This window comes from Pituophis catenifer, unplaced genomic scaffold, assembly GCF_029215685.1.
Source record: "Pituophis catenifer annectens isolate HBS135680 unplaced genomic scaffold, rPitCat1.0.hap2 SCAF_2, whole genome shotgun sequence".
Lineage (NCBI taxonomy): Eukaryota > Metazoa > Chordata > Lepidosauria > Squamata > Colubridae > Pituophis > Pituophis catenifer.
The window spans coordinates 149,217,767-149,349,694 of NW_027256882.1; the positions used below are offsets into that span (position 1 = coordinate 149,217,767).

At 39.9% G+C, this 131,928-nt stretch overlaps 2 protein-coding genes and 1 long non-coding RNA gene across 4 annotated transcripts; all 3 read left to right on the top strand.

The window, feature by feature from the left end:
- Positions 1-20,726: 20,726 nt before the first annotated feature.
- On the top strand, positions 20,727-24,773 carry LOC139310599 (uncharacterized). Of its 2 annotated transcripts, none has more exons than XR_011599895.1 (3): positions 20,727-21,016; positions 21,700-21,812; positions 24,690-24,773. It is a non-coding gene; the product is annotated as an uncharacterized lncRNA (long non-coding RNA). The 2 variants fall into 2 exon arrangements; XR_011599894.1 differs by having other exon boundaries at positions 20,727-20,825.
- Positions 24,774-52,031: 27,258 nt separating this feature from the next.
- Positions 52,032-55,618, top strand: DNAJC22 (DnaJ heat shock protein family (Hsp40) member C22). Its single transcript, XM_070934783.1, has 2 exons — positions 52,032-52,853; positions 54,981-55,618. The coding sequence occupies exons 1-2, from the start codon at positions 52,032-52,034 to the stop codon at positions 55,158-55,160; spliced, it is 1,002 nt and encodes a 333-aa protein (XP_070790884.1). The 3' UTR covers positions 55,161-55,618.
- Positions 55,619-58,172: 2,554 nt separating this feature from the next.
- Positions 58,173-117,733, top strand: SPATS2 (spermatogenesis associated serine rich 2). Its single transcript, XM_070937762.1, has 13 exons — positions 58,173-58,198; positions 67,771-68,060; positions 95,519-95,598; positions 96,434-96,542; positions 98,367-98,416; positions 100,114-100,375; positions 101,281-101,493; positions 103,346-103,481; positions 110,274-110,332; positions 112,147-112,256; positions 113,515-113,617; positions 114,437-114,639; positions 115,112-117,733. The coding sequence occupies exons 2-13, from the start codon at positions 68,036-68,038 to the stop codon at positions 115,427-115,429; spliced, it is 1,668 nt and encodes a 555-aa protein (XP_070793863.1). The 5' UTR covers positions 58,173-58,198; positions 67,771-68,035; the 3' UTR covers positions 115,430-117,733.
- The last annotated feature ends 14,195 nt before the right edge of the window (positions 117,734-131,928 follow it).

Here is a 131,928-nt window from a genome sequence, read left to right on the forward strand (position 1 = left end):
GCCGCTGGCGGGCCACAACACACCTTTTCTGTTGATGGGGTAATTTTTTGTCTTTCACCATTATTAAACAAATAAATGGTAAATGCTTTTAAAATTCAAAGGGTCCTATTTTCTCTGTGAAAATGCCCTCCCAATCCTGCTTATGCCCTAGCTGGGGTTTCTGGAACTCCGTAGGGTGGTATATATGGCACTGCAGGCAGTCTGTCACAAGTCCTTTCCCTGGGCGGTCATGCCTGCTGCCCTTGATGGGCTGATGAAGATATAAACCTGGACACTTGCCTGGTTTTTAAACACAAACAAGGAGGGTGGGCTCTCTCCCTAATGGAAGGCACCTTTTGACCATGATTGATGGACTATTGAAGCAAGTTGCTGGTGACAAACAGCCACCTGGCCCAGGCTGTGCCGGAGCATGGATGTTGGATGGGGTCAATAGATGGTTGCACTCAAGTCAGATGGTCCTGAGAGAAGTGATGCAAAATCCCATTGCCCAATCTGCATGTGGAGAGTTGAATGGCAGAAGATCCCTGAGGACTAGAATCTTTGCAGGGAGAATGCATCCTGCACAGCCATGATTCAAAGGTGGACTGCTCCTTACATCTCCTTCCTTTACACTACTTCCAGGGTGAGGAGGAGCTTGTTGATATATTGTGGCACTGAGCAAAGAGATTGGGAGGGAAAGGTGAAAAGCAGATGGGCTGCAAGGCAGAAGGGAACCTGTGGTCCTATGTTCAGCTTTAAATAACAAGTGGTGTGTGCGCTGGTGGGTTAGGGTTAGGGTTACCCGTTAACCCGCAGTCGCCACTACCAGTTCGCCTGAACTGGTCCGAATCAGCTGAATACCATCTCCGGGTGTGTGTTAGTAAGACTCCCAGAAACAAATCTGGGAAATTATATCTAGCATGGATAGTAGCCTTGTTGCTACTGGCTGTTAATGTCTAGATTAAAGAAGAGGCAAAATTCTTCCTTTTAATTCTTTATTGCCACTTATTGCAATCTCTATTGCATGTTTACTAATGTCTATTATGTTTAATGGGGCTTATTTCTAGAAATTGGGAATGATTTCTTGCAGCCTTGTTGTTATAATACAAATAAACATCTAGTTGTGGTTTGTGTTTTGGGATTTTTTGGGGGGGAGGTGTAGTACGTTGATACCATTGGCTCAGTGGTGAAATGTAAAATTTGTTACTACCTGTTCTGTGGGCGTGGCTTGGTGGTGGTGGTGGTGTAATGTGACTGGGTGGGCGTGGCCATTTTTTTTCTTTTAAAAGCATTTTTTTCTAAAACCTCTTCGGCTGAAGAGGTTGTAAAAAAAATGCTTTTAAAAGCCTCTGATGATCCCAACTGAGCCGCGCGATCATCAGAGGCTTTTTTTTTTTTACTTTTAAAAGCATTTTTTCGGCTGAAGAGGTTGTAGAAAAAATGCTTTGAATTTTTTTTAAAAAAAGCCTCTGATGATTGCACGGCTCAGCTTGGCATGGAGGGGGGCAGGGATTTTTGCTACTGGTTCTCCGAACCACCCGCCGCCCTCGCTACCAGATCGGGCGATCTGGTCTGAACCGGGAGCATTTCACCCCTGCAATAGACCCTTAGTGCTACAGATGCCCATTTTGAATCAAAGAATTATCAGTCTAGGATTAGAAAGGAACAAAGGATTTCCTACCCAAAATACAGGTAGCCCTTGACTTATAACCACATCTGAGACCAGAATTTCCCTGCTAAGCAAGGCAGTTGTTAAATACGTTGTGCCTAATTTTGCAATCTTTTTTGCCACAGTTGTTAAGCAAATCACTGCAGTTGTTAAATGAATCATGAGGTTGTTAAGCGAATCTAGCTTTCCCCATTGATTTTGTTTGTCGAAGCCATCTGGGAAAGTTGCAAATGGCAATCACCTGATTCTGGGATGCTGCAAACCATCATATATAAATACATGCTGGTTGCCAAATGCCCAGATCTGATTGTGTCGCTGTGTGGATGCTATGAAGATTGGTCATAAATAACTTTTTTCAGTGCCATTGTTATGTTCAGTGGTCACTAAACGAATGATTATAAGTTGTAGACTACCTGTGCACTTCTTATCTCGTCCTCCAAGCTTTATTTACATCCATAGAAGGATGACAAATGAAACTGCAGTCCTTCTTGGGAATAAAGATATATAGAAATGTCATTATGTAAGTAATTATTTGCTGCCCTTTTATAGCAAAAAAATAAGCTCCCGGGGCCAGCCATTCTGCCATTGTCCTGCAAAGAATGCCTGCCATGTTAAACCCTTGATTTGCAAGAAATCCAGGTTGAGCCAGCAGCTTGGAATCTAATTGATATTGATTAGCAATTAAAAAGCAAGCATTAATTATTCCAAAAGCAGCAATAATACTCCATTTTCCGAGAGATGTTCTCATTGTCATTCAGCCTAAGACTGGATAATTAAACCAGTATAACTTTTTATAAATGACTTTAGCACTGTCCAAAAATTGATTTTCAAGTAAAATAGGAAAAGCTAGGCGTTTCACAAGCCATTACAATTTTGGAAAGAGGAACCCAAGGAGCCTTTAAAAATAGGCATTCCTCAGATTTACTGTAATAAGGCATACCCAGATTTTAGCTTCTGTAATATTCCTCTTTCCACAATCTGTACTCTTTAGCTTCTGGTCAGCAAGGACTTTTATTGGAGAGCCATTTTTGATAAGAGTCAAGGAGTCAAGGGCAATAAAGGCTTTAGGCAAAACTTAATTATTCTACCTTCCCCGCCTTCCACCCCCAGGCATCTCGCTGCCTGCTGGACAGTATAACATTAGCATCTCAAGCGCAGGAAAGGGCAATCCGAATCGTCAAAAGGCAAGAACGCTTATGAGAAAATTGGAAGCTTTTCCTTGGTAATAAAGGCATCTAAAGGGGGACATGATAAAGGGGTTGATAACCCAATGTACAGGGTGGGTAAAGCAAACAGCACTTCCCTCTTTATTTCATCACTGGGATAACCGGTGAAATTGATTGGCATGATATTCAGAACTGAGAGACCCAAATGTTTCTTTTCGTAATGCATCATTGGCTTGAGCATTTTGCTCCAGGCTAGGTTGCAATAACTATTGGTTTGAAGATGAGTAGGATTTGTTAATGGGGGAAGGGGGTGTACCGGGGTGAAATGCTCCCGGTTCGGACCGGATCGCCCGATCCAGTAGCGAGGGCGGCAGGTGGTTCGGAGAACCAGTAGCAAAAATCCCTGTCCCCCTCCATGCCAAGCTGAGCCGTGCAATCATCAGAGGCTTTTTAAAAAAAAATTTAAAAGCATTTTTTCTACAATCTCTTCAGCCGAAAAAATGCTTTTAAAAGAAAAAAAAAAGCCTCTGATGATTGCGTGGCTCAGCTTGGATCGTCAGAGGCTTTTAAAAGCATTTTTTTCTGCAACCCCTTCGACAGAAGAGGTTGTAGGAAAAAAAATGCCTTTAAAAGCCTCTGGCGATTCCAGCTGACTTGCCTGATTGTCAAAAGTGTCTGAAAGCATTTTTTTACTGCAACCTCTTCAGCCGAAGAGGTTGTAGGAAAAAAAATGCCTTTAAAAGCCTCTGGCAATCCCAGCTGACTTGCCTGATCATCAGAAGCTTTTGAAAGCATTTTTTACTGCAACCTCTTAAGGTTGTAGAAAAAATGCTTTTAAAAGTAAAAAAAAAAAAAGAAATTGGCCACGCCCACCCAGTCACATTACGCCCCCCCCAAGCCACGCCCACAGAACCAATAGTAACAAATTTTAGATTTCACCCCTGGGGTGTACCCAACTTCCTGGGGGATAGATCTCTCAGGAAGCATTGGCTGTAATGGAGCTAAATGAAACCTGCAGGTTCAGAGGCTGCATGGTCCTGAACACCAGTAGAGGAAACAATGAAGTGTAAAGCAGAATAACAGAATAATAAGAGTTGGAAGGTCTTCCAGTCCAACCTCCTGCTCAAGGAACCATGGTGCTTATCTCAAACTTGGCTGGCCTCTATGGAAAACAGTATTCTTGTCAAGCGGTTCAGTCCTGCGGAGTGTTTAATCTTCCCATGTTTTAAAGTCTGTTTATGGTACGTGTTTTATATTTATTTGAAGTGTCAATAATTACTAACTGCAGGTAGTCCTTGACTTATGATTGGTCACTTAGCAACCGTTCAAAGTTGTGATGGACCCTGAAAAAAAGGACTTTTACAACCCAGATTCAAAGTTCCAACATTCCCCTTGCCCCCCCCCTTCCCCCCCATCCCCTCCACCCCGGTCCTGTCACTGCATTTTGGGCGCTCGGCAACCTGGCTATCTTTACAGCCATCAGCCACATTCCACGGTCATGATTTATGACATTTTTCTGGAAATGGGCACTTACATCTGGTTTCTAGCAAAAAACGCCACATGGTGAACAGTGGCTTCCTTAATTTGGTGCCTGCTTAACGAGTCCCACAAAAAATGATTATAAAATCATGTGTGGTCCTGTGATGGCCTGCTTTACAACTATCATGACTTATGACCAAAATTACAGCTAAATAGAATAGAATAGAATAGAATAGAATAGAATAGAATAGAATAGAATAGAATAGAATAGAATAGAATAGAATAGAGAATAGAATAGGAATTAGAATAGAATAGAATAGAATAGAATAGAATAGAATAGAATAGAATAGAATAGAATAGAATAGAGAATAGAATAGGAATTAGAATAGAATAGAATAGAGAATAGAATAGGAATTAGAATAGAATAGAATAGAATAGAATAGAGAATAGAATAGGAATTAGAATAGAATAGAATAGAATAGAGAATAGAATAGGAATTAGAATAGAATAGAATAGAGAATAGAATAGGAATTAGAATAGAATAGAATAGAATAGAATAGAATAGAATAGAATAGAATAGAATAGAATAGAATAGAATTTTTATTGGCCAAGTGTGATTGGACACACAAGGAATTTGTCTTGGTGCATACACTCTCAGTGTACATAAAATAAAATAAATGATGTTTTAAATCGAGGATTACCTGTATGGTCTCCCAGATGTTGTTGAAGAAAATTCCCAGCCAGCACTGTTGGGATTAAGAATGATATCAGTGGTAGTTTAGTGCTGGCTGGGGAATTCTGGGAGTTGGAAGTCCACACATCTGCAAGTTGCTGTAAGGTTCAGAAACACTGAGCTAGACTATGGGGCACAGCCATAGCAAAGCAACTCCTAACATGTATCTATAGAATTTTAAATCTACCTTGTTTTGATTTTTTGAATACAGGGGCATTTATAATGCACACACACACAGAGAGAAATTCTTTGGAGGAAAAGTGCCACCAACCCCCACAGGTGATTCACTTGTCTTGTTTCCTATGTCCCTGAACATCTTGCCTGCTTTATCTAAACACCATGTACTATTTTTTTCCCTGTCAAAAGCTGGAAAAGAGGAAAGGTGAAAAGGTATGTGCTGGTATCTGGGATGCTTGTTCTGTGATTAGTATTTTGTGGATTACTGTCGTATTTCCCTTGGGTTTGGGGGTGGGATGTCTATGTGTGAGAAGCATTACCTAACATTTGTAGTGCTTCTACTCTGCTGTTTTTCTACTATACTTACTTTTATATATGGTCTGCTATTACAACAGATTCCAGAGTGGTGTAGAAAAGTGTTTAATAAAGTGGAAATTGAAGATAAAAACAAGGAATAGTAAAGAAATATTTCTTCCTGTCTGGACCTATGCTAACTCTTGGGGAGGCCTCAGTGTGTATTCTAGGTATCTTCTCAGGAATGGTGGCTTGTTAAATGATTCTCTACTTGTCCCCAGCTCTGGAATAGATGTTTTAGTAAACAGAAACAGAATAACAGTGTTGGAAGGGACCATGGAAGTCCTTCACTCCAACTCCCTGCTCAAACAGGAGACACCATTTCAGACAAGTGGTTGTCCAATCTCTTCTTAAAAACCTCCAATGATGGAGCACCCTCAACTTCTGGAGGCAAGCTGTTCCACTAATTAATTGTTCTAACTGTCAGGAAATTTCTTCTTAATTCTAGGTTGGTTTTCTCCTTGATTAGTTTCCATCCATTGCTTCTTGTTTTACCCTCAGGTGCTTTTGAGAATAGGTTGACTCCCTCTTCTTTGTGGCAGCCCCTGAGATATTGGAAGACTTCCTTAGATACACAGATCCAAGCAAATACAAATCTATTTGCCTGGCACTGAAAAATAGCCATCTTTCCAGTTACCAGATAAAGGCGTTTTTATTCTCCCAGGACTTTTCATATTTGAATATGTTAATATTCCAATACTTTAACGTCTCTGCTATGATGGAACCTTCTGATCCATTTTCTTTCTGCTGTTGTGCTGCATATAAATTATGCACTTTAGCAGCTAGTTTTAGTTTAATTTTCAGTTTAAATATTAGACCTGGATGATGGACTTTGCCTCCAAGGCTGACATTTCCAGTGTTAGATTTGGACCAAGAGAGGCCTGGGTTCAAGGCCCCACTCAGTCATGGAGCTCCTTGGGTGATATGGGGCCAGTTTCTCCCACATCTGTCCACCCTATAGAATAGGTCTCTGTGGGAACAGAATGAGGGTTTGGCCTTTTGAGCTCTCAGAGAAAACGTGGGGTGTAAATCAGTGATGAAATCCAATTTTTTTTTTACTACCGGTTCTGTGGGCATGGCTTGGTGGGCGTGGGCATGGCAGAGGAAGGATACTGCAAAATCTCCATTCCCACCTCACTCCAGGGGAAGGATACTGCAAAATCCCCATTCCCTCCCCACTTGGGACTATCCAGAGGTGGTATTTGCCTGTTCTCCAAACTTAAAATTTCTGCTACCGGTTCTCCAGAACCTATCAGAACCTGCTGGATTTCACCCCTGGTGTAAATAAATATTGTATGTAACCTTTTGAATTTTGGTTCTTATTTTCATAAGGTTTTCTCTTTAGAAAGAAGCTGGAGGAGGGTTTGGGCTTTTTGTAGTATTTGATTTATTTCCATCTTATAGGAATTGTGGTCCAGGCCATTTGAATGGGACCAAATCTGAGAAGGCCAAAGGACCCCTAAGGACAGGCAGATTAGAAAATCAGAAATCCACACCCAGGCGCACTTGTTTTTCTATATATCTTCTTTGAAACCTGGCTGCTCCTCTTCCAGAGGTGGGGGAACACTGATGCTTATTGTTGGGGAGGAGGGAGAGTAGAGCCTGTGAAAAAGGCCGTTTTTCTCTCCTCTCCCTGCCCAATTCAGCTGGGATTTACTGTCCGAAGAGATGCACTGCGCTCCAGACCATATAAAATTAGTCATTTCCTAAATCCACCAGCTCCGTGCTAATAAATGGCAACCAGGCAGTATATCACCTGCATGCCAGTAGACGCCAAGATTGATATCTGCAGGGCGGCCTGAATTAATTCCTCGGACAATCTGCGTTTATTAAGCATTCTAGGGATGTCAGATGAAGAAATCCATCCTGCCCTCTTTTGGCAATTAGTTGGGCAGGGAAAGATTGGGTGGTTTGCAGCAGCTCCCAGTGGGGTTCAAATCCCAGAGCAGAGCCTGCGCTGGCTGCAAGGACTCTAGGCATGCAGGGTCCTTCACCGACCCCCATCCTTGGGCTGCACCGAACCTGCGTAAATGCAGCATTATTAGAGAGGGGGAGGGGCGCAGCAGGAGGCAGAATTCCCAAATCCAGATTGGATTTCAGTGCCAGTTTCAAAGGCAGGGCCCCAACAGATCATCTCTCCAATGGGAATAAAGAAAGATTCACATGCGTTGTATACTTTGCCATCATTGTGGAGTGCTCAAAGTTGGCAGGAAGGGCACACAAGCAGAGCTGTGGAGTCGGGAGATAAATGTTCCGACTCCGACTCCGACTCCGACTCCTCAGTTTTTTGTACTTCCGACTCCGACTCCGACTCCGACTCCCCGACTCCGACTCCTCTGTATTAATATGCGAATGTATTTTATACATTCCTTGAAGGAAAGAAAGGCAACATACATGTCATTACCACAGGACTACTGGCTGGGAAGCCAACAGTCTACTGTATTGAACAGTTTAAGCAAAAGACAAACACAATGAAAACAACAAAGTTTTATTAATTTTTTTTTATTAATTTAATTAATCAAGTTGCTGGATAGTAGCAGCAGGCATAAACATCAGGAACAGGAACTTTACCAGTTCAAAAATACAAACCACATTATTTGGTTGTTTTAGAACAAAAACAAAGCTTATCTATATGAACCAAAAACAAAATCTGTAAAACCTAGAAATGGTTTATATTAATCTTGAAATGTAGTTATAGGCTTAGCAAATGCAAATCAATTCAATGTAGAGTTCTAAGGAAGAGAATTGCCTCTGCCAGATCCTCTTTCATAGAGGCTCTTAAATCAGACTTTATTATTTTTAGGGCTGAAAATAATCTTTCGACACTGACTTGGGTGGGTGGCATTGCAGTAACTATTCTGGCCACATCACTAACGATCTCTGGATAAACAAGGATGGCTTCTTCAACAGTAAGTTTTGATGAGCGATCATACTTTTCAACTTCTTTTAGTGCTTTATAAAACTCCTGTTGGAATTTTTTTATTTGGACATTTACTGGTTCTGTAACGCTTATGCGACGTCGCTTTCCTTTAGCAACTTCCATTTTGTCTAAGAAGGAATCAAAGTCTAATTCTTCGTTTGAAGAAGATGATTCTGAGTTACCACTATTGCTTAAAAGAACTCCATCCTCCTGTGGAGGTATTTCAGGTCGTAATCCCTTCATGCGAACTGCTACATCATAGAGGGCCTTTTTCCCAGTAGCAATCTGTTTACTGTTCAATAAAAGTCGGCTCATTGGGTCGACATAAATAGCCGCTAACAAGATTTCATTTTCCAGCAAAAGACTCTCTCTTTTCATCATTGAAGATGCAATGCCCTCAGCTATTAACCCTCCATTTTTGTTCAGGCGATATAACAGGCTCTTCCATTCCAAGAGGAATTTACCCGGGGTTAGATCATCACATTGCAACCTCTTGGTGACAGTGAAGGGGTGAGAAAGAAGGTTCTCCAGCTCTTTTGTTTGTGTCCACTGGCTTGCAGTTAATGCAAGATTTTCATTGTCCATTTCTTCTATGAAGTCTTTAAGTTCAAGCAAACGCTTCACCATTAAATAAGTGCTTCCCCAGCGAGTTGTTTGATCCAAAATGGCTCCTTTTCCTGCACGTCTTTTCAAAATTGCATCTGTTTTTGGGGCCCTGGCTGCAACAGTTACTTGCCGTAATTTGCCAATTAATGTAGCTGCATGGCGATCTTTTAATCCATCTCTTATGGCAAGTTGCAGTGTATGAACAGCACATCGCATATGATGAATAGTAGCAAGCTTCAATGCTTCTTCAACAAAGTTGTCTAAAAAAATGTCAGCATTCTCTTCAGTTTCTAAACTTTCTCTAATACTTGCAGAGCTGTCTTCCTCTAAGTCTAATATCTGTTTGATACCTTCTTCATCTGCCTTCATCTTCTCAATTGTGCTCAACATGTTAGAAGCGTTATCTGTCACAACACATAAAATCTGTTCCTTTTTAATTTCAAAATCTTCTAGAACACCCTCCACTAACTTCTGAAGGTAATCACTGGTGTGATGTGCCTGAGTGTCCTTTACTCCGAGGGTCCGTGTTATTGTTTTGTTATTTTCATCCACAAATCTAACATTAATAGCGAAATAATTGACTCTGTGACGTGTGCATGCATCCATTTTAAGGAAGACAAAACGTCCTTTCATAACTTTCTGTAGTTCTTCCTTTTTACATTTGGCCTCCTCAATTATAAGTTTCCTTATACTTTCTCTTTCCAGAGAAACACCAAGTTTTTTTGCCATTTCTCCATTTAGGCCTAAAAAGGCTGTCTGTGAAAAGAAGGATAGTGGTACACTATTCTTTACTACCATTTCAATAATGTGGTGTTTGAATTTTTCTGGTGTCATCCTTATGGTAACTTTGTCAGATATAAAGAATTTTCTTATTTGTGATTGTTCTCCAGTAGATTTCTGAACGTTTTTTGTCACAGAAGTAGATGCAATGTTTTCATTGCTATCTTTCTCATTCACGGCTTCTAACACTTTGGGATGAAAACGCTGTAAGTGTCTTTTCAAATTTGATGCTCTTGTAGGTGCATTTTTATCAGGCCCACTGAAACTGCTAATTTTTGCATCACATTGTTTTTCACCATCATCATCTTTTCTAATACATTGGCACACGTAATGTTTTCCATCACTTGATAATGCAAAGTGCTCATAAACAGTAGACTTTGTTGTGTTTGTTGTTAGCAGTCTTTTTGCCATTGTTTAGGATGCCTCTTTCCCTAAAATATAAAATATGTTATACTAACTGGCATATAATTAGATTTTTAATATCAACATACACAGTCTTGTAAGTTGTACGTACATGGCTTTATACAAACAAATAAGCTATATATCCCAGCACTAAACCTAGACATGATTTGTCCTATACAATATAAACACTTACAGTTGAATCCAAGAAGCTGTTCCACCAAGTTCTTCTAAGCCAGTGGTTCTCAACCTTCCTAATGCCGCGACTCTTTAATACAGTTCCTCATGTTGTGGTGACCCCCAACCAGGGGTGGGTTCTAAATTTTTTTACTACCGGTTCTGTGGGCGTGGCTTATTTTGTGGGCATGGCTTGGAGGTTATGTGACTGGGTGGGTGTGGCTAGTTGGTCATGTGACCGGGTGGCCATGGCTATGTGTATAGAGGGCTGAAAAAAGTCATTTCTGACAGGTCCTCGCACTTTTGACTGGTCCTCACACTTATGACCATCCTCACATTTATGCCCGTGCAGCATTTTTAACAACCATGTCACTCATTTCACAACTGCTTCTCTTCACCATGGTGACAAGATAGGGCAAAAACGTAAAATGTGAGGACAGTCGTAAGTTCGAGGACTGGTCAAAAGGGAGAGGACCAGTCAGAAATAACTTTTTCAGCCCTCTGAGTAGTCCATATACATAAAAGGATACAGCAATAGAGAGGGATGAAGGAAGGGAAGGGAAATTAGAGTAGGAGTGAGGGTAAGAGAGGGAGGAAGAGAGGAGGAGAAGGAGAAAGGAAGAGGAAGTAGGGAGGAGAAGAAGAGGGTGAGGAAGAGAAAGTAAGAAGGAAAGAAAAGAGAGAGGTGGTAGGTTTGAGGAGAAAGATTGCTGTACAATAAAAAAGATGAAAGGGAAGAAAGCCAACCCCAAACAAATATAAAGATATTAAGATAAAGAATGAATTGTTAAACTTTAAAGAATAAAAGAGAACAAATATGAATAAATAACAATAATTAGAAACACACATACAAACATACAATGTATTTTCTTTGAACAGAGTATTTGGCCGGTTCATAAATTTAAACAGTGTTTAGTCATTTCAATTAAATTTACAATTTCTATATTTCCTTTTTGCCATATTTATTCCTCATCTATTTTTGTAAAAAACCAATATTACCCTTCATCCTCATCTCTAATCTTAATCAAATTCAATTTTTCCCTTCTATTCTATATTATACCCCTTCCCATTGTCATCTATTTTTATATCCATCCTCACATTGGTTAATTATGTAATATTACAGTTGTTTAATATGAATTCAACATTTTAATATAAATCAATTAGTTATATAACTACCTTTTTTGTATATTAATCAATATGAACATGAATATTCCAATTATTTCCATGCAATCCAATTTCTTACAAATCAATTAATTATATTTACCAATAATAATAAACCAAATAATTTCCCCCATATATTCCTCCAAACCACAACTTAACCATTTCTGCTTTCAACACAATATACAATTAATAGTATCTCAATTATTACAATTCCCTAGTTAAATAGAGCTTTTTTTCTTTTGTGTTTTAAAATCTCCTTTTTTCCCTAAATTTCCCGTTGTTTGCACCTACCTTTTTTGGTGAGGAAAAAGAAAAGAAATCTGCCTGCCTAATTTTCTAACATGCAAAACCAACAGCCTGCTTTACTTTCTCTTTCGTTTTTCAGTATAGCTAGGGGGGGAAAAATCTGCAGTCTTTCCAAGCAAGCAAGAGAGCACTGAGCAAAACAGGTAGTTGGGCAGAAGCTGCTGCCTTCTCCTTTTTGTGTGCTGATCTGCTGCTGAAGATAGGGCAGTGGGAGGATCCAGGAAGGGGCATTTATTATAAAACATGATTTCCCTAGTAGAATCCCATAGTCATGTTTAAAGTTTAAGCTAACAATCAGAGTTTACAAGTTTTTATAGCCTTAGCTGAATGACAGCAGTTTTTCCAATGGTTTACAGCTTCAGTCTTGAACTATTGACCCTCCATTCCCTTCACTTATGCAAGTGTCTCTAGTCCTGCAAAAAACATATTTACTTAATCCCTTATCAGTGAGAGGCTAGGTTACCCATGGGCGCTGCGTTCCCTGTAACAGCAGAACACAACACTATGGAAAGTATAAGTATTGCCACTCCTAATTGTGCGTTGCGTGCCTTATAGTGAAGCACATGAAAAGCATGCTTCTTCACGGTCACTTAACGTGTTCATTTTGTGGTTACGTGAGGCACTGCATGCATTGGTCTTTATTCTTACAGTAGAGAAGTCATTAATTATAACTTTTTGTGAATTGGGACATTTAAACTTGCTTTTTTTAAAATTCCAATCTAAATTTAGTAGGAGTCGGAGTCGGAGTCGGTGCATTGTTTGCCGACTCCGACTCCGACTCCAGGTACCCAAAATTTCCTCCGACTCCGACTCCTCGACTCCGACTCCGACTCCGACTCCACAGCACTGCACACAAGCCCAGGAATAGGATTCTGAGTGAAATGGTTGGTATCCATAACTTAATTTACAATGTGGATCTTGCACAAGCATGCTTTCCGTATGTACCCACAGCGAGTTTTAAATGTAAAAATGCCAAAACAAAGTTTTGTTTGCACGTTTGATATGTCTGTCACACCAGCGAGAAAGGACAAGTTGCCCCACAAGAGATACTGTTGCCAGGTTCCTGTTATGTTCTCAGGCTAACATTTTCAGCATGAAAAGATAAAGGAAATGTTCTTTCAAAGCTCCATTGTTAACCTTTTTCACTTGGTGGTGGTGGCTTTGATATTTCCTTCTTGTAAATAATAGTCATCCTATAACCAGGCATAAGAGAAAGATGACTACAGGACATAAATCGTGTAAATAAAATAACTTCCTGCACCTTCAAATTTCTCTGCTGATACCCACATATATGGAGGTCATTAACAGAGTGCTCTGATGGTATAGGAAGTGTCCATAAGTTCATTTAAATATATACAATCTTGTACTCAGTAGTGGTTTTCACTCACCTTCACTACCGGTTTGAAACTGTGAGCGAGTGCACAGCGCTTCTGCACATGCGCAGAACCTTCTGCGCATCCTCAGAGCGTCCGTGATGATGTCCGGGTGGGTGGGCGGAGCCTCCTGCCGTCACTGCTACTGGTTCTCCTGAACCGGGGCGAACTGGTAGAAACCCACCACTGCTATTTTTTTAATGAAAGGGCCAGGCGTTCGCCATCTTTATCCCCCATAGCACTTCTCAACTTTACACAGAACCAAAGGCATTTCTAGAAGTTTAGGGGCAATTAAAAGGCCCAACAGATTAGAGGGAGAGAAAGCAAGGGAGAATTCCCTTTTTTTTCTTCTCTGAACAGTTGGATGGTGATTCTGAATAAGAAGGAGAATTATAGAATTTAAAGTGCTGTAAAGCTTCCTTTGGAGAGCCAGTGTGGGGTAGTGATTAAGACAATGAGCTAGAAACTGGGAAACTGCAAGTTCTAAGTCTGCCTTAGGCTCAAAGCCAGCTAGGTGATCTTGGGCCAGTCACCCTCTCTCAGCCCTAGGAAACAGGTAGGGGCTTCTAAAAAACTTTGCCAACAAAACTGTAGGGACTACTCCATGCATTCGCCAGGAGTCAGTGTTGACTCACGTACATACACACAAAGTTGCCTTTGAAGCAGCAGAAAGTATAACAGCATAAAATCTCTCTGCTATAGCATCTTTGCTCCAGTATCCCAGTAAACAATCCTGAAATTTTGAGAGAGCACCATGAGCTCTGTACTAAAATTGCTGCCATTGGAAAGGGAATAGGATGTCTGTTAATAAAACTGCCACCATGATTGGTATGGCTCATCATAAAACACCCATTTCACAGAAAGGAAAATGGAGCAAGAAATCAACAGTACATAAAATGTTTCCTCAGCCTTTCCCATTTACCTGAGATTGCCTTAAATTGTCCTTTACTATTCCATTGTTGAAGCAGTATTTTTCCTCTCACACCACCACAGGTTTTGTTGTGCACAACATCTGAGGGGCTTCACTGATCAATCAGTAGGATAGTGATGTATCCTGCCAACTGGATAGAATAGATAGACAGATAGACAGACAGACACCCACAGTGGATCCTAGCCACTTGTTTTCTGACCCTCTGATCTAAATCAGAATAGCCAAGTTTATATAATCAACCCAGCCAACCCATACGTGCGTGTCTCCATAAACCTGGCCCTTGGATATGTCTTAAATCACAGATAACATGGAAATAACAATGCCAAAATTAATGTGAAATTAAAAACATTCCCTTCTCAAAATTAATATTTAAATTAAAAATTCCCTTCTCAAAATTGCGCCTTCGTAAAGCATTTCACTGTAGGGGAGGGGAGGCCGAATGGTTTTTAAGTGGCTCAAGGATGGCTGGCTGGCACTTTAATTCAACCCTAAGAAGGACCCCATGGATCCCATGTTGGCAAGTAGTGTTGACCTTGTGGTGTATAATATTGGGCATGTTAAGAACAAGGATTGGTTGATATCTCCAGCTTTGTTTCTCTGATAATATCAGGCATTACAATCCAGCAGGAATGTTTATGACATCACTCTCTTGCCTTAAAATCCTCTAGCGAGGAGGAGTTTTGACAGATGCCTAAACAGTTGATTTTAGCCACTTATTAAATTCACGCCAATTTTTTGCCAGAGTGTTTTGCCAGAGTGCCTTCATTGGGAGCCTGGCCATAAGCTGATGACAGCTTGGACATGGGTTTAAGAACTGTTTGAAAAGGGCATCAAATCTGCATTTAGAAACAGCTGAGCATGGTGCATGGCTACACCTATGTTCAAAGCAAGCCAAACAACTGTTTTCCTCAATTCTGAAAGATTGCTCAGCCTGTCTTTAGAAGAAATCTGAAAAGCAGCTGACAAGCTGAGGGAAGATTTGAAAATGAAGCAGCAGAACAAGAAGTGATTCTGTTGTTCCTGTTTCTTTTTCCCAAGACTACCATGAACGGCTACAGGAAGATAGTCCAGTTTGAAAGGAACAACTTTCCTGCTCTTGAGAGCAGAATAGTACAAGCAACCCCCAATTTATAATCATTTGTTTAGTGACTGCTCAAAATTACAACAGCACTGAAAAAAGTGACTTATGACTGTTTTTCACGCTCATGACTGTTGCAGCCTTCCCATGGTCACATGATAAAAATTCAAATGCTCGGCATCTGGTTTCTATTTCTGACAGTTGGAGTGTCTCAGGGTCATGTGATCACCTTTTGCGACCTTCTGAACAGCAAAGTCAATGGGGAAGCCAGATTCACTTTACAACTGTGTTGCTAACTTAAATAATTGCAGTGATTCACTTAACCACAGCGGTAAGAAAGTTTGTCAAATGGGACAAAATTCACTTAACTGTGTCACATAGAAATTTTGGGCTTAATTGTGATTGTAAGTCAAGGACTACTTGTATTGGAGTGGTGGGATTCTACCAATTCTACCCGGTTCAGGTGACCGGTAGCGGCGGCAGTGGGAGGCTCCGCCCGAACGTCATCATGAATGCTCTGTACGTGCACAGAGGTAGCACGTGCAAGTGAAGCGAGCGCACGCACGCTCACATTTCCGAACCAGTAGCGAAAGTAAGTGAATACCACTACTGAGGACAACATCCAGAGACAAAAGAGGAGGGAGCATTGTGCACTAGCCTTAAGCAGGGGGTGCCCACTCCCGAGCCATAGACTGGCATCAGTCCCCGGTGCACCAAAAACCGGGCTGCACAAACAAGCGAACCCCATCCGTGCATGTGCAGGATATAGGCAGTACATGAAACCACGCCCGATCCGGTCTACAGAAAAAATGGAATTGGTCCCTGGCTCCCAAAGGTTTGGGGGCTGCTGGCCTTAAGTCATCAACAGGTACCAGGTTGAGAGAATGGGGAATCATTTATATCCATCTGTTGAGTCCTTTTAACCCTAATCCTGTACAGGTAAATCCTTGACTTCCAGCCATTCATTTAGTGATTCTTCAAAGTTACAACGGCATTGAAAAAAATGACTTGCAACCAATATTAAGACTTATGAATGTTGCAGCATCCCCATGGTGACATGGCCAAAATTTGGTTGCTTGGGGACCAACAATGTATTTAAGATGGTTTCATCATCTCAGGGTCATGTGATTGCTATTTGCGTCCTGCTCAGCCAACTTCTGACAAGCAAAGTCGGTGGGGAAAGCCAGATTCCTGTATGATTCATATGATTCTCTTTTAACAACTGCAGTGATCTGCTTAACAGCCATGGCCAAAAAGATAGTAAAATCGGGCATGACTGACTTAACAACTGCTTTGTTTACCAATGGAAATTTTGGTCCCAATTGTAGTCATAAGTCAAGGACTATCTGTATATGATGACCAGCCATACTAATCACGGCAGACATTTTGTTAGCAGATATACTTTCCCTTTCCCATTTCATTAGCTATTATTAACCAGAATTGACCAAGCAACTACATCTTGTAAGAATCATCTGCTGTGGCATCAAAGTGGAGGACGAGTGAAAATTTGCATAGTTTTTAATTAGAGTTATGACACCCCTTCAGTTTGGGTGCCTGGTGACTTATTAGCTTATTAATAAGAAATCAGCAGCTTTTCTAAGCGATGAATTAACTTTAGCCAGAGTTAATAGTTGTGCCTTTGCGTGCTAGAGAACGCTTGCCAGCAAGAGCTAGAGGGGTTGACCACAAACATTCCCTACATTGACCACAGATGTCTCCTATTTAGATTAGTTAATAAGTTGTGGCTTTGACCCTTGACTAAAAAGACCTTGCAAATGAACCGGTTACTGAAATTAAGGAAGGTGACTGTGATGTTTAGCTTAAGCACTGCTTAGGGGCATCTGGACAAGGATCCGGATGGAGGCGAGCAAACTTTATCAGTAATAACATAGTAAAAAACACACCCTGAGGTAATCAACTTATATAATAATGAAGTAGAATTAAATAATTAATTGACTATTATGGAATGGCTTTGCTTCGTGCGCCATGTGGAAGACAGGTAAATGTGGAACCAATCAACCATTCTCTTATTTTTTCCTGTAGAAAATTATATAAAAATAATTGTGCCTGATTTCTGGGATGCTGCTCCTTGGGTATGAAACTCAAGAGGTGAAACCCTTTTCTGTTTCTATACAGAAATAAAAGAGTTTTGTCTTTCCTCGATCCTGGGTGGACATTGGCTTCTTCACACTGTATTCCTTGTACTTAGCCAGCCTTCTAGGTAGCAAAGGTCAGTTGGTGATATTTTTGCTCTAAAATGGCCTCTCTTTGGAGATCAAAATCACCCTCTTCCTGCTGGCTTTGAGAAAGTGGCCCCAAAACAAACTATTCTTGACATTTTCTTGTTTTAAAGCATGGCAACATTTTTATTATTTTATTTGTTTTATTGTCATTTATATATTGGTGTTTTATGGTGGATGTTTCGTTATGAGTTGTATACTTTATAAGCCATCTAGAGTCTGTGGATTGCGGGGCAGTATAAGTTCAATCAGTCAGTTAATCGATCGATTTTATTATTACACCCATGGTATTCTCTCGGAATGTCAAAATTGCCCACTGGTTTGACAAAAATGGGAGGTCTCTTATTTAGCTAATCCAATATGAAACAATGCCAGTTCACAGCATTGTCCTGAATGTGAAGAATATTGTTGCCTGAATAATGTGAGACTATTGAATGTTTTGATTTAGGGATAAAGGACATGTTTGCATTGTGCATTTTGCCACTTTTTGAATGCCTCCCCAAAATAGAAGTAATTTTTGCAAGATCCACAAAAATAATTAGTGAAATTCTCTCCCTCCCCCTTTCAAAGTAAGCTCAAATCTGCTTGATGGTAATTTGGGCAATATTAACCAATAGTATTTGGGAATATTGTATAGGGTCTAATGCTGACATCATCATCTCTCAAACTATCTATGCCAGCCTTTCCCACCTCCTAAATGTCTTGAACCAAAAGTGTAAATCTTTCCTCAGCCAATAGGATATGAGTTTGAGTGTGAGATATTTAAAGCCTTGATAGTACAGTGGTCTATGCACCCTGTTATTAACACAGCTGCCTGCAATTTACTGCTGGTTCGAATCTCTCCAAGGCTCAAGGTTGACTCAGCCTTCCATCCTTTCTAAGGTAGGTGAAATGAGGACCCAGTTTGTGGGGGCAATAAGCTGACTTTGTATAAATATACAAAAGGATGAAGGCTATTGCTTAACGCATTATAAGCCGCCCTGAGTCTCCGAAGAAGGGCGGCATATAAATCAAATTTAAAAAAAAAAAAAGGACTTGTTGGAGGCTGATGTAATCCAGAGGCAAGTACAGTATTAGAATCATTTTGAGTTTCTAGCTTGGCTTTGTTGCAAATTGCTAAAAAAAGGGGGGGGATTTTGAGGTTCACATTGCCTAGATGGCCCCCTTCCTTCCCATCTTTAAGAGTGGGATGGGAAGTGCACTCTGCACATGTTCAGAAGCACTTTTGTTGTAATAATGGAGAATATTTGTAGCTCAGGTAGATATGAAGGGCCCTTGCTGCTCTCTGAGCTTGCTTGTTTTCTTGCAGACATTTCATTACCCAAACTAGGAGACATCTAGAGAGCTTTGGTGGCGCAGCAGACTAAAGCACTGTTAAGTAACACCAGCTGCCTGCAATTACTGCAAGTTCAAATCTCACCAGGCTCAAGGTTGACTCAGCTTTCCATCCTTTCGAGGTAGGTAAAATGAGGACCTGGTTTGTGGGGGCAATAAGCTGACTTTGTATAAAAAAGAACACCGCTTGGCGGGGGGGGGGGCAAAAGCCCTACTAAGCAGGTATATACAAAAGTATGAAGGCTATTGCTTAACACATTGTAAGCCGCCCTGAGTCTCCGGAAAAGGGCGGCATATAAATCGAACCAATAAATAAATAAATCTTCAGTGCTACAAGCTACTACAGGTAGCACTGATGATGTTACCTAGTTTGGGTAATGAAACCTCTGCAAGAAATCAAGCAAGCTCAGAGATCACCAACAAGGACTACACTTGTGTTCTTCATCAGAAAGAAAACATATTCCAAGCCATAATGCTCCGGTCAGTGGTCTGTGGCAAAAAATACTGACTCAAATGATACCTTTCCCCAGCTAAGGCCAACCTTGCCTTGCAACAGTACTTCCTTTCTGATCTTTTCCCTGATATTAACCAGAGCAGACAAATAAAAAGAGCCTTTCCGATGCAGCCGAGCTAGGGAAAGCAGTTGATCCGGTGTTTCAGCTCCATAGAGTCAGTTGAGACCTGCTAAACGTTGTTCGATTGCAACTCCCCATAGGCCCCGGCCGGTTGTGGATGATGGGTATTGTAATCCGACGCCGGAGCTGGGGAGGAAACCGAGCCAGTCTTTCCTTTCTCCCGGGAGGGCTCCCTCCAGAATACCTGGAAACTTTTTCTCCCCTCACTAAAAGCTTCCTCTCGGCCTCCTGGTTGCCTTGGCTCCTTCCCCCTCCCCGCCTCTCCCCCTCGGCCTCCCCCCTCCCCGCGCCGAGGCAAGCCGAGCAGAAACGCAAACATTTTGGGCCGCGCGTCTCTGCCATCGATCATTCCCGCGTCCCGGCTCGGGCGAGAGCCGCCCCCCCGCCCGTCCCGAGACAGGTTCCGTGCTTCATTCCCGATTCGGCTCATGCCCACCTGAGCCGCGCGCTGACAAATAGACATTTAAATCAGACAATTAGCTGGCCTCCACCGCTGACATTTTTAATGTATTAATGTGCATCAACAGCTAATACATAGAAAATTCCCCAAATAACAGGGCTTGGGTAAAAGAGGTTGCTTTGCCGCGCGGGAGCTGGCAGTGATATACGACTCCGGTGGGGCGCCGGACCCGCAGTTCGCATTAATTACCAGCCGACTGACAGGCCGACGTGACAGCGCGGAGTAGGCAGGAGCCCCGTTATATTATCTTTAGCCCCCGGGGTGGGCGAGCTCCGCCGCCGAAAGGAAGCCGTCTACAATCTACATTGTGCATCTGTTAACGCCAAATCCTCCTCGCTTGGGCTTGCCTGCCTAGGCCGGGTGTGCGTATAGTTGCCAGTCCGTAAACTTTGGACCCTCCGCTCCTGGGGTTTTTTGAAAAGAAATTAACATTTGCCCTGGGTATCAAATGCCACGAAATATTTCTGAGTGGGCCTATCAGAATTGCAACGGTGGAACTCGGTTTATCGAAAGGAAGAGAGAGAGACAGCCAATGCAAAGGTGTGCAAAAGTTGTGCCCAGGAAACATTATAAAGCAACCCATCTGGTCTGCAAAAGTGAGAGAGAGGAATAAGTGTAGGTATCTGATGCATGTTATGGTCAGCGAAAGGAACATGGACGGAGGGTGTAGGGTGTATGTGTGTGAAAGGAAATTATATCCGGTGTGTGGGTATAACTAAGAATGAAATATATAAAAACATTATATTTCCTTTCCCCAGACAGTTTCTCTGCTCAAAGGCCTAACAGTGCAAAAACAAGGAGATGAAAACAAACAAAAATGGATCGTTAAATCACACTGAATAGCACTGTGGTGAAGAAAAGTATCAGGTGTGTACGGAATTTATACTTGAAACTCAAGCGTGGATTTTGCATACAAAAGAGGCTGGATGTACATGCGCTTAACTGATTTCCACACGGTTATAAATATATGATGAAGAAATCTTCAGCATTGCTGAAATTGGAATACGTTATATTTCCATCTACACATGTGAATCTGCGGGCTTGGAAGCAGAGAAGCTGTAAGTACCTGTGAGACCCTGAGGGTACTTCAGGCCGTACAATCCAAAATAAAATGCATAAATTAAATGATAATTTCATTCATATAATAAAAGTGGAAGTAAATGAGACTACATTTACTAAGGCTGAGCCTTATCATTCTGGTTAATGTTTGCAAAGCAAAACTAACAGCTTGAATTAATCTAGAAGTAATTTACAGAATAAAATGTATTTAGAAATTGTTCTTTGAAAGAAATTTACTATGGAATCATTCTTAGGAAAGAAATAATAGTGTGATCTTTCTGGAAAAAGACTGGCGGGTGAGAGTACAATGTGGGCAGACCTTATAAAGATCTTTCTTTGTGTGTATATTTAAAAAATGAAATAGTCCATTTCTGGTGCTGCTGCTAGTTGCTGTGATTGTTATATGTGTGATTCTGGAACCAATTTCAATCCTCCTCTGCCTTGAAAATTGTCCTTCCCTTTGGTTTTTGTCTCCCAATTTCAATCTTCTATTTTTTGTCACTCACGGAAGGTGTTTCCCTCTCAACACTACACAACTCAATATTGGAAAGTAGTTTGTTTGGCTAATAGATGTATGCTGTGGGTTGACAAACATGGATTGCTTCGCTCCTGTGATATATTGCACATTTAGCTGAGGTATAATAATTGCAGTACTTTGGGGTTTTCTTTTTTTATCCTATAGATGTCACCGATTCCACCAAACTGGTGGATGAATGTATGGCTCTGCTCCCGTCTCTTCCCCGAGGAAATGAATGTCAAGAACGGCTCAGAATTGCTACTCTCCGAAACAGAAAAGTATTGAATTTCCTTCTATCCCCTCTGATGCGTTTCTTAGTTCCCAGCAGCAGCAGCCACTGATCTGAAAGAGAGCTTGTACATGTGTGAAACAACAGCTCAATAGCAGGGATATGTAAGAATGGGGATCCAGGGCTGCTGTTTTCACTGAAGCCATCGAAGTGCTGCTGGGTTGTAAGAAATGAAGTTTCAATCACAAACCATGCCTTACAGACTCATAAATATATGACTTGCAAATGGCAACTTTTCATTTGCGCTTACTTGCCGAAATATTGTAACTGCGGTAGACACTGTCACTTGCGTATCAGCTCTATCCATCATGTATATCCATCATGTAACCCCATTCTTCTATTCTGGCCATGAATCATCCACATTTACTACTAAGATGTGATTTACATAATCATAATAACTGAGTACGGAACAATTAACTTGAGTTTTTGCATCATGCTAAAACAATGAACCATGGTTAACACATCCCACTGATTCAGCTCATAGTATGCAAATTGCATTATGACCAAATGAAATATGGTTCATGGTGAACTGTGGGGGATCATGCCAGGGTTAAGACCTGCGTTCAAATCCTTACTGGGACATGACAATTACTTACTAGTGACCTTGGATTAGATACACAGGGAAGGAACATGTATGTCATTGTGAGCTCCCTGGAGGAAGGCTGGGAGACCCATGTAATAAATTAACATTGCCCGTAGTAGCTGTTCTACCACTGTTGTAAATTTTCTAGCAGTCAAGTTGGACAGCTTTGATGCTGACCTCCCAGCACTGCAGGGAAAAGATATCCATCACAGCCTTGGCTGGAGGAAATGTTGAGGGAATGCGGTGGCTTTCTGTGACACTGAGAAATCCAAGTAATTGTATCTCCACAGAGCTAGGTTTAATTTGACTGAGATCCTGCTTCATAATATGATTAGCACAATGATTAATTCAGCTCAGAGCTTTTGGTTGACATACCAAAGGTCCTGATTTCAAAGATCCAGACGCCACTAGGTTGCAGAAATGAAGCAAGACTTTTCTATACCTATTGGTTATCATTTAGTGATCCTTTGAATTTTCACAGCCCGGATCTGATAAAAATTTAGATTATCTATGTTTTTAAAAAAGTAAGTCTTTCTGTATCTCTTTGCTGCCATGTAATGGTCATCCTGAGTGGTGTAGCCCAGTTCTGCTACCATTTTTAAAAGTAATCTTAACAGAAAAATGCCAAACTATTTTTTTTTCTTTTCTAAATTTTTATTAAGTTTCAGTAAAGGATAACATACAAAAAGGCAAAATAAGAGTGGCTAGGAAAAAAAACAAGAGATTAAATAAAAAGCAAAATCAGGACTGCAAGGAGAAAGAAATAGAACTGAATTAAAGACTGTTTAGGATACCAGTTAATTATTTACATTTTTAGGCAGTTTTTAGGTCATATATCCTTCTAAGGCACTACAGGTAGTCCTCTACTTACAACAGTTCATTTAGTGACTATTCAAAGTTACAACGGCAGTAAAAAAAGTGACTTTTGACTGTTTTTCACAGTTACAACTTTTGTAGCATCCGCATAATCGTGGTCAAAATTTGGATGCTTAGCAACTGGTTCATATTTATGACCGTTGCTGTGTCCCAAGGTCATGTGATCACCTTTTGTCACTTTCTATCAAGCAAAGTCAAAGGGGAAACAAGATTCATTTAACAACCAGGTTACTAATTTGTCAACTGCAGTGATTCACCTAACAATTGTGGCAAGAGAGATTGTAAAATGGGGCAAAGCTCACTTAACAAATGTCTCACTTAACAATAGAAATTTTGGGCTCCATTGTGATGGTAAGTCGAGGACTACCTGTACTTCCTTGAGAAACTGAAATTCACCCCCATGCAGTGGTGGGTTGCTCCCGGTTTGCACCAATTCTCAAGAACCGGTAGTAAAAATTTGTAGTAGTTCAGAGAACCGGTAATAACATTGGCTGGCCACGCCCCCAAATCGGTCCCCTGCCTGGTCACCGGTCGCTTACCCCACCCACCTCATCAGAGGCTTTTTTTTTTTTAACTTTTAAAAGCATTTTTTCTACAACCTCTTTGGCCAAGTGGTAGTAGGAAAAAAAAATGCCTTTAAAAGCCTCTGGCGATCCCAGCTGAGTTGCCTGATCGTCAGAGGCTTCTAAGAGCATTTTTTTCTGCAACCTCTTAAGGTTGTAGAAAAAATGCTTTTAAAAGTAAGAAAAAAAAAAGTTGGCCACGCCCACCCAGTCACATTACCCCCACCAAGCCATGCCCACAAAATAAGCCACGCCCACCGAACCGGTAGTAAAAAAATTTAGAACCCACCCCTGCCCCCGTGGAGTTAAAGTTAAAAGAGTTAGAGGAGCAGGAGAACATTAGGATATGGTCGGAACTAGCCCTGTCAGAAAGTAGAAAACAGGAGATCTGGACATTGGAACATTTTCCCAATAATTATAAAGAAGCTGACTCTGCTTATGAAACTGCCCAGATTAAAAGACAGATATTCTTTCTCTCTCTCCCTTCCTTCCTTCTTCCTGCCTACCTGCCTGCCTTCCCCATGGCCACCCAATTCACCCCCGTGACTCTGAGCAGCTAACAGCCCATAAAAATAAACAATCTGAGATCCATTACATGTTCATCCCACAAAAATGATCAGACCCTATGAATGTTTATCCTATCACTTGCTCAGTCATAACATGTCTATTTTAGTAATTTAAGGGCGAAGTCTATTTCTCAGGCTTCTTCATCTGAGCACTTAGGATCATTTCTAGCTTGCCTTAGGATTCATCTGCAGTTTGGGGATATTATTGGGCTTAATTCTGAGTTTTAGGCAGGAAGAGAAGCATCCTGTCCCTCTTAACAATTTTTTTTCCTCTTCAGTTGAGGAAAAAGCAAAGGGATCCTTGGCCATAATACAATCCAACCAATGAAGTCTCTCCTGTGTCTTCAGCTTTGAAGCAAAACAAAGGTAAAGAATGTTCCTATGTTGGGAAGGGCCAGATACATTTATGTATTGGATGCCTGTTATAAGGCATAATTGGCAACATTGATCAGACCTGACCGTCAATGCTTCAAAGAATCGATTGGCAAAATTTGCTTACTAATTGAGGCATTTGTCATTCTTGTCCAAACTTGGGGGGAGGGAAGGGAAATGGAAAGTGAATAGGATAGAAAGGTAAGGTTTCATGATTATATCACAAGTCTTGGGTTCTCTTTCTTGTTGGTTTACTATGTTATCCCCAGGCTATCCTTCCCCAATAGGTTGCCTTCTACAGTATATCAGACTATAAGTCCTATTGCCACATCCTGGATAGGCACTGCTCTTTCTAGAGAGAATTGTAGATCAACACACTTGGAAGATCTCTGATTAGAGAAGGCTCTCCTTCCATCTACATGGATTCCTGTGCAATTGTTTGCTAATCTTCACCCTTGGTTCTTCCAGGCACAGGGTCTCTTTTGGTGGTTCATCCGGCTACGATTTATATGGACCCAGAGAAATGGTGACTATGGAATAAGAGCCAGGATCTGAGGATGAAAAGCAGTTCTGGCACTCTTCCCTTCCTGTCTTGTTAGCCTTTGCTTAATGTGAGTGTTGACAACTTGAGAGATCAATACAGCTGACCTTTTGCAGGGCTGAGGATCTGATACATGACAGGTCAGATTTGCCGAGGCCTAGAGCTCCGATCCAGAGAGAAGAAAGCTGTAATGGTATGTGGGAATGACCTTGGGAAAATGGGACATGAAATACTGCCTAGGGAATGGTCAGATAAGACCATTCTTATGGTCTTATTACATTACCCAGCATAGCCCGCAGCTGGGTAATGTGAGGAGCAAGAGGCTCAGAAGCAGTGGTGAAATCCAAATTTTTTTACTACCGGTTCTGTGGGCGTGGCTTGGTGGGCATGGCGTGGCTTGGGTGTGGCTTGGTGGATGTGGTAGGGGAAGGATACTGCAAAATCCCCATTCCCTCCCCACTCCTGGGGTAAAGATATTGCAAAATCCCCATTCCCACCCCACTCTGGGGCCAGCCAGAGGTGGTATTTGCCGGTTCTCTGAACTGCTCAAAATTTCCGCTATTGGTTCTCCAGAACCTGTCAGAACCTGCTGGATTTCACCCCTGCTCAGAAGAGATCCTCCCTAGTTTCTAGGGCTTTAATGGAGAAAGCGGAAGATTTGTACTTTTGGACTTGCAAGATTCTGACAATGTAGTTTTACAATAAAGTAGAATTAGCTCATATTGTCATGTTTCCTGTCTGGTCAACCTAGTAAGGCTGACATCAATCTTACAAGTACAATTTCTGGTTGTATTTGTAGCTAAGGTCAGATGGAATAAAAACTCTAGGGGTATAGGAAATTGGCAATTTTCATTTACAGTGTCCTACCTATCTCAGACTGCAGCTTCTGAGCATTTTGATAGTTCCTGATCACAACTAAACCCTAATAAAACAAAAGATTGGGATAAAAATAATGTAAGTCCAGACTATACCTGACAATGTGCAAAGCATACAATAGGATAGGATTTCCTTTGTTTGCTCAGAGGTTATTCAAAAACACAAAGTTTAGTATTCCCTCTTTCAATAGGCAGGCTAAAACAGGGGTGTCCAACCTTGGCCACTTTAAGACTTGTAGACTTCAACTCCCCAAATTCCTCAGCTAGCAAAGGTTAGACAACCCTGGTTTAGGATAAGATGATAGGCAAAGGCTGTCACAATAAAATAAATTAGTCCAGTATTTTCATCTCCAGGCACTCAACATTTCCTCAGGTCCTTACAAACCTACAGGGTCAACTTTCTGAAATATTGGTTTTCTTTTGATGTAGAAATCTGTATTTTTTTTTACACTTCGGGAAGACCAAGATTTACTCCCTAATTTTTAAGTACACGTTAGTGTATTTTTCAGTACCTGATTTTCATTTCCAAGTTAGCTTGGAGTTATCTAAATTGATTCCATCAAAAGTGGGTCTTGAGTTCTGTCAGCACTTTCTTCTTTCAGGATGGTCCATTCCATCTTCCCCACTGTATCCACTAGCTGCATTATGAGATGCTCATTGAACTTAAACAGATACCTTAAATTGTTTTACTGACCTCGATCACTTCAGTTACCGTATATTTTTCCTGAAAGATAGTTGGTATTGCCGCAAATCATGAACCGACTATGAGATTGATTGATTGATTGAATGAAAGGAAAAGCTTTGCCTATTTGAGCACAGACATCTTGTAATAGGGTTGTAAAGGCCCTCAGAATAGGCATTTAGCATACTGGGTTCTAATCCGGACTAGAAGTTGTGAGTGTCCAACTTAGTTAAACATTCCTTCAAACAAATCCTCATTTGCGTTCTTTAGGTAACAATATAACTTCTCAAGGACTAAACATTTCTCAGGTCTACTCTTCCTCTCATCTGCTTATATATTCTTCATCTGAAGTCTAAAAAGTTGAAGGTGTACGTTCCAGGTGTCTTTGACTTACCTTTCATTCACCCTAGTGTCCTTTATGATATTTCATTTTAAATAATGAAAGATTTATTTTCCTCAGAATATAAAGATGGATAGTGACAGGAAGGGGACCTTAAAGAAATGGAGTGACCCAGTTGTTGAGAGAAGCAGACTTTTGAAGCAACTGGAATCCAAAAGGATGAAGAATTCACAAATTCAGCAGAGATATAGACAGGCTGAACAAATCCAGAATATCCAAGGTTGGCAGCAGATGAAATCAGTGTTTTAGAGAATTGAGAATGCTACACTGATGTGTTATTGAACTTACTCAGATTTTATGTATAAGAAATTCAGGCTATGAAACAAAACTCCCTGACTCAGCTCATTTGCTAAACATCCAGAGTTATGGACTAAGTCTGCAGTCTAAGCCTTTAAAATGCTAACAAATTGCTCTTTTGTGTTTTAGCCTCACACCAGTACACTTTCAACACCCTGAATAATCAAGAGAGTGTAGTTGAAAAACTCTGGTCTCTCTCCTCTACAAATAAAGTGCTGTGCCAGCATCTGTTAATGATAAAGTAAGAAATAATTTATTCAAAATATAATGGCTATGAAAAGTACTTACTTGTGCAAACAAAAGCAACTTGGAATCTCCCGTCTGTGTGGGATACTTTGTGCTACCGATGAATGGATGGTTCAGAAAGAAGCTAGCACACAGGCTAAGAGTTCATTAAGTGAAATGCTATGTGGGGCACTGCAAAGGTGATGTTTCTATGTATTCTGTCTCTTGTATAAATTAACCTCAACAAGCTAAATCTTTAATCATAGTAATGAAAAATAAGCTGGCATGCAAAGTGAGAATAAACAGTAGGTCAAGCTTAGGTCAAAAGTCTGAAAACTATAGTATGTGAGAAGTGATTCTTTAGTTGCTTAAATCAAAGAAAGGAACCACAGAGCTCAGCAAGTGTTTATGGAGGTGGATAGCAGAAATAAAAGGAAGCATTTTTGTTCCTAGCCTCCAAATGATTGATGTGAACCATTGTTTTGATGCCGAGTCCTTAATCAGTAGACTGTGTTGATCTTTATTAAATTGCAATCAAGTAAGATTTCATTCCTATAATTCTAAATTATGTGTTTAGAGTTATAATTATCCTGACTGTAACCAAACTCCAAGCATTTTTTTCTCCATAGTAAATATTTCCCTGGCCATTTCTCTAGAGCTAAAAACTAAGAGGTCTAAACCTGTTCTTGGTTAATGTATATATTCCTCCCCATGAATGCTTCTTGGGGTTTATTGGATAAATTTTTATTGGGACTGAGCTCATAGATCCAAAGTTGCCTTGATTTTAGTCAGAGACCTCAATGCAGGCAGTCCTGATGATGAGGTAGACCAGATCTGCTTCCACAAGAAGACTACAATTATATTTTCCCACCTCCTTTGGGCCAGCACATGCTCTGCATCTGTTATTATTTTAACACTTTCTGGATGGTTTCTCCAAGGTCATCTCCATGGTTCCATGCAATGATGAATCATTTCCTTTCCCACTTTAATGCCAAAAAAAAAAAAATTACTTAGACAAGCTATTTCAATCTGGCCCTCAGCACATTCTAAAGACAAATGCATCATTTCAGGAGGCTGCAAGTTAATTCTTTTGTCTATTAAAGATTGCTTACAAATTTTAAAGGGTTTAGCCTCCCAAGATTAGAAGGAGAATACACCTTCTGGGGCCAAAAGAGCATTTCTATCTTTGATTATATAATTGATACCTAACACACTTCTTCTTGGCAGTTATGATCTTGAAATAATTTTCCATTCTGACTGTGATCCCTTTCTACCATCTGGGGCATTTGATCTCGCAATGATTTGGTTCAGAAAATGTTCTCAGCTGAAGACCACAGTTGAGCCCAAAATTTTCATTGCTAAACAAGAGAGTTAAGTGAATTTTGCCCCATTTCACATTTCTTGCAACAGTTGTTAAGTGAATCACTGCAGTTGTTAAGTTAAGATAACATGGTTGTTAAGTGAATTTGGCTTCCCCACTGAATTTGCTTGTCAGAAATTGCAAAAGGAGATCACATGACCCCAGGACACTGCAATCATCATAAATACATATCAGTTGCCAATTACCCAAATGTTGATCAGGTGACCACAAGGGTGCTACATTGATTATAACTGTGAAAAACAGTCATAAGTCAGTTTTTTTCAGTGCCGTAGTAACTTCCAACATTACTAAACAAATGGTTGTAAGTCAAATACTACCTGTACATAATTCCCAAGTCAAGTGGTTTAATGTACCGGTAATTGCTGTAGCAGTCACTCAGTTTCTAATCTTATCTGAACCCCTATTACTTAATTTACTTAAGCCCATCAAGCTGCTAAAATGCATTCATAAAGCATTAAATGCCTCACCAATTGCAGAAGCATGTACAAGATCAAGCTACTGCCATCCACATTTGGCTAAAAAAATTGCAATGACCCCTGCAGTATTTATTAATTTACTAATTTATTTATTAATTCATATTTCTATGTGTCAGATTAATCTCTACAGAGACCTTCTGGGTTGACAAGTCTGGATAGCATACAGAATTAAAAACAAAGATCTAAGACAGCCAACAGAATAGAAACAGAAATTGCCATGTCTTCTACTCTAACAGTAGTAACTTCTACTAAAAATCTGTAAATCCCTCCCAGAGAGGCCCACATCCCATCTTAGATTAAATCTGGTTGTAAAAGCAGGTCATATTTAAAGGATAGCAGCATTAGGGCCATTTGTATCTGAAGGAGCCTCTAAATCAGTGATGGCAAACTATGGCATGCGTGCTGGAAGTGACACACAGAGCCATCTCTCCAGGCACGCCAGCCGTCGCTTGTTGCTCTTCTGGGTTCCAGCGTGCACATGTGCGCTGGCCAGCTGGTTTTTGTGCGCGGATGCGGGCCAAAAACCAGAAGACCAGATGACCGGCACGCATGTGCACGCTGGAAACCGGAAGCTAGGCTTCCCGGCGGACGCACACATGCCAGGGAACTGCTCTTCCGGTTTCCGGCGCTCGAGCACATGCGCATTGGGGAGCTGCTCTTCCAGTTTCCGCTGCTTCCCCGTGTGCCAAAAAGGTTCGCCAACACTGCTCTAGATCATCTTCACTGATTTGTTGGCAGCTTTTGGGTTGATCCTTCATAGGTGATTCTGCCAGAAATTACCTGAAATTAGCTTCTGTCAGTTGCCGTTTGTTGCATCTAAATTTTATGCTTCATGAGGAGGATATCTCAGTCTTTATTACCTGTGCACAAGCAAATATCTTTGCACCTGTTTATTCAATGTTAAAGGAATTGTATAAACTTCTTTAAATATAAATTTCCACTCCTTCCTTCATTGAAGTACAGTTTAATCTCCTTGCTTGTCTATGCTTATGGCACTACTATTTTCTGTTTAACTCAAGCTGGGCTTCATTGCAGCCTCTGGGCATTAAGTGAATAATGCCTTACTGAGAGACAGGGTAAATAAATGAAGTAGGCAAAGGCATTTAGGATTTACTTTGAGTCCTCTTCTTCTTGGCTCTATCATATTTGTGAAGCCACAGTCCAGGCTCAAAAGGCTACTAAAACACTGATCAAATTTGCTAGTTGCAATGGGAATACTTCAGTTCCTACTACTATCCATCTTGCTTCTGGTTGCACTATGACTCACATACAATTATTATGGCAATTCACAGTTTACTCAAGGTTAAGAATTGGAACAATCAAAGCATGTGAACCAAACAGTCTCAGACATTTGCCTAAAAGATTAGCTTTTAAATAAGAACGCACAGAAGAAAAGCACCAAATCAGTCCAAGGTTCCAAGAGTCAGGTCTGGGTTGTCAGCCAGTCTAGAGGTCAAAGGTTCAAGATATTTTACACAAACAGGATTCATAGGAATGCCCCATAAGAGCTAGACATCAGACATTGTTTCCAACAAAAAGAATATGGCACAGGGCTGCCTTTTAAATCAGGCTGCAGCCAACTGTCACAAATCAAGGAACTTATTCCCTTGCCTGGCAAGGAGCCTTATGGAATGTCTCTGCTCTCCTCTCTATCCACTAGAGGGAAGGCCTTACCTCATCCTTATCTGACTGCCCTACAGTTGCAAGAAAAAGTATGTGAAGCCCTTGGGATTACGTGGAGTTTTGCATGAATTGGTCATAAAATGTGCTCTGAACTTCATCTAAGTCACAACAATAGAAAAACACAGTCTGCTTAAAATAATACTACACAAACATTAGATGTTGCCATGGTTTAATTGAACATAACATGTAAACATTCACACTGCAGGGAGGCAAAAGTATGTGAGCCCCTAGCCTAATGACTTCTCCAAGAGCTAATTGGAGCCAGGAGTGAGCCAACCTTGACTCCAATCAGTGTGATGATATTGGATGTGTTGCTGACAGCTGTCCTGCCCTTTAAAAACACACACCTGTTTTGGGTTTACTGGTGTCAAGAAGCACTGTCTGATGTGAACCATGCCTTGCAGAAAAGAGCTCTCAGAATACCTACGATCAAGAATTGTTGACTTGCATGAAGCTGGAAAGGGTTACAAAAGTATCTCCAAAAGCCTTGATGTTCATGTGTCCACGGTAAGACAGACTGTCTACAAATGGAGAAAGTTTAGCACTGTTGCTACTCTCCCTAGGCGTGGTCGTCCTGTAAAAATGACTGCAAGAGCACAGCGCAGAATGCTTCATGAGGTAAAGAAGAATCCTAGAGTCAGCTAAAGACCTACAGAAATCTCTGGCACATGCTAACATTTTTGTTGACACATCTACAATAAGGAAAACATTAAACAAGAATGGAGTACATGGGAGGACACCACGGAGGAAGCCATTGCTGTCCAAAAAAAATATTGCAGCACGTTTGAAGTTTGCAAAAGAGCACCTGGATGTTCCACAGCACTACTGGCAAAATATACTGTGGACAGATGAAACCAAAATTGAGTTGTTTGGGAAGAACACACAACACTATGTGTGGAGGAAAAAAGGCACAGCACACCAACATCAAAACCTCATCCCCACTGTAAAACATGGCGGAGGGAGCATCATGGTTTGGGGCTGCTTTGCTGCCTCAGGGTCTGGACGGATTGTTGTCATTAATGGGAAAATAAATCCCAGAGTTTATCAAGACATTTTGCAGGAAAACATATGACCATCTGTCCGCCAACTGAAGCTCCGCAGAGGATGGGTGATGCAACAGGACAATGACCCAAAGCATACAAGTAATTCAACAAAAAAATGGCTTCAACAGCACAGAATACGCCTTCTGGAGTGGCCCAGTCAGAGTCCTGACCTCAATCCGATTGAAATGCTGTGGCATGACCTTAAGAGAGTGATTCACACCAGATATCCCAAGAATATTGCTACACTGAAACAGTTTTGTGAAGAGTGGTCCAAAATTACTCCAGATCTTTGTGCAGGTCTGATCTGCAACTACAGGAAACGTTTGGTTGAGGTTATTGCTGCCAAAGGAGGGTCAACCAGTTATTAAGTCCAAAGGTTCACATACTTTTTCCTCTCTGCACTGTGAATGTTTACATGTTATGTACAATTAAACCATGGCAACATCTAACGTTTGTTTAGTATTATTTTAAGCAGACTGTGTTTTTCTATTGTTGTGACTTAGATGAAGTTCAGAGCACATTTTATGACCAATTCATGCAAAACTCCACATAATCCCAAGGGGTTCACATACTTTTTCTTGCAACTGTAGCTGTCCAGTAGAAGCCTGTTTTTGATCAACCGTATGCGATTCTGAGCTCAATGACTCCCGAGACTGATATTCCACAGGTTTGCCTTCTTCAGATTCAAAATTTGAATCCTGAGCCTGAATCATGACCTTATCAAAACATAATACTTGGCACTGCTTCCCTCTCACAGATTTTTCAAAGAAAATCTGCAGAAATTTTTGTTATTTATTAAATTTCTACACTGTCCATATCATCTAATGACTCTGGATGGTTTACAACAGGGGTGTCAAAGTCAAAGTAAGCCCACAATGTGGTTGGATTTGGCCCACGGGGCTGTCCTGGTCTACCCAGTGCAAAGAGGAAAGATCAGGTCAGCGTAGCTTTGGCCCAGTCTACCTAATGCAAAGAGGAAACATGGAAACAGTTTGGGGAGTGGAGTCAAGCTGGACACACCCACCCAGTTAGCCCCCCCGACCATCCCTCCAAGGTCAACCACAGCCCTGATGTGGCCCTCAATGAAATTGAGTTTGACATCACTGGTTTACAACATCATTTAGTATGTAGCATGTTGTAAACATACTCAATCTTTATTGCCATTAGGTTTGAGGCTTGATCTTTAATAAATAAATAAAAAGCAAATCATGTTGGAGCTATAATAAATTTGAAGGAACTTTAGAACATACGCTCTGAAACTGTCTACTGGTTGTTCCTTTTGGGGCAGCAGGTCCTTCAGAAAAAGTTACCACTGAAAGGTATCTATGTAATGCTCAATTATATTCCAAACATTTGTGCTTCGGACTTCATCCGTTTCTGAAGAGCTCTGGCTATATTGTTTTTGGACCGTTGCAGAAAAGGTGATTGTGTATGCTTGGAAGGATGTGTGTGCTCTGGACTCTAAAGGTTGGCTTAATGAAACCTGTCAACGCTCAGCCTTTGAACTGGCTCTTTATTGGCAGAGGAGCCAGATCGGATGATACGATTTCAAATGGTCTAGATTTAATTGTTTATACAATTCCTACTTTAGTGGTTCATATGGTTATTTTTTTCTATTGCCAAAATCTCTATTGGGATATTCTATGGCATTATTATAGCGGTTTTTATTTCACTTTTTTCCTTCTTTTTTCTTTTTGCATTATTTAGTGTTTTTTAAAGCATGTCACTGTTTTAAAGACATAGCTTAGAATGAAAAAGATTCATTTCTCCTTGTTGTTGCTTATATTGTTTATGAAGCTCAAGAAAAGTTACGCTTAAAAATGGCTTCCTTCGGGTTAGTGATATAAAGAAAGGGGACAGGCGGGCAGAAAAACCAGGCCCTTTTGCTTGATGTGCCCTGCACATCCTAAATTAGGACAGTGGCAGGAGGCAGAATAGAGGCTATGGAGGCAGGATAGGGATTGGCTGTGGAGGCAGCAAGTTTTATACCAGTTTGTTTTCTGCCACTTTAAGGATGGTAAGGTTTGTGTGTTCAGCTGGAGAGGGCTATCTTGACCTCACTGCCATCTTCAGAGCTGTCTGCTTGAGAGTCACATCATCATCGCCCCCCCTCCCACTTTTCTTGCCTGGGGGAAACCTGTTTCCTACCAGCACCCAAATGCCAGCCCCTTTGCTTCTATGACAATTTCCATTCAACACATGTGATTTAGGACATAAATAGTCTTATCTACTGGAGGGGAAAGAAGTTTTGGGAAGGGCTGTTAACTCCTTGTTGGGCTGAACATCAGTAACCTTTGCCCTTGAAGTGATATCCCAGTGCCTGGAGGCCGTGCGGGCCTGGATGGGGAGAAACAGGCTCCGACTCAACCCCTCCAAGACCGAGTGGCTGTGGCTTCCAGCGTCCCGATATAGCCAGCTGATGCCATCGCTGGCTATTGGGGGTGAATCACTCGCCCCCACGGAGAGGGCTCGTAACTTGGGTGTCCTCCTGGACGCACAGCTGTCTTTAGAAGATCATTTGACGGCCGTGGCCAGGGGGGCTTTTTATCAGGTTCGCCTGATACGCCAGTTGCGCCCCTTTCTAGATCGGGGCTCCCTACGCACAGTCACTCAGGCACTTGTCACTTCTCGCCTGGACTACTGCAACGCTCTCTACATGGGGCTCCCCCTGGGGTGCACCCGGAGGCTCCAGCTGGTCCAGAACGCGGCCGCGCGGGGGATTATGGGGGCGACGAGGCGCTCCCATGTGACACCTCTCCTGCGCGAGCTGCACTGGCTCCCGGTGGTCTTCCGGGTGCGCTTCAAGGTGTTGGTGACCACCTTTAAAGCGCTCCATGGCTCAGGGCCAGGGTATTTACGAGACCACCTTCTGCCACCAATAGCCTCCCACCGGCCAGTACGCTCACACAGAGTGGGCCTCCTCAGGGTGCCGTCCGCCAGACAATGTCGGCTGGCGACCCCCAGGGGGAGAGCCTTCTCTGTGGCGGCGCCCACCCTCTGGAACAACCTCCCCCCAGAGATACGTACAATAACAGACCTCCGGATTTTTCGTCGGGCCCTGAAAACCCATTTATTTCAACTAGCTGGGCTGGCTTGAGTTAAATTTTAAACTGATTTTAAATTGGAATTGTTTTAATTACGGCCAAAATATTTAATTATTTTAAACAGTTTTTAGATTTTGTATGTCTTGTTTTTACTTTGGCTGTTCACCGCCCTGTGTCCTATATTGGAGAAGGGCGGTATAGAAATTTAAACAAACAAATAAATAAATAAATAAATAAGTCTGATTCCATCAACTGGGACAGGTGAAACCCCAGAGCAACAGATGTGAAACAGCTGGATTTAGTAAGTGGGAGTGAGAACTGGAGAGACCCTCTCCAGTCTATCTTTAGAATGGTATATACTGTCCATGGAGCATTTTAAGCTGTTGGACAGGGAAATACAGAAGTTACCTTACTGTATCACATTCTATTCGTGTTCTAGATCAGGGCTGTCAAACTGGCGGCCTGCGGGCTGGATGCATCACGTGCAGGCTATGCCCACCCCAGCTCCGCAAGGAAAAAACTTTGCAATATGTCATGTGACAGCAGTGTGACGCGGCGAGTTTGACACTCGTGTTCTAGATGCTATACACAGTATCTATATTCACTCGACATTTACAGTATGCTGTATATAGATCATACCTGCCTATATTTAATTATTTTTTGCTTATTTATGTAGGAAGAAACATCCTTCTGGGTTCAGCTCCAAGTGGGGAAAAAGACACTGGAAACATGGAGACTGCTTGGAAAGATGGTTTAATGGTGGACAGGATCACATGGTTTGAAAAGGGGCGAGACACAGCGAGTCCCCGGGTTTTATGCCCTCTCTGGCTTTGAACTTCCTGGGGCCCAGAAACAGTATCCTGATTGGTTGTCAGACTCCCAGGGGGTGGGGGTCTTAGCTAGCCTTGCTGGCTGATGTAATCTTCCCAGGTACCATGTGGTGAGTTTCTGTTGCTAGATGGGTCCTATTGTGTTGCAGATGATGGTCCATTGACAAAGATTGAGTTTCTGCCTCTGGCCCCTTGACAAAGGGTGGGAGCAGGAAGATGGGAGCTGCTTCTTCCTTAAAACATGCTTCTCCATTTCTCATCCAGGGAAACATAATATTCTGCCTTTTTAATATTCCCCAAGATATTTCATTCCTCTAGGAAAGGGCTGGGTGCTAACGTCTTACATTTACAAATATAATATTCAGCCTTCTAAGTATGCTGCATGGACACATGTGGACAAACACTGGTTTGGCTTTTATGCCTGTCTCTTTGTATATTGCCTTTTCATAAATGTTTAATTGGCACTAAACTACAATTTTATTTTATTTATTTAAAGATTTCTATGACAGCCCAACTTGCAAAAATGTGACTGGGCAGCATGCAAACCATAAAACAAATCATAATGTCCAGCAGAAAAATCCCCAGCAACAAATCACACAATTGGGGCATAACCTCATATATGTGAACTGCTAGGATGAATCCACCTAACCTCGTGGCCCCAACACCTGGGGGAACATCCAAGTCTTCAAAGCCTTCTTGAAGGCTAACAGGGTCAGGGCCAGTCAAATCTCTTGTTCTCACTGTGAGAATGAATAGACTGTAAGACTCTATACCATTGCATGTTTATATGCTCCATGTTAATATTTAGAGATCTGGATGTATTTGCAGTCCTTTGTCTGTGTTTTAAGAATAATGGGCAGGCAGTGTGCTTTTAGTAGTAATATTTAGGCATAAGGCACACAATTAAAGCTTTATTGCTAAAAAGGCTCATTACAGGATATATCCTATTGGCTTGCAGAAGCTCGCAGTGTGAAATAAAGGAAGTTTAGCTTCTTTAAATGTAAAGGACAAAGGCAACCTTTTAAGCAACACTTCCTTCCCTCTTCTACTCCCAAGTCCTCCCCACTCCAAAGCAGACTGACAGCCGGATCACCTGCCTGGGTACCTGTCAAGTATCTGTCTCCTGGTTGTGGAAATGCAGCATCGTATTCCATGACAACGCACAAACAGGGAGTTGGAAGGAAAGGTTCCCATCTGCCCCAGTGGAGTGTCTATATTGAAATGAGAGGCTGAGATGGAAGCACGCTAAGCCAAGCATCCTTATCTAATTGCTTTAAGAGGGCAAGGGGTGCCTGGGCTTGCCTTACTCAGATGACAAGAAGATGGGCAGGAGTTGAGCATGAAGTGAGGCCGGTGATCAGATAATTCGAGGCATCAAGATGTGGAGTTCATTCTGAGCAAGGCAGAGCCCCACCAAGTTGGGGCTGCCTGCCCTTCGCAAATGTTGACGTCTCGTCATCCTCTCTCTCCTAATCGAGCCCCCAGCAGAAAAAGGCAAATTTGACAGTTTAAAGCCAGATCTTTTACTGAATCGATCAGAGTTGGAAGAGAAACCCCCTCCCTCCTTCAACAATTGATCTTATCAAACTAGCAGGGCAGGAAATCTTTAGTGGATGTAAAAAAAAAAAAAATCCACTGCATTGGGGTGTGACTTCATATGTGTTTGTGTTTTCAAAATCGCTGGTTGGGATGGGGGGCAGCAATGGCCCAGCATTATCTGTGACCTGGTCTCTGAGGATGGAGAAATGAAACTCAGCAATGCCGAAGATTAGCATTGCGACCCTTTAGAAAAGCTTTGAGCTGCAAACCAAGAACCAGGCTGGGTATCGCAGTGCTTAATTCCCCTCCTCTCCTCTCTCTGAGCGAAAGCCTGATTTTTGAAGAGCTTTCATAGACTGTCTGCGCTTGGCTGGGTTCCACCCTTGGCTGCTTCCATAGGATCCCCCATGGGACAGCGCGGCTTGAAGCCAACCAAGGATTTGTGCTTTGTGCCGGACTGTTCTTGTTTCAGGGTCCCCCCTGGGACTTCCTGTCTGGAAAGAGACAAGTAAGAATTGGAGCAGAGAAGCTGAGTCTTCAACACCAGGCGATAGTTGCGGGGATGGTGGGTTGGAGAGGCGGGAAGACAGACAGGAAGACTCCACACTTCTATAGATGCTGTTCTGGTTTCTTATAACCGCCTAGTCCTTTTCTAAATGGATATGTTTTCTTTGGATTTCTGATTATATTCTTGTGATGAAAACCACCTTTCATTTAGGCTAAAAGAGCAGAATTTTGGCTTGCTTTAAAAGTGAAGATTTAGTGGAGTGGGCTTTTGACACAATAAACCTCATTTTGTCAGTTATGTTAAGCAGTTAACTAAATGGCTTTGGTGAGGAAATTTTGCCTAAACTCACAAAAGCGTTGCATGATTTTACAGCCAAAGTAAATCCTGGGAGAGACATATTTAAGTTCATTTAAGAGTCCCAGAATATCTTGTGGTTCTACTACCCCATATAAATGTCTGTACTGAAGTATCTTCTGGATTAAGTTCAGCAAGTAGCAACCACCTTATCTTGGCTCATGTTGAAAACAGCTAAGTAGGGGCAGATGGTTATTATTTGAAAGAGAGAGCACCAAGATACCTCAAGATTATAGAAAGTAAAAAAAAATGGCAAAAATATGGCAACTTGCTTCCATACTGCTGCCAAAAACCTACCTTACGCTATCCATGGACTTGCCAGTTTCTGTTCCTGACTCAAGGAAGACTTGATTTTTTAAAACTTTGTAGCCATTCAGTGCTTTCTTCGTGTGGCAGAGTAGTGTTCTTCTGGCTGCCTAAAGATCATTGAACTACAACTCACAATATCTCTAGCTAATGTGACTAATATGAAGGATGATGGGAAGAGAACAAGTTTCCCATCTCTCATGAGGGCAATTGAACTGATGTTCTGTTCTCCAGGGGACGTGCCATCGAGCAGTTAAGACACTGGACTTGCCAACCAGAATTTTGGCAGTTTGAGACCCAAGTACCATATGATGGAGTGAGTTCCCATTCCTGCCCCAGCTCCTGCCAATCTAGTAGTTCAAAAGCATACAAATGCAAGTAGATAAATAGGTACCACTTTAGTGGGAAGGTAACAATGTTCCACGTGCCTTCAGTATATAGTCATGCTGGCCACGTGACCACAGAAGCGTCTTCAGGCCATGCTGGCACCCTCAGCTAAGAAACAGAGAGAAACACCCAGCCCCTAGAGTTGGACATAACTAGACAGGAGAATCTTTTACCTTTTTAAAATCATTTCTCCTAAGTTGTTCTACATAAATTGGTAAGGCCACACTTGGAATACTGCATCCAGTTTTGGTCACCACGATGTAAAAAAGATGTTGAGACTCTAGAAAGAGTGCAGAGAAGGGCAACAAAGATGATTAGGGGACTGGAGGCTAAAACATATAAAGAACAGTTGCTGGAATTGGGTATGTCTAGTTTAATGAAGACATGATAGCAGTCTTCCAATATTTGAGGGACTGCCACAAAAAAGAAGGAGTCGACCTATTCTCCAAAGCACCTGAAGGCAGAACAAGAAGCAATGGATGGGAACAACTAAGGAGAGAAGCAACTGGAAATAAGGATAAAATTTCCTGACCGAACAATTAACCAGTGGAACAACTTGCCTCCAGAAGTTGTGAATGCTCCAACACTGAAGGTTTTTAAGAAGATGTTGAGGGTAAAACTGCCCTCTGCAAAGTGGTGCAATGGACCAGACAGCGAATAGATATGTTGCTTAGCAAAACACACAGATACTCACAGACTTGGCTTCTCAAAACAAAGATAACACTTCTTCAAATAATCACGGTTCAACACAAAAACATAGTTTGCTTACAATTCCAGTTCTCTTCAGTAACACAGACACAGTTCCTTTCAGCAGTTCAACCTTCTAATAGCAGGAGCAGAAGTGAATGAACTTCCTGCCTTCTTTTATGTCTGCTTAGCACAGCCAATTAGTCATCTTGTAGCAGTTAAAGTTACAGAACATAGTTTTCTATATATTATCTACCCAACTATAGGATAAGCATCCAACAGAAGAGATTGGATAATCATTGGTCTGAAAATGGTATAGGGTTTCCTGATTGAGTTTTGGTTGGACTAAAAGGCCTCCAAGGTCCCTTCCAACTCTATTATTCTTTTCTATTCTATTATTCTAAGTTCTAAATAGTTAAGAACTTAGTAGTTCTAAGCAGTTCTAAATGATGACTGCTTGGGAGGATGAGCTTCAGTCCTTTCTACCCTGCAGCAAGACAGCATGTGGAAGTATGATGTCTTTTTCATTATCAAATACTATACTGTCACATCAAATGTTTAAGAATGGACAGCTTGACTGGAGCTGCGGTTAAGAGCTATATTACAACAACCTATTGTTACGAGAAATAAATCTCCCTTTGTTCTGTGGGATTTACTTACTAACAAAGGTTTATAAAATTCTGGCTGTTCAAAAAGGAGCATTGATATTTTTAGGCTGAATTGTGGGCATGGCTTATGGCCAATTGCTGGATGGAGATTTTTTTTTTCTTCAAACATCCCAAAATGTACTGTTTCTTATACTACCGTCTTCCAGAAGCTTGTAAATGGAGAACTTTATAACAAAAAGGACAGGACTGATCTCAGCATTCCCTTAACCAAGGCCCTAGTCTTTCAAATTGCATTCAAAAAATGTATCCTTGATTCTTCGCCTTAACGGAAAGCAGAATGCAGGATTATCGTACAATGTTTGTCAATACAACATATAATTGCACTATTTCATGCCATTCCAGCTACCTTTTCAAGCCTCGTCTTAATCTTTGGCCTATTCTTCCTTTCCCGAGTTATGGACAGAATTCAGATAGCCTGCTTTGTTGCCCTCTTCTTAAACTTCACATCCCTAATGAGGGAGTTTTCAATGCATGAAGAGGCCAGGCCTGGATACGGCCTTGAGGTCTCAAATCCAGGTGACCTGTAAACAGATGATGACCACAAACATCTGAATCAATCACAAGAGGAGCACCTGCTAATCACTGAGGCTGATGCAGAGCCATGCTGCATCCCTGTCTCTTGTGGGGATACAATGGCAACAAGAGGCACCACTTTTTCATTAAAATTCATCAGTCTGTTAAATATTTAACACTCTTCCCTAATCTGTCCGGCTCTGTTCCCACAAAGGAGCTCATCAACTATCTTTCACCATCATCCTTTAACCTGCTAGTTTTTCGTTAAGTTCCATATTTGGAAATAAGATATGCAATTCTTTTTTTTTTCTCCCCTCAAACTAATCAGTTAAAATCTCTTCCTTTCCCAGATGACCATTTCCCCATTTTTCAGTGACCTCATTGTGTCTCTGCATTCCCATCACTTTTCTAATGGAGATCCGACACTGATGATTCTTGCCAGCGGAGTGGAATTGGGATTTTGAAGGATGTTCACAAGTAGTATAGTTTTGGTTCCTAGCCCTGTTGCTCAAAGTGCATGGGTTGAGAGGGGTTTTTTCTCACCTGTCACTGTTAGGCCACTGAGTACAACTATCCAGTCATGTGGTACCGTAGAATATACAAATGTTGCAAAAAAACTCCTGGCCTTAAAAGGACTGGGTATTATTTATTTATGCATTTGATTTCTATAGCCGCCCATCTCAATCAATAACTCTGGATGCCTTACAATTCCGTTGGACAGAAGGGGCTGACACAGCCCACTGAAGGCCCCTGATCAGGAGTGGGCAGCTATGGCCCCTTTACGATCTGTGGATTTCAATTCCCAGAATTCCTGGGAATCCAGCTGGCTAAGGAATTCTGGGTATTGAAGTCCACAGGTCCTAAAGGGGCCATGGTTGCTCACCCCTGTCCCAAATGGAGAGTAAGTAGACTTTACCCTGTAGAGCTGTAGAAGAAAGGAGCTAAAGTTTGCTCCAAGTAGATTTGGTCTCACTATTAGGCAAAACGAAGCAGCTGCTTTATTTATTTTTCACATTGTTGAACTGCCCATCTCCCTCAGAGAGGGCTTATTTTAGGTAGCAAATGCTGAGATGATATATACAAACCAAGCTGTATGCCTCACGTGTCTTTCTGTGCCCCCCCCCCAAACCCATCAGAACAGAGATCTATTTTATTGCTTTTGTTTACTTTCACCTATATAACCCCTTTCATATTAAAACCCAAAATGGTGCCCATGGTGTATGTACGCCAGTTATTTAATTCTCATGACAAGCATCTTGTGAGATACAGTGAGATGACAGATGATTACTGGAAATAGTCAGACAGTTGCCTCAGTGGCTGGGTGGCCACTTGAACCTGGATCTGCCAAGGTACCATAATCACTACAAGTAGTCCTCATCTTCCAACCATTCATTTAGTAATCATTTGAAGTTACAATGGCACTGAAAAAAGTGACTCATGACCATCTTTCACATTTATGACCGCTGTAGCAGCCCCCTGATCACGTGATCAAAATTCAGACACTTGGCAACTGATTCATATTTATGACAGTTGCAGTGTCCCGGGGTCATGTGATCACCTTTTGTGACCTTCTGACAAGCAAAGTCAACGGAGAAGCCAGATTCACTTAACAATCATATAATTAACTTAACAACTACAATGATTCATTTAACAACTGGGGAAAGAAAGTTTGTAAAATGGGGTAAAACTCGTTGAACAACTGTCTTGCTTAATAACAGAAATGTTGGGCTTAATTGTGGTCATAAGTAGAGGACTACCTTTGCACCACATTGTTGCTAATGCCAGAACAAAATTCAGCTGCTGGTCAGTTGCCAGAGGTGAGGGCATGCACCATTTTGTCCTCTGCACAAAATATCAAATTTATTTATCATTTTTTTCAAAAAAAATATTTTATTCAGAGAATTAAAATACAAAAATCCAAAAGAAAAGAAATTAGAAAGGCAAAACAAAATTAGATAAAAACATTAAACGAATGTTGAGTTAAAAGGACAACAAACAAAAACATGTATTATGCTTGTTTTGTTATACAGTGACTAAAAAAAAATTAAAACATGCTAGGTCTGGTTCCCAAAAAAAAAAAAAAAAAGCTTAATTCCCAATTTTCTCAGTACATAAGAACAAAGTGGGAGATTATTTAGAAAACAATTCAGATCAAGATGCAGCTGGAGAAAACTAACTCAAATTATTTTGAGATTGTATTACCCAGGGGTCCAGTTTGATATGAAACAGTAGCAGCAATTGTAGCCAATTCCAGATCAAAAACTACCTTTGAGTAGAAGGAGGACCAATTTTTGTTTATATCTTCTAATCTTTGGCAAACTAAAAACCAGTTTACTGTCTCATGCTTCAGAGCACGCCAGTAATTCCTAACCTTAGGGGTAATAGCATGAATAGCGGTTTTCTTCTTTTCTTTTTTTTTTAATGAAATATTAAAGTCTCCCAATACATTTCCAAAGTTGATGCAAAATTCTCCCAATTTGCGGAGGTCAGGAAGCAGGTGGCTGAGTCAACAACATAGAAGGAGATTGGGTTGATTAATTATGAATTAGGACAAATTGGCGGCCTGCTACTCAGTAATCTATGTAAATAAGGATGATAATACTATGAGAGCTTGTGCAAATAGAAACTTGCTAAGGAGCAATGGGCAAACCCAGCTCCCCGTGGTGGTTGGGGGAGAAGGCTTTGTGCTGCTATTAATTTTTATGGGGTGACAGAATGAAATTTACATGGACAATGAGATGCCTATCACAGGGGCTACCTTGTTAAAACTACGCTTGGTCAATGGAAGGAAAAGAAGAACAAACAGCAGAAGATAGAAGATGGATACACTGTCTGAATTCTAGGAAGATCATTCCCCTCACCTCTGCCTATATGTCCACCCAAGCATAAGCTTGGCTCAACTGCATCTTGCTTTCTAATCTCTTTTTGTATGTAGTGCTGTGGGAAGAAAAGTAAAGATGTCTTAAATTCAAATATCCAATTTGTTTTAGTCATCTTGTCCTCTGTAACTTTATAAAAGTTGGAATTAATAGGGTTACAATGAATGGCATTGTACAAGGGAGGTAACTGAAGTGGCAGCTTTAAAAGTCAGGGTCATCAACAGATGTGGCACTTATCAACAGCAGATATGGTTTTTGAATGAGACCTGCATTTCATTAAAACAAGCATGCACACGGACACAAAATTTAAGATTTTTTTCCCATCCTAGTCACAAAAAAGATAGGAGAGAATCATCATGATATATAAAAGGAAACAAACAATGGATGTACTCTTATGACCTAGGTGGAAAGTATTTTGATATGGGAAAATTCCCATTGTTACAGAATTATGTTCATACATTTCTAGTGAGTGACCCTACTTCAAAAAGTCCTAATTAACTAACACAAGGCAGTCTCCAGTAAGATAGCATCATGGCTAAGGTAATGGTCAGGAACTGGAAAGCCTTAAACTCATCTCCCCATTTGACTGTGGAGTTCACTGGATGACCTTGAACAATTCTTCCCCTATTTTAACCAAGCCGGCTTGACCAGCTTGCTGTTATGAAAATAAAATGAGGGGACAGTCCCTTCTTGTACATTGACTTAAACTCAGAGATGTAAGATAATAAACTTGGTCAATGAAAGGAGAGGAAGAACAAACAGCAGAAGGTAGAAAAGATGATACACTCAACTGATTATTGTGTTAAATTTATATTTACCGACAAAGAAATAAAGGAAGACTTTGTTGGTAAATATAAATTTAACAAAAATAGTTTGTCACAAAAGCAACTGCCTGAGAAGGCTCCTGGATTGGGGCTGAAAGGCGAAAGCAGAAGTAGTATGCTCCGTTCCATATTTGGTAGACCAGGTGGCCCTGATAAAAAAACATTTACTCAACTGGTTAGTTGAGACAGACTGCTGTTATTTTGGTTGCAAGAGGTTAAAGCTGCTGTACCTCTGGCAACTTAAATTGTACTTGAATCGCATGATATCTCAAAAAATTAAGCTGCCTCCAACTGCCCACCATATCCTTCCCAGAAAGATTAGCAAGGAAGCACCTTTCATTGTGATGTTGCTACTGCCACCTGGTGTCTTGATGCTTTTTAGGAGAGCCAGGATTTTTATTGGCTTGAACTGAAACAAAGCAAAATACAGGTTGCTTCAGCTATCATGTTTATTCCATCACAACAGACCAGGGGTGAAATCCAGCAGGTTCTGAAAGGTTCTGGAGAACCGGTAACAGAAATTTTGAGTAGTTTGGAGAACCGGCAAATACCACCTCTGGCTGGCCCCCGAGTGGGAATGGAGATTTTGCAGTATCCTTCCCCTGGAGTGGAGTGGGAATGGAGATTTTGCAGTATCCTTCCCCTGCCATGCCCACCAAGTCATGCTCACCAAGCCACACCACACCCACCAAGCCACGCCCACAGAACCGGTAGTAAAAATGTGTGGATTGCACCACTGCAACCGACCACCACCAGGCTCCAGGATAACAAGCTGCGCCTCAGATTTGAATGTTCAGGTAGTCCTCGATTTACAGCCGTTTGTTTAGTGACCGTTCAAAGTTATAACCGCACTGAACAAAGTGATTTATAACCAGTTTTCACACGATCATTGCAGCATCCCCATGGTCACGTGATCAAAATTCAGGCATTTGGCAACTGGCATGTATTTATTTCAGTTGTGGTGTTCCAGGGTTATGCGATCACCATTTGTGACCTTCCCGGCTAGCTTCTGACAAGCAAAGTCAATGTGGAAGTCAGATTCCCTTAACAAGGGCATGATTCGCTTAACAATTGTGGCAAAAAGGTCGTAAAATGGGGTAAAACTCACTTAACAACTGTCTTGCTTGGCAATGGAAATTTTGGGCTCAATTGTCGTAAATCAAGGATTATCTGTATTGAATGCTCCACCAAGATGGAGCTAAAGTGGTTGGGGCTTAGCTCTGGGACATTAGTTCTGGGTGAAATCTATGGAACTCTAGTAAGAAACAAGAGCACTATTGGATTACATGGAAGGTTCTTTGGCTTGGACATCCTGTTTCTCCCTTTATGGCTAAATAGCATTAGGTTCAGATGCTGGTCTCTAGTGATGGAGACTGCATATATCTCTCCGACCTGTTTGGGTCACATCCTAAGGCTTAAGAAAGGGAATAAGGAATCTTTTTTTGCCTGAAGGTCTTGTTTCTTCAAAGCTATCCAAATGGGGTAAGGAAACATGGCAATGATGGCAAGGCTAGAGTTGGCAACACACACATGCACATCCGACCTACACATTACACAATCGCAGACATACAATCTTCTGAGCAGGGCAGCAGATTCCAATAAAACTGTTCACCTTTCTCAATGCCCCTTATGTCAGCCAAGTCTTGGTAAGCCAAAAGGAAGGACTTGCAGGCTGGCTCCAACCTGTGAGCCCAAATGTATCTTGTACAAATTGGGGGACTCAACAAATCTGCTTTCATCCAAGATCCCAAAGATGCAAATAGCACATGCCAGTTCCTGCGGTTGTTCTGCCTGGAGTTTCTCCTGCTTGTATGCTACCATTCCTTTGGTAAATGTACTGTAGCCTCTCAATAATTTCTTTAGAATAGGGAAGTTGTTCAACCAAAGTTTGCAGTGTGTTCTGATCAGGGCTTCAGCCTTGCATGTGAAAGCCTTGTGGCATGCATAAACAAAACTGAACTGCTGTTAGAACTTGCTTCTGCTCTCTCTGGACAAGTTGACAGGGTTTTCTTCAGTTGCTGCTATAAAAACTGAATACTGATCTTAAATACTGTAAATGTGGAACAAGAAATGAGAATGATTGCCTGCAAAAATGAAAACCAGATTTCAGAATTTGTATAGAACTCTAAAAAAATAAATTTTCATTTTTATTTTTTTTTGTTTCTTTCCAGGGGAAAGTTTTTGTTTTTTAGAGTTGCAACATTGTCAATATCTATTTGCTATGCAGATGAACATTTAATTATTAATAGTAAACAACATATTTACTTTTAGCCCAATGAAAACATAAGTTTTATTGATGAGTTGTGGGGGTTGTGACCCAAGTTAATCTTATTTCAGGGTTCGAGTTATCTCAAACTTTGATTTGGGCAACCTTTGTGCCAAGAAATTATATATGGATAGGAATTAAGTAGCTAATCATGAGTCCTGGGGTAGTATTAATGGCCCCTAGTTCTTCTGTGGTAGGGATTAAGTTGAGAAAAGAAGTTGAAAGGTTATTTAAATACCTGTCTTTCACTCCTCATGTTAATTTCCATCCTTAGGTACTTTGCTTGTTTTCTTTTTTTAACAATACAATTGTTCTTAATGTGTGTGTCAATACACTAGATTTCACCATCTGTTGTAAATCTTTCAGCTATAGATTTATTCCTGTTATTAGGGGGGTTAAGGATCTAGCCTAAATTCTTTGTATTGTCAATTTCTGGAGGTTTGTGATTAAACAAGCCAACTTGGTAATGATGAGTTTAGGCAGATATTGTTGGGTGACCAAATTAACTGCCATGAGGTGAGTGGTCACATTTATTTATTTATTTATTTATTACATGTATTTATATGCCACCATTCTCCCGAAGGACTCAGGGCGGCGAACACAAGTACAAGAAACAAGTACAATAAAATCCCATTTTAAACCAAATAACTAATTAATAGTAAATAATAAAACCCGGAATCAGAATCAGCCTATTTGTTTGAACAGCCAAGTCTTCAGGTCCCGACGGAAGGAACGGAGATCAGGAGACGTCCGGAGCTTGGTAGGTAATTCATTCCAGAGGGTGGAAGCACCCACAGAGAACGCCCTACCCCTGGGCATAGCAAGACGACATTGGCTCGCCGTTGGAATCCTGAGGAGAGCGGCCCTATGTGAGCGAACAGGACGGTTAGAGGCAAGCAGGAGAAGGTCCTGCAAATATCCCGGACCTAAGTCATGTAGGGCCTTATAGGCGAGAACTAGCACCTTGAAGCGGACCCGGAGAACCACTGGTAACCAGTGCAGCTCACGCAGGAGGGGTGTTATATGGGAGTAACGAGGTAATTTAAGCCTCTGGGGAACTTTCCATTCACTTGAAACAACAACCAATCTTTCAGCAAACAGAGGAGCCCACCTTGGTCAAAGAGAAATCTCCAAAACCATATCAGGGGTGTTCCCTTTATTAGATTAACTCAAGTCCACAGAACAATATGTACGTTTTTGAGTTCATATGGACTTTTCATCAGATAAAGAGCCAGTTTGGTCTAGTACAGGGGTCTGCAACCTTAAACACTCAAAGAGCCATTTGGACCCGTTTCCCACAGAAAACACCGGGAGCCAATAATTTAACAATCGGTAACTGGGTGGGCGTGGCCAACTCAACGTCACTCACTCCCACCCAGTCACAGGACACCCCCCCCAGCCACGCCTACCAGCCAGTCATTAGGGCAGAGAACCATTGCTAAATTATTTGACTCACCCAGCCACCTCACCTCTCCCTCCCCACCCAGTCACGTCTTGTCACACCAGGACTTGGGTGTCTTGTTCACCTCTCTCTCTCTCTCTCTCTCTCTCTCTCTCTTTCTTTTTCTTTCTCTCTTTTTCTTTATCTTTCTCTTTTTCTTTCTTTTTCTTTCTCTGTCTCTCTGTCTCTCTTTCTCTTTTCTTTCTCTTTCTTTCTCTCCCTCCCTCCCTTTCCCCCACTCCCCAACCCACACACCCAGGAAATATCTCTAAGGAACTTCTGTCTCTGGAATACAAAAATAAACCTTGCATTGCAAAAGAAGTGACTGTCAGACTGTTACATCACAGTGCAAGGTTGCTGCCTTAGATCGCCACACACATTTCAGAGAAGCAACATCACAAGCAGCAGCACACTCACACAGGCACACATCCGCATCCTGCAACTTGATCCAAAGCGGCTGGAAAATATAGTTCCCAGGCACCCCCGAAGACGCTTGGCAGGCAAAGCACGGGACGACATCTCCCCCCATCACTAAGGCAGTATCCGCTGAATCCTTGCAAATCTGGCAAAGGTGGAGAGAGGGGATCAGACGGAGCTGAATCAAGCTGCATCTGTCTCTCAAGTACCTGCCCAACACTGCAGGAAACGGTGGGCAGCTACTTCTGGCCTTTCTTGGTGCTGGACGTGTGATCTGCTCTCCACCCCGAGACACTGGCCCGCCCTGCAGCCAAAGCTGCTACTATTGCCAGAGGCGAGTGGGGCAGGGTCGCATTGTGGCTCTGTGGCGTAATGGGCTCCAGGAGGACAGGGCCTGTCTCCCTCATTGTGAAGTGCACTAAATTTCATCGTGCTGCGCAAGGTGCTGTGAGAGCAGCGGGCAGGCCATGGAGGCGGTAACAGCAGCGGCGTCAGCCGCTTCTCTCCACAGCAGAGGAATGAAAGGAGCGAGCTGCAGCAGAGGGTTAAAAGAGCCACATGCGGCTCTGGAGCCGCGGGTTGCTGACCCCTGGTCTAGCCGTTAAGATACCAGGTCTTCCGGGTGCGCTTCAAGGTGTTGGTTACCACCTTTAAAGCACTCCATGGCATAGGACCTAGTTATCTTCGAGACTGCCTGCTGCTACTGACAACCTCCCATCGACCCGTGCGCTCCCACAGAGAGGGCCTCCTTGGGGTGCCATCAGCCAAACAATGTAGGCTCGTGACCCCCAGGGGGAGGGCCTTCTCTGTGGGGGCACCTACCCTATGGAACCAGCTGCCCCCTGAGATAAGGAGAATCCAAGACCTTGGTGCCTTCCGCCGTGCCCTTAAAACTTTCTTTTTTCATCAAGCTGGGCTGGCTTAACATATTTTTAAATTTTTAATTTTTAATTGGTTTGTCATTTTAAACTGGGGCCAAATTAATATATATTCTTTTAATTGTTCTTAATGTTTGTATTGTATGTTTTTATCTGGCTGTACACCGCCCTGAGTCCCTTGGGAGAAGGTGCGGTATATAAATTTGAAATAAAATAAAATAAAATAAAATAAAATAAAATAAAATAAAATAATAAAATAAAATAAAATAAAATAAAATAAAATAAAATAAAATAAAATAATAAAATAAAATAAAATAAAATAATAATAAAATAATAAAATAAAATAAAATAAAATAAAATAAAATAAAATAAAATAATAAAATAATAAAATTAATTAATTAATTAATTAATAAATAATAAATAAATAATAGATAGATAGATAGATAGATAGATAGATAGATAGATAGATAGATAGATAGATAGAAAGAAAGAGGAAGATTGTGAGTTTAAGTCCTGCCTTAGCCATGAAAGCTGTCTGGCTGACCTCGGGCAGACACTGTCTCTTTGCCTAGCCCACCTCACAGGGTGGTTGTGGGGAAAGTAGGAGAAAGAAGGAGCATTAGATGTTTGCTCTCTTGAGGTTTTTTTTGTAAAAAATAATAAAGGCAGGATATAAACAAATAAAGAATCTAGGAGTTGGGGACTTAAGACCAGAGGCCACATGTGATCTCCAAGCTCCACTTTAGCTTCTACAGCAGGTGTGTCCAACCCTGGACAGCTAGCCTCACAATAAATAAAAATAAAGGATTTTTATCTATACAAATTAACTATAGTATACTGTATATATTATGTGCAGCCCAAGACAATTCCTCCTCATTTAGAGTGGCCAGGCCAAAATTTTGGACACGCTTGCTCTACGGTAACCTCAGATTCAAATCACAAGATTACTTATTTTTATTGGTATAATGTTTCATGTTGGAAATATATATACTTGAATTACTATTTTTAATTTATTTGTTAGATTTATATCACACTTTTCCTTCAAGAAAAGGCAGCTTATGTGGGGTCTTCCTTCATTTTATCCCCGTAACAGCAATACTCTGAGAGAGGAGTGACACACCCAAAATCACTCAGTCGTTATCTATGGCTGAGGATCAGCTTGAATCTGGATCTCCCCCAGTCTCAGATTAATACCTTTAATTTGATTGATATAAATGAACTCTGAAAAGTGTAGGTAGATGATAATTTTGACAAAGTTCCAGGCTTAATTCTCCACCCTGATTCTCTGCAGAGCCATCTCTCTCTCTCTCTCTCTCTGATGTTATCTGTAACAGAGTGTGCTCTGCTGCCCTTTGACCATTCCTCCTCCTTTCCTGGCCTACGTCCTGTGTGTGCCGTGCTCTGCCGTACCTCCTCCCCCAGAAGGGAGGCAAAGTCTGTTAGCCTTGTGAGGTGAAAGGCTTTCTGAGGCATTAGAGTTGCCTGCATTTTCCTGATGTTCCCACTGACAATGAGCTGAAAGGTAGGTGATTATGATTCTGGAAATCAAACATTTGCACCCTCTCATCCCGAACCATCTACTCTTACTGGAAGGATCTTCAGGGTGCTTAGCAGGAGTCTTTCCTAGTCTTCCTTAAACATGCTTTTGCTTGAAAAATAACTTTTGCTTTAGAAGCAGATACTCTGCCATTGAAATACTTGGCGGGATTCAATCGATGAAAGTTTGGGGAGGCTATGGAAGCAATGCTCTGATTAGGAAATGATTGATCTTTTAGATGATAAACTGTAAGAAAGCACCAATGGTTCCCTGGATTAGTTGCCAGGAAAATCAAGCTGGCGCTAAGTTCTCCTGCACAGTATCATAATGCAGACACCTAGACCTGGGGAAAAAGGCAGGCAGACATTAGCAGGGAGGGTGTGGCTCGACAACAGGGAGAAATCATGACTTACAGTCCAGACATTTGATTAGCCTTGCGCTGCAGGTAACTGCTATTTTTTATTGTTTCTCTCTCCACAGAACTATTATTTGGCATCCAGGGAGGATGGAGTATAGAAAACAGCATTGCCTGCAGTGATATGTCCGGTGGTGCTATGGCCAAATGAGATGGCTAAACATCTTGTGGTGGCTGTTGCTCTCTGGGCTGTGGGGGGCCCTGCTGGGCTTCACCATCTCTACCTGGGCCGAGATAACCATGCCTTACTCTGGATGCTGACTTTGGGTGGCTTTGGCATAGGATGGCTTTGGGAACTGTGGCTGCTCCCTGGTTGGGTAGCACAGGCAAATGGTACCCAAGACTTGCCTAATGGTCAACCCCCACCTTTGAACCCTGTGCGTTTTCTTGGCCAAGCTTTAGTGGGCATCTATTTTGGGGTAGTGGCTTTGATTGGTCTCTCTACTCTGCCAGGTTTTTACCTTCTGGCCCTTCCTCTGGCTGTGGGTCTTGGAGTTCATTTGGTGTCTGAAGTGGGCAATCAAGCCTCCAATCTTCAAGCAACCTTAATGGCTGCCTTCATAACTGCACCAATCTTCTATGGCCACCCACTGGGGATCTTGCCCATTACTCTCACCACTAGTGTGACAGCCCAGAACTACCGATGCTATAAAACCAGCAATCGCACCAAGAAGAAGCTTAGCCTCCGACTTTACCGACTAGGCCTGGCCTATCTGGCATTCACAACACCACTGGCCTACTCTGCCTTTAGCAACACAGCAGCCACTGCCAACTACATAGCCAGCACAATTGGAGCAGCCCTGGATTATGTCAGTGTGTTTCCATCATTGAGTGGAATATTGGAATCAGTACTGCTTCTCCCCTACCGTGCCGGGAAGATGCTGGGTTTAAGTGGTGGCTATTTCCAGGAATGGGAGAACATTTTAAAATTTGTACAGTCTTTCCAGAATGAAAGACGTGAGATGGCGTATCAGGTACAGTGGACTTTTATTATTGTTCAGCTTTTGGAAACAGTTAAGTTTCAAGTTTCCTACAACTTATCCAACAGGATCAGGGTTGTCCTCAACCTTGAGGGAAGAATGTTCCAGAGGGCAGGGGCTATAACAGAGAAGGTACGTGTCCTTGTCCCTGCCAGTTGACATTCCTTAGCTGATGAGACTCGTAGCATACCCAGCATCATTTACTACCTGTGCAGCCACATTTTGCATCAGCTGAAGCTTTTAAATGCTTTTCAAGGACAGTCCCGTGCAGAGTGCATTGCAGTGATCCAATGTTATATTATCAAATATAGGAAATGAGACTCTGCACTAAATCTTTCCTTCCATTCTGGACTAGCACAGGATCATCTGCTGGAAGGATTTTTTAAAAAGTCAAGCTAATGGTCATTACTACATAATAGAAGCCCTGTCCCCTTTGTATATGCATCACAGTGTTTATAAGCTTTGATTGCACATTTGTGGCCACCCTCTTGATTGCTTTACCCGTTCCCAGTCATCCTTGATTCAGGTTGTCATATTTTTTCCATCTCTGTGTGCCTTCAAGTAAGTTTTTTATTCCTGGTGACTACCTGGATTAGCCCCTGCAGTTTTCTAGACAAGATCTTTCAGAAGTGGTTTGCCATTGCTTTCTTCCTAGGGCTGAGAGAAAATAACTGGCCCAAGATCACCAAACTAGCTTTGCATCTAAGGCAGGAATAAAACTCACAGCCTCCCAGTTTCTAGCTGATGCCTTAACCAATACATCAAACTGTCTTTTGTCGTCAGACAGACTAAAATATTCACTTCAAGCCTTACATTTCAAACAATTTGCCTTGCATGTATTAAACAACTGCAATTCGTATTAATAGTAAAATGACATTAAAGGAAGGTCAAATAATAGTACTGTACAGTGTGCAAGATAAAACAACAACAAAATGTAAGTCATGTTAAATCTAATTAGAAACTGTATGTGAAAAATTCTTATTCTATTTGGTAATAATATCTTTTATTTTAACAATATTTAAAAATAGGCAAGCAACTAAATAAAACACACGAGAATACCCTAGCCCAGAGGTGGGCAAATGTGGCTTTTTTACAACCTGTGGACTTCAACTCCCAGAATTCCTGAGACAGCCAAGCTGTCTCAGGAATTCTGGGAGTTGAAATCCACAGGTTGTAAAAGAGCCACATTTGCCCACCCCTGCCCTAGCCAATAATTTTGCACTTACAGTCATTCACCAATTTTAAATGCTACTTGTGAAAAGAATATCTGAAACCAGAACTTTTTGGTTGTTAAAGAAAATAGTTCAAAGAAGTACCGTAAACCAAGTGATAAGTTATCTGTCACATATATTTGCTCCATTATTGACTATTTCTTCCATTTACAGTATTTTTCCCTGATGTCCAAGAATTAAAATTCCCAGAATTTTTAGTATAGCCCTTGGTTAGAATTCTACAGTCTTAGATTTAACACAAGAAGACCATATTGATTTTAGTGGAATTTTCTGAGATTATTTGAAATATTACAGCAGAATATGCCATCTTTAAAGGCTGGAAATTGTATATTATCATCTTGCTAGTTGAAAGTTTTACCCAGAATGTATGACCAGAGATAATAACAAAGCTCTTCAGTTTTGATGTCTTTGGGTGTAGAAAGAAAGAAAAGACAACTGTGTTTTGCAGAATTGCAAGAAAGAGAAAGTACCTTTATGCTTAGCTTTCCAAAGCTCTGCAAAAATCTACTATTAGTTCATCCCCTACAAAAATCATCCTTCATTGGATTTTTGGCTTTTATAGATTTACCAATAAATTGTAACAAGTGCAAGAAAATTATTCTTTGTTCTCTCCACCTCCGCTCCATCCCTGACAAATGACTAGTTTATTTCTTTCTTAGATGTTATCCTGCCTTTATTACTTTATAAGAAACTCAGGACAACAAACATGCTCCTTCATCCTCTTCCTCCCTTTTCCCCACAACAACCCCGTCAGGTGGGTTGGGCTGAGACAGTAATTGGCCCAAAATCACCCAACCAACTAATTATCAATTACATAATTGGTAATTAAAATATTCGTGAACTCACAGCTTTGATAGGATGCTGATACTCCTCTTCCCTCTTCTTCTAGATCTTAGGTATCCCTAATGATGCCACTCCAGAAGAAATCACCAAAAGCTACCGGGAGCTGGTGAAGCTTTGGCATCCTGATCATAATCGACATCAAATAGCAGAAGCTGAAAGACGTTTTATTGAAGTGCAAGCTGCCTACGAATTCCTCATTCAGGCAAAGAAGTCAAAATTCACATGATTGCATTTTAGATGGCACAGAAATTTTATTACCATCAAACAGCTGGGGATTAAACTATTATTATTAAAGTAATGGTTCTCAAAATAACATGGGCCAAGTTATAAATAGTGTTAACTTTCTATGTACCTTAAATTTGTTAGAAGGTGAAGATTACAAACACAACTGTTTTATGATCTTTCATTAAATGTTTGTTATAGTTCCAAGACTTTTTGGATAAATTGGGGAGCGGGACCTTATTGTACTGCAGTTTCACTAAGCTTGTTTTTTATGAGATACTGCCAGTTTCTTTTCAAGTTGCCAATCCTCTGATATAAAAAGGGAATCAGTGCCATCAATTTTGCTGGTTTCTGCCCCTGAAATATATGTTCAATATATATTAAAAAAGGTATCTTATTTATCGAATAAATCCTACTATGTTAACAATAAGAAGATGTACCTCATCCTTTCTAACTTCAGGGAAAATCAAACAAGAATTGCATAGAATCACCTTGTAGGGGAGATGGGTAGCACAGAAATTTAATAAATAAGTAAAAATGTTCTAATTTTCTTTGTATTTTATTGTTGGTTTATATTTCTGATTAACTTTAATTATAGTGATTGGTTATGACACAGCTTTAACTGTAGTTTTAAGCCACCTTGAAAATGTTTACACTGTAGACGTGAATTTCTTAAATTATAAAAATCAAGAAAGGAGTTAGCTCAAGGTAGCAGTTTACAGTAGTATACAAGCTCATGCTATGCATACATCCATTATTACATCATAGGTTTCCTTAAACTTATTACATTCTTTAAATTGCTTACTTCATTAATATTCCTTTCCATATCTTTTAAGTTTTAATTGTCCCAATATTCTTTTTGATAGAGCAATAACATTAAATCGTGTAAGGTTTCTCTTTTCCCACAATAACATTTAATTATCCTCAGTATGAGTGAACAGCAAACTTTGTCATTAGTTTTATGACATAGCATTTGAAAGAGTACTTTCCCTTTACACTGCAGTTTGTGTTGCTAATTTTTCTTGAGTGCTTGGATGGCTATAGTTGGTAAAACATATACCTATATTTTTTGTCTATTATACTTTATTATCTTTTACTGGAAACACAGTATGAATTATTGGTTTGAAATGGTTACATGTTCATCTAGGCCCAGTAGGTGACACTATTGAGCTATTAACAGAAAATGAATGAGACTTGATTTTTTAAAAAAAATCAGGGAAAGAAAAATTATATTCTTTTTTATTACATTTGCTTGCCACCCATCTTGTTGTGAAATGATTCTGGGTGGCTGCAAGGCCATATTAAACAGAAACTAAGGGCAAAAGACAAGAATGAGATGCTGGAAATGAATTAGCATTTTTATAGCAATGTCTCTCATTTAAGGAACTTTCAGATTTTCAGTCTGGATGTAGTTTTAGAAAATGTTTTATTAACTATGTTTTAGAAGTAGCAGAATGCTCTAAATATTATGGCTGGGAAGACAATGCATCTCCATCCATATACAGAAGACATCTTGAGGCTTGAAGGCAAGTGATGCTTTGCCTAAAAGATACAGGATTTGGGGAGAATTTAAACCAGACAAATCCAGTGAGAACTGGAATTAATTATAGTTACCACTGTGGAATCCTGCACAGGAGGAGACTTGAGAATGTGCAATTGTCTAATCATGGTACAAACCTGATATTGATTTCACCCTACACTAATGTTGCCTGTTTGGTTTTATTTACGTGTAAACATTTGTTTTTGAGCAACTGCATACATTCAGCCAACCATGGCCTGTGTGACCTCAGCAAATTTGCAGGTTTCTTTTCTTAAAAAGCATTAGTATAAAAGAGCCTACATTCAGATAAAACATTGGCCCATACCGTGAGGCTAGCATAGAAGGCAATCACGATGAATTGATGTACTGGATGAAGTCAGAAAAATGGGTCCAGAAGCTGTAAGGCAAGACCTACGGTGGCCCAGTGGTTAGAATGCAGTACTGCAGGCTGCTTCTGCTGACTGATGGCTGCCAGCAGTCCGGCAGTTCGAATCTCACCAGGATCAAGGTTGATTTAGCCTTCCATCCAGTGGTGGGATTCAGCCAGTTCACACCCCTTTGGGAGAACCGGTTGTTAACTTTCTGAGCAGTTTGGCAAACTGGTGGTTAGAAGAAATCATTAGGGCAGAGAACCGGTTGTTAAATTACTTGAATCCCACCACTGCTTCCATCCTTCCCAGGTGGGTAAAATGAGGACCCAGATTGTTGGGGGCAATAGGCTGACTATGTAAACCGCTTAGAGAGGGCTGTAAATCACTATGAAGCGGTATATAAGTCTAAGTCTAATAAGTCTAAATGCTATTGCTATACATAAGTTCAGTAGATCATGTCACCCATATCAACCTCTGCAAGGACAGATGTTCTGAATCTCTGACATAAAACAGGACAGACGCACAATGAATACACGGGCATACACGAAGCTTAAAAAAAAGTATGCGCGGCGTGCAAGGGATTGGGATCCTCCTTCGGCCGTTGCCGGAGACAACGCGCATCTCCACACCCCGTCTCAGGATTCGCAGCAGGAACAGGAAAGAACATCCAGAGCAGCTCGCGCCCCTCCGTCCGCCTGGATTGGGTCTCCTTCCACGGCTTTGGCAATTGGTCTATCGTAGGTTAACCATCCGTCCGCAACAACCTCTTTCGCGGTCGCTGATTGGGCTTTCTCTAACGCCGAAGCCGATTGGACAGCGGGCGAAGCGCTTCGGTGGCTAGAGCGGTTCCGTTGTCCTCGAGCCGAACTCAATTTTTGGATCTCGGGGGAGGCGAGGGAGGGAGAAGAGAAAGGAGGGAAAAGGTGGGAGCGAACCGGGTTCTCCGTTTCTCCTATTGGCCGGCGCTCCGCCGAAGAGAAACACCTTTCTCATTGGCTGAAGGAAAGAGGGCGCCTGTGTCCGGTTGGTTGCGGGGCTCGCGCAGCCTTCGACGATTTCGCTCTCTTCTCCCTTACGGGTGGGCGGGGCTCCACTTTCCCCGGCGCTTGGCGGCGGCGGCGGCGGCCTGAGGTGAGGAGGGGATGTGTAGCGGCTTTGATGGTTTGGTGAGGTTTTCCGCTGAGGTAGATAAGACGGTGGCGCGTGTGGGAACAAGGCGACGAGCGGGGAGGTTGGGCGTCACGGTGGAGGGGGGGGGGAAATCACAAAAGCATGTGGGAAAGGAGCCTCGGAGGAAAGAGGCTGGAAGCGGCGATGGGGAACAAGGGAAGGAGGCACAGGCAGGCAGGCAACCAAGGGAATGGCCCCGTGTTGGGAGAATAAGGGGTGGGCTCAGAGGCAGGCAGGCCGGCCATCGAGGGGCGGCGGGCTGGAGAGCGCAGAGGCGATGTGGCAGTGGAAGGAGGGGGTTTTTTCATATGTGGCAGGCAGGACTGAGGCTCAGCCCGGAGCCTTGGAAGGCTTCCCCCTCAACTCTCCACGGCAGAGGAATGATATCTCTATACCACGAAGAAGAAAAAAGAAAAGACCCCGCTCGGAAAAGTAGAAGACGCCTTGGCTTTGTGGGGGAAAAAAAGAGAGACTCGGGTCCTTTACAGATAAGGACACCCCCTTTCCCAGGACAAGTCAACAAAGAACCGTTTACAAAAACAGGCTGTTCCGATTCAGGAGAACCATTCATCAAGCAACCTGGTAAACGCCTTAAAGAAGGACACAAGAAAGTCCTGAACTTGCCCAAGAGGGACTCTCCTCGGGATTTGTTTTCCAGACCTAATGAGTGTTGTTCCCACATGCCCTAAACCTTTAATTCCACTGTCACCCCCCCTTCTCCCCCATCCAGCAGCAGAGGGAGAGAGGATGGAAGGAGGAAGAAGGCAAAATAACAATGGGGATGATGAAAACTCAAAGAGGTTTTGAAAAAAGCAAGTTGTGGCTCTGTCCTAGCAGTACTGTAAAAAGCATTGCTTCCTGCTATATAGTACTTGCATCTGAACTGCAGCATTTTGGTATTTGAAAAAGATGCTTTCAAAGGGAAACAGCAGTAGCTAAAGAGTGCAAAAGTGAAATAAGTTACTGCTGAAGTGAATTATAGGTATTGGAATTCTGGAAAGATAAAGTGACAATGCACTGATGTGCCCTGTTTGCAATGGAAAGGTGAAACAAAGAAACTTGTATGTCCATGGAGATTCTCCATCATCCAGATCATGGTTGTCCCAAAGGTACTTTTTCCAAAAGGCAACTGGACTTCCTTTTCACCAAGAAAGTCCAGTTGCCTTTGGAAAAAAGCATCTCTGGGACAGATAAGCTTGTCGGGAGCATGGCTTTAGACTGAATGGAATTATATTCATTAAGCAGAAAAGATAAATCAAGACAAAACAGAGAGGAAAAGAATGTCCTACGATTGAAGGCTGAGTTTTCCTGTTTAATTATACAGCTCCGTTCACACAGTACTAAACTGTGTTTTGTGGCTTTAATGTGAAATGTGAACCCATTCCAAGAAAGGAAATACATTTATTTGCCTGATTACAAAGATGTATGTAAGTTGGGATAAACAGTTTTGGTCCTTAGGGCTTTTGCTACTGTATTAGTTGTGACACTTCTACCGTATGATCTTTGAAAGTAATTGAAAGTTGCAGACTCTGAACATGCAGAACTCTTTGTGTTTGTGATCAACAAGACTAAAATAGCTTGGTAAGGGACTACAGTACTCAAAAGCCAATTAGCCAGATGTTGCTGTTTTACCATAGATGTTGTTCAGGCTTTGAAAAGGATAAACTTTTTTTTGTTGTTGTTCACTACCACAGAATGAAATGAAAAACAGACTAGATCTGACAAAGGAGTATTTGCTGTCTTGGTTCAAAGTAGATTGGCCACCAAAAACTTTGGATGTATTGATCTACAGTGGCAGGTTTCTGAGATTATCAGATACATTATAGACTAATGATGCTATGTAAATATAGAAAGTATAGTTAGACAAATAAAGTATGCATGGTTCAGAATTATTTAAGAGTAGGAAGGAAACTCTGTGGTTACTTTTAAATCTTTTTTCTTTCTTTTTTTAGGTATTAAAATTGGACATTGTGGCTAGATGCCTTATATTTGTGTTAAAAAGACATCTATCGGTTCCATTTATGCTGAATAGTTGGTTGTGCTTTACTCTCTATTTAAAGTGCTAGATTAGAGTGACTTTTATATGACGTCCTGTGCAGTTTAGAAATGCTTTCAAATTAAATTTATTTACTTTGATTATAGATTTGTTGCATCTGCAGTGTAGAATATTAATGAACATCATTAACATTAGTCTCCACTTAATGTATCTCAAATAATGTTCAATGGTTAAATAAAACAGAGCTTAAAATCATAATTTATTCTTTATCACTTCTATTAGGCTGTTTATTTGGCATAGGAAGTCTATCTCCTTGATTGTCAGTGATAAAAATAATTTCTTAATTTTCTGTAGTGACTAAAGCAGACAGACAAACAAGAACTATACATTGCAACTAATAATAACAGGACTTTTATGTTCAGAAAATTCTTTGGCAACTGAGGATCATATGTTATCAGTACTGTACTTAATTTCAAAACTGCATTCAAAACTTTTTAAATATTTTCTACATTGCTGAATTATTTGCTCCAAAATTTTGAATTTATATGCAATGTTTCTATACTGTAGATCTTTCTAGAGCTGTGGAACTCTTTTGGAAAAGGGACTTCTTTCAAGCCAATTTGGTTTAGTGGTTGAGGCACCAAACTAGAAAGTCAGAGACAGTAAGTTCTAGTCCTGCCTTAGCCAAGAAAGCCAGCTGGATGTCCTTGGGCCAGTTACTATCTCAGCCCAACTCATTTCACAGGGTTATTGTTGTGAGGAAAATAGGAGGAGGAAAGTGTGTTGGATATGTTCACTTCCTTAGAGTTATCTCTAAAAATAATGAAAGTGGGATACAAATAAATACAATAAATAAAAATAAAATTTAAAAATATATTTCTGAATTGTTGATATAGTGGCTATATCTTTTTCCAGGCTTATGTGGTTGCATTGGAAGCTGTTTATGATCTTCTCTGCATATGTATCCATCCATACACAGTGATTTCATTTCATGTTCCCACTTGTTCTAGAACATCTCTTTTGAAGGACTTGCCCAATTCTGTAACCATGTGCAAATCTTCATATACTGTTTATCACATTTTGGGATCTGAAGCTGTTCTAACTATTGTCTTCATTTTTGTTATGAAGTTTGATTTTTTTTTTTACAATTTAGAAACTCCTTTTCCAAATTTTGTGCACTTTATTTCACAACTATCACATCCACAGGCTGTATTTATAAAGTATACTATTTATATTTTATAAACTATATTATAGGTCTTCAAGACCGCCTTCTGCTGCATAGCTCCCAGCAACCGGTAAGATCCCACAGAGTTAGTCTCCTCCTGGTCCCGTCAGCTAAACAATGCTGGCTGGCGGACCCGTGGGGGAGGGCCTTCTCTGTGGCTGCCCCAGCTCTCTGGAACCAGTTACCTCTTGAGGTCCGGACTATCCCCATCCTATTGGCCTTCCGAAAAGTGGTGAAGACCTGGCTTTTCCGGCAGGCCTGGGTCCGTTGATCTCGCTCTTGTGATCTGGCGAGATCCAGCCATGAATGGCTTGAATGAGTTTTTAATGTTTTTAATTTTTTAATGTTTTTTTATAATTATTTTTTAAAAGGTATTGTGAGCCGCCCTGAGTCTTCGGAGAGGGGTGGCATATAAATTTAATTAATTAAATTAAATTACTAGATATTACGGTCTGAAAATAAACATGTGGTTTTGATTTTTGGAATTCATTTTATTAAGCTACAATCTTGTGGAATTCTCTGGGAATAAGTAACATTGGGTTCAATGTGACTGACTTTTGAATTGGATTGCTCTTCAAGAGAAGATGGTCCTAATCACAGATGGGTTTAACAGATTGATATAGCACTGGGAAGGAGGTAGGCTTGCTGCCTACAATTGCAGTTTCAGAAGTACTTCTGCTTTTTGAGTGGCTTTGAAACTGAGGTGCAGCATTCAAATAATTGTGTGCTGTCTGTTTATTCCTGAGCTCATTTGGTGACTAAAGTGTGCAGTCACTTTATCTCTTTCAAGGAGAGATAAGGAAAAAAGGAGTTTTTAAAAAATGCAAGTTAACCCACCAAAAGCCTTGCTTACTCTTCCTGCTGCCATTATGTACACGATAAACACATGTTTAGAAATGCTGTTTCATCAACATGGGTAGAAATGTTGTTTCTTCAATAGGGTAGATAAATGGATGCTTAATATTTTTATGAAACCAATCATTTTTGACCAAGTTTTGTAACAAACAACTGCTTTTCTTGTTCTTAGAATTTCAACTAGATGTATACTGCTTTGAGTATTATGAGATGGGATTTTTTTGTCAAAGAAGTTACAAAACCAACAATGATTGTAAGGTGAAGTTGTACTTAAATCTGTTTCATAGGACACTATCCAAAGCGATTTTCTTTTTCTGCTCTTTCATAGGCAGAAATTCAGATATAAATTCAAATGCATCATATCGTGCAGGGATGGGCAGTTCATTTTACCAAGGGGTGACATGAAAAACGGACTGTTCTGGAGGGATGAACCAATAGAACTGTGAAGGTCCATAGACATGCATGCATACACATGCATAAACTGGGAAAAAAAACAGTCACCTTCAAAATAAAAGCAATCCACTTGGACTAGTCAGGGATAGCCAAAGGTCCTGAAGTGACCTGGGGGCCATAAAATGCCCAATGACCAGGTCTGATTAGTGTGTACTTGTTCAATGTATTTTAATTGCCATGTGATAACATCCTGAAAGAACTGATGGCCAGACTGATTACAGAATAATTATCTGCACTTATGGTCCCTTACGATTCTCTTCTCCCAATCTGGGCTAGGTGTATTTTTTCCCCCAATATCTACCCATTTTCATAGATGATATACATCATAATTCTTGTTTTCTTATATCTATGTCTAATCCTCAGTTACAGTGCTTGTGAGTGCACCATTGGGAGATTGGAAGTTTGGGATAGATTGTCAGGAGAAAATCTATGTGGTCACTAGGAATCAAAAACGATTTGATGGCAAATAAATCAAAATCAATGTCCAGTATTTTGCACCAGAAGTCAAAAATTGACTCAAAGGCACATTTTTTAAAAAAGTCTTAGTATATTTTTGTTTTTCCACAGTTTGCTGTGTTCTTGATCTTAGTAGCCTCCGGTTGGACAAGAGTCTGTCCCTTTCTAGCTTGTGAAACTTCATAAAGTATTAATGTTGTGTAAATATTAATGTAGCTGAGGGCTGGCTACAGATATTATAAAGCCAGTAGTTTTTTCTAAGTACCCAAGTCTAACTCAGTTTATAAGAAACTGTTTGTTACAGTTCTGAGAATTTAAAAGTATTGTGACATGCAGCCCATAAACGTGGTTAGTTTTCTATTAGTATGCTTGGCTTCTGGCTGAACAGATTATTGCCTTTTAGAAAAATAGTTGTATAAAACAGCCCTTGCTTTTATGTAATGCTTCTAGAGTTGCTAGTTGATTTTGGGACAGTTATTGATGAGCAAGGATCAACATGCTTATTCTCACAGCAATTATTTTGTCTTGGGGGAAACAACCATAACAACAGTTCTTTGTATAACTGGAATAACTGATCTGGCCACTATTTTTAAAAGCATAATTCTGTGTAAAAAACTGGAAGCTAATCATTTTGGGCTACAGTCCAAAGTTGCCATTTGGTATATAGACAAATACTAAAGATTTGTGCAGTGGTACACCAGAGATAGATTTGACAGTATACTGTTTAGTTTTTAAAACATTTGATGGATATATAAAATGTACCAACTATATACCTGATTCTGTTACATTCCTATATAATTGATTTCCTTGACTTAACAATAGCAATAGCACTTAGATTTATATGCCACTTCAGAATGCTTTACAGAGTCAGCACATTGCCCCTAACAATCTGGGTCCTCATTTTACCAACCTTGGAAGGATGGAAGGCTGAGTCAACCTTGAGCCTGGTGAGACTTGAACTGCCGAACTGCTAGCAGAATTAGCCTACAATGTTGCATTCTAACCACTGTGCCACCATGACTCTTACAATTTTATTTATTTCTAAAAATTTTTAAAGTGTCTGTCTCCCTTACAGAGGGTCTCTGGACTATGTGCAAATAAATATTAAAACCATAAAAACAGTATATAAAATTTAAAAGGCAATCTGTGTTAAAAATTAAAAGGCAGGGGAAAGGGCTTTCAGGGCGCTAACCAGCTACATGTCCCTCTGTTCGCCCCAAGTAAGCTTGCAGAGTCATGATTTCACACCTATGCAGAATGGGGCCTGCCTCACTTCTGGTGGAAGAGCGGCCCTGGTGCAGTGGTTGGAATACAGTACTGCAAGCTACTTCTGCTGATCACCAGCTGCCAGCAGTTTGGCAGATCGAATCTCACCAGGCTCAAGGTTGACTCAGACTTCCGAGGTCGGTAAAATGAGGACCTTGTTTGTTGGGGGCAATATGCTGACTCTCTAAAATGCTTAGAGAGGGCTATAAAGCATTGTGAAGTAGTATATAAGTCTAAATGCTATTGCTATTCTACAGGGCATGGGCAATGGCAGAGAAGGGTCTCTTCCTGGACCCTGCCAATTAGAATTCTTTTAATGGATAGCATCCAAACATTCCTTCCCTGCCTGACCAGTGGGGTGAGCTGATGTAACAAGATTTTTATTTATTTAATTTTTTTATTTTATTTATTTTTATATGCCGCCCTTCTCCGGAGACTCAGGGCGACTTACAATACGTTAAGCAATAGCCTTCATACTTTTGTATATTTTATACAAAGTCAGTTTATTGCCCCCACAAACCAGGTCCTCATTTTACCCACCTTAGAAAGGATGGAAGGCTGAGTCGACCTTGAGCCTGGTGAGAATTGAACTGGCAGTAATTGCAGGCAGCTGGATGTTAAATACTGCCTTAGTAGGAGGCATTAGCCTCCTACGCCACTCAGGCTCATAGAACTGTTTATAGAACTGTCTTCAGATGAAGACAGTTCTATAGATAACCTGGCCCCATGCCATTTAGGGCTCAAAAGTCAAAACCAACACCTTGAATTGGATCTGGAAGCAAACCAGCTCAGCAGAGGTGTTACATGTACCGTTCTTTGGGCACTCAAAATTGCCCATACAACCACATTCTGTACCAGCCGAAGCTTCCAGGTAACTTTTCAAGGGTAGCTTTGAAAAGCGCATGTAGAATGCATTGCAATAGTCCAAACGGTAGATGACCCGGTCATGAGTGACTGATTCATTCAGATGGTGCCTGCGACTTTCATTATTCTCTAATCAGAGAAAATATTTCATATAGAATAACCCATTCAGGGAACAAAATGGAATAGCTTAGTTCAGTGTTTCCCAAACTTGGCTATTTTAAGATGCATGGACTTCAATTCCCAGAATTCCCCAACCAGTATGTCTGGTTGAGGAATTCTGGGAGTTGAAGTCCATACATCTTCAAAGGGTCAAGTTTGGGAAACACTGGCTTAGTTAAATAATGTATGTTCCTGAAGTATTCTTTTTGAAGGAAAAAAATTGAATGGGTTACAAGATGGGTGGATATGGCAGTGTTTAAGCGCTTGAAATTTTTAGGGTTGTGTAGTTCTTTCGGCCAATTTTTTCTTTCCCTGAACTATTTTTGTATGTGGGAAGCAAAAGAAAGACATTGAAATAAACACTTTTCTTAATAGCCAGTATATAATCTTTAATTGCAGTATTGTTAACATTGTTCTCTTATTTGCATTCTTTGTGCAGCTGTGATCTTCATTTATTTTTTCCTAGACTCTGAGGGGGTCTTGTGCATGATATGGTAATATGATGATATTACTGATGGTATGCAATTAGATGTGATTGTTTTTTCATTATTTGGAGTGATTTTCCCCCTTTTCTAGGTGTGTTAACATTGTCAAAAGTACTTTAGTGTGTATCTGTTTTTAAATAAAAAAAAACAGGACAGTGTATAGCTGTTTTCTTAAGTTGCACCGTTTGGGGGACAATATGTAACTTGAAGGTTGCAGTTCTTGAGGCCTGCTTAAAATGTGTAATAAACTCTGAATTCTAAAAGAAATGAAATTACCTTCTTCTGGGAATATTGATTGTCAAGTAGAGAACAGGAAGATATATCTTGAACAAAAAACTGAACTTTTAGCATTTTGAAATAGTATTTTTAGTTTCCTTACTGATGTTGGAGTGTATAGCTAACAGAGGTTTTAGAATTATAAGTACCGTATTTTTCGGAGTATAAGACTCACCTAAGTTTTTGGGAAAGAAAATAAGAAAAAAGCTGATTGGTGGGTGGATCAGCCTCCCAGAATACCCCCAATCAGCTGCTCCCAGAGGTGAATTTTAGCAACAGGTTCCTTGGTTGTGAGCTCTGTGCCTTGCTTTTTTTTCAGCCTCTGAAACAGAGCTTCAGAAAAAAAGCCTCTGAAACTTCATTTCTGAGGCCTTTTTTCTGAAGCTTCTTTCAGAGGCTTTTTTCAGCCTCTGAAATCTCCGTTTGAGAGGCTGGGCGGGGCTACATTTGGAGTATAAGATGCACACAGATTTTCACCCTCTTTTTATGGGGAAAAAGGTGGGTCTTTTACTCTGAAAAATACGGTACTCACCAGACTAAATGAGTAATATGTGGGAGTTACAATGTTGTTGGCTCTGAGGACTATACAGACTTTTAGGAAATAGTTTCATGACTGTTTGCTTGCCTTATGTTTATTCTTGATTTTGAATATGAAGTAAATTATCTTTTTTTAAAAAGTGAAGGTAGAAATGCAAAGATTTTTCACATAAAATGCCCTAAGCATATTAAGAGATAAAACATCATTATTAGAATTAAGCAAAACTGCTATTATCTGTAATACAATATGCTAAAAACTTAGAACTAAAAAAATGAAAATTAATATCTGAGTGTTTAAAGTTTGAATATAGTAAAATACTATTCTTATGTGACTATTTCTGTTCTTCAATTTATATATTTTAAAAGTGGTTTTTATACTGAAATTTTAATGACATTTATGGAGACAAAGAAAAAAAAATATAAGGCTAGCAACTAACAATTTATAATTTAGTTTATTTTCTTTTATCCTAGTGGTAATATCAACTATTTTTGTGATTTTTTCCCCCTGTGGCATACGTGTAACTTTTTTTAAAAAAGAGAACTACAGTATCTTAGGAACTACAACATTTCATAAATTATTGTGTGCTGTATGCACTCATAAATATCACTTTTATACTCTCTTTGCAATGATTCTGCTCGTGAGTCAAACCTCCTCAGTGTTCTGAAAAAGTTTATATTGTGTAAGTGTAAAATACATTAACTTCAGTTTCAGAATACTAGCTGTTTAAATAGAGAGCAAAGTCTGCCAGATGTTACACTGGCCTTGATAAGTTTCCCCTGCTCTTTGTTTTGCATTTTAGTGAAGAAACATTGAGTTTGGTGAAAATCACCCCATTTTGTGGAATGCTCTTGCATACTGAATACAACTTATTTATCCCACATAATTCTCTACCCTAGATTTTCTTTGTTAAAATAAATAGAAGTGATAAATTAAATTCCCCCTATACATTTTCATTTTCAGAATCTGAAAAACAGCAACATGAACTGCTGTGTGGGTGCTTCCTGACAGAAGATTGGTGCTAAAAGAAAGAATCTACAGTCTTCAGCTAGCAGGATTTTGACAATTCTCCAGTTGCCTTGGGAGCTGGGGAGGTTGCTGTCTCTGAGCAGATATTTGCCATTTCCTGCCTGGATGCAAAGCAGTACTTGAATCACATCTGCTACTTTCATACTTGAGGAACCATATTCTTTGCTGTGTAATCAGACATTAAATAAGACAAGCTATTATGTCTAAGAAGCAAAACCAAAAAGGTAAGCTTTAATATAGAGGTAGTATAACTAAGAAAAAGGACTATATAATATGTTGTTATCGAATATGGGAATTTAGTCAGTGTTAAGACATTCATCAAAGTCAGGGAGTTTTCTCTAATTGTTCTCTTATGTGTCTGTAAAGAAGAGAAATTCTGTTCACATCTTCCTAAATAGATATAAGATTACTTTTCTAAAATATAATCCTTCATCCCAAATCAAAGAAGGAATGTCTTCAACATTTGAAAAACATGCGACTTTCTAGTGTTAGGAATTTAAACTAATGGCAGACATGAAAATTCTAGTTTTGCTTCAGAACCATCAATACTAACAACTGCAAGACCTGCTATGGCAGAGAGTTGACTATTCCCTGTGCCTCATTTGAGAAATTACACCTCTCTCTAAGCAGAATTCCATCGCCTGAGAAATCAGTATCATTTTAAGAACTACTACTTCGATTAGATTAATAGGTACCACTTTGGTGGGGAAGTAGCAGTGTTCCATGCACTTTTGGCATATAGCCACGCTGGCCACATGAACCCGGAAAATGTCTTCAGACAACGCTGGCTCCCTTAGTCAAGAAACGAAGATGAGCACTTGCTCCCTAGAGTCGGACACAACTAGACAGGAAGCCTTTACCCACCCACCCACCCCCTTTTTTTTTTTTTTTTATTTTAGGAACAATAAATCTTATCAGAAACTGACATCTATATCTGCTTGTTAATATTAATTACAGATTGTATGAGAAGTATGTCTGTCTGCAAAAACATTTTATTTTATTTTATTTTATTTTATTTTATTTTATTTTATTTTATGCAGGTTTTGCAAATGAAAATTGCTGGTGACTTTTCTTTCCTTGATAAGGCTAACATGTATTTTTCATTTCCCTGCCCTCTCTTGGATGCTACTGATAATATGTCAAGATTCAAGGTTCACTATGTATGTTTGAGTTAACATGACATTTGGACAGGTTTTAAAGATCAAAACTAGTACTTTGAATTAGATTCAAACAATGACTAAGAGTCTATTAAGGCTTTTTTGAATATGTGGAAGATGTGTTTGCAGCATTTTGAGTTTAAAGTGGATTGTTTCAACTTTCCTGAAAGTGCCTTGATCTGAATCATTGGCATTCTTATTGACCAGTCCTATTGAATAACTTCCAGCTAAAATGACTAGATTGAGATCAATTATAGATTCCAAAATTATAGCTGTTCCCGGGCTTCAGAAACATCCTAGGGCTGAGTATATGATTTGGTTGCTCCCACCTCTTCCCAAATTGGCATGAATTGGTTCCCCTCTAAAGTTTTTTGCAGCCATCTTTCCAAGAGGCTGCAGTGGAATAGATTACAACTGGCTTCATGTCCAAAAATGTGCCCCCCCCTTTTTTTTCTTGCACATTAGTAAGGACATTTTTCTTTCAATGGTAGACATAGCTGACTGATTTTCAAATGCACAAGAGGTCTTTCTGCATACTAGGTTTATCTTGCAAAATCTTACAGTAAGATACTGATGTATCTTACAGAACTGTAGCTCATTTGAAGTATAGATCTGAAGTTGTATTCAGGTCCCTGAATTCCAATGGCTAGGAACAAATTGCTACGTTGGCTGTGTGCACTACTTCCAGCTGTAAATTGTTACACTATTCATCCTGTGGAAAAAAGATTTTTGGCTCTTCTAGACCAGACATTTGGTTCAAATTACTATTTCCAGTGTCCTTAAAGCTGAATTAGGGTTGAGTTAATAATCTGTGCTATAATGTTTAAAAACAGAACATATGAATTTATATTTTAATAATGTGTATTCTTAAGCTATCAGTGTATTAGCTCTGATTTGTATTGTTTAATTGCTTTATTTACTATTTATTTCTAATTGATTTTTTTCCCACAGCACAAGTTGTATTGGGTTATAGGTGCAGAAATCCTAATTTTTATGAACCAGCAAAGATTTGGTCTTGTTTCTAATATATCTTTCAGGTAGAAACAGTCATCTTGTATACTGATGTAATTTCTAATGTTTCAATTCTGTATATTATTTGTGATGGGAAGCTGTAATAAGTCAGGTTTTCTTAGTGAAATTTTTCATATATACACTTAATGAATGTTAATAACAAGTACTAGACATTGGTTGTAACTGTATGTAACTGAGTACTCTCTTGTTCATACATGCTCATTTTATTCTCTTTTGGGAAAACCATTGTGCAAATTGCAGAAAAGAAGTAAGAAATAGTAAACAAATAATGAGGCAATGTTAATTGCTTATTTTTGTATATAGACCATGTTCATTTGTGATCCCACATATATACTTTTTGTATTTTATTTCTACAAATTCATTCTATTTGCCCTGTTTTTTTTACCACTAAATTATAACTTGGAATTGTTCATTCTGATTCCCCTGTCAAATACAATTAGTTTGGTTTTAAATACATATAAGTCCATACTCCACGTTGCATCATACAGTCTAACTGAAGGTTATTTAGGTTCTTGGCTAACAATTCAAAAATTATAAAGTTACACTTACGTTCCCAAGCAACCAACACACTTCTAGCATCATGCACTGTCTTTAAATCAACAAATATGCAATAAATGTTCCCTCTTCTCAGCGACCAAAGAACAAATATATAATGTGTAATACACACTACCCTGACAGGAATTCCAAATTTTGCTTGTGATCAGAATCAGAATTCTACCCACATCTTTCCAGTTATATTTGAAGTTAATCCATCTCTAGTTTTCACATTTACTCTTTTTTTGACATTACACTATTTTTCTTTTAATTAGAAGAACAACAGTGGCATTTTTCCAATCATTGGGCACAGACTTATTCTCACACATGTTAAATAAATTACACAACACTCTATGAAAAAACTAAATCTGTACGTTTACATTTTTCCAGGCATGCAGCCTACATCTGCAACCTTACCATTTTTTAATAATTTCACAGTATTTATCCCTTTTCATATTTTTTCTTAGATGTTAACATTTTTAACCTACATTTACTGCTTTCAAAACTGCTCTGTATTTTCTCTGCTTCTTTTAAATATCTCTCTCTTATTCTCTGATGATAGAATAAGATTATTTGCAGTTTTTTTTTCTGTATATACATTTGTAATGGCAGGGCTGAGTCTAAACATTGGAACTCTTTCCTCTCAAAAACCCTCTGGATTTACACAATCTGGCCCCTTCTTCCTGCTTTGTAATAACTGCTTAGTAGTTACTGCTTATCTTCTCAGAGGACAGAATAAGAGAATGTAGAAATTCCTTTTCAGATAGCCCCTTCCAAAACCGTTCCTGTTGGAGAAGAAAATACAGGGATGCTCAAATCACAGAAAGCATCTTAAAAGAAACTCCCATAGAACAATGTATGATTCAAAGTGAATCATAAGGATCTGCTTCTAATATAGAATCAGCTCTGATGTGAAGAAGTGGATAAAATAATGTACTAAGCATGTATAAAAAAACATAAATATCATAAACCACAAAGGATCAACTAGTAGGAAATAAACTAAAGAGTGTTGTCTTTAGTTAATTTTCCTCTATTCCTCTAGAGAATAGATTAGCCTTGGAACATATGTTATTCTTCAGTAATCCTGCTTCCTGCAAATTCTTAAATCTGAGGCTGGGGGAAGACAGTAAATCTCACTTGTTTCCAGCCTTTTGTCCAGCAACCTACGCTCAGTTTCTAAAAGAATATTTTTCCCCCTAATTTATAAAAAGGATTAGGTTTGGGGGAGGGGCATCTCCATATATGCCATACCCTGTATGTTTGTGCTTGTGACAAAGATGGGGCTGATTTGAATGTCTGAGCTGGCAGCTTTGACAGTAAAAGTGGGGACCGGGACTTGTCTACACATTGTTTACAACATTATACAACATCTTTCATTTTTATTTTTTGCAGCAATCATTCTCTTATAAACCTTTCTTTTCTTATCCATATACTCTGACCTCATCATGGCACCAAAACGCAGTAAGAAAGATGATAAAAATAATAGAGATAAAAATACAGTATAAAAATGACACAGCAGCAGTAATCAAAACAGTTGTTGAACAACTGTTGGATTGCCAGATGGTCTGCAGAAGAGCTTGCTTGGTTTGTAGCATCTCCTGAAAGGTAATCAGTAATATGCAATATGTCCAGTGGAAGGCTGTTCCAAATAACTGATACTGCCGCTGAAAAACAGCATTTCTGGGCCTCAACCATTAGATATCCATCTGACATTCAGAGTCTTTCATTGCCTTTGTATCCTTCGCTAATTCTCTCAATCTTACAGCACAAACAATGAGACCAATCATTCTTTTAGATTTATGTTAATCTCTTTGCCATATGTGTATCTTAATAAACTTGTACTTAAACTACATACAGTATTCAGAAAAGACATTTAGTATACACATACCGTAATCTAGATGATACCAATTTGTATTCTCTGACATCTGTACTAGCCCTGTTATAATTAAACATAGATGTTTACTTCCAGTCATGTATTCATCACCTCCACAAGATCAGACCAGTTTCATTCTGATCTATTAATGCTTCCACTTTTAGTTAATGTGTATCCATTTGTTCTGGCACAATACCTTTCTATTTTATGACATGTTTTAATGGTCTCTTAATTGTATTTTAATTTGTATTATTTTAGATTTTGAATGACTGTCTTGCTGTCTAGTTTACATGCAATTGTGTTTTATAGCTTATATGAAGTTTTTATTTAATTCTATATCTTTTTATTCAGATTGTATTTTAGTGTATTTCATGATAAAAAATAGCTTCAGCTATTGGGCACTTCAATTAATAAAAATAAAAATTATATAGATATGTAGATATAAAACTAAAATGAATAGAGCATGCCCAAAGCTTAAACTTCAGTGTGTTTTCTACTATTTTATTCTCTCATTCTATAAAATTTATATCCAGCCTTATTAAACATTTTCCAGAGACATATTTAACATTCTTTAAAATGTTAAGCCGCTTCTTAGTTAAAATAGGGTATTCTGCTTCATCCTGTTTCTCTTGCAAATTACCAGTATCTATCTTCATAATGTTCTTCTGTGATCTGTTTTAAAAAATACATGGGTTTACAATCTTCCCAAACACTTTCCGGTAATAATAGTAATTCAGGAGCTGCTAACCATTAGTGTCAGAATATGTTTTAATGTGTATATTGCCATCCTGCAATTTTATTCAGATGAATTCATCTTGCTGCATCACAAATGTTTTAAAAGATGAATTAATTATAAGCTAATGTAGGGTACATTTTTCCCACGAGTTCTAAAAAAAGGGATAGATTTACAATTTTGAAACTGATATAATCCCAGACTGTCAATTTCTCTTTGGAATATGGTTCAGATTAAGTATCCTTCTAAGTGGTAATCAAACATGTCTTGGCAGCTTTAATGCAAGAAAAGTGATTGATTTGGGACCAACCTGGAATCTACCAAGGACAGCAAAGTAGAAAATCCCTACCTTCATGATTAAGGTGAATTGGGTCTTTCACCAAGTTAGGGAATGATCCTTCCCTCCCTCTATTCCCTTCTGAAAATCCAATTAGCAAATGATTGGAATAACTTGGTAAATTGAGCAGAATCTTCTTGAACAGAAAGACGAATTCAGTCTTAATCAGTTTGGTTCCAATAACACCACATGGACTGCTGTGATCCAGACACAATTGAATATTGGACCTTGATCCTGTTGACTTTTAGAAGGACATTAAAAACCTGATTGTTTCCTCAAGAATTGGAGCCAGGAAGATGAGGGTCTCTATCTGGAAGACAATAATAATTGTGAATTCCTGATTTCTTATCAAAGGTTGATTATTTCAATTGAATCCTTTTATCTACTCTACTTTATATAGGTTTATTATAAGCTGATTGTACCCTGTTTCCCCTAAAATAAGACATCCCCTGATAATAAGCCCAATCGGGCTTTTGAGCGCATGTACTAAAATAAGCCCCCCCCTTGAAAATAAGCCCTCCCTGAAAATATTTAAACACATGTGCAACCGGTTCCTGCCATTTCCTCTGGTTTCCTCCACGCACCCCAAAATAATAAGACCTCCCCGAAAATAAGGCCAAGCACTTCTTTCGGAGTTCAAAAAAATATAAGACAGGGTCTTATTTTCGGGAAAGCACGGTAGCATCCAAGTTGAGCAGCCATATATATGTTATAAGTAGATAAAGCGTTGACCAAGATCACCCTGGGGGTCATTGCATGCATCAAATTATCTGTGTAATTCCAACTAAGCCTGGCACACCGGAAATTGTGAATGACTTCATTAGAACCACCTCTACGCTAAAGCCATCTAGTAATGTTTATTTGGGACTGCTGCACAATATTCCTTCAGAAAGCGCTGTTCATTTCTACATCCAGACAAAGCATCTTTCAGATGGATTATGTTGCAGAAAATAATTGCCAACCAAGATTAGAAGCCCTCCAGAAGTAAGATCCCATTCCCAGGGACAACCCTGGCATATCCCATATCAAAGACTGTGGCTTTGGTGTAGGCAAATCATACACTGGATTTATCTGTAAGTCAATTTTGACTTACAAAATTGACATTTTGTGAGCAGCAGATAAGGGATCCAGGCCATCACACACTGATGGGGCCCCTGATACTCTATTTATTCCACAATCAATAGTCTCCACTGCCCTGAAGACTTTTGTTTAAGGCTTTTAGTTTAGAAAAGTTGTAGACTAGTTTACAAACGCTAGCTGTCATCTTGCCATCCTCAGCTAATGGAATTCCTTGTTAAAATGCATCATTTTTTATAGGCTGAAACATCTTGTTACATTTTGTTTTCTCATTGTAAAAGAACCGAGACTAAATATTTAAAATAATTCAAGCCAAATGAGAGAGCCAGTTTGGTGCAGTAGTTAAGATGCTGGCCTAGAAACCAGGAAACTAGGTTTAGTTCTGTTTTAGGCATAAAACCCAGCTGGGTGACTTTGGGCCAGTCACACTCTTAGCCCAACCCACCTCACAGGGCTTTTGTTGTGGGGAAAATAAGAGTAGGCAGGAATATTAGGTATGTTCTCCAACTTTTTTATAATAAAGGAAAGGCAGGATAATTAAAAAAAAAAAGATTACAAGTTACATGAGCGGAACAGGAATTTGAAGTGCCTAATTTAGTCTTGTTCAACATATTATTTAAAATAGCTGAATGCAGTCTGACTTTATATATTAACTTTTTCTCTAGTTTTCTTTTAACATATAACTAAGTCACCTGGCACCTGGCACACACCACTTTTTGAGTTTTCAACAAGCAGATTGTTGAGATTGAGCAGATTGAGGCAAATAGAAAATTTTTTAAAGAAAGTAGCCTGAAAATTTGTATCTTCTTTTATTAGTAACTAAAATAGGGGTTCAGAGTTCATTATACAGTCTGAACACCCTACTAGAGTGTCCCAAGGGTGCTTTTCCAAAAGGCAAGTGGATTTTCTTTGGTCTTCTTTTTTTAAAAAAAAAAAAACTCATCCAAGAAGCTTCTTCAGTTCTAAACTGACTGGCGGGGAATGGAAGGATTTATATTTTTTGCAATCATCTGGTTGTTAGCACTCTGACACTGCAAAGAAAGTAAATTCTTCCATTCTCCACCACTCAATCAGAAGTGAAGAAGCTTCTTAGATGAGAAGCAAAATGTTTTCAAAGAAAAAAACCAAGAAAGTCCAGTTACCTTTTGGAAAAGCACCTTTGGGATAACCATGACATTGATGATTGAGAATTTCCATGAATAGGCAACCTACTTGAGTATTTTGAGTATATAGTAGTTTATTGAACAGACTCTAGAGTCCTGTATGAAAGAAAGAAACAATGTAAATATTGTAACAAGTTACAAAAGATGTGGATGAGGTTCCAGCAACAGAAAATTTTTGAGGATAGTTTTTTTTTTTGTTAAGTTTGATACTTTCATTGAGTAAGTAGTTCAGAACTCAAATTCTTTTCTTTGGCTATTTTACCAAAAGGAACACGTTATCATTCTCACAGCGAATGTGGCTATGGATATTGTATGTCTGCATTGGAACAATAAATTACAATTGTTTGTACATTTATTGATAGCAAACTGCCCTTAAAATTCCTGAAATTGTCAAGACCCAATTAAACATTATTTTATTTTATTATTCATATTTCTATGCCACCCACTCTCCGAGGACTCTGGGTGGCTTACACCAAAGACAGTATACTAAATAGCATATTGCCCCCAACAATCTGGGTCTTCATTTTACCCACCTCGGAAGGATGGAAGGCTGAGTCAACCTTGAGCTGGTGAGAATGAACATTGTCCTACTTGAACGTCCCTTTTATGTTCGCTACTCCGGCAATCCTACTCTTGGGTTCCTTCACTGTGATTGGTTTCACTGAGTGCCAATAATTTTGCTCTGCAGCTCCGCTTTCGCCCCCTTGTCTCTATCCTGTCAGTCTTTTCACGAAGAAACCAACAGCTGAAGACCAAGGCAACCGCATGAAGAATGACTTGACTGGGACTTCCGGTTTGCGAGCTTCGGCGACGGCGGTGATTTTTTAAAGACCGCCAGCCCCGCCGCCTGTAGAGCCGCCCTGCGAACGAGGAGCGGCTCGAAAACTCCGAAATCTTGAAGATTGCAGGAGCAGAGACAGCAGGGTACAGGTTGAGCCCCTGTAACCCCCCCAGGGAATTGCTTCTGGGGGTGAAAACAGGAGCGGCTCCCTTCCAACCTGCGGAGACTCCGGGCGGCGTGGGACGATTCTGCCTTCAGCAGAACAAGCCGATAGCAGCAAACTTTTAAAGTGAGAGGAACTAATTCTAACAAATAGCGGAAATATCAACTTGAATCCAGAAACCTGAAAATTGCAAGTATTAGTGCTTTATTGACTTTTTAAATCAAAGAGAAAGTGAGCGAGTGAAAGTGATTTGAAAAAATATGGCGTCCAGCATTTGAGTTAACGAGCTAGTGAAAGTGGATTTGTGAAGCCTCCCTGCTTTGCTACAAAGTTGAAAAGTTGCTACAAAGTTGTTCTACCTAAAGAAAAAAAATTTTTTTGCTAAAATTTGACTTTGCTTTACTTCAGTTTTACTTGATTAAATCTGGGGGACTTTTTTAGAAGTTTCTGTGGAAGAGGGAAAGGAAAAAGAACTTCCCTCTTCAGAAAAACTAGCTTACGTGGCACGATGGCTTCAAAGAAGCAGGAAGGGAAGGCATTAGGGGGGGGATCCCCCACACACAAACATCAAACGCAACTTCCCCCTGCTCAACAGCTACAAACTCAGAAAAAAGAACTTGATGTGGGAGATTTAAAAGAATTTATTTCTAAAACTTTGGATGACAAATTTCAAGAATCTCAACAGGAAATAGATTATAAACTTCAAAAATCACATGGGGAATTTTTGCAGGAAATTAATGAAGTTAAAGACATGGTGAAACAGAATCAAAATATGGTGACCAAAAAAATATCAGAAGTGGCGTCTGGCCTGGCAAATTTTATTGGGAAAGTTGATTTTAAAGTTGAAGAATTCAAATCAGAAGTTAATGTTAGGATGAAAGATAATGACTATAAAATTGATGAAGTAGACAATAAAATCCAGAGAATTGAAGATGAGATTGTCATGATACAATTTCGGGCGATGGAATTTGCCATACGGCTTCGGGGAATTCGAGAGGAGGAGAGACAGGACTTGAGACAAGTTTGCTCTGAAGCCCTGGCTAAGATTTTACAAGTTAATCCTGATTTGGTATTTCATAAAATAGATAAAATTTACAGAGTGAACTCTTGGGTGGCCAGACAAAGACAATTGCCTAGAGATGTGGTCATATACTTTACTGAGAGAGAAATTAGAAATGAAATCCTCCAAAAATCTTTTCACACCTCTGTACAAGTGGGGGGCTCACGACTTGTAATTTTTAAAGAATTACCTCCTAAAATGCTGAAAGCTAGAAAAGAATTTGGTTTTCTTGTTAAGGAATTGAAAGATTTACAGATACCCTTCCGGTGGGATGCACCAGCTGGGATAATTTTTAGATATAAGGGAGAAGGATATCGGTTGAATACCGTGGAGAAGGCACAACATTTTTATAGTACTATTTTTAAGGAAAGAACACCATCTCCACGTACATCTACAGTTTTGGAGATTAAGGAGAGTGAAGAGAGGCAATTGGAAGAACAGTCTAAGCAGGAATTAGAAGTGCAAGGTGCAGAAGGAGGTTTTCTGAGTGAGCCCTTGTTGGATTCTTCTCCAATTTTGGATTTGATTCAGTTGACTGAAGTTAAAGATCAACGTATAACTAGAGCTCAATCCAAGTTACTTAAACAAAAGCAACAACAACAACAGGAAAGACAAGACAAGAAGGCAGCTAAGAGTACCCCACAAGAGAGTGGAGCTATGGGAGGAGCAAGATCGAAGCTCTTGGATGAACTTCAAATATTTTGCTCTGCGCTCCAGAAACAGGCTGATGACCCTTAAGTGTCTATCTTGGAATGTTAATGGGTTGAATTCAGCACAGAAAAGGAAGAAATTATTTACATATTTGAAACAATTTAATAATGATATAATATGTTTACAAGAAACGCATATTACAACTCAAGATCAAAAATATTTGATAAATTCAAAATTAGGAGCACATTATATATCTTCAACTTCGCAGAAAAAGAATGGTGTGGTTATTTATGTAAATAAAAAATTAACAGCAAAAGTTATAGAAGTAGATCAAGATGGTAGGTTTGTAGCAATTGAATTGCTCACAGCAAATGGTCAAATTCTTTTGATTGGAATTTATGCTCCCAACCAACAACAGGATTATTTTTACAAGATGTTACATACTAAAATATTGCAATGGGACTATAGATCTATTTTACTTATGGGAGATTGGAATGGAGTAATTGATTCTAAATTAGACAAAAAGAGCTTGGCAAAGTCTAGAATTAGACTACCGCAGACCTTTTTTGATATGAAAGAAGATATGGAACTAAAAGATGTTTGGAGAATACATAATCCAAATGAATTGGATTACACTTTCTTTTCCGATAGACATAGATCCTTTTCTAGGATTGATTTTATCCTGTTGTCAAATGATCTACTTGTTAAGACAAAAAGAACAAAGATTTTTCCAAGAACTTTGACTGACCATAGCCCTGTATGGATAGAAATCGAGATGGATAAGGTTGAGAGACGTTCTTGGAGATTAAATGAGAACTTGTTTAGATATGAAAAAAATACAATAGAACTTAAAAAGCATTTGAAAGAATTTTTTGAAATAAATTTGAATAAAGGTACTCCAATTGAAATTGTTTGGGACGCAAGTAAAGCTTATATGAGAGGGGTACTTATCTACATGAATTCTAAACATAGACTGTTCCGACAAAAGAAAAGATCTGAGTTGGAAATGGAAATAAAGAATAAAGAACAGTTACTTATTAAAAACCCAACAGATGAAAGAATACGAAGCGCTATAAAACTTTTGAAAGACCAATTTCAAATGCTTATGGCGGAACAAGTTGCAACAAGTTTACAATACGCGAAGCATAATACATTTTGCAACGCTAACAAACCGGGCAGATGGTTGGCTTACACACTGAGGAAAAAACAAAGTATACGGACTATTGATAGTATTGACATTGGAGGGAAAGAAATTTTTCAACAAAAATTAATTAAAGAAGCTTTTGTGGATTATTATACTAAATTATATGCCAAAGAAGAGGTGCAGAATGGACTTATAGAAAAATATTTAAAGGATAAGAGCGTTACAAAAATTACTGATCAACAAAAGGAAAGAATGAATTATCCTATAACAGAGGAGGAGATAATAGCAGCAATTAAGCAGCTAAAAACAGCCAAAGCTCCTGGCACGGATGGTTTGACTGCAGTGTATTACAAAACTTTACAAGCTGAAATGGTGGGACAACTTAGAGATTTATTTTGCAATATTCAACAAGGGGGTAGAATACCCCCATCTTGGACAACTGCTTATATATCTTTGATACCAAAGGAACAAGTTGGTCCTAAAAAACCAGAGAACTACAGACCAATATCTCTTTTGAACACAGACTATAAAATTTATGCGAAGGTATTAGCCAACAGGTTGATGCCAGTAATCCAAAAAGTGATTCATGAGGACCAAGCGGGATTTATTGAGGGCAGATACATGAAGGACAATGTAAGGCAAGTAATAGACTTATTGGAATATCTTGATAAGAATAAACAGATTTCTGCAGTGCTGGTTTTTTTGGATGCGGAGAAGGCCTTTGATAGAGTGGATTGGAATTTTCTACTAAAGACTTTAAAAAAGATGGACTTTGGGGACCAATTTATACAGGCGATCTCAGCAATTTATCAAGAGCAAAAAGCACAGATTATTATTAATGGAAGTTTGACGACAGAGTTTAAAATTGAAAAAGGAACAAGACAGGGATGTCCGTTGTCCCCACTTTTATTTATTTTAACATTGGAAGTCTTGCTAAATACAATACGGGATTCAAAAATTCTGAAAGGCATAGTGATAAGGCAAGAGGATTATAGAATAAAGGCATTTGCAGATGATCTGGTTGTTACCCTATCACAACCAATGGAATCAACAATCCTGATGAACGACATTATACAAGACTATGGTAGAGTTTCAGGTTTTAGACTGAATTCAAAAAAGACTAAAATGATAGTTAAGAATATGACACAAGATCGTAAACATGAGCTTGAAAGGAGGGCAGGTTTTGAAATTGTACCTAAGGTAAAATATCTTGGAGTTCAGGTTGCAGAATCAAATATGAAATTGTTTCAAAATAATTATGAGGTGTTGTGGCGAGAGGTTCAGAAAGACATGGAGACTTGGAAAAAGCTGCAACTGTCTTTACTTGGAAGAATAGCAGCAGTTAAGATGAATATTTTGCCAAGATTTCTGTTTTTGTTTCAAATGATTCCGGTGCTTAAAAGTGATAAACAACTGAAAGTCTGGCAGTCTGGCGTGAATAAGTTTGTCTGGAACGAGAAAAAGCCGAGAGTGAAATTGAAAATTATGCAAGATGTTCCAGAAAGAGGAGGTCTTAAACTCCCAAACCTACAGTTATATTATGATGCAGCAGCTTTAACTTTAACAAGCGACTGGTTTGGAAATAAGAAGGCTGGAATAGTGAATGCAGAAAGTTTTGATCTTGAATTTGGATGGCATGCTTACTTATTTTATGATGATAAAGTTGATAAAGTATTTAAAAGTCATATACTCAGAGATTCTTTGATGAGAGTTTGGAAGAAACACCGACTCAAATGGGATTATAAAATACCGCTATGGCTGGATCTTGGTCATACCTTGTGGAATACAAATATAATGTCACTCGGGGGGTTTTTATACAAAGAGGTTCTTTTTACAGATGCGGGCAGATGGCAGCTGAAGACATTGCAGACACTGTTGGACGAAGGGATTAATTTAACCTGGTTACAATATAATCAATTACAATTGAGATGGAAAGAGGACCAAAAAACTGGTATTATACTGCATGAGGAAGAATTAGTTAGACATATAAGAGAGAAAGGTCCAATGCATATTAAAAGGCTTTATAATGTTTTGTTAGAAAGGGACTCAGAAACTGAATTAGTTAAAGATTGTATGATTAAGTGGGCACAAAATTTTGAAGAACCAGTGATGTTGGAAACATGGGAAAAAATTTGGGTTCAGAATGTTAAGTTCACACAGTCGCAGAATTTGAGGGAAAATTTTTATAAAATGTTTTATAGATGGCATTTGGATCCTAAAAAGTTGTCATGTATGTACCCTAATGTTCAGCCAAAATGTTGGAGATGCGAATGTTTGGATGCTACGTATTATCATGTATGGTGGACCTGTAGGAAAGTTAAGGCTTTTTGGATAAAAATTTGGTGGGTCATGCAGAATGTTTTGAAGAAAAAAATTCAATTTTCTCCACAATTGTTTTTATTGGGTATAGTTAAGGGTTTTACACGGGGTGAAATAAAACTAATATTGTACATGATAACAGCAGCAAGATTGTTGATAGGTAAATATTGGAAGAATGAAGCTTTGCCTACTATCGAGGAATGGACTTTGAAGATGGCTAGTTTTGCAGAGATGGCGAAGATTTCAGCGTATTTAAAAGACTGTTCACAAGAGACTTATGAATGGGAATGGAAAAGGTGGATAGAATATGTTCAAAACAAATACCAAACTAGAAAGTATCAAATAGCTTTTATTTGAAAATAATGTATTAGAAATATTTTAATGTAAAGAGACAAAGAGGAAAAATTATAGAGGGGGAGGGATGGGTTCAGGTTTATATATTAGTGTTATTAGTTATGAGTATGTAATAGGGAAGTCTGGGGGGGGGAGGGTTAGGGAGGGTTAGGGAGGATGGGAAGTTTGGGGAGGGAGGTGGGGGGGGTGAAAAAAAGGGGTGAAAATGTAATTGTAAAACTTTTGCAATAAAAAAAAAAAAAAAGAATGACTTGACTAATACCGAAGTCTGCAGAGGGAAAGAAAGGAAGACACACCCAACCCACGAGCAGAGGATGGATTACCAACGGGTGGGCCCGATTGCCGGAGCAGCGAGCATAAAAGGGACGTTCAGGTAGGACAACATCCATTTTCCTGACTCGCTGCTCCGGCAATCCTACTCCTGGGACATGCCCAAGATCAATCCTTCTGGGAGGGGCTTGGAGACATCCCCTGACCATGGGAGGAAATTACTGATTGCAAAACTCGTCTGCCGAATGAAGCATCAGCAGAGGCATAAACATCTAAACAATAATGTCTAACAAAGGAAGTTATTGACAACCAGGTGGCCGCCCTGCAAATGTCATCTATGGACGCCTGGGTAGCCCAGGCCGCAGATGTGGCCGCACTGCGGGTGGAATGTGGCAAAATACCACCCAGAGCAGGACTTCCCCGTAATTCATAGGCTTTGGAGATACAATCTTTAAGCCAGCGGCCTACTGTAGCAGAGGACACTTTTTGTCCCATTGAGGATGGAAGGAAGGACACGAACAACGCTTCCGTCTTTCTAAAGGAGGCAGTACATTTGATGTAACATCTCAGCGCCCTGCGGACTTCTAAGGTATGCCATCGGTTTTCTAAGGGATGACGGGGATCCAGGCAAAAATTTGTCAACACAATTTCTTGGGCACGATGGAATCTTGAATTAATCTTAGGCACGAAAGCAGGGTCGAGCCGAAGTACCACACAGTCTGGGTAGAAAATGCAAAGATCGTTTCTAATGGAGAGCGCCGCTATTTCGGAAACCCTGCGTACCGATGTCACCGCCAAGAGAAAGGCCATCTTCAAGGACAGGTATTATAATGTAGCTGTACCCAGTGGTTCAAAAGGGTCCGAAATGAGAGCTTGCAAGACAAGGGTAAGATCCCATGTAGGGTAACGGTGGATGACAGGTGGATGTAGGTTGACAGCACCATACAGAAAGGACCTAATTTTTCGGTTATGAGAGAGAGGATCTTGGCCATTCCCCTGCCCCCCCCCCCTGCCGGTAGCTAAAGCTGCCACTTGACGACGTAGCGTAGACGGTGACAGTCCTTTGGCCAGATCCGCGTGCAGAAATTGAAGAACGTCCGGGACGGTCGCTGACGGTGGGTTGGAGGCGCACCACTGAGCAAAGACTCTCTAGGATGCATTGTAGATGCGTACAGTTGAAGGCCGTCTGGCCGCTTGAATGATGGAGATGACTTCGCTAGAAAGGTTATCTTTACTCAAGATGATCCTTTCAAGCGCCAGACGGTCAACTGGAGCCACTCTGGCTCTGGATGCTGGACAACCCCTTGGGATAGAGAAATCAGCTCGCGAGGAATGCACCAAGGGGGTTCGAAAGATAGGTCCATCAGGTCGGCGAACCACGTCCTTCGCGGCCAATGAGGCGCCACCAGAAGAAGATCCGCCTGCTCCGCAATCACTTTCCAGATGACGTTTGGAATTATTGGAATTGGCGGGAATGCATAGGGGAGACCCTTCGGCCACAGGGCTCGAAGGGCGTCGCAGCCTTCCATACCCGGAGTCGGGAAGCAGGTGAAGTACCTGGGCAACTGCGTGTTGTGAGGCGTTGCGAAAAGCTTGACCAGTGGAAGCCCGAACCTGGTGCAGAGGAGTTGAAACAGATGGAGATGTAACTTCCATTCTGAATGATCCAAGCATGCACGGCTGAGGTAATCCGCTTGAAGGTTGGATAAGCCTGATATGTGCTCATTAGTGTCCTGGAGCGAGTGCCCCCTTGTCGGTTGACATGGGCCTTTGTGGCCACATTGTCCGTCAAAATGACAACATGTTTGTTGAGAACTTGGAGACGGAATTGAAGAAGCGCCAAGCAGACCACTCGTAACTCCAGCCAATTGAAACTGTGTTTCTTTTCCAGGGGAGACCAAGTGCCCTGTGCCAGGTGGGAATCCAGATGTGCACCCCACCCATAAAGGCTGGCATCCTTTATGGTAACACGGTCAGGTTCCAGGAAGACATTCCCGGCTTGAATTGCAGCTGAAAGCCACCAGTGAAGAGCCAGTCATACCCGAGGTGGCACAAACACCTTGGTCAGAGAATCTCCTCGACTGTGCTGCTGGAAAGGCAGGAGAAACCACTGTAATTGACGTGTGTGGCGGCGAGCCCACAGCACAATTGCAATGCAACAAAATTAGTTTCCCCAACAAAACGGGATAGAAGAAGGTTAGGAAGAGTCTTCTGTGTCAGCACTGGGAGCACAAGGTTCCGAATGCTGGTTTGACGATCCGGAGAGAGATACACCAGTCCCTTAGCGGAATCTATTATCGTGCCCAGGTGGAGGATATGCATCGTGGGAGAAAGATGGCTTTTGTCCAGATTGAGAGTAAAGCCGTGACTCTGTAGGGACCGAATCACCTTCATTCTGTCCTGATCTGCCTGGGCCTTTTATGATGAGAGGATCAATATATCGTCCAGGTAACAGACCATGTGGACAGAAGCTTCCCGGACAGACGCCGCCAAGGCCGCTAAGATCTTCATGAAGATTCGAGGTGCCGACAATAGTCCAAACGGCATGGCCTTGTACTGAAAATGGCGCTCTGCATAGGAGAATCGAAGGAAGCACCTGTGTGTTGGGTGGATCGGTACATGTAGATAGGCCTCTTTGAGATCCACCGACTGCATAAGGTCTCCTTTCCAGATGCATCCCAGGATGGTGCGAAGGGAATGCATCTTGAAGCGCCGATATAGCACATGCAGATTGAGCTGTTTTAAATTGAGAATTCCCCCTCCAGCCCCCCGAACTCTTGGGTATGAGGAATAATATTGAATAAAACCTGGTCCGTACCTGATCTTCCGGAACCGGCTCTATGGCCTCGATGTCCAACAGATGTTGAACTTCGAGGTCCATGAGGTGTCTCTTTTGAGGATGGTCAGACAATGGACACTGAATGAACCGGTTTGGGTGGGGGTGGAGGTAAATTCCAAAGTGAGGCCTTGGGAGATAGTTCGTAGAATCCAGGCGTCCGTGGTGGAGAGTTCCACTGATGGTAAAACGACTGGAGTCTGCCGCCAATGGGTGGTAGAGATGGCGAGTCACTTACCTGATGGAAAGAATGGGATCCAGCACCACAGAAGGGATGTTTGAAGGTGGTAGAACGTCTGCCTCAGTCACGGAAGGCGGCTGGGTCAGATGACAGGTAATATTGTTGAGATGCATATTGTGGAAAATAGGACCCACTGGGCCCTGATCCTGCCCGAAAGGGCTGCTGGCCATAAGGTGAGAACCTGCGATCTGACCATCGATAGGATGAGAGGAGCACTTACTTTTTATCACGACCTTCCACCAAGATAGGGTCCAGAGCCGCTCCAAAAAGGGAAGATCCTTTATAGGGAGAGCGGTAAGCCACCATTTGGACTTCGAGTCAGCTCTCCAATGACGAAGCCACAAGAGGCGTCGAGAAGTCACAGTAGATGCCAGCGCTCGGGAGGCAAACTTTGCCGCATCAAGGGAAGCATCGGCCGAATACTCCGCAGCAGCCAAGAGTTTGGTCACATCTTGATGAAGTCGCACCTCCTCCGGAGACAATCTGTCCTGCAGCTGACAAAGCCATATTAGGGAGGCCCTGTTAAAAAAGGATGCCGAAGTCGCTGCCCTAATAGCCCAGGCTGCTGCTTGGTGGGTTTTACGAAAGGACATCTCTGCACATTTATCCTCCATTCTAAGACCTTCGCCCACATCACCTGTAAGAACTGAAGATGAAGTGAGAGTAGCTACAGGGTCATCTACAGCTGGCAATTGCAACAAGGCATCTAGTTCTGGAGCAGAACAATACATTCGTTTATCATGGTAGGTAGGACCTGAAAGAGACCCTGGACGTTCCCATGGCCTTTGAATCACCTGGGAGAAGAGATCTGGACAAGGCACAAAGTCTTGATCCAGCTTGGGTAACATGAACAAGGAATCATTAGGATTAACCTGATCCTGAGATTGAGAAGAAGGGTCAAGGGTTTTGCCCATACTTGTGGCCACCTTAGCCTTATGTAAAAGAGATTTAAATAGGGAAGGTCTGAATAAATCCGGAAAGGCAGGCTTATCTGGTGTCATGTCCTCGTCCTCAGAAAGTTCAAAGTCATCAACATAATCATCGTCTTGTACATGCTCATCGAACTGGTGATATACCTGCCTCGAAGGAGGAGAGTGAGCAGTAGGCGCAGATGAATACGTGCTAGCGCCAGTGCAAGATGGTTGTAAAAGGGTCTGTTGTTGCAACCCCACTCAAAATATACGAGTGATTGCTTGTGAAACCAGTGACTGGAAGTCCAAGGGCTGTCCCACATTCTGGCAATCTCCGGTACGGATACTGTCTGCATTGGGGGAAATTGTGGCCTCTGGAACCGTCTGCGACATCTGAGATGATACAGATGACTGAGGTAAGGGCGCCCCATGAACATAAGGTAAACCCTGCTCACGAGGAACAAGAATAAAGTCACCTTGAGGCCAAGTCACCAAATCAGGGCCCTGAGAATTGGAGTTAGGGGAAGGAGGTTGCTGGGCCACCGGGACATCAGTAGACAATTCTAGGGAAGGCTGAAATTGAGTTAAATGTTTTGCTTTATTAAACTGGCATTCTAAAGCATTATGTCTACGCAAGGCATCCTTGTCAATTGTGACATTCTTTTTAAGAGACTTGGACTTGGACTTGCCTGCTTCATCCAAATGCTTAGTTTTAGACTTCCTTTCCTTTTCCCTGAGGATTTGGGAGGAGAAGGTCTAGGAGGAGAGGCCTCCTGCTCCATATCTGAAGACAAAGGCGAATTTGCCGTTGTTCTGAGGGTTGACTAGGAGAAGTCAGGAAAGGTACAGTAAGGTTCACACTATGCCAAAACCCCAAAAGGTAAGTAAAGGGTTTTTTTTTTGTTTTTTTGTTTTTTGTTTTTTTAAACTTTCCTTATATGAAGCCAAAATCCAGACAAGGAAGAGGCAGGCTGGAGGAAGGTCTGTGCCCTCAACACCACGCTTCGCTGAAAGGCTGAGGCTGCTGCTGGTGGGCGTTAACAATTCCCTGTCAGCGGAGCCGCCCTTTTAAGGCAAGGAGGCTAGGCACAGAGGCTGCTTCCTGACAAGCCGCAAACGAAAGAATGCTGGCCGGTGCTGACTCTCGCTCCTGTCAGCCGGCAATGAAAGCCTCCAGACAGAAAATGGCGGGAACTGTCAACCGCCGCGAAGCTACATCCAAGCTCCACAGAGTATGCCTTCAATTGACAGGGACTCCGTTGCTGCAAATCAGTCCCGGAAAGTTGCGAAGGTGGAGGCGGTTGTACTGGCACGCCGGAAAACCCACTCTTACCCGCGGCAATAAAGCGAGAGGTGCCCGAAGGCAAACCTCTGCAAGCTGTCAAAAAAGGTTAAAAACAAAATGGCGAAGCAGCGGCTAGCGTCCCGGAGCCCCAGGAGCGCTAACTCACTGATGACAGCTGTCAAACTCCCCCCCAGCGCATAGCTCTCCGACTCAATCGCCAAAATTTAAAGTAATTTAAGAAAATTTAAAAAAATGTACGAAATGAAGGCAAGATACCAGAAAAATGCACAAATGTAGTAGACAAAAGGCACTCAGGTCTGAAGCCAATTGCTGAGTGAAAAGACTGACAGGATAGAGACAAGGGGGCGAAAGCGGAGCTGCAGAGCAAAATTATTGGCACTCAGCAAAACCAATCACAGTGAAGGAACCCAGGAGTAGGATTGCCGGAACAGCGAGTCAGGAAAATAGGTGTACATAGAAGAATATCTGGGGCTCAGGTTTGAAAAAGAGTTGCAATCCTTACAAATAATTTCTGTGGGGATTGAATGAACTAGTATCTTTAAGAATTTGATCAGGAAAATAGCTTATGAGAGGTGTCGGTATGAAACTTGCAAGTGCTATACTTGACCTTAGCCAAAAGGCTGAGAAACAAATGAAAATTGAAACAATCCACTTATGTTTAAGTCCTGAGAGAATTTTTCTGACATGTGTACAGTAAATGTGTTAATATTGGACATTTGTCTGAAAAGGCTTTCTGTTTCAGCCTGATATAAATAGCCCTCTGAAGGTAGTTATTTTGTTTTCCAGGTTATCCTCTTTTAAATCTAGTAATAGAATTTGCAGCTCCCTAATGTGTCATGTTCCTTTCTGTAACTTGTAATAAGTAGATCCAATTGTAATTTGATGGAATTGGAAACTGTTTTCAAGTATAGTTTTGCTCTGAGTTGCAACAGAATAGTCTTGATAAGTTACAAAGACAAGCAGTTTAGATTGTAAAAAAATGCTAATTTTGTATTATTTGTGATTAACTTAAAAGCATACATTTATTTATAACGAAAACCAAAAATGGTTCCAATCCCATGTGTCAATCAATAAACGCATGGTGTCACTTCAGCCTCTAAAGGACAATACAAAATACTTTCACTTGTAATAACTAGCAGAAAACCAGTACTTTGAGGTCAATATACCACCAACCCTGCTACTCAGGTGTGAAGCTACTAGGCCAGAAGTAAAAACAGATAGTTGGCCCCTCCTTCTGACGGCGTTCCAAATTATGTTCTCCTCCAGCGCTGACATGAATGAAAGAGGGAGAAGCTTTGCTTTAATGCTGAGATGAACTTTTACCTAGTTCCCTGCTCTTTAGTAGATAGCGTTACCTGGGTGACAGAGGGAGGGGGAAATTCCTGTGAAAAGAAAGTGTTTGGGACGAAGAGATGTATCTGCACGATGGCCAATGAGACATTGGGGTTGAAGAACGGAAAAGGAGGGGTTTGGAAGGAGGGGCCAGTTTTGGCTGCAGAAAGAGTTCAGGGATGTCGTTCTCCTATTCTTAAATAAAAAAAAAAGATTCATTAGAGACCTTGTGTTTGAGAATGAAGTTTATTTAAAATAGCAACGAAACCTGACACCTTCACTGTATTGGCATACCTACCGTTGCCTATCCTATCCTATCAAAATCAGGATACGCTTCCCCCTTATCTGAAATCCCCCCCCCATATAATATCAAATATTTTTGGCTACTTTCTGCACAGTTACAGAACCTAGACAGCCAGGAATATGGCAAAGCCATTCATATGGAACCCAACCATGCACCCACCACTTTTCTACTGTCATCCTAATTCCTCCCTCCAAGTGTTCCTCTTGCAAGGATAACCTTATTAATGTACCCTGCCATAGCCCCTGACATCTCACTATGAGTGGAGGACCCCCTCAAACTGCTGACCCAATTCACCTCTTCTGCTGCCCACAAGACAGTGTCACGCGCTTGGGTCATTCTATTGATAGAATTCTCAGAGGGATTCCAATGTTACCAGGAGTCTCAACCTGAGCTGTAAACAACTCTAGCATTTCAGTTGCTAAGCCCATGAAGCCCCCACTAGACTTAGGGCATTATATCTTGACCCTGTTGTCCCATTCTTAAAATGCGTAGAAGTAAATCAAGCTGCACTGACACCCAGCCACAGTCCAACAGGAATTACCCAGGACAGGAAATTGCTAGTAATTTTCCTCCAGTTTCAAATTCTTGAACCTGAAGCTTGCATTCCGTCATGGTGAAGCACCATGAACTGAATTTCCTGATGGCCATTCTTGCTCTCTTCCAAATCTGCAATATCTATCCAAGGCACTGCTTCACCAAATACCACTTTACCTCATCCACACTGGCACATTCGACCAGCTCCAGTCTGTTAAAGACCCTCAGCTCTATCCAAAGTCACCACTCCTACATCTATTATTCTCTCCACCCGCAACTACCAGTTCCTTTTGGAAATATTTTGAAAGATGCCATTTAGTGCCATTTTAAAAAAAAAATACTGCAAAAATAATCTGACTCCAATTTCTGACAAAAGGGTGAATTTTATGTAATCTTATTTTTCTGAGAGCAGTTGTGTTTTAGATTATGTCGTTAACTGTAATTAATTTGCCTACTCCACATTTGTTTTATGGAACAACGGCTTTGGTTACATTTAGGTTTTTATCTTCCCTTGTTGAAAAAGAAATGAGCTTATGGAAAAAGCAACTGCAAAAACCACACTACAATGTTGACTTAGTCATGACTATAGTTCATGGAACAATGAAAAGCATGGTCCATCTTTTAAAAAGGAATTTGCAGCTAAAGATTTTTTTTATTAGCAATAACTTTTGTGTTGCATCAGAATTTCTCACTTAGAAGAGTTTCAGTATTTGTTTTCAGCTGTATAGGAAAGCTGCAACAAAGAAAAATAGCTGTCCATCTTGCAGTTCTTGTTGAATTTAGGGTTGCATAAATGTATATCTATAAATATTGCTCACTCTTTTAAAACTAATCTCCCTGAAATGGAGATTTAAAATTTCTAAAAATTTCTAGAATTCTAAACAAATGTAACCCCATAAGTTCAAATTCCCTTTTTTTTCTCTTTCTAAAGAGAGAATATATTTGCACATAAGTTGCAGAATTCGGTAGAACAACAAAAAGTCAGCAAATGCAGTTCCATTTTATACAGGTTGTCCTCGATTTACAACAGTTCATTTAGTGACCATTCAAAGTTACAACATCACTGAAAAAAGTGACTTATGACCATTTTTCAGTTACAACCTTTTTAGCATCCCCATGATCACATGATCAAAATTCAGATGCTTGGCAACTGGATCATACTTATAACTAAGTTCATGTGATCCCCTTTTTGCAAACTTTTGACGTGCAAAGTCAATGGGGAAGATTCACTTTACAACCATGTTGTTAACTTAATAACTGCAGTGATTCACTTAACAAGCAAGAAAGGTCGTAAAATGGGGCAACACTTAACAAATGTCTCACTTAACAACAAATTTTGGGCTCAATTGTGGTCATATGTTGAGGATTTCCTGTATAAGTGACTTATACTGGGTCTTCTTTTCAATCAGAACTAATGTTTAATATTGTTTCCTTAGCAATTAATGTAAGTCCTAAGAATCTTAGTTTATTAAGAAAAATGTTGATTTTTCATGCTACAGATTATTGTATAAATGCAATTGGCAATGGGAATAATTTTTTTTCTTTGACACTTAGTTCCAAAGTATCACTGAAGTTCAGTATGACTGCCAAGATGCCTTGCTTGTCTCTTGAGTCTTTCATGCTGTTAGCAATAGTTAATCATATAGGCAGCTAACGTTATATGGACATCTGAATGTAAAATTTAATAGATTACTATGAGAGAATGAATCCTTCAGGGCCTCTAGTGCCTAAGTTGTATATAGGAAATAAATTGGACAAGGCCACATGCCAAACCTATGCCCTCTGAAAGCCTTATATTAACAAGACTACTCTCCACAATGGGAACCAGAAAGCTGTTTAAAAGATAAAGGATGCAAACCTAATTACAGATAGTCCTTGATTTACAACCTTTCAACTAGTGACCATTCAAAGTTACAATGACACTGAAAAAACTGACTTGTGGCCATTTTTCACACTTAGAACTGTTGTAGCATCCCCAGATTACATGATCAAAATTTGGACACTTGCAACTGGCGTGTATTTATGAGAGTCGTAGTGTCCCCAGGGTCATGTGATCACCTTTTGCGATCTTTTGACAAGCAAAGTCAATGGGGAAGCCAGGTTTATAGAAACCTTCATACTACTATACAGATTTTAATGTTTTCTGGACATAGTAGGCCATTAGCTGTAATTCCAACTAATGAATCTTTCCCATTTTCCTTATATTTGGCCTCAGAGCCATAGAGGGCTGGGGATAGAGTGGCGGTGGGGGCCTCCCAAGAGATGATTATGATTTTGATCTTATTTTGTGATAAGCCTTTTCAGTTAGTTCTTGAAGAGTTTGTTGAATAATGAACTGAAAAGAAGGTGCTTGAATTTCTAGCAATTCCTACTTAGGTATGATTAATTAAGTGAAGTTTCTCTTCTGTGGTATAAAATTGCCCCCAATTATTATTTCTTTATTTTTTTTGCTGTTATGACAATAAGAAATGTCCTTCCTTGTTCAGTCTTTGATGTGCTATTTTCTATGGAGTGCTGCTACTGAGTAATTGGGAAATAAACAGGATGACTAAATAGTCATCCTATTTAGCAAGCATCTCTTGGCAAGCAACATGGGCTTTCCTCACTTTGTCAGGTTGCTCTGTCTTTTATGGAAAGACAGAGCAACCAGAGAGCAAAGATTTAGTTCATGGTTGACCTGATGGAGGTGCATGGTTAGTTTTTCATGGTCATTGTGAAGTCTCAGAAGTAGACTTGCATCCAAAAATCCACAGCAATGTGCAGGACAGACAAGATTTAAAATCCTAATAACTCACTATGTAGGACAAGACACTGCACATCGTCACATCTCCTGCATCTTCCTATATATTACAAGATTATATTATGAACAAATTCTGTGTAGCCTACGGCAGCAATTTTCAAACTATAATCTTTGAAGAAAAATGTTAAGGGCCATTTTAAATACTAGCTTTTCCGGTGTTCCATCCATTCTTCTCAGAACAGAGAAAATGGCATGAGCTATGGAAGAAGGAAGAGCTCACTGTTTTTTCTCCATAGGTTCTTTTTTTTATAGATAAAAATTCCACACTTACTCCCACACTGTGCTCACATCTTGAGATCTGTACCTTGGCAATCACATATGGAAAGTTATATAAATGGTTTGCTATATACAGTGTTTTCTTTTGCAATTGTAATAATGCTGACATGGTAGGTTGGTGGGATCACCTGTAACCATAGTTCATGTTAAATTTATAAGACCATAACTATACTATGTCTTATAAATTTAACATGATTACAAATTAATATGCAGTCTGTTTTCTAGCATACTAAATTAGAAGTAAGCAAAAATGCCACTGTACCTTGATGGCATTATTATTGATAGAAGATTCCATTTTGGGGTTTCATCTTAATAAGGAGCTTGGGAAAAAGGCTTGGGAACAGCTGACTGAACTCTTTCTAACACCAATTATTTCTTAAGGTTTATTTACTAAAATAGTGTCAGAATAATTGGTTACTTCAATGCAGTCAGCAAGTAACAAATATATTGTTGCTATGGTGAATAGGTTGTTCCTAGTATTTTAGTTATTTTAATAATTATTTTAGTATTTAGGAAACATGATTGAATGATAATTTGAATGTGAATTACTTGTGGTAACTGCCTGCATATGCTTATCTAATAAAGAGATGTTATGCCTGGCTGGGGAATTCTGGGAGTTGAAGTCAATAAGTCTTAAAGTTGCCAAGATTGGAAACCCCTGTTTTAAAGCAATAAAATACATGCTTGACCTCTTAATTCTGAAGTCATTATGGTACAAATGTATTTTTGTGAAAAGAGGACTGTTAAATCAATGTTAGCAAACAAGTTGAGATTTGTTTAATGATCTAAGAGGAATAAGTAATTGATTTCGCCAAACTGCTTTTTCAACTATTTCTTTGTAAAGGAAAAATACCTCAAGTCGTTATTGGAGAGAATAAAGGTATTATGCAAATTAATATTCCATTATTCCTCATGCAATATTTCACTGAATTCCTCATGCAATTCAAAAGACAGAGCAATGTCTGTTAAAATTAAAAGAGTCATCAAACTAATGCATCTCTGGATAACCATTGAAAGAAAGGTGAATATTACATGTTTACTTCCTGGTTGAACTTTGAATTTCAGATCTGGAGACTTTAAAGAATTTTCAGATAAAATATCTCAAATTACATTTGCTGTAGTACTGATTTCTGCATCACCAACTAGATATTTAAGTCATCAAATAACTCATTTGCTGCTAGATCTAAAACTGATAAAAGGATAGACCTGTAATATCCCTATTTGGTGGCATGTATAAAAGCAGAATATCTAATCATTTTTCATGAAAATTATAATAACTAGTAGACGTAATAATGCATTACAGAAATCCTGCACTTTATATAACCAAAAGAGAGAGGCAATATTCAATATAAAATAAAATCTTGAAGCTGAAGTGGATTCTTGTTCGTAGATTTGGTATCTTATTTTTTGTATTAGCAAAGAGCAGAAAAAAATGTATCCAGTTTCCATAATTGATTCTATATTGCCAATTTGAAAAAGGTTTCATTTATTCATTGCTTTTGTGATTCTTCTGGGAGTTTTTCTTTTAGGGTTGCTAATGTAAAAGAATTTCAATATATTCCCAAAAATAAATGGGTTAGGAAAGAAACAGAACTAGTGTGTCTCTTGATAAACTGCACTGTCAATCTAATATTCTGGCTATGAGTTTCAAACAAAGATAGTGGATTCCAGTTGATTGTTAGACATGGCACTGCTTTAAATGTTGAATTCTGATCTTAGTTGAGTGGGCCAGTGTCATCTTTGAGGTAGAGAAGGGTATCTACCTCAGGGTTAAAATTTATACTTCTGCTACATAGCTTATTATTTTTTGTGAGCTGGGAAGAGCATAGTAGAACTGGGTACGGAATCAATGGAGATCAGTTAAAACCCAGTCATTTTTTATCCAGCAATCCTGAAAGTAAGAACTGATTCCACACTGCTATTAACAATGACCTCAGCTATATCAGCATTGGAGGATGAGTTTTTCCCAAACAATCAACTAATGACTAATCAGCCTTGGAACATAGAATAGCCAAGAAATGTTTACAGCTAGCAGGAAACACAGCTTGCTATAATTCTGGTCTAAAAATAGAATTACCCTGAAAATTATGTAGAATCTAGTGATAGACATTAAGAAGAACTTCAGTATGCCTCGGGACATAGAAGTCTGAATTTCTGACTTTGAAAACTATTCAGTTAATACTTTTCTAGTGCACATTTTAATATTTGACTAGTTTTGCAATATTGCCAGAACTGTTTGTTTCAGAAGTCTGCTTCAAAAAAGTATGTACTAATGCTGTGGTGCTCAGCAGGTGAAACTGATACGCTTTCTGCCTCTCCCAAGGGGGTGTGCCTGCAAATTATTGCTTTCAGGGATTGGATGAGTTATTCTAGCATAATTTCCAGCCTATATTTATATGATTCTGCACAGAACGATCTATAACTGCAGCTACTCTCTGAACTTAAATTTTTTCCTTGTTGAATTCTGAACATTCATTTCTTTCTGACTCTTCAGATTTGTCAGGATTTATTTTTGATGTGCAGTCAAACACCGTGATGGCCCAAGGAGGTACCTTTGAAAATATGAAAGAGAAGGTAAGTAATATCTTAACAGTTACTTCATTAAGAGCTGAAAATAGCATAATATTGTTTTGAAAATCAGAAAGTATGATGATTCCTTTGAAGTATGAATAGAGCATACAGGGAAATTTTCAATTTACAATAAGTTCTTAACTTTTATTGTAACCCTTTTGCTGTAGGAAGTGGTATCTTCCACAATTGCAACCATTGATTGACAGATAGCTTGTCTCAGAATAACAGAATTGGAAAGGACCTTGGAGGTCTTCTAGTCCAACCCCCTGCTCAGGCAGGAGACCCTATAAATTTCAGACAAATGGTTGTCCAATCTCTTCTTAAAAACTTCCAGTGTTGGAGCATTCACAACTTCTGGAGGCAAGTCGTTCCACTGATTAATTGTTCTGTCAGGAAATTTCTCTTTTGTTCTAGGTTGCTTCTCTCCTTGATTAATCTCCATCCATTGCTTCTTGTGCTGCCTCTTGTTGTCTCATGGCTGAACATTTGTTTTTCCTCTTCTTTTTTAAGCTGGTATTGATTTGGGGACAAGCTTTTCTGGTCAGACTGTTTCAGAGCATATTTGCTTTTCAGTGACATCTTAACCAGTGAAAGCTGGAAGGCTTTACTCATGCTGTGGGCTCATATTGCTTGCAGCTCTAATGTAAGAGTTTGAAATGGGTTTAACACCACACACAGGCTGCCAGAGGAAAAATGAATGGGCTGTTCCCAGAGTAAAAACGAAACTGACTTCAGTTTAGGAAAACAGAAACTTAATTTTTCTCCTGTATTGGCAGTTGCACATATTTGTCTGGGAAGTAAGTGGCTAACGTGTGACCTGCATATCTCATTTTTCTAGATTAGTGCTGTGAGAGCGATAGTCCCTAACCGCAGCAACAATGAGATTATCCTAGTGCTGCAACACTTTGATAATTGTGTAGATCGAACTGTACAGGCTTTCATGGAAGGTAAGTTCTTAGTTCCTACCTGAGATGTTTTCTGGCAGGACTCAAAAAATAAATATGATGAAAAAAAGCAATGGGTTGTCATTTAACATGTAATCTTACTATAATGCAATTACAGAATACTAAATAACTATTGAAATATATTTATACATTCCTTCATTTTCTGATACTGTGGTGTTTCAAGATATGTAACTAAGGCACAGGACTTATTTGTATTGTATGATACTTAGAGTGTATAAGACTTAACCTCTCTACATCAAAGTTAGTTATGAAGGAAATAGAAAATGTCTGCCCTTTTTATTAAATAATTTCTAAATTCTATTTTCGTTGTTGAAACTAAAAATGGCTACCTGGGGTGGAGAAAAATGAGCGGTGCGCTCAGTTAAAATTCCACTTTAGACATTGAGTTCTATGTTCTCCAGTAGCAAAGCACATTCACAAGTTTTCTCCATAACTCATTTACACATGTTCATAGGAACTCATGGAAACTGAAATTTTCCTTGCCTAATGAAAGACTCAGCAGGAACTACTTAGGAAGTTTATTTGCTGCCTTTGGAAGCTCTGAGTGTTGCCCCAGAGACACCAAAGGTTGTTATTAGACTGTCATTTTAATTGTAACAGAAGGGGGGGAAAAACATGGCAGTAACATACTAACTTAAATAAAAATGAAATTAATGTTTTTTTTAGGTGATTTAACACAGCACTTTTTATTGTTGTGTGCTCTTAGCCCAGAAGGTGTTGTGCATCTTTTTTCTAAACAATATAATCCTTTTTTAAAAAAAGGTTTCATTCTTTATTCTAAATGTGGCTTTATCCTATGACTTCTTTCACAATCTATTTCAGACTTCTGAAAACAAGACTTTCTGGTTAAACCTAGAATTCTACGCTTCAGGGCCTAGATTAGGGAAGCATTTTTTTCTGAGATCATTCTGTTTGGAAATGAACTAATGGATTAATGCCTTTCATTAGGTACTAAAATTAATCGGAAAGTATGATTTCAGAAACTTGTGTAAGAACGCTACCATTGGCTTTTGGCTTCAATAAATCAGTCTTAAACAGCTTTCTATGAAGCATAGAAATCCTAAAACCTTGTCACTATGATACAAAACCACTTTGTCTAAATTGTGTCCTAAAAGTACCTATTTAGCAACTTAGCTTTTACTCAATGTCTCGTTGACCAATATTCTTCAGCTTTTATGTTTTAAATTCCAACAATTATTTTGGAAAAAATTCAGGTCTCACTATGATAGCAATAATACTTAGACTTATATACCGCTTCACAGTGCTTTACAGCCCACTCTAAGCGGTTTACAGAGTCAGTATATTGCCGCCAACAATCTGGGTCCTCAATTTACCAACCTTGGAATGATGGAAGGGTGAGTCAAGCTTGAGCCTGGTGAGACTCGAACTGCCAGCAGCCAGCAGTCAGCAGAAGTAGCCTGCAGTACTGCATTCTAACCACTGCGCCAACCACGGCAAACTTCCCAAGAATATATTTACATATTTGTAGGCATTTTGTTACTATATTTATTTTTAAGATAAATTTTAAAGATTTCACACTTCAGTGGCATATTCTGGTCTTCCCTTAAGAACCACAATCATTTTTTTTTAAAGTAACAAAAACAAAATAGTCTTCTATCTATCTTCTGGCCAGAAAATAAATTCATATCTTTTCTGTCTTTATGCCATTTTTTGCTAGCAGCGATATAAACTTACTGTGTGATATTCCATTCATGTGATATTCCATCCACCTTTATGTTTTGCTATTGTTTTGTATAGCTAAGAAGCACATAAACCGTAATAATTATGTGCTTTTTTTCAAAACAGGAAGTGCTACTGCAGTGTTGAAAGAATGGACGGTAACTGGCAAGAAAAAGGTTAGTCTTGGTTTGGATTTGAGCTTGCTTTGATATTCTACTGAATTATAATGAGTCTGTTGATATTCCAGAGACTTCAGTTCCTCATTCTTAGGTTCTCCCTCCTCCACCAAGAATGTTGGCATCCCCAGTAAACCATTTATAAGTTCCAAAGCACCTATAGGACCTTCACTTAGTATCTTTCAGGCTTCATACCCATTTTTCCTTTAACACTTTTTTTTAAAAAAGGAGTGCTATATAAACAGAGAACTTGCATGATCTAAATTTACCAATGGATATTACACACCTTCTTAGAAGATGAAAACTGTTGTGGCTAGAGTCCATTGCTTTGGTTAGAAGTGTGCCCAAATAATTAGAAAAAAAATACAAAAGTAAGTTAGGGTGTAAGAACTTAAAGTATGAATGACCAATCTCATCTGTTTCTCTTCTGATAAGTGATGTTTTGTGGCCAGATGTTCCCCCTGTTGCAGTCATTTTGGAAATAGTAAGAGTATTCTGTTTATTTTTATTTATTTAATACTATGGTCAGGGATCTTCACCCTGCTGTTAGTCCCCACAACACAATCTTGAAATTCCAACAGAGATTCTAGAAATTCACTAGAAATTCTTCTAGTCCCAAAAGCCTGACTACCCCAATAAAAAGGGAGAGAGCCCTTGAAAGGGGTAACTTGAAACTCATTGCCAATCTTTATGAAGCCTTTCCTTTATTAATCCTCACATTGGCAACATTAAATTTAATTTATGATGAAGGTCAGCCTTACAGCAGGGATCCATAGCCAATCCACAGTCATGGCCCATTAGCTCCTGTTATGTGTCATGTGGCATAACTGAGGTGATGCAACTAGTTTAAGTAAGAGGGAATGACTTTTTTAAAAAAGACCTCTGGGGAAGGGGAAGAGAAGCAAAAAAATTCCAGTACTTGCTTAAGGCTATTAGAGCATTCTGTAACATCAGGTGGGATTTCTCAGGAACACTGAATATATGATATGTAAGACCTCTGCCGGGTTAGAACAAGGTGTAACCTGACCAGCATTTTCCATATGTATACACTAATTCATTCAAGGTCTAACCTGACCAGCATTTTCCATATATATAAAAATATATCCATGATAAAAATCAAGTATACACTAATTCATTCTGTTCTTTTAGTAATGTATCTTTTATTTTATGGACACCGAGAGCCTATGCACCAAGACAAATTCCTTGTGTGTCCAATCAAACTTGGCCAATAAAAATTCTATTCTATTCTATGTAGAAGGCTTAAGGATATGTGTGATGGTAAGGTCTCACCCATTAACTATTTGAAACACAACTCTGAAATTGTCCTGTCTTCTGAGATTTCACAAAGCATATTTTTTTCCTGTATTTGTATGGAATTGTAGAATGTGCATATTTCTGAGAATAGTCAGCCCTTCAGACTAATTTGGGGTAAATTGCAGCAATTTTAACATCCCTTAGAGCCACACTGTCTCTCTCCATAAATGGCCGCTATATACTGCACACTTGAATTTCATAAATATCACAGTCTGTCAATTCTGGCTGTTAAATAAATCCATCTCACATTTAAGGGATCGTCTTAAGTCCTGACTGCTGAAGAATTTAATTCTTTTATATTCAGGCAATAGTAATAATATTCCATTTCATACCAGGAGTTAAGCTTAGTTTCTTCTCTCATAATGTCGGTGTCTTAATTCTAGAACAAAAAGAAGAAGACCAAATCAAAACCCTCTGCAGAATCAAGTGCCAACCTTCCTGACCCCAGCAAGCCAGCAGCCACTGAAGAAGAACAGTCTGCAGTTTCATCAGAGAAGGGTGGGATTAACGGTTACCATGTCAATGGTTCAACCAATGACACAGAGTCTGTGGACTCACTCAGTGAAGGCTTGGAGACACTTTCCATTGATGCGAGAGAGTTAGAGGAGAGCGAGCCTGCTACACCTGAGACTCCTGATGGGGCAGGTTAGTTCTCTGTTGGATTATTATGAAAGTCAGAAAGTCTGTATGGGTAAGGAAGGCTTCCTTCTTCCATTCTACTTGTGTAGTGCCGTCTGCCACATTTCATTATTTAATAACCAAACAATTACAGTTTCCCTTCCACTATTCAGTAGTTGCCACTGAAGGAGATGAATCATTCTTTTTCAAATTACTTTGACTCTTCCCAGGTTTCCAAAGAGGGGGAAAGAGGTAGAAATGGAAGCAGCATGACAGTAATAATACTAGATAACTAGAATTTGTATTTAATTATATAATCTGACAAATCCATAGATTACATGGGCAGTGAATGTACTGAAATAGAAAATTGGGTACCATGTAAACCAGGGGTGGGCAACTATGGCTACTTTACGACCAGTCAACTTCAACTCCCAGAATTCCTGAGCCAGCCATTCTGGGAGGTTTTTTTTTTTTTTAATTTGATTTATATGCCGCCCTTCTCCGGGGACTCAGGGCGGCTTACAATGTGTTAAGCAATAGCCTTCATACTTTTGTATATTTATACAAAGTCAGCTTATTGCCCACACAAACTGGGTCCTCAATTTACCTACCTTAGAAAGGATGGAACGCTGAGTCAACCTTGAGCCTGGTGAGATTCGAACTTACAGTAATTGCAGACAGCTAGTGTTAATCACAATGCTATCAGTCTGCTGAGCCACCAGGCCCTTAAGTTGAAGTTTATAGGCCGTAAAGTTGCTATAGTTGACAAGCCCTGATGTAAATTCTAGGTAGGCAGATGTTCACTATACAGAGACACTCTAGAAAAGTAATTTGGAATTCCAGTCTACATAAAATTCCTTATCCTATTGTTCTTTTTTATGTTATTTTATGATTGTGGGAAGTTTAGAGTAACTCTTTTTTCCCTTCCTCAGCATTGTTACAGTTTGAAAATGGAATAACCAACTTGAGTCCAAAATCTGCAAGCACGCGGTCTTCCCAGAATACCCAGTCCCTCAGAGTGCAACCTGAATTGAGAAATGCTGGCAAGCCACTCTCCAGATCTGCTTCCAGCATCCAGTCTCCAGCTCCCTCATCCCTAGCAATGCTGGATGAGATCCCTGTGCCCCCTGGAAACAAAAAACTAGGTAGAATTTACAGATCTGTGACATGATTCTGTTCTCTTTTTAGTTTTTCTAACAAGTTCTTTGTTGCAAAATAATTATAGGGTGCCAGTTGACATTTGTTTTAACTCTAAAGCTTGTAATTCTTAGTGTATATCTCATTAGTTGTTGTGCTGTGGTGGATTGTACAGGACTTTGATCCTGTTCAAATCTTGCTGAGTCATAAAGTTCATTGGGTAACCATGTACCAGATCAGCCTAACCTTCAGCTGTTTCAGAGATAAGCAAAAAGAGCCTAATCTATCATTTCAGATATTCCTTGGGAAACAGTAAGATTAAATTAAATGGAATCTAAAATTGAAGTTGTTATTTTTGTTCTGAATACTTAATGTGCAAATATATGAATATATTTTACATAAATATTAAGATGAAGATAAATATTCAGGACATCTCAGTATAATTATTCTTGACATGCTTATTGATAACCTTTTAATATGCCTTAAACAACAAATCATTTGTCATCATGGGGGTTTTATTGCTTTTTAACATAAGTAATATGTTGGCTGCTGCACTGGGATTGGTAAATGAAGAGTGGAATCCTGTGGAAGTTGATTGCCACTTCCTCTCCTCCCTGATTTCGATCAATCACTTCATCTTGCCTATTTCAGTGTTAAATTGCTGCCACTGTATAATTCTCATTTAGTTTTATGATGACTTTGCAAATTCAAAATTGCTATAGATCTGTTCAAGCCTGATGGTATAATACCTGCTTGCTCTGTGAATAAATGCATTCACTGGGCACAATATTTTTTCCAGTTCTATTTGAATTCCTTTATCTATTTCTATTTGGGTTGCAGAGAGCTGTTACATAATATATTGCATTAATAGTGGGGAGTAATTTGCAGAGCACATTAGGTAGCTAGAGTTACTTGAAACAGGTTGTAATTGACTTACCAAGGGGCACTGAAAGATTGTAAATTATTTAATATAAATATTGTATCCTTTGGGGGCAGGTTGTAGACTACATTTTTTCCTCAACTGGATATACAATAAAATGAGAATTAGTTGACTTAATTATTTAATTAGCTGGCATTGCTCAATGATTCACTCTGTATATTTAATGTGCAACATAGTTTTAGAAAAGTGTGCTCTCCCTTGTAATCATTATATTCCTTATCCCAGCTTTGCACACTTCTTTTTTCCACACTGTGAGCCTCAATGAACCTGGGTGGATAAATGAGACGCAACAGCCCTTGCTGTTCCTTCTCTTATTTTCTGTTCTTCTCTTCTACACCTGTCAGCAAATAAGACCTTCAAAATCTTGATTCTAAACATGGTCATTATCCATAGTTTTGGGGAGACAGGAACATCTGCCTCTTGGCAGCAGCGTTTCAGCTTTTTGCTTTAACAAGGACCATAACAAGCAGCTTAGGAGAGGGGAGCACTTCAGTAATTTCTGATGACAGAAAGAAGCTTGGAAATGTGCTTTTTTGGAGATAGCCAGCAGAGAGTCTAACCTTTGCAACCGGTACTTAAGCCTTAAATCTTCCCTTTTAGAGGAAACAGCAGTTTCATGCAGATTTGATCGTAAAGGGGACAGTCAATCTTAGTGTGAACTTTACAGTTTTATTCACAATTAGATATTTTCTCTTTATAACTCAATGCTGCTATTTTATTCCTGGAACATTTTTTTCTGGTAAATATTTAGCAGAAATATTTGGAAGAAATGACATTCAAAGTAGCATTCAAGTTTCTTTGAACTCCCTTTTTCATGTAATGAACAAATACTTTATGGCAAGTAATTTGTAGTTTTGATAATTATTGGAAAATTTGCAAGAAGTACTGATGCTTTACTTTATTGTGTTCTTTTTGGATAGGTTCCAATATTGAAAAATCGGTAAAAGACCTCCAGCGATGCACCGTGTCACTGTCTCGATATCGGGTTGTGGTTAAAGAAGAGATGGATGCTTCCATTAAGAAAATGAAGCAGGTCTTTGCAGAGCTGCAGAGTTGGTATGCTAATACTCCAAAATCTGGTATATTCAAGAGTGAACATGATGTTAAAGGATTTAATTAAGAACAATGCCTTCCAATTTCCCTTTTTTCCTTCACCAAACTAGTCCTTGCCTGAGGGTATATATGCAGCATGATTAGTTGGAGTCATATAGTAGCGCATTAGTTGGGGTCATATCACGTGTTTTATAAAAATAGGGATTTCTTTTTTATTTGAGGAGAAAATTGCAAAATTTAACTATAAATTTAACTATAATGGCCTCTGACTACCAGATTCTGGTGATACTGTATGATGTTAGGATACAAACTATTTCCAAATAGCATCTTTATCCCGAAATAAAACAACTATGTATATGGGTGGCTTTATGTAGGGAACCCATGGACTTAGGAATGCAAGGTTACTAAGAATAGATGCTTTAAAGATAATCTATAGCATTGCAACATACAGTAATTGCTTAATATGTTCTCCTAATTTTTTAGAAACTGGCTTATGATAAAAATGGGCCAAACAAATGTTCTGTACATATATGCAGGATTTCACTGACCACTTTTAGTAATGAATCCTCATCATGGTTGAGAAATCTATTGCATTTACATTTCAAATGACCAAGTGATTAAAGTGATTTAAGTTTTTTATTTATTTATTTATTTATTTTTACATTTTTATACCGCCCCCTCTCCTGAAGGACTCGGGGCAGTGGACAGCCATAATTAAAAAACATACAATAAAAACATTAAAATACTATAAAAACAGAATTAAATTTATATTGGCTCCCCCAATTTAAAACCCCTTACCCATAAAATTCAACAATTAAAAGATTCTTAACCCAGCCTGGCTTGCTGAAATAAAAAAGTCTTCAGAGCCTGGCGGAAGGTCCGGAGGTCCGGGATCAGTCGTATCCCTGGGGGTAGCTGATTCTTCTCTTCCCCACAGAGAAGGCTCTTCCCCGGGGGGCCGCCAGCCGACATTGCCTGACCAACGGCACCCTGAGGAGGCACTCTCTGTGGGAGCGTATTGGCCGGTGGGAGGTTATCGGTGGCAGAAGGTGGTCTCGTAAATAATCGGGCCCTAAGCCATGGAGCGGTTTGAAGATGAGAACCAATATCTTGAAGCGCACCCAGAAGACCACTGGAAGCCAATGCAGCTCGCGCAGGAGAGGTGTCACGTGGGAGTGATTAAAATAATTTGATTCCCAACTTTCACAAAGCTACAGAATGAACAAGAAACAATTCCTGCTTAATACCAAGTGAGTTTAAAAAGTTAGTTTGAAATCTGAGCAAATAAATGGAAATTTTGAGGACAAAATTCTTTTCCATGCCAAAAAGCATTTTCATTTTCAAATCTTAGCAACCTGAGATCAAGGGACTTGAGGGGGTTTATAGGCTGACTTAATCTATCACAGCTCTGTGTGTTGCTTATCAAACACATTGTTAGAGTATTAAAATGGATGGTCTAAATAGCTAAAATTTGTACATACCTGTACTAAAATCTTTGCTATTTATCTCACATACAGCCTTAAGAAAAATAATGAAAGCATTTTTTTTTTAGTGAGGGTCACTTGCATCTGATTTATTTCTCCAAGGATACATATTGGAATTGTAGGCAAAGGAGAATCGTGAAAGATTCCTCAATTGAAGGCTAGCAGCCTCTGCATACTTTTAATATTTAGAACTAATTCTCATTACAGATTTTGCCAGTAGATTTGTTATTCAGTATTACCCACATTCATTTGGATGGTGTGTTTTCCTGCAGATATCTCTTCCTTCAGCATAAAAAGCTAGTGCTTTTTATATATCATATCCTCCTGTGTCACTCCTCTAATCTTTGCTTCATCATGCGTCATGCTTTAAAAGGTTAAAGACCTTGTTTCAATAATTCTGCTTGCTGTGGGGCAGAGTAAGGGCAGAAAGCAGGAAGTGCAGTTCCGTGACACAGGGAAATGCATGGCTAGTTTGGAAGTAAGCCAGTAGAACCTCCTTTAATAAATGCCAGATAAAGAATCAAGGGTTTGTTATTTGTTCTTTCCTCAAAACGGGATGATTGCCATCCTGCAAGTAAGGTTGTGTATCTTTGAGCCACAGCATACAAATCCCTTTCTATTCACTTCTGAGGAAAATTATTTGCATCAACACATAAATGCAGCATTGCTGGTTCAATGTAGGAAGTCTGTCAAGAGAATTGGTTTTGCAACTGTTGGCGTTTCAAATATTATGTTCTCTTGATATACATTGGTTGTAGTCACTTGCTGGAAGAGGTGTTGAAGGAATTGCCACAATTTTGTAAACTAAAACAGAACAAGTAATATTTTATAGCATCCCTTCAAAACTTAATTATTTTGCTTTAGGAATTCATAATGTACTCATTAGGCAGGCTGTGTTTTTTTTTTTAAATATAATGATGAATTTATAATATTTGGCAAAAAGAGGAAAACCCATTCAGGAATACCTTGCCATGTAACAGACTGAAGTGTTCAGTTTCCTGAAGATCAAACCCTCGTGCTAAATATTCTCTGCATTACTCTTTCGCTGTTTTCACCTTTAGCTGTTCTACGGTAATGTTTAATAACTCTGCAAACTGTATTTTCAGTTTTTATTTGACTTGTTATCACATACTATCACCTTTTGTTTTATATTTTTATTTTCATCAGAGTTAGGGTTAGGGTTGTTCATCCACAATAGAGCTTTCAGGGGTCACCTGAACTCTACATACTATTTTGTAATTGAGAAAGTATGGCAAAAAAAACATTTACCTGATGGGAAACGCTCTTTGCTACTTCCAAAAGAAATGAATGTGCTGTGAACTCCTGAAGTTATTGCCAGGAATGAAGATTTTCAGGTTTTGGGTATCACTGCTCAAGATGCTCAAACTTTTAAATATATAAGTTCAGTCTATAATTTCTGAATTTTTCTGAAGTTCCTATTGAAGGACAAATCATCTGTCTCTGGGAGCATATCACAAATGCAGCCTAATTAGTCCTTTAAATTCTGTGATTGCCTTGAACACTAGAATTATTTTGGGTTAAAGCACAAACAATAAGCAGGCAGACCACCCTTGAAGGTATAATAAAAGAAAATACAAGGTATATAGGCAGTTAACTCTTTCAGGCTTACTTTTACCTAATATTGGTCTGAGAAATAAATCCATTGCTTAAGACTTCATCAGCCTTGCCTTCAGGATTGTTTTCAAACACACATTCTCTGGTTCCCCTGTACAGATAGTTCATTCAGCAACCATTCAGAGTTACAATGGTACTGAACCAGGAGACTTACAAACAGTCCACATAGTTATAGTTGTTGCAGCATCTCTGTGGTCATGTGATCACAATTTGGGCACTTAGCAATCAGCATTTATTTATGATGGTTGCAGGGTCCCATGGTCATAATTTGTGGCCTTCCCCTCTGGCTTCTCACAAGCAAACCCCAGTGGAGAAGCCAGCAGGAAGTTGCAAATGGCAGTCACATGATGTTCTGCTTAATGACTATATGGGATTTACTTAATGATGGGAACCAGAACTGCTGTTGTAAGTTGGCATGGTATATGAGTTTGCACTTTACAACCATATCACAATGGAGTTGCCAGTCCCAATTAAGTGAGGACTAGTCCTCTTTCATTCATAAAGGCAAGCAATAGAACTCTACTTTGTAGCTGCTTTAATAATAATAAAGGCTGATACCTACCCTGACTTCATTCTCCTCACCGTAAGGATTTTATTGTCTTTCCTTGGCTTGCTGCCCTGAATAGAAGCTGGAACATATTTATGGGTGGTTATTAGGATTTAGAATTGCATCATCATCCATGGCCTTTATTATCACAATCTCTGAACCATTGCTGGGATTGTTCAGCCTCTTGAAATGCAAGCTTTCAGTGATTATATTTTATCCGTTATCAGTTGTTCATCTGGATGCATCTAAACTGGAACCTATTCATGCAGATATTCAGAATCTGATATCACCCATCTCTGCATGTTGTCACCCATTTCTACATGACTTAGTGGTACGGTGTGATAGATAACTACTCCAAATTATCCTCAACCCCTCAGAAATTTGGAATTAAAACTGAAATATCAGATGATTCCTTTATCTCTTTCTCGGATGCATGACCCCTTTAGGAAACCTCTGAGCTTTTTCAAATTCCATAAGATTGCTATATTTTGGGGGCAAGGGGTGTTATTTTTATTAAAATATTTAAAGGGACAGAATAAACAGCTATAAAAAAAGGAGATAAGAGATGTAGTGGATAAAAGATAAAATGTCAACAAATAATGTTTTATTTATTTCCTTCCTTGTTATTGAGGGTGGTAGTGAAGATCAGAGAAGCAGCTGTATGGCGAACAGCTCTTGGTATCCATGCCAACCTCTGCCGAGACTCCTGAGGGGAATGTCTTTTCAGAGACTTTTAGAGGTTCTAATGATGCCCATAAATAATCTCTGCATTTATTAGGCCATTTTTTTCTCTCACAAGTATTATAGCATGGAGTATGAATGAGCTTTGCCCCCTGTAAACAAATTCCTGGCATTCCATAGGAATAAACTGATGCTGCGAAAGCCTGTTCTCTTGCATTTCAACCAAGAATTTATTCTTTCTATTTCTTTCCAAATCTGTCTTCCTCTTTGGCATATGCTAGGCTTGTTTAAGAGGATAGAAGTCCTTCATAAGGAACAGTATATTCTCCTCGACTCTGAACAGATTAAGAAAGCAGTACCTGTGTCATTCAAAACATTGCTATTTTGATATGGTGTGAGCTGGCAAAGGAGCCCAGTCTATACTGGACCATTCCACGTCAGCTACATATGTGCCTCCTGATTCTTGTATTGTATAGATCTGGTACTAGTACCATCAGTTTTTATTCTCAATCAACAGTTTTGTCTAAATGGCTCTTTGGCACTAACCAAGAGGAAATGAGAGCGAAAAAGAACAGAGTAACGATAAACCTGAAACTCTGGTTCTTCAAATGGTCCCCAGTGTACGTCAAGCCCCCAGGTTAAGAACACCCTGGTTTAAGGACAACCCAGAGTTCAGTCTAGAACCTGTTATAGCAAAATCTGAGTTAAATACACAATGATTCAAATTAAATACACAAGAGTTCAAGTTAATTACACAATACTATTTATTCAGTATAATACTGTTCTGGCTTACATACAAATTTGACTTAAATGCAGATCTTGGGAACAGAACTTGTTCTTAAACTGGGGATTATTTCTGTTCACAAAATGAACACTGGTCCCCTCCTCCATATCAGATACGTGATTCTGCTTTATCAGTTCCAGTCATTACTACAGCAGTTGCTAATTTGAGGAGAAAAACAATAGTTACTACTTGCAGGGCAGAGTTCCCCAACCTTTCTGGATTGGTGGCGTGGCGGGCGGAAAGGGGATGATTTGGGGGGAGGGGCAAGCGCATGTGCACATGTGTGCTCCTGCGACATTTACAGCGATGCAAACGCAAGTGGGGCCACGAGCATCCGTGACACGGCGAGCGTCCGCAACAAGACGAGGGCGAGTGGGGCTGTGATTGTCCGCAACAATATTTGTGTGAGTGGGGCTGTGCATGTGCACAGAGGCACGCCCATCAGGCAGCCACTCATGTGGCCCAGTAGTGATTAGCCCACGGCCCAGTAGTGGGCCGTGGCCCACAGGTTGGGGATCCCTGTTATAGGGGACAAGTTATAATGAGGCTCAATTTCCTGCAAAGAATAGTTCTGGTATGTTTTGAATTGGGTGCTTGCTTTGCCTTGTATAGGCAAATTCACAGTTGACCATTTGAAATATGAGAATTATAGGCAGTTAAACACTTTAGTAGGCCATAGTGATTGCTACATGGAAATTAGAAATAGATCAGCACACTGTAAATAGCTTTGCAAATAAAAGCTTAAAACATCAAGATAGTTACGATTTTTGGAACCAAAACAGTGATAAACCATGTAGAATTTCAGTTACTGTATTTTTTGGAGCATAAGATGCTCCAGACTATAAGACGCTACCTTTTTTGGTGAGGAAAACAAGAAAAAGAAATCTGCCTCTGCCTCCCAGCAATTTTGCTTCGTTGCAGCAAATAGCCTGCTTTACTTTCATTTTCGTTTTCAGCATAGTTTGATTAGCACAAGAAAAAAAAATCTGCTCCCAGCAATTTACCTCCTTTGCAGCAAGCAGCAGAGGCCTGCGCAAAACAGCTGAGAGTCGGGAGGCATCCAAGGGACAATCAACATGTGCTAATTAGGCTGTGCTGAAGCTGAAATGGGCTGTTTCTTCTTGCTGCTTGCTATAAGGAGGTAAATTTCTGGGAGGCAGAGGCCAAAGGGTGGGGGCCAGTGGGTGGGCGGGGCTACATTCGGTATATAAGACGCACCTAAATTTTCACCCCCTTTTAGGGGAGAAAAAGCGGAGTATGTCTTATACTCTGAAAAATACGGTAGTTAACCTAAGAAAAAGAGATGCTGGAAGTCTGAGAAAAAAAGTTGACTTGTTCCTTGTTAGTGATATTTATCCATTCAGTGTTTGAAAGCTTATTGTATAGCAAGGAACTGTTTTCATCAAGGAGGCAAGGTTTTGTCCCAATTTAATGGCCTGATTGATCGTTGAGTTGATTTCTGAGAGTTATAGCCTATGAATATAAGAATTTTAATCTTTATTTCTTTCCTTCCTTCCTTCCTTCCTTCCTTCCTTCCTTCCTTCCTTCCTTCCTTCCTTCCTCCGTTCCTTTCCTTTCCTTTCCTTTCCTTTCCTTTCCTTTCCTTTCCTTTCCTTTCCTTTCCTTTCCTTTCCTTTCCTTTCCTTTCCTTTCCTTTCCTTTAGCCTCATGGATCGAGAAGTAGCCCTACTTGGTGAAATGGACAAAGTAAAAGCAGAAGCAAGTAAGTTTTATAAAACACAACTATGTTAATATCTTTGTAGTGAAACCAGTACAAGACCACCAGATGTTTGAAATAAGCAGTCCAAGACAAAATGCAAAGAAGGACTTCCGTTTCTGGTGTTTCCAGATATGCAAATTGGCTATTTTTTTAATATCACATCTAGTTGTATAGGTTCATGTTTCAAATATCTTGTAATTATAGATACATGGGTAAGATCCGGTTTTACTCTTGACTTACAACCATTCATTTAATGACCCTACAAAGTTACAGAGGCACTGAAAAAAGTGACTTATGACTACTTTTCACACTTACGACATCCCCATGGTCACATGATCAGAATTCATGCGCTTGGCAACTGGCATGTATTTTTGACACTGCATTGTCCTGTGGTCATGTGATCACCTTTTGTAACCTTCCCAGCTGGTCACCTTTTGCAAATGTTTAATGAAGCAAAGCCAATGGGGGAAGCCAGATTCGCTTAACAACTGCATGATTTACTTAACTTCAGTGATTCGCTTAACAATTGTAGCAAAAAAAAAAAAAAAGTAAAATGGAGTGCAACTCACTTCATTGTCTTGCTTAGCAATGGAAATTTTGGGCTCAATTGTGGTCGTAAATCAAGGATCGCCTGCATTTATTTTCCAAGTATACTGCCATAGTTAATCCCAGTTGCCACTACACCAGGACTGCATCTGGGATTTCCTCATTACAAACACAATGTTAAACAGAGTCCTGTTATGTGTGCATTTATACACTGATTTACTTATCCTGGATGAAAACTATCACTGTCTCATTCTCTGTGACCATTCCAGTGGTATGAAACTTCTCACTTTAGAGTCCAAATATGCTGAAAAGTGCAAGAATAAAATATATGCCCAGCCCGATTGTCTGATTTGAGACTTGAATTAACTGTTTGTGATCCTATAATCTTCATATCTAAATTAAGTTATGGCTACCTATGTTATAAAAGAAGCAATTCCCATTACCTCTCTTAGTAGAAAAACTGGAGTTCTTTCTGTTTAAGTTCCCCAAGCTTTATTGTAGTATCTGCATTGTTTTCTCCTTACAAGACAAAAGAACTGCTTTGATACAGGGGTGAAATCTACTTTCCTTCCTTACTGGTTTGGAAGTGCACACGCTGCGCGTGTCACAGGATGTGCAGACCTTCTGCGCATGTGCAGGAGGTAAAAAACACATTACTGCCTGGTTCAAACCAGGAAATAATGACACCTGGCCGGGTGGGTGGAGCTATGCTCTGCCATTGCTACCGGGTCACCAAACCACTGGCCAAAATTGCTACCGGATCAGGTGATCCGGTCCGATCCAGGAGCATTTCACCCCTGCTTTGATACCATCTTTCAATGGGAAAAAAGTACAGGAGAAAAGAGTTATAAACTGCATCCCACCCCACCCATTGCAATCAAGCAAACAACCAATTTGACTTGGTAACTTTTTTTAATTAAAAGGGGAGAGAGAAAAAGAAAGCAAAAAGACCTTATTCACAGTTTGAGCTACATAAGAATCTGTCAATTTAAGGAAATTAATAGTTCTCACCTGTTGCTCAGGTAATTGTCCCCTGGCATTTAAGTCCAGTCTTCTTAGGCATTTTCCAAGGCCTCAAGTATTTTTCAGATGTATTGCAGAGCTGGAGCTGACCTTTGAAGGATAAACTAAAATATCGGGGAAAGGAGAGAATAAGGGCAGGCAGGAATTAGATTTGTAGCAACTTAGACATTGTTTTGTGCTTTAATTGGTTAATTATCGTATTTATTATAAACATTATTGCCTTTTGGGGGTTCTGTTTTACATTATAGTGGAAATCCTAAGCAGCCGCCAAAAGAAGGCAGAGGCACTGAAGAAACTAACTGACGTAGCAGTCCGAATGTCAGAAGAGCAATTGGTAGAACTTAGAGCTGATATAAAGGTGAATCTCCAGACTGCTTTGGGCTATATGCAACTTTTTCTAATCCACACAGATTGGGCAGTTGGGGCAGAGATCTCATCAAAAGTACCACCACAATATGCACAGAGAAATTATATTTTCCAAGCTTCTGTTGATGTACCATATTTTTCACACTATAAGACGCTCTGGACTATAAAATGCACCTAGCTTTTGGGGAGGAAAACAAGAAAAAAAAAATCTGCCTCCCAGCAATTTGCCTCCTTACAGCAAACAGCCTGGTCAACTTCAGCACAGCCTGATTTAGCACAAGCAGCTGATTGGCAGTTGGATCTGCCTCCTGGAATACCATCTATCAGCTGTTCCAGGCTGCAGGAATCGCCACCACCCATTGCTGCCCATTGCCACTGCTGCCCATCACCGCCTCCTTGCGCCCCATTTTCGGCCTCCGCACATCCTGTTTTTCGCTCATTCCAGGCTACAGGGGTCGCCATTGCTGCCACCTATTGCAACCGAACAGCAGCGATGGTGATCCCTGCCACCTGGAACAGGCCAAAAACGGGATGCGCAGAGGCCGAAAATGGCTGAAAACAGGGCGTGCAGAGGCAGCAATAGCCGGCGATGGGCGGCTGCGATCCCCACAGCCTGGAACAGCTGATAGGTGGTATTCCGGGAGGCCAATCCAACCGCCAATCAGCTGTTCGTGCTAAATCAGGCTTTGCTGAAGCTGACCAGGCTGTTTGCTGTTTTCAATACCAGATCTGGCAACAACATTTGCTTAAGCTTGACTGAAAAACAAAATCATTATTTTTTTGAAAAGAACAAACTCGAAAATCAAGTTGAAGTCTTTGCCTGAAACTTTTTCACATTTATTAACCTCCATAAAGCTGAAGAATAATTTGATTGCGACTGCAAAAAGTTGATCTTAGTGTGTTGTGCTGTGTGAACCAGCAACGCTGACAAATGCTTCCCTTGCCTACCACTAGAGGCCAGAATGAAGTTACGTTCAAATTCCCACAAAAATCTCACTATGGAAAAATTCACTCTGGTACTTGCTGTTCTATCAGCAGTTCCACCTTTAAGCTGTTCATTATTTTCTAACAGGGTCATCTTGCAAAATAAATCCAATTGTTTCTTTTTCTGCAATTATATAGAAGCAGAGAGAAGGGTATGTAGTTTGTGCCTCGGTTGATACCAGCAACCCACATTGACAGCTTCTCTCCCAAAACATGAATTTGCTTTGTGCATAATGCTCACATGCCTACATTTTTCTTCTCTGCAGCACTTCGTTAGTGAGCGCAAATATGATGAAGATCTTGGAAGGGTGGCTCGCTTCACTTGTGACCTGGATGCACTAAAGAAAAGCATTGAATCCTTTGGACAAGGTGAGCTTGTATATCCTGGGTACCGAAACAAAATAAAAACACAGCAATGATGGGATAAAGCTGAACTGAACTAAACACATGTAACTGGTAAAAGCATTTCTGAAATTATGCTTTTCTGTGGCTTTCAACTGAAAAGGCCTTCTCAAAATTTTATCAGCTCAGGAAAGGAGGATGATCGAGATCCCTTATGTTAGCCTTCATGTTATTACAGTTCCAGAACTGAGTCATTTACATGCATTTATTACTTTATCCTGCTTATTTTATGTACATTATAAATTCATATGTTATATATCCTTTGGGCATGGGGCACACTATAAATATTCAAATTAATAAACCTGGAACAGGGGTCTTTGTTTGGAAACCTCTATTTGACATAGCCCAATGCTGTAGATTTTAAGAAAAAATGAAGAAATGTTCAACTGTCCCTGTTGCAATACTAGTAAAGTGAAATCCATTCACTTACACAAAAGTGCATTTGCAGGCTTTTCCTTTCTGCTCATTAGTTCTCAATGGATTGGGTCTTGCCCCTTCCAGTATTTTATGGTATTTCTATACCTCAAGGTATTTTTCAGCAGGCACATGGCTCCCCTGTCAGTTGGCTCACAGTGTCTGAGGAGTATTTGTAAAGTGGTGGCGGTGGCAACCACAGGAACACTATAAGAGCAGACTGGAAGCAATTTTTCTTTTTATTGCAGTTTGATTGTGTAAGGATTTGGAAAATATAACATCACTGGTTGCTGATGGGATGAGAGGTAAATTCAGGTTTACAATTTTTTTTTAAAAAAAGAGTGAAATAACTTTTTGTAATTCTTGTTTCAGTTTCACATCCAAAGAACAGTTATTCAACCAGATCACGGTGCAGCTCCATGACCTCCATGGCAGCGAGCAGTCCACATGAGTCCACTACCACAGTGTGTGCCTCTACCTCTTCTCCTAGCCTCATAATGGCCAATAAGAAACCATCATCCCCTATAGAAACCTCCACAAATGCAACAAGCCGTCCATCTCAATCCCACCGTGAGGTAATGGTTTAATGTAGTTGAGAGTGGCCTGGAGATTGCCCAGGCTTGGGTCCTCTTTACTGTAGTGTTTTTCACTTAGAAGGGGAAAGCGAAGGGCACACATTCTCACATGTAGTAAGCTGCTATCCCACACCTTTGCTTGTTTTAAGCCAACACTTGGAATGAAAATTCAACTCTAATAGGACATGCACCAAATTTAAAATAACTTCCCATTTTTAAAGACTGGATTGACAGCATTCAAATGAAACATTCTAGGCCATTGCATCTTCTTGTGTAGTAGACATATTCCAGGAGAGAGAAGTTCCACGAGGATTGGCTCCAGCACGAATCTAAAAGCTCATAGGAGTAAACCTCTGGTCTCGGCGACCAACTCATATTGGATCTTGCAACATTATCCTGGGACACATATATTTGCATTTGTTCATAATATTGGTACCGATCTCACTGATTCCCCCCCTTCTTTCTGTTCCAGGGGTTCCAGGGAAATAGAAGGTCTGGTCAAGGTTACCGGCCCCAAGGACAACGCCAAAATGGCTCATCGCATCTCAATTCAAATCGCTATAGAAATGGGTCTTGGTACCAGTCCAACTACAAGTCCCGACCACCCTCTGGAAATGCAAACAGCCTCAACCAGACTTGCCCCACCGGAATCAATGGAACTGGGCCTGGGCCTGAGCCAGGCCCACCAGCCCCATCCCTACAGACACATTTGGTCCCACTCAGCCCAGAAGTCAAGGCTCTGCCACAGAGGAAACCTAGATCAAGCCAATATGAGGCATCCAATTCCTGAGGACCGCAAACTCTGCCACTTTCCAAAATTGGAGAACAAGATTCTGGGACACACTTAGCTAGAGATATTAACGAGAAAGAAAACTTACACTTTGCTATCCCTGTGCCGCCTCTTTTTCCCAATCATTCCATTCTGGGAGAGCAGCTTCTTAGCATTTCTCTTGCCCTTGCTTCCTGCAGTGTAAAATGGGTCAGATTTTAATGGGAAGACATATTCTTGCTGTTCAGGAGTGGCCTTGGCACACCTTACTGATGCCCCTCCTTACGTCCAATGGCTCCTCTTAACATTAGGGCCAATTTGAAATATTGCTGGGTCTATATCTTAAAAGTGGGGTGGGTGGTGGGTGGGAATGTCTTCCAATAGTTCTAAACCAAAATTTTCTGATCCCTATTCCTCCCAGAATGCCACTAGCCAGGCCTTATTTTTAACAGCAAAAGCTATTCATGCTGACAATGAAACAGGTTGCTGTGAATTGTGGGTTCAAGATGAGAAATTTAAAGGGGAAAAGCTGTAAGAGATTGCTATATTCTTTTTTTGCAACTTATCCTAAATTTCTACACTTGGGAATACTGGGGAATATCTCTTCCAGCAGTGGGTGAGCAATTTCCATTCTTCCTGAGAGAATTAGCATTCTGTCTATATGTCATGTACAAATTTAGATATTCCCTAGTTTTAATGTTTGGTGTGGGATGGGAGGTTTCATTTTTTTAATTTCCCGACCAAAATCCCGTTATCTGATTCTAAACTAAATTTCTAGCAATTTATTAGTAATGCTAAGCCTAAATGATCGCAAGTAAAAGCAAAAAAAATGCTACAATCTCTATCCTTGTATAAATAAAAGCAACATACATGTTTAAAAGATGGTAGCCTTCACTTTGTGCCCTTATTTCTTCTCTTTAAAAAGAGTTCATAGTAAATGGATTTTCTACAGGTGTGGGTTAGATTAATTTAGGATTAGTTTAATTTCAAGGAACAAAAAAATGGACTATTTTGAGTACGGTTAGTTTGGGTATCTAGTTTGCTGCTACAGCTGATAAATGAAGTAAGAAAAAAATGATAAGACTTTTAGCGATAATAATAATAGGTAATTTAGAATGTTCAATTTGGCTTCAGGCTTGGACTCCCAGAGTAAATGAAAAGGAGGAAGAAAAATCGGTCTTTGGAAGAATAATGGATCTCAAAATATTTTGTGCAGGATGATAGAATGTTTAAGAAACTTCAAAGAATCTGATAGCTTCACACAGTCATGCTGTATGTTATCACCCATATTTCAGATAACTGAAAATGGCGATTTGCTTGAGACCAATCAATCAGTTTATTGCAGAAGTGAAGTTTGGATCAGATTCTTAGCACACTATTTATATTAAATACAAATGGAGTACCAAAATACTAGATCATAGAGAATGATTAGAATGTTTACTGTGATTAGTCCTAGATGATAGGCAGTAATAAATGGTTAACTTAAAAGCAAATATTCAGGTTAGTGCAGTTTGTCAAACCTGCTAATAAGTTATGGAAATGAATAGTCAAAGCATCTAAGTGATCATCCAGAAGACTCGATGTCTGGCAAAGAAAAACTTTTATATGACCAAAGCCTGGGCAGTAGGAAAGCAAGTGAGAATCACACTCCTTTCCATTTTGCATTGAAGCTAACTTGAACCTGGCTACTGAATATCAGCTCGAGATTGTTCAGGTATAAGTTAGGAACCCCTGCGTACAGAACTACAGTTTATAGAGTTGAGCTTTAAATTAGGAAGCTTTTCAACCAGCCTTAAAAATGACAAAATTGGTTTGAAAAGGAAAATTGGAGAAGTATAATAAGATTTCAGAAACAATTGCAGTAATGGTTGTATGTGTTACTACCTCAGGTGATAACTACCAAGAACAAGAAAGCCCTTACTGCCCCATTTAATATTTTAAAGTATTTCCCTGTCCCAACTTTGTGTGTATGCCTGAATGGATTGTAATGTCTTTGCTGGCTGTTGCATCAAGCCCTTAAAAGTCTTTTCCTTTTGAAATTTCAACTAGCAAAAAGGCCATCGTGTGGCTAAGACGAGGCATATGAGGATAAATCCTAAATTCATTATGGGAGTCAATATGGTTGTCATGTGACCGAAAGCTTTTCTCAAGCCTTTTATACAACCTAAACATGATAATAACCAATCTACCTGATAAATGTGTTTGGGTTTGCTGAAATAATATATATGGACTAGTTTGGATAACTGAAGTACATTATTGATGTGTAATATTATTCACAATGATGCAATTTATCTTCTCATTATATCAATAAAGGCATTTTCTTCACTGGCATGGTAATTTAATGTGAAAACGACACTATAATGCAACTACAGCCTCACGGCACTATGGTGACTTTGCTAAACAAACAGCATTCATACCCTTGAGGGACAATAAGAAGATTTAGGGCCTGCTGGGGACAATATGAAACCTGCAGGAACCTAGTATGGATCCAGTCTTTCTCCAGAATAAAGATCTTGATTATATGTCATATAAAACTGTACAAATGATTGTTGTATATAAATATAAATGATGATCTTAAGAATACTGTAATTGCATGTGTCTCATCTTGCACAGAACCAAAGTCCAGAAACTTACAAAGGAGTCCATTTTTGCACAATATGCTTACCCCTGATTTATGTAACTGGTTGACTCAACTGGATGCTATTTGTACAAAATATAAACTAACTGCAAGATTCAGGATGAGTTTACATAAAATCATAGCTAGCTAGAGTAGCTTCTGTACAACATCATTTGAACATAGCCTGTAAGAGGTTTGGCTTCTATTCCAACATTCTGTCCTCATATTTACAATTTCTGAGCTTGAATTCTGTGCTAAAAAGACACTTTTTCCAAACGGTCAAGAGAAACTTTTAAGGACAGGAAACCCTAATGCTTCTCAATATGTTTAAAACTGTGCTGTCTTTAATTTCAAAACAGATGTTTCCTTAAGAGTTTTAGTCCCTGAAAATGAGGTTCAAAACACTAGCTCAACCTTCAAAGATACAGTAAATACAGTTTGGAGCAGGGTGATGAGGAAATTTCTTTCCTCAATAAAATAAGAAGTATCCACATGAACAAGGTCCCTTGCAGCAGAGAGGTTCTGTTACTGTACTTAACCCGTAATTACTCAGTTGTATAGCAATAGTCCAAGTATTAGATTTGAATTCTATTGGTCGAAAGTAATTGCCAACCCCAAGTACATTCAGGCCTAAAAATACAGTGGAAGAAACAGCAACTGCTTGAACAATCTGCCCAGTGAGTGTGTTGATACACATTTTGCTACAAGGAGAAGAACCTTGAAGGATGTGTTATCTATGCCTAACAGTTTGAATGGAAGAACTTGCAATAACTGATCAAACTGTTGGCAACTTCCTCTGCTAAGATGCTCCTCTGATGATTGAACCTATCCTAGCAGGTGTACATGCACGTAACAATCCTGAGTTCAGCAATTGCAATAGCACTTAAGACTTGTATACTGCTTCATAGTGCTTTACAACCCTCTCTAAGTGGTTTCCAGAATCAGCATATTGCTCCCAACAATCTGGGTCCTCATTTTACCGACCTCAGAAGTAGGGGGGGTGGGGGGGCTGAGTCAACCTTGAGCTGGTCAGAATCGAACTGCTGGCAGTTGGCAGAATTATACTGCAATACTGCAATACTGAATTCTAACTATAGCACCACCATGGCTCAGATCATAAGTAGACCCACATCCGGTGAAAGAGTAAGCAGCGGAGAGGATGCACCCTATTTTTGTTAATTTCAGTGCATAGTTTGATATAATTATTTCAAAATAACATGCAATTCACAAGGGTTTTGTTAAAATAAAGTGCCTGGTAATTAACTATAGTCTCCCACATTTCTTTCAGAATTCAGTAGTATGGATGCTGATTGATAAAGGCTCTGACTGCTGTGATGATGACAACGATCCAAATGGAGCTATCTGCAATCTTCTTACCTTTTCAATGTGTTGTTTCATTTTCAATGTATGTATCCCTTACATCTCCCAGCATTACAGACGTTTCAACAGAGGAATCTTTGCCTAATAATGTGTCAAAATGCAGTTATTTGAATCTAATCTCTTGTGCCTTGACTCTGGATTGATTTATTCTATTGATTGACAGTAGCAGATATTCTGTTTTTAATTCATCCTGTCTTACAGTGGGAAGTAGGTAAAAAGGAACAGGTTTCAACCATATGATAGCAATCATCATCTTGATTTTTTTTTTCTTCACATGCCTCTTCCCCTTGGGCACCCCTGTGTAAGTTGGAGGGTTTTGCAACTGCATAGAACAGACCGCTACTTTTTTTGTTTTTTCCTTTCTGTTCCTTGAGGAAAGCACAGGAGCGTAGCAGAGAAAAAATGAATCGACAGTTGAGAGACCATGGCACTAGTTTTGTAATGAGCGACACTCATATTTGGAGAATATCTTCCAAGGTTATGATGAGAATTCTACTGATAGCTTGGTGCTGTTTGGTTGCTTAGATAAAACCTGAAGTTCTAGGACTCTGTTTTGTGGTTTTGTGTTTAAATTAATCTCCAAACTTACTTGTAAATTCTTTTATAAAAACTATGTCCTTAATAAGAGTCCAGAAAACATATCTAAATGTACTGTACCCTCTGGGAAGGTAGATTTATATATTTTATTTATTTATTACAACTAGCATTCTCCAAAGACACGTTTTGAGCAGACCAGGTTGAGTCTATTTAGAGTAGGTAGACTTCGAGGTAGCCATGTCCTTAGTCACATAGGACTTTAGACATAATGCCCAGCATTGCTGGAGTTAAAACCAGAAATCTGACTAAGAGTCAACCCCAAAGCCCACATTTGCTTTAGTAAGAGCCTACCATCGCCTCTGTGGAAAAAGAACCTTCTGGTGGGGTTACAATATCTGGGCCATGAAACCTCAAATAACTTCTAGAATCATCTTCTTGCTATCGTCTAAAGTCTAATAGCTCTTCCTTCTGGTCTTTTGGAGCACTTGTGTCTCAGCATCATGAGAAGAAAGGAGTGGATCTTGGTCCTCCCATGTTGCTGAGGTGATGAAAGAGATGCTCACTGCATTGCCTAAAGTCCAGGCACCAAAGCAGGGGGAAGCCTTCTAACTCTTCAAAAACTTTGGATTCAGTTCAGCTCCTGTTCTTATGCTTCTGAAGCTCTTGGCTCTTCTCCAAGACAACAACATGTTTCTGCAGCCTTACCAGAGGAAGTGTAGTTTTCTTCCCTAGCGATGTGGCAGGTGCATTTGGGGAATCCATGGCATGGTGGATGTGAGATTAGCAGCCTCAGTTTTAGGCGCTATCATGATAGTACCAGAGCCCTCACAGGAATACCTCTCTGTCATGGAGCCAAATTAACCCTGGAGCAAAGGGGCATAAATTTTGATCCCAGGATGTCTGCAGCTTCTTAAAAGATCACCAGCAGTTGCAAGAGAATTGTAATATTGAATGCAATCAGGAATGTAGAGATATTTAACCTGGCATACTGTTCTGTCAACATCTGCATTGGATGATAGTACTTTAATCCTGCCATGCAGAATCACCCTTAAGAAGGCTGAATGTAGAAGCCAGATTGATAGATACAGTCATTTGCTTAATACAGGGGTGTCCAACCTTGGCAATTTTAAGACCTGTGGACTTCAATTCCCAGAATTCCCCAGCCAGCTATGCTGGGAGTTGAAGATCACAGGTCTTAAATTTGCCAAGATACCCCTGGCTTAGTAAGTAAGAGAAAACACAGAGACCAGAGAAGAAATGTCAGATGTGTTTTGTATAAATGGAACATGTTTAAGATCTTTGTTTTTACTCCTAAATGTTTATCAATAAACTATTCTCTGGCAGATTCTGTTCGAAGTATTTCTAAATAGGATGTTTGATACCCATAATTTTAAATGCCTTGTAATGCAATTTGTGCATATTTTGGCACCCTCACTGTTAAATAATCTTTCTTTCCTTCTGTTGGTTCCCTCCTTGTCAGAATTAGATCTGGCAACATCTGCTCTTGCTTTCATTTATTTTACTCTCTAAAGCAGTATGGCTAGCATAGGCAAAGTAATGACAGTGCCAAACAACGGGAACAATAATTCAAAGATATACAGTAGTTAGGACCCCACATTACGGTTTCTTCTGTTTGGAACAGACCACTCTTTTCCATATCTGCTAGCAATAGAATAAATCTGAAGTTGTTGTATAATGCATTCCCAAATGCATGTTTTTCTATTGCCACCTGTGTTAAATATGTTGCTTGAAATACAGGTGGCTTTTTATTTTCAATTCCCCACCCCCCTCATATCTTTTTACAACCCTCCAAACCCAGAAAAACCATCAAAGCACCAGAGTTCCCGGGAATAATAAGCTCCTAAAGTGACCCCAAATACTCTGAGTATCTTTTAAATCTCTTTTCCCCAAAAAATCACAGTTGTTGTGGGTGGAAGAGGTGGTGGAACTATTAAAAGCAGCACAGATTATTTTCCTGTTACAAAAGAAACAAAGGGAGAAACCGAGCCTAGGCTAATGATTCTCAAATGTTTAGGGTAAGACATATTTGCAATTCTCAAAAAAATGTTTTCATAAGTAAAATAGAGTTTGCATAGATGAAATGGCAAAGGCAGGGTCACGAGAGGCTGCCAAACCTGATTTGGCACTCTCTCTATGAGATTAGAAAGGGTTTCATACATTTAATATGGAACAATTCAAAATAATTAGCCTTGTGATAGTGTGGCACACAACGACACATGGATAGTGGCTACAATCATGCGTAGCCTGATGTTAACTTAAAGCTATTGTCTTGGCTTTCCTGAGAAACACCACTCCAATATCCATTGGAGGTAGAAATGCTCTCTTCTACTTTTATTAAGATCCAAAGCTTTTCCAAACCTCTCAGATTCTAGAGTGAATGGACTGAATTTTTATAGATAGTGTCTATTGAATCTTACTCACCTGCAGTAAATATAGACCTATAGAAACTGTTGGAAGAAATATCCATCTGGGTTCAGTTCCAAGTGGGGAAGAAAGACACTGGAAACATGGTGACTGCTTGGAAAGGTGGTTTTTAATGGTGGACAGGACCACATGGTTTGAGGTTCTGGGGGGGGAAAGGGAATCGATGCTGAGAGTGCTTGGGTTTTATGCCCTCTCTGGGCTTTTGAATTTGAGTTTGTATTCTGATTGGTTGTCAGACTCCCATGGGGCCATGCAGGGGCAACGCTGAAGGCTGTCCTGAGTTCCAAGCTTGGTTGACTCTTGCTGGGTAATGATGTAATGAAAGGGCTTTGGGCAATTCCCACCATGGCTCTGCCTGAAGGAGGTAGATCTTTGTTATGTAGAATAGATTGGCCTAGGCCTTAATGGCCCATTGACAAAGGTGGGGAGTGGGCTGAGTTTCTGCCTCCCTTTTAGGGGAAATATTCTGCCCTTTTAATATATCCTAAAATATCTCATTTTCCTAGGAGAGGGGTGGGTGCTAACTTCCTACAAAACATTCTTATAAATGATTAGAGATCAACAGAATGCAAAGCAAGTCAACCCCAACACCAAGAGCCTTGGTGGTGCAGCGGACTAAAGTGCTGTTAAGTAGCACTTAGCTGCCAGCTGCCTGCAATTACTGCGAGTTCAAATCTCACCAGGCTCAAGGTTGACTCAGCCTTCCATCCTTCCGAGGTAGGTAAAATGAGGACCCGGATTGTGGGGGCAATAAGCTGACTTTGTATTAAAAAAAGAACACCGCTTAGGGAGGGCCAAAAGCCCTACTAAGCAGGTATATACAAAAGTATGAAGGCTATTGCTTAATGCATTGTAAGCTGTCCTGAGTCTCTGGAGAAGGGCGGCATATAAATCGAACAAATAAATAAATAAATAAATAAATAAATAAATAAATAAATAAATAAATAAATAAATAAATAAATAAATAAATAAATAAATAACTCTATCTGACACTACAGGAGGCAAACAATATCTCAACAGTATAACCAAATCCTGTTCTGTAGCTCCAGAACATGTTCCACGATGTAGGGCTTTATAGGTAATAACTAGCATCTTGAAAAGCATTTGGAAACTTACTGGTAACCAATGCATGTCACAAAACAGTCTTTTTGGAGTTGGGCAGCCTCAAGATCTATTAAACTGATTAACTGATTTTGATACGTGTCTGTTTGGAAACTGCTGCATCTATCATTAATGTGGTTTGTTCCATTTTGGCTTAGCATGTTGTATAAACCAACCACTGCTGTTTATAAACCATGGTTTGTAGTCTAATATGTTTTACAAGGTCAGCCAACCATGTTCAATAGCCATGATTCAGTTAACCATGGCTTCAGATCATGCGTGAAATCAGCCAAGATATTCTCCAAAAGCTTCAAGATATTCGCAGAATTACATTTCGTGTACTATTTTAAATGAAAATTACTTTTTGATGACTTATTTTTTTGCCCTGAAAATACATTTTAATTTGAATAGTTGGTGTTGGAAGAAACATCCTTCTAGGTTCTGCTCCAAGTGGGGAAAACAGACACTGGAAACATGGAGACTGCTTGGAAAGATGGTTTAATGGTGGACAGGATCACATGGCTTGAGTTCCTGAACAGAAAAGGGCAGATACAGTAAATCCTCGGGTTTTTATGCTCTCTCTGGCTCTGCATTTCTTGGGGCCCCAAAAGAGTATCCTGATTGGTTGTCAGACTCCCAGGGGGTGGGGGCCTTGCTGGCTGATGGTCACATGTGCTTCCCAGGTCACATGTGGTGAGTTTCTGCTACTATTGTGTAGAGGGCTAATCCTATCTTTGGCAATTCCTACTATGGCTCTGCCTGAAGGAGGCAGATCTTTGTTATGTAGAATAGACTGGCCCAGGCCTTAATGGCCCATTGACAAAGGGTGGGGGGCAGGAAGGTGGGAGCTGCTTTGTCTGTAAAATATGCTTCTCATATTTCTCATCCAGGGAAATATAATATTCTGCCTTTTTCATATTTCCTAAAATATTTCACTCTTCCAGGAAAGGGGTGGGTGCTAACTTCCTACATTGGAAAATCCCATTAAACTGCTTTCCTAACAAAAATAAATAAATAAAAATAGGTTCCACATCAACAAACTCTGCATTTCTTTCTTAATTAGCTAAATTTTTGGACGTTTCCTTCGAATATGAAAAAGTGGGCTGAACTACTCAAATGCCTGGTTAATTGTCCCTTAATTGCCTTTTAGTTGTAAATAATTTCTGAAATCTTTTATTCAACAAAAGATTTTTATTTACTTCTGAGTATTGATCTCTAAGAGCCATATTTTGCCTCTGAAGTGAGAGCTGGGAACCTGCAACTTTGTTTTTTTAAAAAAAATGTTTTGGTGTGTTTTGTTCAGAAGTTGCAGGGTGTGCTAACAGACCGTTGGTCTTAGACTGTGGACTTCTGCTCAGCTGTGTCCTTGACAAAGGTCCCCTTATTTTTCCTGCTGCCACTCTACCCAGTCAGCGTATTCACTGTCCATCCCACACATGCTGTGCTCAACCCATCCAAGACCGAGTGGCTGTAGTTTCCGACGTCCCGATATAGTCAGTTGACGCCATCGCTGACTATTGGGGGCGAATCGCTGGCCCTCACAGAGAGGGCTCACAACTTGGGCGTCCTCCTGGACTCACGGCTGTCTTTAGAAGAGCACTTGACGGCCGTGACTGGGAGGATTTTTCATCAGGTTCGCCTGATTCGCCAGTTGCGTCCCTTTCTGGATCGGGACTCCCTACACATAGTCACTCATGCCCTCGTTACCTCCCGCCTGGACTATTGTAACGTTCTCTACATGGGGCTCCCCTTGAGGAGCACCCGGAGACTCCAACTGGCGCAGAGTGCGGCTGCGCAGGTGGTTATGGGAGCAACATGGCGCTCCCATGTGACACCTCTCCTGCGCGAGCTGCACTAGCTCCCGGTGGTCTTCCGGGTGCACTTCAAGGTTTTGGTTACCACCTTTAGAGCGCTCCATGGCTTAGGACCCGGTTACTTACGGGACCGCCTACTACCACAAACAGCCTCCCACCGGCCGGTACGCTCTCATAGAGAGGGCCTCCTCCAGGTGCCGTCAGCCAAACAATGTCGACTGGCGGCCCCTAGGGGGAGGGCCTTCTCTGTGGGGGCACCTACTATCTGGAACGAGCTCCCCCCGGAGATACGGAGGATCCCGGATCTGCACACTTTCCGCTGTGCTTTGAAGACACTCCTATTCCAGCAGGCCGGCCTGGCCTAATTTTTTCCCCTTCTTCTAAATTTTTAAACTCAAATTTTTATTCATTTTAAATTATTGGGGGTTTTAAATTGTCTCAGGCAAAAATTATTTAATTGGGTTTTAATCATGTCTTAACTTTTGTATTTATGTGCTTTATTTCGTGCCTGTTCACCGCCCTGAGTCCTTCAGGAGTAGGGCGGTATACAAATCTAATAAAATGAAAAAAAAAATGAAAAATAAAGCTTAAAAGATTGGGTGCTGCACACCCACACAAAATGAAATGGTACTAAAGAAGCAGGTACATGGTGAGAAAACACCCCCGACCTTGTCACTCCTCCTTTGGCTGATGGGGAGGCAGATTTTTCACATCTATTCCTGCTAAAGCTTTCTCACGTACTTTATGCCAACTAATCGTGGGACAACTCTGATAAATCAAGGCTTACTTTGCTAGTCTTCTGCCTGTTTGTCCTACATAGTGATTGTACAGTCCTTGCACTTTGGGTTGTAGATGATTCATATTTTTTTCTTCTTCTGGGGCGGCTGAGTCTTTTGGTTTACCTAGGATGTTTTGGAGGGTTTTAGTTGGTTCGTGTGTTATGCTGATACCATGTGATTGTAATAGTCTGTTGGTGGCTCCAAGCTGAAGGCTAACAGAACGTATCCATGAACACGAACTGGCAAGTCAGAAGACCTGATGAAAACTGCTTAATTTCACAATACATGGACAGACTTAATCATGGTTTCAACTGGGAAACTGTGACCATCCTAGACCAAACCAAGTCCAAAAATGCTAGACTAGAGAATTCCTGGAAACCTGGAAATTCAGACAAATCAGCTATGGGCAGGCACCTAGAGATTAACATCTACATACCCCTGAAAGGAGACAATCAAAAAGCTAAAAAGGAAACAAAAAGACCAAAGGACCTCCTCACCAGCAATCAACACCTAGATGATCAGAGATTAACACCAAGATTAACACTAGACCAATAATCAAGAACTAATCAAAACCTCAATCCAGGAATGACCACGTCACTCCTTTCTACCACTGATGTTACCTAGTTTGGTAAAGAATCATCTGCAAGAAAGCAACCAAGCTTGGAGAACACCAAGGGCCACTGCCTTCATGTGCTAAAAAGTACTTGGAAAATGTTTAACCTTATGGCTGCTATATTCATCACTTACTGTTTTATACTTTAGGGACATTTTTCTTTGTTAAATAACCATTTTCTGTTCTAGTTTCCTTGAACTTACGGGAGCAAAAGCAGAATAGAAATATATTTTAAAGTATGTATTAAAGTAACTAGGGATCCTTTCCCAGAGAACAGGCATTCAAAATACAGTAAGCATTTAAGCTTTGAAAATAAATGAAATAAAAGAATAGCAACTGCTAGAACAAGGACAATGTAACCAAGTTTATTTATTTATTTATTGGTTCTATTTATATGCCGCCCTTCTCCGGAGACTCAGGGCGGCTTACAATGCGTTAAGCAATAGCCTTCATACTTTTGTATATACCTGCTTAGTAGGGCTATCAGGCCCCCCTAAGCGGTGTTCTTTTTTATACAAAGTCAGCATATTGCCCCCACAATCCGGGTCCTCATTTTACCTACCTTGGAAGGATGGAAGGCTGAGTCAACCTAGAGCCTGGTGAGATTTGAACTTGCAGTAATTGCAGGCAGCTGGTGCTAGTTTAACAGCACTTAGTCAACTGCGCCACCAAGTTGATTCAAAAGTACCTAAGCTGCATTTCCCAGGCATCGTCCATCAGCAGTCTCCCACTTCATATATTCTATGTATGACAAACAGGGCCCTAAACATTAATCTGTCAACCTCTGAAGTCAAAAATGGTATTATTATAAAACAAACAAATAGAGGAACATTTCAACTTTTTAGGACATCCTGAGTTGATCTATCATATAAGCCTTCTTGTAGTTTATCTGGTTTTCTGCTAACCATCCTGATTTGTAAACCATGTTTTACGACTTAGAGCTATGGATAACTCCAGTTAATTGTGACTTATTAAATTAATCATAGTGAACACGAACCATAGCATTGCACATTGAATGGACATAAATCCAGCCTCGACTGCTAGTTTCAGGGTGAACATCCTTCAGCAAAATAAAATAAATGGCTAAGAGGGATTTCATCACAAAGTAGTTGAGCAAAACTTCATTTGGAGATTTAACATTATCAGTGTAAAGGTGTCTTATGTCACATCCCATTAAGACCTTTTTAAAAAAGGGATTGCCTTGTTCCCATGCACTGCCATAGAGAGGGGAATCTCATCTGAAGAACTCTTTAGTGTTGGAATCAATCCGGTAGATCATTATTTTTTCATTTAATGTTACAGAATGAATAAGTCAATATATAATGCTAAGATTTAAAGTTCCCTACCCAGACTCAGGAATGGATGGATGAATGAGAGGGAGGGAGGGAGGGAGGGAGGGAGGGAGGAATAGAGACAAGATAATTGGGGTGCTTAAATGAACTCTATGTCCCTTGGTGGCCTTAACTTTTCTTAATGCTGAGTTTCACCCATGCACTAGTGAAGGATAATGGGAATTGTAGGTTTAATATTAGGTCTGGAATTCCAGATTGAGGAACAACATACTTTTGAATGGATTGTGCAGACTAGGCAACCTGAAGGCCTCAGACCAGGACCAGGACCAGGATTCCATAGTCAAAGATTTCCAATTTTTACAGGTATTTATTAAATGAAATCCCAGTCCTTCTGAATTTGACTCACAAATGTGAGTGAGTGGAAGTCTCTGATTAAATAACGTTTGAGTTGTAGTTTTGCATAATAAAACCCTCCATTTAAAGCTATGATTATAATAAATTGCAGTGATGAACACATACTGTATATTAAGAAATATCACCCCTGTGGCTTGGCTTCTGCATTAATGATGATTTATTGACTTAACCACTGTTGGGATCAAGAGAACCCAATGAGCTACAAATGCTGGTTTTCAAATCACACTGACTTTGTTCTAGCAATACACAAGACTACAAACAAGCACTCCACAAGGCAGCTTATAGTTGTGAGCCTACTCTCAATTTGCCATTCAACTAGAATTTACATTTACTTGAATAGGATCAGATGGCAGATTTATGCTCCTCCCTGCTTAAAAATCTTGCCATTCCTAGACTTTGTACTTGTGCTGGCTCTGAAGATGAGAAGTCGGCCATGTCTCTTACGCATGCCCAGGTGAAGATGTACAGAGTTAGTATAATCACACTACCTGGTAATTCCATGTAGGATTTTGTTAACATCCAAAATAATTTCATAATTTTAATTATGTCACCAGGGAGGAGTGAGTTCAAACTAGGAAGAAAAGTTAAAGGCTTTTTTCCTAACATAAAAACACAGGTACTTTGCTGAAATTTGCAAACAATCCTATTCGTATCTATTCAGAAGCACATTGTGTTTAGTGGGGTCAGGTAAACATAGGTAAGATTTCAGCTCTACTTTTCTGGTTTATGCTTTTTCCTCAAGGGACTGAATGCCTGATCTTAATAGTGAAGAAAGCCAATTATTTATGTGCATGGGCTTAACCCTGAGCTGTAGTGTTATTACACGTTTAGGTTTGTTTGAATACATACAATTTATAATTAGTCTTTGCAAAGCTGAAATTGAGAGAAATTGCATGCACATGCTATTATGTAGCATACAGAAAAGGAGTAAGATAGTAAGCTAAAAATTGGTTTTATTTTTTTAACACAAATATCCTTCATGATATCTCTATATACCTTTTATTCTATTCTATTCCTACAAGCCACTTTATTTCCATCAATCCATATACTTTTTCACACATGGCTCTTTAAACATCTGATCTCTTTCTCCTTCGGGATCTGATCAAATTCATCCAGGTACAATTTTACTTCCTCTTGAAGTAAAGAGGAAGCTTTCATCTTAACCTACCTCACAGTGTGGTTACTGTGAGGAGTGGTATTTTATGCTGTCTTTAGCTCCTGAACAAATGAAAAACATGATATTTAGAATTTATATATAAGATATGATATTATGGTATTCCTATTATTCTACATTGTATAATAGCCCCTATCAAATCAAATCATTGCAGGATAAATACCACCAAGATTTGCTTGATAATGAGATGGGTGGTATATAAATTTAATAAATAAAAAAATAAATGCCTCATTAAAAACAATGTACAATAATCCACCATGCTGGTCTGATGCAGTGTGGTAAATAAATAGTGTCCACTTTTAAGCTAGGGATAGGATGGAGTCACTGGCCCAAAGTCATCCAGCTGGTTTCTCTGGGTAAGGGAGAACAAGAACTTGGATCTCCTCCTTAGTCTTAGTCCAGTAACTTAACACTGAGAGAGGGAGAGGGAGAGGGAGGAAGGGAGAGAGAGAGGGAGAGAGAGATGGATACATAGACAGACAGAAGAGTGTGAAAGAAAAACTTGTTCTTTATTCCTTTTATCTGTGACTAAACAATTTCAGTGAATTTATTTCTTTGATATTAGTCACTTGCTTTGGAAAAAAATGGTGATGATGATAATGTTATCCATTCAGTCATGTCCAAGTCTTGGCGATCCTATGGGGCAAGCCTCTCCACATCTTTGGATCTTGTACTACTTCTTCTGCTCTGGCTGGTTTCAGCTTTGATGATGTCCAGCCACCATGTTCTTTGATAGCTTGGTTTCCTTTTACTGTTAACTCTTCCAACCATAATTGTTTCTTCCTTGAATTCCCCTGCATGGCGTGGCCAAAGTAGTGAGACACAGTTTTGTGCTTTTGCCTTCTAGTGACATGTCTGATGTTATGTGCTCCAGTACTTACTTGCTTGTTAGTCACCTGCGTTGTCTAAGGAATCCACAGGAGCGTTCTCCAGCATCACAGCTCAAATGAGTTGATTTTCTTCCTGTTTTCCTTTAAGGTCCAACTTTAACAACCATAGATTGGTCTGTGACCAAACAACTTCAGTTAATTTATTCCTTTGATATTAGTCACTCGCTTTTGGGGGGGGGAGTAAGATTCAATATTATAGAATTAGAACCATTGCCAGATTTTGTGTACAAAGTTGCATTCGGAAATGGTTTTTTGATTTTGTGTCGAAAACAATCTACAATGTTAAAACAATATTGCTATTAAGTGTGCTTGGGGACACACGTGTGTGACATAGACGTGAGTTGAAAACGAATCTGCAGGATTCTCTGACTTGTCTAAGGGGTAGGATATCTCCAAACCCTGAAAAGCTTTGGAAAGGAGCAGCTGATTACAAAATGAATGAAAGCAGGTTCAAAACATCTGTAAGGGAGATTTAAGCAATATCTTATTTGATTTCCAGCTCTATGTCCCTAACCCTAACCAGAGGAAATGGTGGGGACCAGCTGTGCATGTGTTTAAATATTTTCAGGGAGGGCTTATTTTTGGGGGGAGGCTTATTTTAGCGCACACGCTCAAAGACCCGATTGGGCTTATTATCCGGGGAGGTCTTATTTTCGGGGAAACAGGGTGTGTTTGTTTGTTTGTTTGTTTGTTTAATTTGAGAGAGGTTTTTGGCAGAAAGGTTTGGGAAAGGGGAGGGCAAGAATGACCTTGAAACAGGATTGGAGAACAACTTCTAAGGGAAGGTTTTGGGGAGCAATGTTGGCTATAGACTTCAAGAAAGTTTGCTAAGGTAGGTTTTGTGGTGAAAACGTCAGAAACGGACAATCAAAGAAGAGTTTAATTGGTCTAAGAACCAATTCAAAGAATCCAAAGTTGGTATTAAAATATACATTTTCTTTTCTACTTGTTTGGATGTGAAAGAAATGGACAGAACTTCTTCTGACAAAAGGAGGAAGTGGAAAGAAAGAGAAAAGGAGGAGGGGACATTGCTCAGTTGAGCTACAAAAGGGAGGATCTCTCCTGGATGGCCAGAAACTTTCTTTTCCTAGTTTGGACTGCTAGGGGTCTTTTTATTCCTTTGTCAAATATAGCAAATTAAAAAGATATGCAAACCCAAAAGATGGCACAAATGGATTTGGGAAATCATCAGCAAGGTTCTGTTTGTTTTGTTCCTTCTCCTTTCTCTAGGAAAAAGAATAAGACAATTCTTTAGCAAAATAACCAACAAGAGGTGGGATCACTCAGAAATTGTCCTAACAAAAGGATTGATGAAGAAAATTGTGTTTGGCACCATTAGTAGAACCGGAGGGAACACTGGAATGAATACAGCTGTATGGTGTGTATACAGGTAGTTCTTGACGTGTGACCACAATTGAGCCCAAAATTTCTGTTGCTAAGCAAGACAGTTGTTAAATGAGTTCT

Coding starts and splice junctions, on each gene's coding strand:
- DNAJC22 (XM_070934783.1), top strand. CDS start 52,032: ATGGCTAAACATCTTGTGGTGGCTGTTGCTCTCTGGGCTGTGGGGGGC. Junction 52,854..54,980: donor GACGTGAGATGGCGTATCAG/GTACAGTGGACT, acceptor CTCTTCTTCTAG/ATCTTAGGTATCCCTAATGA.
- SPATS2 (XM_070937762.1), top strand. CDS start 68,036: ATGTCTAAGAAGCAAAACCAAAAAG. Junction 112,257..113,514: donor AACTTAGAGCTGATATAAAG/GTGAATCTCCAG, acceptor TCTTCTCTGCAG/CACTTCGTTAGTGAGCGCAA. Junction 114,640..115,111: donor CATCTCAATCCCACCGTGAG/GTAATGGTTTAA, acceptor TTTCTGTTCCAG/GGGTTCCAGGGAAATAGAAG.